Genomic DNA, 144,179 nt, shown 5'->3' with positions numbered 1-144,179 from the left:
TATATGTCTCTTTATATGTTTTGAGGCTTATGGGCATTTTTAGTGATTTATAAAGTAATTTTTTATTGAAAAACATTTTTTTTTACATTTTTTTACATGATCCACCATGGGATATGAACAAGCAATCATCTGATTGCTTGTTCTTGATAATACTCTGCAATACTGATGTATTGTGACCGCGGGTGTTAGCCGGGGATGTCAACGGTAGATTACCGTTGAAATCCCGCGGCTAACGATGCCGGTTTGGCTGCTATACAGCGCTGAACCGGCATCGTCTCTGCGCAGTAGCTATTCGCGGGACTCAGCGCAGTACAGCTACGGCGCAGAGCGCTAAGGGGTTGAACAACCATTAACATTTACAAAGTTTATTTACTAAGTTATTTCCTGACAGACGCACCTCAAAGAAAAGACCAAAACTTGGTAGAATTTATCAAAACTAGTGTGAAGGGTGCGCCAGATTATTAAATACTGGCACAAACACCTCTTAAATACATTTGTAGGCAGTTTGCATCGCACCAGATTTATCACTGTTATAAAAAATTCTGGCAAGGTGTAAGATTGTCGATTTATACTTTAGACCTATTTTTAGTTGGTCTAAATCAGTGATTTTCAACCTGTGTGCCGCGGCACACTAGTGTGCCGCGACACATGGTTGAGTGTGCCGCGGGGAGCCCCTGTGCACGCCTCCTGCTGGTTGTGAAGGGCGGCATTTTCAGCTAGGACGTGTCACTGTACAATGTGCCGACACGTCCTGGCTGCCTGTGACTGCAGGAGGAGAGCCTCCCCCCCATCATACCTCTCCTAGCCGGCTCCCAGAGGCGTAACAACAGGGGGCCTGAATGGGCGCCCGCCCATCTAATCCGGGGGCGCCGCGCCAGACCTGCCTTCTTCATCCGCGACAGCCCGGCCTCCCCATGTCATCTGTGGCCGGGCCCGCCCTTTACATGTGCAGCCGCCCACCCATGTGATCTTCGGCTGGGCCCGCCCTTCACATCAGCGGCTGCCCGGCCCCTCCGTTCCGCGGCCCGGCCCACCTGTTCCTGCCTTGCGCGCTCGTTCCCTCTGCGGCCTGGTATGCTATACATCTGCTGCCGCCGCCCCCTCCATCCCGGGCTGCTGCCCGTCCTTCTCATTCGCAGCAGGTCGGCGCGCTAATCCCATAGGCCGCCGGCCACTCCGCTTTTCCACCTATAGCCGCCGGCCACTTCTCATCCGTGGCGCGCAGCACCCGTTCCGGCCACGGACGTTAGGCCCGCCCATCCCATCCGCAGCCGCCAAGTCTTTCTCATCTGTGGCCCAACGTTGCCAGCACACTGCCAGCAAATGTATGTACTTTTTATATTTTTAGAAGGGTGTATATATAAATCTGTATATGCATGCTGCATGAGTGTATATACTGGCTGGGGCTTTTGTATTAGTTAAGGGGGGCCTCTAGGGCCTTTTAATTAGTAAAGGGGGGCCTCTGGGGCCTTTTATTTAGTAAAGGGAGGCCGCTAGGGGCTCTTGATTAGTAAAGGGAGGCCGCTAGGGTCTTTTAATTAGTAAAGGGAGGCCGCTAGGGGCTCTTGATTAGTAAAGGGAGGCCGCTAGGGGCTCTTGATTAGTAAAGGGAGGCCGCTAGGGGCTCTTGATTAGTAAAGGGAGGCCGCTAGGGGCTCTTGACTAGTAAAGGGAGGCCGCTAGGGGCTCTTGATTAGTAAAGGGAGGCCGCTAGGGGCTCTTGATTAGTAAAGGGAGGCCGCTAGGGGCTCTTGATTAGTAAAGGGATGCCGATAGGGGCTTTTAATTAGTAAAGGGAGGCCGCTAGGGGCTTTTAATTAGTAAAGGGAGGCCGCTAGGGGCTTTTGATTAGTAAATGGAGGCTGCTAGAGGTTTTTATTAGTAAAGGGAGGCAGCTAGGGGCTTTTGATTAGTAAATGGAGGCTGCTAGAGGTTTTTATTAGTAAAGGGAGGCCGCTAGAGGTTTTTATTAGTAAAGGGAGGGCGCTAGGGGTTTTTTATTTGTAAAGGGAAGCCTTTTATGACTGTTTTAGTGTCATTTTGTGCTATTTTGGTTGGTGGTGTGCCCCAGGATTTTCTAAGTATAAAAAGTGTGCCGCGGCTCAAAAAAGGTTGAAAATCACTGGTCTAAATAGTAGTGCATCCTGTGTATTTTCAGTCGGCCCAGTTGTTGGTGGACATGCTTTTTTCGCTGGCAATGGTGAAAGAAGTTGATTAAGTAGACTTATAAATTCTCCCCATTGGTGGAATGTTATCAATTTGTTACCATGTACCCCACGCTTAGCTTACTTTTGCTGCCCCAGATTTATTTTTGTTATTATAATTCAGGTGTAGCACACCCCTCTCCTCTCCAGCGGGATGCACACCGCACAGCCGTGCACACAGGGAAAGATAAAATATGTTCCATCTTTCCCCCGTGTACAGTGCTGTACGGTGAACCGTACTGTCGCCGGGAGCCTATTGCTTGTGGGCGTATATATGTTCCCTTGACAGTGATGTGAATGTAGCTTAAGAAGGTTGGGTCCTACATTGTACCTTCTATTAGTTAGTAAAATTTTGGGGGCATACAGACAATTTTTGGCACAACCACATCCCCTTTTCCTAAAGACTACCTTACAAGATGCCACACCCCTTAGTCAGACTATTAAGAAAAGTGTCAAAAAATGGACTAAAAGCTTTGTGGTGTAAGACATTTTGGGGCTTATTTACTAAGGGTTTGTGGCTGCCTATTTGTCGGACTTTCTGAGGTTTTCGGGTTTTGACAGGTATTTAACAGGGGATTGTGTTGCAGGTGACCGGATTTTGGCGCATTGGTGCCCGCTTTCATGCGACAGAAATCGGGGGGTGGGCCGTTGGACTACCGAACAGATTTGGACTGAGTGCGGGATTTAACTTTCAAATTGTGTCTCAAGATCAAGCACTTACATGCGCTAGGAAGAAGAAGGTGAACTCTGACGGACCTGAGCAGGGAAGCGACACATCCACAATATCGGGTGCACAGTCTTAGTGAATCGCGGAGTGCATGATAATCGGACAATGCACTTTCTGTGAACTCCTCCGAACGTGTAAGTAAATGTGCCCCTTTATCCTTTAGTTATTTGATGCAAATGATGCCATAAATGTGCCCAAAATGGATTAATACATTCTTTCCACTGAGCTTAAAATGCCAGGCTCTATTATTATTAAGTTGCATATATGCGCCTGGTGAGAAGCCTTCACAATAACCTGACTTGCAGACAGAGACCTCTGTAGGTTGTACCCTATTAACTACTCATATTTGTGCTGGATGCTTTTATTTTTCTACCATGTCTAATTTTCTTTTAAAGTCTTTTTAAAGGGACTGACCAAGAGTTTAAGAAACGAAACTAACTGCACAAATGTTATAAAATAAAACAATACATCATCAATACAACATTACTCACCTGTTTAATCCTCTCATAATCCAGCATTGGAGTGGTAGGTGGCCCCTCTTTTTGCTGCTGTCAATCCCTGGCCTTAGCTATTCAGCTAATATATATAGAACACCAGGGTGGTGATCATTGATTGGCTTCAGCCAACATGGGGAAGCATGGCATGGTCATGTCAGAGATTAAATAATGTGCCTACTGTGGTTCAGCATGGCCATCGTTTATGGTCTGTACCTACATCTCACCATATGTACCAAGCTGAAATAAACTGACAGGTTAATGTCATATTTTAGCAATTTGTAATGTTTCAAATGGGATCAAACCAGAAGAGCTTTCCGATTAAAGTGTCGTGGGCATCCATAACTCTGTTCCTGATATACAGGTTGTTTTTTCTTATACCATTATTGGTATATATCAACAAAACCTTGCTGTTTTGGAGACACTGGGGCACATTTACTTACCCGGTCCAGTCGCGATCCCGCAGCGCGTTGTCCGACGAAGATTCAAGTCTGCCGGGATTCACTAAGGTTGTGCCCCCGATATCCAGCAGGTGTCGCTAGTGCCAGAGTGCACCTTCTTCTTCCTGGTGCATGTAAGTGCGTGATCTTGCAACACAAAACGTTTTTTAAATTCCACGGTTTTTCCAAATCCGTCGGGTTTTCCGACGGCCACGCCCCTGATTCCTGCCGCGTGAAAGCCGGCGCTGATGTGTCACAATCCAATTGCGTGCATCAAATCCCGGGGCAATTCAGCGCAAAACGGAAATATTCGGGAAACCCAACGAAAGTGCGACGTTCAGACCCTTAGTAAATGAGCCCCACTGTAGCCCAGTCTGCCCACAATAAATTGTCACCATTGTTAAAGTTGCGATGTTTACACTTGCCTATTATTTTCCTTCTTTCAACATTCAAACTTGACTTTGCACTTGCTGGCTAAATTTCCTGTCTAACAATGCAATCAATGTGAATCACTTCTACTATTAGTGGTTTTATGTTGTAAATCTGTATATAGGTATGTAAAATGTGTATGTGACATTAGGGCTTAGTAAAGCATTTGAACACTAATACGTAAGAAACTTCAGAATGGTAACTACAAGACCCTAATAGGGTCACCCATATGCAGTGTCGGACTGGGTTTCCTTAGGCCCACCAGAGAAAATCAATTTGGGGGCCCACTCTTCATTATCCCCCAGGAAATATACTCTTGTAGCCTCCAAATTGTGTTGTTTTCTGATGGACCTATGGGGGTTCAGTATTGGGTTGAGCCAGGGCCCAGCGGAGGACCCTCTGGTACTCTGGTGGGCCAGTCCGACACTGCCCATATCTCCCTGGTAAAGTTTCTCCGTTGAAGGCAAGAGATCTCCTGTAAAGTCCCATGTCTTGTTATCTTCTGGATGATTACTGTGTGCACCCACACTACCAACCAGTGATATCGGACCCGATTAGGGTTTTGTACTTACCCTGGTAAAGTTTCTTTATAGTGGCCAACAAAACAACTTGCCCTTAGCACTGCACACAATTCGGTTTTACTACAAAATTACAAAATAATTCTTGGAACCCAATGAGGCCCAATGACAGCTGAGACGGCTTGTTATTTTCTAAGTAGTCTCTCCTATGAAGGACTTTGGGGTAGGGGTTGCTCCTGGCACAATGTCATCTGCTTCATGTAAGCCTCTCCATGCATCTATGTCTGAGACATATTTCTGATTTTTGCTGGGTCTCATACAATAAACCTGCTAAACATGAAGCTGCTAATATAGGTCCATTAACATAAAAATAGAAATGTCACGGCTGCTGGATGCGCTTGTTAAACAAAACTTGTATATCACTTGGCTACACCAGATTCCATTGCTCCAGACTCATACATTTTAATAAGCTGGTGCCGCGAGTAGTAGACCAGGCTCCCTGTCCTGGTGAACAGTTGTTAATGCAGCTGCTGCTCCTCAGAGACTTTTCCAGTCTTCTAACAAAGTTAGGCATGCAAAAAAATTTCAGTGTCTTGTCTGACATATCTTTAAAATCCAAATGTGGAAGTATAGCAAAAGTTGCAACTTTGGTGGAAATCGCTTTAAAACGGCGCAATTTTGGCACAAATAAAATCCAGTCCTGTGCAGAAGCAGGCAAAAGTTTTGAAGGGGGTTGTAGATGAATATGCAACTTTTATGCAACTTTTAACAAAAAGACACACATGCCTGATATATCACCCTCTAAATAAAGATAAACGAAACCCAGAAAAAAAGACATGCACAATAGTCCTGCCTAAAGATAAATGACCACATTTGAGTAATGACATAATATTTTTATGTTGCAATATTATGACTGCCTATTAGAAAACCTTTAAAATGATTTCTGTGAAAAATGGATGTTCTTTTTCCAGAAACAGCTTTGGTGCTATGTGTCGTATGTGTCTTGTATGTCAGAGACACACATATTTACACAGAGATACTTACTATCTCAATGGAGTTGCATAATCTATAAATGAGGTCCCTAATTTAGGAACACCCGACTTACAGACGACCCCTAGTTACAAACGGATATCTGGATTTTGGTAATTTACTGTACTTTAGTAACAGGATACAATGATCAACTGTAACAGTTATCAACAGGTGTCTCCAATTAAGCTTTATTGTTAATTCTGGTTCTTAAGACACACTCATTTTTTTAAATTCCAATTGTCACAAATTTTTGTCTGGAGCTACAAGTATAAAACATACAGTTCCGACTTACATACAAATTCAACTTAAGAACAAACCTACAGAACCTATCTTGTACATAACCCGGAGACTGCCTGTAACAATAATGTCACACATACATCAAAATATAATGCTTTAAAATAGTTTCATATTTTAAATTCTTTTTCCCTGATTTTTTTCTACTGTTGAATAGAATGTAATGCCCCCCTACCCACTTTAGTCCTGGATATGGTAATACTAAAGTTTATGGTCCAAAAAAAGCCGTTCCTATTGTACCATATTTTAATTGCAAATATTAAAATATAGTTATTGGACACATATTAATGTGGCTATTTAGTATGTAAATAAACCTAATGTATAGCTTGATATAACCAGGTCCTCAACCAACATTTGTTACACCCTCCCCCAGTTGGCATGTGCCATTTATTGTACTGTTATTGCCCTCTAATATGACAAGTCACCAAAGCTGTGAAATTGGTATAAATAAAATCAATGAACAAAGGCAGTGCCATGACCACATTAATAGAACAATACATGTAAATCCTTTTAAGTAACCTTGGGTCCATTGGAAAACTTTGACTTTTGAGATTTTTTTTTTTATTGCAATAATCTTAAGGTCATGATGGATAGAGTAAATAATTAATGATAGGTAGTGAATGCTATACCTAATATCTGCTCCCTATTTAATCTGCAAAGAACTACTACCAATCACTGTATCTATACTTATGTGTCCATTAAACAAATATGAGACTAAATGGACCAGTTACATAATTATTAAATTGCTTGAAATTGAAATTAACCTGGATGGGTATTCATGTACTGAATGTTGAAATACAAATTTAATCCTAGTATAAAAAGTGTACAAATAAAATTTGCAGGATTACCTGTATTTAAACATGTAATGGAACTTGTGTGTCATCTACTAGAAAAAAGTTGGCTAAGGTAAGTTTTTTCCCTTTGCAAGGATTAACCCCAGATATAGTGGATCACTGGTCACTTGAATGTCAGGAGGTTTATCCTTGTCCTTCCTCCCTGTTTTCTCCTGGTGTTGGTAATATCAGTACCCCCTGTTGTGGTCTGGTAGTTATGTGTCAGAATCAATCAGGGGGCAATGAAAGGGAGGGGTTTTAACTCACTGTGTTAGGTCACTATGTGCCATTCACTAATAGACAAAGGGTCTCCTCAACAGATGTAAAGTTAAGTGAAATCTGCCATTCTGCATAGAAAAAAATGACCACGAGGAGGAGGGAGAAGGAAACAGGAGGTTAGAGCCAGGGAATTTATCGGATTGAGAAGGATAGGGGGAGTTGGGGGTGAATTGGTGCCAATTAATCCTGTGGGATTGAGAGGGAGGTGGAACCATCACTAAACACGACGAGGGGCATGTCCAGGAGCTTATTGGAGCTGGGGAGCAACATAAAAACCCCCTGCCTGGCACTGACCTCTTATATCCTTCAGATCAGCCCAGTAGTAGGAAAAGAGAAAGTAAACTTATCCCATATTCCTACAGTCATGACTGGGCGCGATGACATCTCAGATGGCAAATCAAAAGTGAAGATCTTGGCACCAAGTGCAGGAAATGAGAAGTCAGGACGTTTTCATGGACCTGCAATGAGATCCAAGGGCTTTGCCATCACTGACCTGCTTGGTCTAGAAGCGGAGCTACAGCCACCGTCAGTCTCTATTCCCAGCTGCGAAGGTCCAGGAGGAGGTCTTGGAGGAGTCTCCATAACTAACGGCTCTCTGCCCCTTGGGTTGGGGTTTCTGTGTGGTTTTGCCTCTCAACAACCCACTGGGACTACATGTCTTCTCCCAACTCACATACCATTTCTCCAGCCTAGAACAGATCATCAATACCTCCACAACTCAGACAAGCACAAGGAAAATATCTCTGGTAACTAAAAATTTACTTGTATGAAAAATAATTTAGCATGATGCGTTTTAAAACATGTTATATGAAATCCCTTTAAAATGGGATCTTATCCACATTAATGTAATGGGAATGTGTTTCCGTGGATGAAAAAGTTACCATGTTTACTTTATGGTTTGACATTGTATTAGTTTGTTATAGTCCTATTTATATGTGTGGTTGCTGGTGGCTCGCACTGTCTTTCCTGGTGTGACAGCAGCTTGAGAAAGTGATTTCTCTAGAAAACGAGTCCTGGATCAGAGAGCTGTCCAGCTTGTATGACCTTTCTGTGGTGCTGAATGGTTGCATGTAAATACACCACACAACTTTCCCTTTAGCCTGAATTGAGCTTATGTGACAAGCTAATGGATTGCTCTGTCCTTATGTTAACCACTTAACACACACAGCAGCTCCCTCTATAAATCTCTCTGTACTTAAATAGGAAATACCATAACTAGTTTTTTTTATTATGTCAATTATCTATGGTTATTTGATGCTCCTCAACTTATTTTTAGCTACTTATTATTCTATAAAGTACAGTGATCAATACAAAAGTTTGTGTAATAACTCGTATTGTCTGCATTTCTAGATGATGATAGTCTCCTTGGAGATAAAAGTGATCTGAAAGCATCTGGCTCACAAGCAAAAAGAAAGAAAAGAAGACACAGGTAATTTGGATATCCTTACATTTGGCGACTTTAATAGGCCTGTAGATCCACTTTAACTTATAATATTCAGATGAATAACACATAAATTCCAATTGTAGTGATGCTTATAGCCCCATATACACTACAGAATACTAATACATTCAGACCCAACCCAATAAAGTAGACCCAGGACAACCAAAGGGTTTAGATCAACGCCCCTGGACCTCACACTAAAGCAACTTTTCATGCTCATTATGGTTTATTTTGTGATGAGAGGGATGGTGATATGGGCTGGGGGTTATATATTTTGGTAATTGATGGCAATGGTCTATAATTGTATGTCTATATCGGCAGGACTGTATTCACTGCTCATCAGCTGGAGGAATTAGAGAAAGCCTTCAATGAAGCTCATTATCCTGATGTGTATGCCAGAGAAATGTTGGCTCTCAAGACAGAACTACCGGAGGACAGAATACAGGTAAACATTGAAAAATATTTACCCACTTCTGCAACATCAAAAATGGGTAGAAAGTGGCACTATAAGTGCAGATAATTCTGATTTAAAGATAGTTTAGGTACTAATTGAGGACATTTTGGTATTCTGTATTGCAGGTCTGGTTCCAGAACAGGAGGGCTAAATGGAGAAAGCGTGAAAAGTGTTGGGGCAGGAGCAGTGTTATGGCAGAATATGGGCTCTATGGTGCCATGGTAAGGCACTCCATCCCACTACCCGAGTCCATCATCAACTCAGCAAAGAATGGACTTGTTGGCTCCTGTGCTCCTTGGCTGTTGGGTGAGGAAGCTTTTTACGGTAGATACCTTAAACTCTATCTTTCAAAAGTCATAATATGTGTAAATCCAGTCAAATAACAAAAATTCTTATTACAGTTTTCATGTTTCATTGATTTAATAAAAAAAATACTTTCAACGACAGGTGAAGCTGATTTCATGGAAAATTATATGTCATTTTAACATCCTAAGATTTCATATTCCTAATTCCACATTCATCTTTAGAGTTGGATAGGATAAAACTGTGTTCATGTTTACAAATTCAATGTAAAAGAAGTAAAAAAATACATTTTACAACATGTTTTGAAATTTGTTAAATAAACTATGTTTTTGTCTATTTTTTTTAGGAATGCACAAAAAGTCTTTAGACATCACCAGGAAAACAGATTTGGATGAACAAACGACAGATAATTACAGGGGGGAACATCATATTGAGAACCTGTTATCCAGGACATCTGACTCCCATAGAAACACTCAGGAAAAAGGCAATAGTATGGACACTTCTGAAGAACGAGCCATTGACCTCTCAAGCACAGCGAAACAAGAGACACCGTGCAATATGAGGCATGGATCCAACAGAGACAGTCATAATGACAGCACAGACAGCGAGCATTGAGTTGACTGTGTGTACAGGCAGGTAGTGGAGGTGGAAATGCTTTGACAATTTGCTAAAGCCAGATACAATCATGGACTTTACCTGTTGCACATATATTTCGATCAACAATTGCTGAAAATTTGATTGCAGGTTTTTATTGAGGGCATCTCCTCATCAGAACATAAGCTAATTCTGTAAAAAATTGTACAAATTATTTTTTTAGTTTTTTTATGTATACAAAAATAGGCAATAGGTTTTTTGGAATTCTCTTGTACAAACCAATGTTTTTATCTGTATATAGGTAAAAATGACTCCAACAGATCTGAAGTGTCACATCAACACTTAAAATGCAACAACAAATATTCCTCATCAGTCATTTTGGTGAAAACATAAAATAAGAAATAGAATTTGGCTTTGATAGCTGTAGCTTCATTTATAATACCATCTAAAACTCTAACAACAATCTGGTTCACAATTTTAAAAAAATGATAACAAAAGATAAAATAACAAAATATAACAAAAACAAAAATAACATAACAAATAACATAACCAAATTGGTTGTATACCAATAAAAAAATTATTCTTGGGGAAAAATGAAGATGAAATAAATTATGAACGTTATTTTATCATGTTTCCAAGGTATTTTTTTATTTGCTATTAAAATACTTATTTTATTTTTTATTATCTATATCTAGGAAAACACTTTTAGAAATGCATTCCTATATTTATATTTAAAAATAGTAAGGCTAAAAAACGTTTGCTCCATCAGACTGCATAAAATTTCTGGATAATTGATATTACGATTTTATGATAAAAATTAAGCTTTCAAAATAATTTTAGTTTTGCGAAAAAAATTGCATTCATCTCAAATATTTTTTATTCCCCAAACATGAAGATATTCCATTTTTGAACACAACATGATTTGAAAATAAATTTTTTTCTTACTATTGAATAACAGAATGTAAATTTGAAGTAATTCAGATCTGTTAAATCTAATGTTCTCTCCAAATGGGAGTTAAACATTTAAAGTTGTTATAAAAGCAAATTCTGGGTACAATATTTTTGCATTTTGTTAGCAAAAAATTTGTTGTATTTTGGTAACAATTTTTTTCATCAATGTTCATTATCCAAAAAAAGCTGTTATATTTTTGTCAACTAGGGTCAAGGTTTTGAAGAACTACTTGTCTCTCACTTGATGCATCGGCTATGTTAACATTTGGTCAGAGGGGGGCAGGGGGTGTCATAATTTCAGCTTAAATTTCAGTCATGAAAATCTAAAAAAAAGTCAAGAGCCTTATGCAAAATCTTTGTACATTATGTAAATAAATAGAAACTTTTATAAGCTCAGATAGATAAACTGAGCATGTTCATTACTTATCTATGCAGAAAAGAAAAGGATGTTAAAAAAATTCTCAACAGAAGACATTTGTTTTCATCAAGAAAATATTCTATATTTCGTGAAGAGAGAATAGTAAACGTTTTGTAATTATTTGAACTGTCTGTAAATCTGTGTTCTAATGTTGGGCTTGTGTCATTGCCATTTTATATTTATGTATTGAAGCACTTTGGTAGACAGGGGTTTGTTATATTTTATCATATATTTATTACATATAAACCAATAAAGTTTTCTGTTTCTTTTATTTGCAAAAAACAGTTGTAAATGTTTTCCAAAAGTGCAAAAATGTAAGTGATTGTTAGAAAGCCCTTTACACCCCTGATACAAAGAAAATCACACACAAGGAAAGGGTCTTGTGCTGTTGCTTGTAGCCTTGCCTATTGGTAAGTAAACATTGCTACCCCTGATGTCCACAGGATGTGGTGGTACACGGTGCCCCCAAGGAGGCCGTGAGTTAGCCATAGTTCAGGTTGTGTGCTTGAGACCTAAGTGATCTTAGAGGAGATGATTAACTTTTCAATACTTCTCAATTTCCTACACAATGTACTGTGTTTGTCTTTTTGTCCTGCTGACTAGATGAACAGATATATACATGTAATGCATTTCATCAATTCAATGGTCATACATTGGTATATATACCAGTAACATAACATAGGAAACATAATGCAGTAATCAAACAAAACCATAAACCACAGCAAAAGTCTTCAACTTTCTTACAGACTACATAAAAAGTACTGGACATAATTAAGGCCTGCCCACATGTTTTTTTTGCTGGCTTTGAAATATTTTATGTAGCCAAGGGTTCATATGTCTACTGCCATGAGTATGATGGTCCATGATGTAATTTATACAAACTCATGTGAACTATATAGAACGGTTTGTTCACAGGTATACTAAACCTTCAAGATATTATATAGACAAGGGTTGGTAAACTAACATGAAACTGATGTTTATATGAGCTTTCAAAAAATTTTGTGAGCAATTACCATCTTTTTATAGGTGACACTACCGTATGCAGTTTGTGCAGTTCTAATCAATAAGACTATAATCACATCATTTAAGCAGATACTGTTCAGTAGGCCAGAATACAGATTGTCAGGGATCCAGAAACAATCAATAAGGGGGAATAAGTTGAGAATTATTACATGAGTAGGCATATTGTTTTATGGTCACTTTGTTTCCTAAAAATAGAATAAAATGGTTTATTACAAATTTAGCCCAAATAACTCCATTGAGAAAAAGGTTATGGGCCGTAGGGATATGGGGCAGGGTGCAAAACATACATAGGGGTATTTGGACAGTGTGGTGCTGGTTTTGTGGAGCATGGCCTCTGGTGGGTATCTTTGATATGATATGCAATAGCCTGTAATGATTGACTTGTGTGGACTTGGTTTGGGATTTGATACTATGGCACATATGTAACCCATCCCCTTGACATTTTGGCTTAGTCTGTACTGGTGTATGATACCAGAAGGATGACACTCTCAGCCCTGCAACCGGCGGGGACGGAAACGGGATTGTCATCCTCTCCAACTCTACTTCTTCCTCAACTTGTCCCTAACAGCCCCTGGGCACCATGCTACCGAATTCAATTTTTTTACCACGCTTGCCCCAAAACCCTTATTAAATGGGATAAGAAAACAATCCCTAAAACCCTCTACCAGCAACTCTGCCTTCTCCCTATGTGGGTACCACTCTAGCCATGGCCTCATGGCATCTAGCTTCACAGGTAACTTCAGTTGACTTTTCAGCTGGGGAGGTACCCCCCATCTGCCGCCTTCTCCTTACTGGCTGCCCCCTGTAGGAGATGCCAGCACATGACATTCCTTTCGCACTGCCGTCCCACTGTTTGATGGCTGCTCTACCAGGCCGGCCCTGGCTGCCTTGCAGTCACTCCCAGAGGGGCTACCTGATGCACCCCCACTCCTCTGCACCGATGGACTCAGGCGCTTTGGCTTGCCCTGCCATGACTTCCAGCTGCTCCTTCATCCATTAGGGCCCCCTCATCTTCGCCTGCTCCCGCATCCTGGCCACGAATGCCTCTAGCTCTACCATCTTGCCACCTCAGTAACTTGCCCTATCCTGTTATTCCCTAAGTACTCTAGCCACTCAGAAACTCTGTTGCATCAAACTTTGTTGGGCGGATGAAAAACTTGCAAATTTAGATTTGCATAATATGGCCAGTGACCCACACAACCCACATTTTTTGAAGAAAAAAAAAACTGCAATGTTAAATCATTCCCTTGTGGGTGTAGGATCTTGGTGCAACATTCAGCTTTTGCAATGTGAAGGTTGAACTCTGACTTCCAGCCACCTGCAACATGGGGCTGAAAGTAACGGCAGGAAAAAAAACGTTTTGCTGCGCAGCAATTCTGTACTTTGTACCCTTGGCCCAAGGCAGCTTCTGTTACACAGCTGAGTATTAGGATAGGGCATACATTAGAAAGTTTCATTCTAATTCCTGCCTCTATCTGCACTGCATATTAGTATAAAGCCCCTTTAAGTTTGTAAGATGATTAGAAAAACAAGTTCTAAAAAAACAGCCACAAAGTGCCCTGTTATCCCGGAGAAAGCAATGCGTAATTAGACTGACAGTACAATACAGGAGCCCTGAAACATTTCCAGCAGAATCCAGTGGCCAAATTGTAAATGAATAAAGGACAAAAGATTTATTAATTGAAATCAGGGTAATTCCCATTTGGAATGAATCCCAAAACAGTAGCACACATGACCTGCATGTTAATAAGCTGACCCATCTGCCTTTAGCTTTCTTCACTTACATAGGACACAAACGGCCATAATTCATGGCTGCTAATTGTGTTTAGATTGTGCTGAAGGAGCTACATGTGGTCCATAAATTACCTATTAGAAGACTGATTAATTCATGGGAACATGGAAAGACACTAAAGGGCTATATATATATATATATATACACATACATTTATATAAGAATATGTAAACCTTATACTTGGATCCATCTAGATGATTACAATATAAGAGTTAAGGGGTTTCTGACATTAATAAAATAACTTTACTAGTGGGCTAGGGGCACTTTGAAAAAAGACAAACCCATAATTTCCTCCCTCAGTGCTCTAGGTTTTCCGCGCTGCGGTACACCAGTTTGTTTTCAGGGGCACGGCACCTTCGCTCTGACAACTTCCGGAAGCCTGGCACGCCCACCCATCTCCTGTCCCAATGCATGACAGCTAATAGGTTTATAATTTAGTTTATATATATATATTATATATTATATATATATATATATATATGTATATATATACACTCCCCGGCCACTTTATTAGGTACACCATGCTAGTAACGGGTTGGACCCCCTTTTGCCTTAGGTGCTGGAAGCATTCCTCAGAGATTTTGGTCCATATTGACATGATGGCATCGCACAGTTGCCGCAGATTTGTCGGCTGCACATCCACGATGCGAATCTCCCGTTCCACCACATCCCAAAGATGCTCTATTGGATTGAGATCTGGTGACTGTGGAGGCCATTTGAGTACAGTGAACTCATTGTCATGTTCAAGAAACCAGTCTGAGATGATTCCAGCTTTATGACATGGCGCATTATCCTGCTGAAAATAGCCATCAGATGTTGGGTACATTGTGGTCATAAAGGGATGGACATGGTCAGCAACAATACTCAGGTAGGCTGTGGCGTTGCAAAGATGCTCAATTGGTACCAAGGTGCCCAAAGAGTGCCAAGAAAATATTCCCCACACCATGACACCACCACCACCAGCCTGAACCGTTGATACAAGGCAGGATGGATCCATGCTTTCATGTTGTTGACGCCAAATTCTGACCCTACCATCCGAATGTCGCAGCAGAAATCAAGACTCATCAGACCAGGCAACGTTTTTCCAATCTTCTACTGTCCAATTTCGATGAGCTTGTGAAAATTGTAGCCTCAGTTTCCTGTTCTTAGCTGAAAGGAGTGGCACCCGGTGTGGTCTTCTGCTGCTGTAGCCCATCTGCCTCAAAGTTCGACGTACTGTGCGTTCAGAGATGCTCTTCTGCCTACCTTGGTTGTAACGGGTGGCGATTTGAGTCACTGTTGCCTTTCTATCAGCTCGAACCAGTCTGCCCATTCTCCTCTGACCTCTGGCATCAACAAGGCATTTCCGCCCACAGAAAATCCCAGTAGATCAGCAGTTTCTGAAATACTCAGACCAGCCCTTCTGGCACCAACAACCATGCCACGTTCAAAGGCATCAAATCACCTTTCTTCCCCATACTGATGCTCGGTTTGAACTCAGGAGATTGTCTTGACCATGTCTACATGCCTAAATGCACTGAGTTGCCGCCATGTGATTGGCTGATTAGAAATTAAGTGTTAACGAGCAGTTGGACAGGTGTACCTAATAAAGTGGCCGGTGAGTGTGTATATATATATATATATATATATATATATACACTGTATATATATACACGTTCTAAGGAAATGAGAGTGATTCGAATTTTTATGTTTTGACTTTTTTAAACATTTCTTTAACTTTTTTCATCCCTCATTGGGTGTTTGTTGTTCATGGAATATACTGCTATACAACTGTATTATAGCATATTGAGAACACACAGCCCAACTATTATATAGTCTGCCTACGGGTGGTTGTAATAGTGATCTACAAGAGCCAGATTTCATTTCTGAGTTGATGGGAGAGAAAAGAATCCCTTTGATTCTGATCCTCCATTTAGTTATCAATATAAGTTAGCAATTTATAATGACACTGATAGTACACTATATCCAACCTGATCCTAGAAAATTATTAAAAGGTCCTAGCTGGCAGGTCACGACCCACATGACTTTTCTGACATAACTAATTGATCAACGTATCTGTAGATCTGTATATTAGTTCTGATGCTACATCCAGTCAATGACCCACTTTTAATAAAGTGTTTGTGCCAGTTTTCTGTCTTTTTTTCCTGACTATGCACTGAAAAGAAAGTGCAGACTGATTGCACATGTACGGTATTTATAAAGAGTCTGCGCCAGTTTTGTGTCGCGGCTGCACTTTTTGTGTCCGACAAGACAGAAAAGATGTGTACCTATAAGGGGGCATGTTACTGATTAGTTGGACCTTGTGCCACAATTCTGCAGCATGAACAAACAATGGTGCACACTTAAGAGCAGTGCAGGGGGTGCCAGATTCATAAAGAATCTGCTCCACAATTCATGAATCCGGCGCACCCTTCACAATTCACAGGCAAACTGCACCTAGTGAACTGTGGACCAATATGTATTGGCAACATGTGAGAAAAGACACATGTATCAAATACAGGTTCAGGTTTGAGTTTGGCTCAAATAGTTTTGTCATCCCAAATTTCAATGGGTCCACTTATCACTAATAGTAAGCATTGAGTAACTGTAATCTATCTATAATATGTTATATATTGCCTCTATAGGACGGGACATTAGAAAACAAACATTAGAAAACACCTGGAATGTGACATCACATAAAGTGTTTGGATAATTTCTCGTACTATTTGTTTCAAGCATTTTGTCTCATTTTGTTAAGGTTCTATTACTGGAGAGATCACTATAACATATCAGAATACATTTACAATAGATGGTACAGTGCGCCCTCTAGGGGTAGACTTGTTTTGGTCATCTTCAAACATGATTTGCTTCTCTGTAATAATAAAAATGATAAGGCATTATTATGGATCAGATCAGAGTCTAAATTTTATAAAGGCTTTACACTGATCATAGAATATATGTGCTCACATTATACATTCATGGTCACGACGTGAGAATGTGTGAAAAATATTGTTCCTAAACTTCGAGCTTGTGAAACAGTTAAAAGGACTTTCTAATGAGATGAACAAAGTCAAAAGAGCAAATGTTTTTCTCTCCATAATGTTTTACAGACTAGTTTGTATACCGAATATAACATTGTCATTGTGATCATAGAGTCATAACAGCTATGCCTGGTCTTCTGGGGCAAATGAAATTTGGGTTTCTGGTAAAAACATATGGAAAACATAAAATTTTCACGCTGCAGTGATATTACATAATGAAAGTAGGGTATATAAATGGAAGCATGCAATGGTGATTTCCTCATCTCAAACAACTTATTGAAAAAATGTATTGAACCATAACCCAACAAAAAAGTCTCAATGACTTGTCAGGTGGCTTAGAGCATCAATTACAGCTTGACATCGATGTCTCATTATGTTCACAAGTCAACAAATTGTCCGCTGAGACATGTCATCCCAGTCTTCTTGAAGAGCAGCTCTCAGGTCATTGGGGTTCTTTGGTACAGAGTTACGGGCCTTACACAGCTGATCCTATAGGTTTTCAATGGGGTCTGGAGAAAGTGGACCACTCCATTTGAGGAACCCCAATCTCCATGCTGCGACCTTGGTGACCTGGTGCATTGTCGTCCATGAAGTTGAAACTAAGCACAATTACTCGATTAATGATGGATTAATAACTGCCATACGCTTTGTTATAAAAAGTTTTTAAAAGTTCTTGGTATTGGCGAGACACACCATGCCACACTGTTACACCAACACCATCCGGTGACAACAGTGGCTCTCTTTGACATCTCTAACATCATTAGTGGCCATCAGGGTCGGACTGGGGTGCCTGGGGCTCACCAGAGGAATTGATTCTGGGGGCCCACCCTCATGCTACATAGAGACATAACCTACATTGTAAGAGTCTGAGATAAGGGAATATTTAGGTACTGGTTGGGAGGCAATGAAATAGCTGATACAGAGGATTTCCTTCCCTCTCTTCTGTTTGTAAGCTGAGGCTGCAGTGGCCATATGTCAGGGCATTAATATTGGGGATGTTATAAGAGTTACCCCTGATTTTGTGGGCTTCCTGCTAGGGGCCGGGCTTTGTTCAGGGTGTAAGTGTCAGCTCCAATCAGATCTGTTAACTCATGGGTGACACGTCTTATCCTTTGGGTCCAGAAGTGCTGATGACTTCTCTCTATCATGACTTATGGCTGCAGAATTTTCCACCAATTGTCTTCATGTCTTTGTCTCCAAAGCTACAAATGTCTGTGTAACTAAGGAAAACCACAGTTGCTTACAGTATAATATCACCTGGATTTCACTGCAATGTATCAAAATGTGCCTTAAATAATATCCACCCACCACAACTGACCACATTGTGTCCCCACATATATCAAACTACCCCCCCCCCAATAACAAAACCACATTGTTCCTCTTTCAGACTCCTCTGTCCTCCTCCTCCAGACTCCTCTGTCCTCCTCCTCCAGACTCCTCTGTCCTCCTCCTCCAGACTCCTCTGTCCTCCTCCTCCAGACCCCTCTGTCCTCCTCCTACATACTCCTCTGTCCTCCTCCTCCAGACTCCTCTGTCCTCCTCCTCCAGACTCCTCTGTCCTCCTCCTCCAGACTCCTCTGTCCTCCTCCTTCAGACTCCTCTGTCCTCCTCCTCCAGACTCCTCTGTCCTCCTCCTCCAGACCCCTCTGTCCTCCTCCTACATACTCCTCTGTCCTCCTCCTCCAGACTCCTCTGTCCTACATCCAGGCCACTCTGCCCTACATCCAGGCCCCGCTGTGGTCATTGTAGGCCCTTGTGTCCTCCATCCAGACACAATGTCCTCCATCTAGGTCCCACTGTTCACACTTTAGGCCAGGGGTGCACAACCTTTTTTGGTCCAAGGGCCATATTGTCATACTGCTACCCTTCCTGGGAGCCAAAACCCTGATCCTGCCCCCAGTTCTATTCCCCCCTCCCCTTCTGCCCCAAGTTCTAGTAAACCCCCCCCCCTCCTCCTGACCTCAGTTCGAGTTCCCTCCTTCTGTCCCCAGTTCTGGTTCCCCCCACCTGCCCCCAGTTCTGGTTCCCTCCTCCTGCCCCCAGTTCTAGTTCCCCCCTCCCCCCCCTCATGCAGTTGCTATTTCCCCTCCTGCCCCCATATTTAGCCCACCTCTGCAGCCCCCAGTTCTCCTCTCCCCCTAGTTCTAGTCCCCCCTGCTGCACCCTGTTCTCCCTGTTCTATTCCCTCCCCTGTTCTAGTACCTTTCACCTCACTTTTAGCAGCTGTTCCGCATGAGTTTGTGTAGAGGAGAAGCCAGAGGGTCATGTGATGATGACATCACTACAGGTCCTCCAGCTTCCCCTGTATACAGCAGGAAGGTCCTGCACACATCTATTATTACATTTTTGCCGCAAATCACAGTAAACATGTAATACATTCGGGGCTCTGCTGTCCTCCATTTAGGCCCCTTGAGTCCCCTGCGTCTTCTGCTTACCTTAGAGGTGAGTTTCTGAGAGGACTTGATTCTCCTGTAGGGGACAGGATGTGCAGCCGCGCATCCTGGGTCAAAGTGCAACGTGCGCCGAGTAAGGGTCCCGGCCGCGTCGCTCTGTGACTTTCAATGGCATCGGCATCTGGAGATAAAGATCCATCAGGCAATGGTGCACGAGCGCCAGGGGCCTCCTATCTGAACAGAGACCCCAGCCATATAGCCAGGTGCTGGGGCCCACCGGAGGATGCTCCGGTCCTCCGCTGGCCCAGTCCGAGCCTGGTGGCATTATTGCTACTCAGTGTGAATTGACTTTCATCAGCGAACAGCACTGAACCCTACTGGTCCCTCAAACAGTGTGAATGCTCCCTGGCCCATGCAAAATAATATATGCTGTGCCTGGTGTTGTGTACATGTTCCCTTTCAGGTCATCTACAACGCAGGCCATGCTTAGGTAAACGGTTTTGAATAATCAACGTAACACTTAGGTACCTCTCACCTCTGTTAGAGGTGCCTGGAGTTGTGTGGCCTTCATGATCATGTTCCACAGGTCATTGTTCACAATAACGCAGTCAAGTATGTGGTCACAGTATGTCCACTTCTATGCCTTTCTATAACTCTTCCAGTCTCTCTGTATCTCTGTTCTAACCTGCCAATGAAACTCTGTGACATTTAAAGCTCAGGGTCCGCTTCTGTCTGAAAACATCCTTCTTGAAGCCTTGCAATGATGAGATACTGTTGGTCTCAGGTCAAGATGTCAAGATGAAATCAGCATGATGAGGAGGCAAAAATTTATTATTTATTGACCCAACGGAGCTGCTGTGAACAACATTCATACTTTGATTAAATATCAGCATCTATGCCAATTGTCATCTAAAATACATCTAGCTCTTTCCTAAATGTTGGCATATTTTCGGCCACTACTACCTCATGTTGCAGGACGTGAGATAACCTGCGGGCTTTAGTTGTAGCTTGCGAATTACATTTGATAAAATCTTATTCATAAATCAACAATGCCATTTCTGTACATTCTATGATTGAGGCTGTGATCACTCCATAATAGGCATGATAGACAGATTGCCCAAGCTTCTAGATCTCATATTTTGTGCACTGAGATAACCCTTCCAGATAATGTGGCAGGTGTTCAGTATCTACAACCTTCAAACAGTATACAGATAACACATTGCAATATAAACTGTGCCAATGATAAATTCAGGATTATGAATAATGCCATTAGTGTTCCTGAACACGGCCATAAGTGAGTGGTGGAGAAAGGAATTCACTAGGGGGCGCTGAAGTTATTGTATTTATAACACCATGTTAGGGCCTGAGGCCAAACTAGTAGTATGTGCTTTTATTTTGTATCTACTAAAGCCACCAAAATCCCCTAGTGCAAACAATTTATAGAACATTTTTTTGAAAGATAAAATATATAATTTAAGAGGGTATAAAAAAAAATGGTTAAAAATATTTAAATTAGAAGTTAGAACAGTAGCCACTATATATATGTTACATGTAATCACTGATATTGACATTTTTCAGAGTAAGCCACAAACAGTTTTTATAAACTTTTCACTTGTATTGCCATTACTATATACCACAATACCTCCATCCAATATACATTAAAGGGGCTGTCCGAGACCTATGAAAAACAGATATGTGGCCGGGAGACTGCGTAAAAATATAAACTTTTACTTACCTGCGCGATCCCTCCCGGTGTCCTGCACCGCTATGTCTTGGTAAAGCTGCGCACGACCACCTTTCGGCCAGTAGAGGTGCCCGGCTACGCCCACCCAACACCCTTCCTGGTGCTGTATCAGGCACGGAGGGACAGCCCAGCTCAGGTCTCGGACAACCTCTTTAACCTTGTTGTTCACACTCCTAAATGATCTATATGCCCCAGCCATCTGTCCTATAGTTTTTGCCACACTGTGGGTCTGGCTAATGTCTGGCCAGCCGTTGTGTGGCCACCTGGGAGGAGGTGTCTTTTTTCAGAGTGTTCCTTTCACAAAGTGCGTGCGGTGGTTTGGCGGCTGCCTCCTGGTCTGGCGTGGGTCTGTGCAGGTGGTTGCCAATTTTGTGATGTGTTTTGGTGGCAATGATTGCGTAATTTGGAATTTGTATTTGTTGGTCGATTGCGTGGCATCCCATTTTTGGATGTGTGTCTTGTGGGGAGTGTGAAGCTAACATGGGTCCTTGCCAGGTAGTGCCATTGACCCGCTTCGGGGGCAAGTTTCTTGGTTGTCATGGGTGAGTGCAGTGGGACTGGGGGGGCTCTTCCACCCATGGGGCATGTAGTGGGGAGTGCCTTGCCATTGCAGATCGCTTGCAGGGGGAAGATGGCTTTGGGCTTTGTCGGGTAGCCTGTGTCATTGTGGATGCTGGGGATTGTGGACATTGCCTCTCTGGCAGGAGGGATGCAACCACTGAGGTAGTGAATGGTGGACCTGTTTTTGTTGCACAGTGCAGCTCCCATGCATTGTAGAGGGATACTTGCCCATTTTGTGTCGAGATGGTTCACTTGGTCGATTGCTCGGTAGGGGCATGCAGTGCATTTCCACCGGGACACCCACCTAGAGAGGGGTTCGTTACCCTGTTTTGTTGGTGAGAAGGGTGGTCCTTGTGGTCCTTGTGGTTGGGTTGCGGGGGGGGGGGGGGGTGTCTCCTGTGGAGTTCAAAGGTTGTAGCTTCTTCTGCTGTTTGCACAGAACTTCCTTTTTTGAGTCTACAGTCTGTCAGGGGGCATCTCAGTTGTGGGTCCACTTATCTGCCTCTCCTACTTTGATTGTGTTTCCGGTGGAGTTTCTCCATTTAAATGTGCTTACTTCGTTGTATGTTCTTACTTGTATCATCAGGTATGATGTCACTTTTTTAACTGGGAATTAATAAAACACTTGTTTTTTATCATATAAAAAAGAGGTTTTTTGCAAATTATCTAAAGACCCAAATATCCTAATGGAAGCCACAATCAGTCCATAAGAGAAGGATAAACCAAAGTAAGTTTTTTTTAATCACTGGAGTGAGAAAATAAACAAATGCCTGTAGTTAATCCTGTGATCATCGAGGCTTTTAGTGGTGGTCTAAAGGCTTTAACCCAGATAGACTTGAAGAAAGGTTCACTTTAATGGACGTGATCTCTCCGTACATCCCCTGATCTTAATAAATCCTTGAACTATTTTCAGTTCTTTTCAAGCATTCATGACCAATATCCTACATAGACACTCAATGGCGGCCTTGGGGATTTCAATTAAGCTTTTATGCGTTGATTCAATCAGTAAAACTTAAGCTATCCGATTACAGCCAAAGACTTTGGGAAGATTGGAGGAAATGTGCTAAAATATGTGTCAAATATAAAAAAATCTAAATACATTCATGACTATATTTTCCTTACGGTAAATGGAAGAGTTTACATAATATCCAAGAGATTTAGCACTGTCCATGGAATCAATGGCCATTAAACCAACAATAAATACAAGTTACATAAATACCTGATTATTGATCCATTTCTGATTCAAAATACCTATTTGCCTTTTAACTTATTATTAATTTTTTTTAAAATTTCAATGGTTAGTAAACCTAATATTTTCCATGGACAGTGCCAAATGGACAGTTTTTTTGCATACTCTTCCATTTATAAAGCGACCGGTTTCAGTCTGAAACACGGGCAGCATCCAGAAGGCTATGTCCAACCTGTTTATTAGTCTTGATGCACTAGGTGCACTTACTCATACTGTGGTTATCTTCTTATATTTGTAATTCATGGCCTCCTTTCTTCTAAAATCAACTTTTAAAATTATACTACTGAGCCTCACAGGCTGTTACACTATGCAGGAGCACTTACCACCTCCCACTGTGTGCTGAAACTTCCTTTGCTGCAATGAGATTACAGCAGGAACAGCAAGGGGGAAGTGTTGTGTTAGTAGAGTGTGAGACAGTGAAATGCATCTGCATTACAATATAATTGTGTGTTATAACTTACCGTGCACCCTGACAGAATCCCCTGTTTAGTCTTAGTGGTTGGCTTTGGTTTGCATGCATTTCAAAAAACAACATGTGACTTGTGTGTGCTGCTCACTCCTCAGCTCTCAGCCCCCACCTTTGTGCTCCTTCACAGGAACAGAGCTCGCACTGAGATTACATCAGTGGGGGGGGGGGGGCTGTACAGGAGCACAAAGATGGGGGCTGAGAGCTGATGAGTGAGTGGCACACATATCACATGTTTTAAATGCATGTAAACCAAAGCCCAACCCCCTGGGACTAAACAGAGGATTCTGTCAGTATGCCAGGTAAGTAAGCACACAATTATAGTGTAATGCAAATGCTTAGAAAAAGCAGAAAGGCAGATTTGCAATACAGTTGTGATGGGCTGCTGCAATCTGTCTTTATTGAACGTGAGGTCACTGGAGGCAGGTTCCCTTCAACAAGTAGTAACTTTAACCACATTATGTTATAAATATGTAGAGCAATATTCTATCACCCTTAACCAGGTTCAGCTACAGATGCAGGAGGTGCATGTATTCTGCAATAATGAAAAGTGAAAGTGTTTCCTGATGCTCATTCTACATTCTGCCTTCAGCTGACAGGCTGGAGGGGGCCACACTTCAAACACCAATATCTCCTGAACCCTTGCACCTAGAAACAAAATTCTAGTGTCATGTTAAAAAGGAGAGCTTTAATATGATAAATGTATTTCGTATGGATGCTTAAGATAACCGGAGATATCCACTCTTAAAGTTGCAATAGAAAGCTGTACATAAAATTCAACTTTTTAGTACAAGTTGAAGAGTGGATAAGTCTAGCTCCGTGAAGCATCCATACACAATCCATATATCATATTAATTGTGTTTCTAGGTGCCAGGGATCAAGTGATACAGCCATTTCAAGTTGGCTACTGTCTTTGGCAATCTATCACAGTAAAAGCTGCCCCATATTTATGTGGAATGGTCGTGAAGAGGTTAAATAAAAATAAACAAATAAATTAATCAAAAAGCCCCCGAAGCACCGTTAAACATTACACTTCATTAATTAAGAAAAACAAGAACATTTATGATTTATACCTATTTTGTCCCACATAAAATCCAATAAAAAGTGATAAAAAATGTATTAATAAATGGTACTGTTGTAAAGCACAACATGTTCCACAAAAAACAAGCTCTTATCCAGAGACAAAAAAATGAAAGAGTTATGCTGCTTGGAAAATGGTGATGCAAAAATTATAGATTTTTTCTCAACATGAGGTTGTACTGTACAACATTTGTAAAACATTAGCAAAAATAAAGAAATTTGGTGTCATGGTAATCGTACTGACCCATGGATAAATGTAACATATGGTATATGGTGAACACCAAAAAAAATAAAATCAATTATAAAGTGGATGTTTTTTCTACAACCCCCCACAAAAAAGAATACATTTTTAGGAATCCATCTCATCCCACAAATAATAAGCCCTTGCATGGCAACCAGCTAATGCATGGCCCTCCTTCCCTTCTGTGCCTTGCTGTACGCCCTACAACAATTAACGTTCACATGTGGGGTGTCTCCGTACTCAAGAGTAATTGCAGAACAAATTTTAAGATGAATGCAGGAAAAAGCAACACCCATAGGGTATAAAAGCCAACTAACCACTCGATCAACCCAAATCACATACTGTAGGTGCAAGCAGTGTTAGACCATAGCCGTCGGAAACAATCATAGAAGCAAAGGGAAAATGCCACTCATTGATAACTTCAGAGGATCTTTTCAAGATGTCTTATTGAAGTATAAAAGCCCGATAAGACAAGCTCTCCCAGCCTCACAATGTCCCCTTTGCTGTGATTGACATAATTCACCAGACTTCATGCGACCAATCTAGTTATGTCCCTGGACACATGAGTCTTTACAGTAAGGGGAGCATTTTGAGATGGGGAGAGCTCTGGTCCCATCATGACTAAAGCCGGTTAGGCTGAAACGTGTTAATCGTTAGTGTGACGGAGGGGTCTATGCAGTATGCCGTTGGACATATTTTTTATTCAAGTATATAATAAAGAAGAATTGATGTTTTTATCCACTGAAGACTGCTGGATTATTTGGTTTTTTGTACCCCATATACAGTTTAATTATATACTCCCTTATAGTTCCCCCAGTTTAATTACTATCTAGCCGGCCATATTTATATCCTCCCTCAGTTTGATAATATATAGTGTCCCATGTAGCCTCTTCCTCAAGTTTAATTACTATCTTGCCCCCAAATATAGATTCCCCCAAATCAATTTTATTATATTCAGTAGCCCCCCCCCACATCAGTTATATACATCCTTCTAAATAGCCATCTCTCATTTATTTATATTATACATAGTCCATATATACCCCATCAGGTTTATTTATATACAGAGGCCCCCCCAGTATAAATAGTTTATGCCCCCCCATATGTATATACTGTTTATATATAAATTATAAAATATAAAACGTATACTTACATACAATCCATTTGTTCCCTTCTCCTCCCAGCTTTTGACAGTGGCAGCTCCCTTCTCCTCCCGACTCTTTTCAGAGGCAGCTCCCTTCTGCTCCTGGATCTCTTTTTCTTGTGGCTCTTTTCAGGGCGGCTTCCTTCAGAGACACAGGCGGTGTGACGTCAACACATGTGACCTGTGTCCCTGTATAGTACAGAGCGATGCAGGCAGCCAAATAGGCGCTGCATCGCTCTGCATATGAATCGGACCTGTGTCTTAAAGACACAGATGTGATTTATTTACCTGGCAAGAAACGTCTACATTAGCAGCATATTTTGCCGCTCCCCAAAGGGCACTGCATTCTGCCGCCTGAGGTGAGATTTACATCTCGCCTAATGGCAGATGCGGCCCTGGTTCTAGTTGCTCAGGGGAACCAATCAGAGCTCAGCTGTCATTTTCTCACAGCTGTTTTTAAAATTAAAGCTAGGCTCTAATTGGTTGCCATGGGCAGTTATAACAGATCTCAGACACTTCTGATAAATCTCCCCCATTGAGAAAAGCTACTTAGATCCTAATTCCTTATGGGTACATAGACAGATGATGGAAACATCAATCCCTGTGCAATTGTGCAGAATATGTTGGTGCTACTGGAGTTAGGCTCCTAGGGTTCGCTGGGTCCGCCAGGCACACAAGGTGTCACCACAAGTTGGTCCTTTCCCGGAAGGGATGTTAAAGCATGGTGCACCCCAATGGAAAATAAGTCCAAAATAAGTCAGGGGCTGCAGTGAATAGTTACATTCATTGCTGAAGAAATCTAGGTGCAAAGCAATACAAGCAAATCACAGGGCTGACATCTCCAATCTCCTTCCTGACAGCAAAAGTGTTCTATGCTCTGAATAGAGGACTGGGCTAGTTGTCCCTTTCTTTCTCAGAGGGCTGCTAGTCTCTGATTATCCATTTCAGCTTTTTGTTCTGGTTGTTCAGGTAGACTGGTACTCTTAGCCTTCTCCTCCTAGCTCTTTTTCCTAACTGCAAGACACTAGGTACTGAGACTGTTCTCTTTATATACCTTCTATTTCAGCATAAACAATGACAAGGCATTCTCACATAAAGTCCCGATAATATTCTATGGCAGAAAGGTTGTAAAATGGTAAACAACTTTCCAGACAGCACCTGTCATTCTAAGGGTCCGGCTGTCTGCCTTTCTTGTTTAGTTGCATATATACAGTCATAAATATTCAAATGTACACAAATGTCCAAAGTTCAATGCTCCACTAATCCAGGGAACTACACTACAAAGTAATAAGACATAAAGCAAATAAAAATGAAAAAATAAGGATACAGCTAACTGGCACTAAGCTTCATGGCACTCACATTCTTATAGAGTATAAATATTACTAGTTGCATTTCTTAGATTTTGTTTCAATACTAGCCCCTATATGCATTTTCTTGATAGGAATGCATTTTCAGAGAATAACATATTTAAAGAACGGGTTTAAAAAAAAATATATATTTTTGTCACTTGAAATACAGCATTGCAGTTTTCACACTAGAGCAGTAACAATAAACCCCAGGACTTCTTCCACATCTGTGTAGCTGAGCAGATTCGATGTATACACTGACAAGTGAAGAGAATCATGTTACTATCAGTAGGTGCTGGATGAGTTAATGACAGCTTTACTGTCCTGTTGTATGTCACTATAGGCTATACACACAGATAAGGCTCTTGTGCTACAGAGAGGAGACTGTTCTTATCATTTTTTAGAAACTATTAAAAACCTATGAAATTCTTCTGTCTATTGATTTCCATTCATTTAAGCTTTATTAAGGCACTCTTCTCTAATTTACTTTCCATAAAGATAATACAGAACGAAAGTGTGGTTGCCAGCACAGGAATTTATTTAAAAAAATGTCTAAAAACATTACAAATTACAAAACATATTATTTACTCTATATACCTAAATCGAATTAATGAGACTATGTTTGTGTACTTACCGTATTTACTCGAGTATATAAAATGTGCTGAAAAAAACTAATTTGGCTTTTACTCCAGTCTATAAAAAAATAAACTCAGTACCCACCTTTCCAATGCCCCTGGCAGGTCCTCTGGCAGATTCTTGTGGGTGGGAGCAACAGGTGCGCTGGACATACTGAGGGCATGGACTGACTGTCTATATATTGTGGATCATGGCAGGCTGCTTATATACTTAGGTGCATGAGTAGGCTGGCTGGCTATATACTGAGAGGCACAGGCAGGCTGGCTATATACTGAGGGCATGGGCTGGCTGTCTATATATTGTGGGGCATGGCAGCCTGCTTATATACTGGGGGGCATGTGCAGGCTGGCTGGCTATACACTGGGGGGCATGTGCGGGCTGGCTATATACTGGGGGACATGTGTTGGTTATATACTGAGAGGATGGGCTGGCTATGTACTGGGGGACAGGGGGCTGGCTAGCTATATACTGAGCGCATGAGCTGACTGGCTATTTACTGAGTGCAGGCGGATGGCTGGCTATATACTGAGGGCATGAGCTGGCTGGCTATATACTGGGGGGCAGGGGGCCGGCAGGCTATATACCAGGTGGGGCAGGGATCCGACAGGCTATATTCTGAGGGGCAGTGGCTGGCTAGCTATATACTGGAGGCGGGGGGCTGGCAGTCTATATACTGGGGCCAGTAGGCTTGCAGGCTATATACTGGGGGCGGTGGCTGGCTAGCTATATAATGGGGGTAGGGAGCTAGCAGGCTACATACTAGGTGGCATGGGCTAGCTAGCTATATATGGGGGCAAGGGGCTGAATAGCTATATACTGGGGGGCAGGGGCTTGCTGGCTATATACAGGGCGGAGGCTGTAACCAATGCATTTCCCACCCTAGGTTTATTCTCGGGTCAATAGGTATTTCCCATTTTTTGCGTTAAAATTAGATGCCTCAGCTTATATTCGGGTCGTCTTAAACTCGAGTATATAAGTCCCCCCCATAGCATTTTTTGAACAGCTGTCTGAAGCCCTCTAAACAAAGGTACACTGAGCTGAAAGCGGTCAGCCTATCAGACTGGTGTTCACCCATCCGAGTATTGACGGCCTATTGATATATCGTCTATAAGGACACCAAGAGATTGATTTATGGATGCCAGTTTCTGAGATTGAAAAACCAGGTTCTAAGACAGAAACTTATCTACAGGTATGTGTTCTTCAAGGATGGTTATAAAGTCTGGTGGTCTTCAGGGTGGTTATTATGCAAGTCTCAGACGGCTCCCATTACTTCCTACTTTTCTCACATGATGTCAGGGGTGTGTGACTTTTGTGGAGCTTCCTGAAAAAGAAACAGTCCACTTCTTACCCTTGTCCATTTTATATTAAAATGTATTTATTTTTTACTTTATTTTCTAAGGTTTAGTTACACTTTATAGTTCCAGGAGCAAGGAGTTTAGTAAACCAACACTCAGAACAGTGTTCCACTTAATAGCCCATTTTTCAAAGAAGAAGTAGGGGGCCATGGTGCAACATACCTTTTTCATTGCTAGATATATAAAGACAAACCATCTTGATGAATACCTGGTTGTAGGACCTGAAAGGAGGCAAATAAAATGTTTGCGGCATATAAACATTACAGCCCTATGTAAAACAGTTACAATACAGTACATGTACAGTATCTGCATAGTATCTGCAGCCTAGACCTATTCCTAATATTTCCACTCAACTCCAGATGCAGTTCTTCCTAGAAGAGCCTGGTTACACCTACCTTCAGTGTTGTAGTAGATCATCAGTAGATCTTTTTTCATGGTCTGAAATGAGGTATTATTTGTTGAGGGTTATGTATTAGGAGGACCATTAAGCAAAAGGACTTTTATTAGATTTACTAAAATGACATCTGTTTCCTTTGGGTCTCCTAAGGACAAGATGACCTACTACACAACATTTCCAAAGGATACAAGTCACTCTTTTTTTTCCACGCCTCTAGGCCACTGACACGTCCATGGCTGACAAGCCTACTTTGGCCCCCTGTCCATCAATGCCTCACAGTTGACAAGCCACTGCAGACTATAGCTCACTGACACTCAGATGGACAAGTCAAGGTCCAAGAACTTCAAAGGCCAATGTATGGCATATATTTCCCCTGGACCATCTGCACTTAGCCCTTAGTTAGCAAAACCCTCTTTTTATCAGCTCCATTCTGCCTCTCCTATCAGCGCTGTGGTGCAGCAATCTAACATCACAGCACATTAACCGATGTCAGCATTAGACTCTTCCTTCACTATGCTGACAATGACTCCTGCCACTCATCAATGAAGAAACTATTCGTCTTGTTCACAAAGGGTGAAGAGGCATAGAGGTTACGTGCTATAATCACAATGCAATAGCTTTCAGAGCCAAGACACCCGGACCTCAAACTGCACAGTCAGTACCGAAATTACAGCATAGCATACATACATGTCATTTATAATATATATTCAATGCGGTAATCCAAAGATGAGACTAGTTGACTAATAGCGGTCATACAAACACCATGAACCAGGATACTGGTGCAGGTCACAGCTGAAATCTATGCCAAGCAGGACCTGGTGTATATTTCATTTGGGCACAGGCTAGGGGGTAAAAAATGCTGGTACACAATGGGTCTCATTTACTAAGGGTCCGCAGAGCACATTTTCGTCGGGTTTTCTGACGATTTCCGTTTTGCGCCGCATTTGACAGGGGATTTTGGTGCATCGGCGCCGGCTTGCACGAATTGAGGGGTGGGCCGTCAGAAAACCCGATGGATTCGGACTACACGGGGGATTTAACATTTCGAATTGCGAGACACGCACTTACAAGAACCGGGAAGAAGAAGGTGAACTCCGGTGGACCTCGGCGGGGGAAGCGACGGATGCAGGAACTCAGGCGCACGAGCTTCGTGAATCCACTGGACTTCATCTTCGTCGGACCGTCCGAATCGGGATCGCGACAGGACCAGGTAAGTAAATTTGCCCAAATGTGCCAGTGTTAATGCATTCCCCCCCACTGAACTTATCTCACGCAGGTGTAGAGTGGAGCAACCCTTATATAAACATATGCCTGCCCACTATATATGCCTACCCACCTATATATGCCTGCCCACTATATATGCCTGCCCAGCTATATAAATGATTTAGGGAACAGGAGACTGTTTTAGTTTCTGAATTTTGAATGCTGCATCGTGAGTTCCCTGCGAAGGGGCCCACTGAGGTTCTGTTGCCCAGGGGCCTACTGCAACCTGGAGCCGACCCTGCTGGTGTGTATATGTTTTCTTCCCACTGAAGACAACTCTATAATAGGATGCATTTTGCACGTATAAATGAATTGTTTCCTCAAAACTCCAGATCAGGTCTGTGCAGATGAGAGGGCAGCTATTCCCTTTCAAAGCAAGACACTGTGATAAGGAAAGCTACAACTGAGGCTTCTGCCCACAGATAAGAAAAACCCACTACCCCAGCAGGAATCCCCAGACCAGCCTCCTCGAAGACTCCTGTGTCATTTGCACATGAATTATACGAGGGACAATGAACTGTAATAAGAGGCGCAGAAAAGTTTCATGTACATTTCCTGGATATGTAATAAGGAGGAGCTCTGGGCTCGTGTAACTCTAGCAGCACAGCTACAGCAGATGGTTTTGCAGTTTCAGTTATCATCAGCACAGAAACTCTTCCATCTGGGAACCTGTTGCAACTTTTTAATCACTCCTCCTGCAAAGCTATGAGACTATTATAACACATCTTTATACCTCGCATGCAATCACTCACCATGGCAGCAAATCTAACAAGTAGACTACTTCTGCAGCAACTCCTCACCAAGCAACAGGGACCTGCAAGAATCTGCCCCTGGAGAAGACTTGGGGTTAGATACTGTGCTTCATACCAGAAACAGAAGGTACAACCATCTTATCATAATCCAGGAACCCAATGGGATGTCCACTCATATATGCCAGAATCAACCGCACTACCCAATGTACAGACCTTCCAGGACCTCCTGCAGTTCTCAAATAAAGACCCGGAGACATTTTGGGGCGTTCTTGCCAGGGAGAGGCTGACTTGGGTAAAACCACATGAGACAGTCAAGGACTGTGACTTCTCTGAAGGCCGGGTAAAATGGTTCCTTGGTGGACAGCTCAATGTATCTGGTAAGTGTGATAACCAGATTATGGGGGTAAGGTGTAATAATGTATATAATAGATCAATCCCCGGCAATATGTTTTGTGAAAACTATCAAATACATAATAAGCTTGGAATGTTTTGACATGCCGCAATATTACCAAGAAATAGAGGGCTCTGGGTAGGAATGAGTTAACATGACAATAACGGTCTGTAATATTTATCTGTTCCATATGGAGCTATAATGACCAGGACACAGATCACTTGTATGAACATGGGACAGATTCTGGCAGTGTACCTGCTAACATGCAGTATACAAAGATTCACTATTCTGCAATTTGCTTCCATATTGTACATCTAAATTCACTAACCAAATGCTGTGCCAATGCTCCCTGATAAGTTAACCGTTTGTAGAGCTGCAGTGTATTTGGGGGCACATCTGCATTATAGTTATTTTATATTTTCTGGAATAAAAACATTATTTTACTGTCATCTGTTTGTGGGAGTGGGAAGGGTTAACAGCGTCTTCTGTATGTCTTGGCCTGCATAACAGTGACACTGCTTGTACTGCCCTCCAAGGAGAGGGCTGGGCTCAGATTGTGAAGCTGATTGGTTACGACCACATAAGAGGGGGCGTGCCTTATACAATGTAAAAAAAAAAAATTCCTGAGAAACTTCTGCTTGTGTCACATGTAGTGTATAATGAATGTGTCCTGCCCGCAGCAATACAGTGATTGATACTCCAAACAAGTATTTCTGGGAGAAGGAGCCAGGGACAAAATAATAACTATATTTCCATTCTGAGAACAGCCTCAGTGATTGTTTCCTTTTATATACATAAACGCTATAGGGGAGATTTATCAGAACAACTAGAACACTTCTGCTCTCAAACACTTGCGATAAATCTCCCCCAGCAGCAGATTGTTGCACACGTATCGAAGTGTTGCCTAGTTAAGGCAGCTGGCATGGTGTGCGGGTACATCACATGTCTATTGTGTACTGTTGTTTTTCTTTTGTTCATGTGAGCTGGCATCACAGGGTGTGGTGACCACGCTGTGCCAACTGATGATGCCTCAGAATGTGATCCAACCTGTAATGTATATGGCAGGTTGTGCTTATATATATATATATATATATATATATATATATATATATATATACATACTGTGTATATATATAATTCACTAGATGTACACTTCCAGGACATCCTATTTGGGCTAGAAATACATGGGCCCACATTTATTAAAGCCCCTGCACAAGTTTTTTTTGCCTGACTTTGCATGATCTTTTCAGTGCAAACTGCTCACACATGTATTTATAAAGTGTCCGCGACCATGCCCAAGGCGACATAAAATTCAGCACATAAAGGGGTGTTCCAGCGCATAGTCGGATCGTGGGCCAAAGTTTCATGCAACATCTGCCAGAATTGTGCCGCACGCTCTGACCCAAATTTACCAAAAACAGTGCAAACTGTGCAGAGTGTGACAGATTCATGCATTGTGGAGCAGGGTCTTCATGAATCTGTATTCAGGGCTGTATATACGTCCCCCATAGACCGGCAATGGCCACTCGAAGCAATACGGTAATGCACCGTACATGAGGAAAAGATAGGAGATGTCCTATCTTTCCCCGTGTTACGGGCCATACGCCGTGGATCGGTATGGAGAGGGGGGGGGGGGTGTCTCCTCCTCCTCTCCATCGCAGGTGACATATGCCCACCCAGCTGTAGACATGCGGGCATACATCATTGTGCATGCAGCCTGGCGCAGATACTTTATAAATACATGTGCAAGCAGTTTGCATGTTCTTAGGAGTGAAAAGTCAGACAGATAACAGGCCCAAACACTTTAATAAATGTGGGCCTATATGTCTGTCTCATCCTATGGTTGGTTGATGCTTGTAAAAAGCTAATCTGCTTACATGCTGCAGTGTAAAGAATTGAAGATAGCAACAAAGCTCTTAGTAACCTTTTCATTGGTACAACTTGGCATAGATGAGCAAAACAGGAGGCTTGTGGTATTGTGATTTCAGAAGAAATGTCTGTGTCCTCGGTGAAGCATAGGACATGGAAGAAGCTTCACTGTGCAGTGTAGAGTTAAATAACTAATATGTTTTGTATTATGTGAAGGGATCTGTTAGGGCTGCTTCTGCTGGTTCTAATTATTTTCCAGGGAGGAATTTGCACAGCAGTTTCTAAAGATGATTGGGTTATCTGAGGATACAGCTCTAAGCTTGCAGTATTGTTACCGGTGTCCTTACTTACACAATTGCATCAACATCCTTACTGGACCTAGGTTCAGCTTCCAAAATCCCTGGTGATCCAATGCATGTGTTGTAGGTGCACATGTGTAATGAAGCTGGTGTGTACTGCTCCTCCCTCAGTGAAGCAACATACAGGTGCCAGGAGCACCAGAAATGAGTCCAATGTGCCTTGAGGCTCATATCAAGTGCTTCTATTTTTAAGATATAGGGTGATTTGAGACACTAAATCACAGGTCCAAATCACCCTGACAGGTCCTGTTTAAAAATGAGCTAGAACAGTAGTGGATTAAAATGCAGGTGTTTTGGGTGGTGGCCCGGGGCCCAAGCCTTCTAGGGGGCCCATGGCCACCCAGACAGCTGGCAGGCTACATACTCCAGGGGCTGGCAGGCTATATACTCCAGGGGGTTGGCTGGCTATATACTCCAGGGGCTGGCAGGCTACATACTACAGGGGGGCGTCAGGCTATATACTACAGGGGGCTGGCAGGCTATATACTACAGAGGCTAGCAGGTTATATACTACAGGGGCAGGCTATATACTACAGGGGGCTGGCAGGTAATATACTACAGGGGGCTGGCTATAAAGTACAGGGGACTGGCTGGCTATATACTACAGGGGGCTGGCTATAAAGTACAGGGGGCTGGCTGGCTATATATTGTGACCAATACATTTCCCACCCTCGGCTTATACTCGAGTAAATAGGTTTTCCCAGTTCTTTGTGTTAATATTATGGGTCTCGGCTTATACTTGGGTCGGCTTATACTTGAGTATATACATTAATACAGCACCAGAACCAACCTTACTACATAAATACATTACTAGAACCAATATTACTAGATATATACAGGAACAGATAGTACATATAAACAGGACTTAAATTGCAGCAGATTTATCACAGTGTCTATTGCTGGATAATAAAGCTAGTGCAGTATACCAGTCAACCAGTCAAACTGATGAAAAATCCTTGATTTCTACCCATTTTCTTATCATGAATAAATTGACTTTTGTCTACGTCACTTCTGAATACTTATCATGAAAAAGGGACTGCTTTTTCTAGCCATTTGCTTTTCTAGATTTAGTTGGAATAGGAACTAAATCATTAGCCTTTCCTGTTGTCAAAGGAAATTCCACTGGAATTCTCTGGACAGAATAGTATGAATATTTCCTTTTTTTTCCCAACCACTTGCCTAAATATGTGCTCTCAGAGGTTCCCCGGGTTTCACCAATGCAGAGTATTGCTGGGACTGCTTTCCTGCATGTGGTATAATTGACAAATGATTAGGTTGCCATTGCTCCACTGGCCACTTGCCAGAACAACAACACAACCTGCTTGAGACCCCAGCGGGCATTATAGAATGTAATGTACCAAAAACAAGCAGCTTATGTAAGTAACGGGGAGCGAGCTGGAGGGAACCTGCCAATTCTATTAGAATCCAGAGTAGACTTTAAACTAATTCTATACTGCTAATCCACATACCTGTCCTTCAAAGACATAAACTTTACATACTGCCAAACTAAAAATATAGTATATATAGTATATAATATAGTATATATAAGTATATTGGTAAACCTACTTTCATATTTTGGATATATACTGTATAGATCACTTAAAGGGCTTGTCCAGGGTTGTGTAAACAATAAAGACCTTATAATCTCATCTCTTTTAGTGTTCCCATTCAACTGTGGCAATGACCGTTACCACTGGCCTCTGTTTTTAGACAAATAGCAGCAGTGATGCTACAGACTGTAACTGCTGCTTTAGCAGGCGCGTGCACTGTCGATGTGACGTCACCGCTAGCCTCTGTATACAATAGAAGCCTTCAGTGGCAGGTAGCACTGCAGCTTCTTCCTTCTAAAATCATCTTTTATAATTATGTTATGGAGCCACACGGGCTCTGGAGGCACTAGCAGAGCCCCTCTGTACTGTAGCTTTACAGGCTATTACACTGTGCAATTTCCCCTGCCCACTGTGTGAGGTTACAATAGACAGTGGGAGGGGCAAGTGCTGAAGGAGCAGGGGGGGAGATAGTGTAACCGCCTGTGAAAGTATAGCATGGAGGGGTTATGGTAACACTCACATAGCCCTTCCGGCTATTTAATTTTAAAAGTTTTTTTTTAGAAGGAAGGAGCCCATGGATAACAAATGTAAGAAGATTACTACAGTCACAGTGCCTGGATCTATGAGTAATGTCCCTGGTTTATCATGATGGATTTTGATGGTAGATTTCATTTAAAGTTGACTGTTTACCACTTATGCTGTATGCATTACTCCATCCATCAGTAGAGCATATTTGGTTTAACTATGCTAATTAGTCTCTCAATTGTTATGGGCTTAGTGATAGAAAACATAGGGTCATCATTAATGGCACATTTCAGATTGGGTTGACGTTACCATTAGAGTGCCACAGGAGTCAATATTGGGGCCACTATTTTTATTAATGACCTTGCACAGTCAAGTTTCAATATTTACAGATGATACTAAGCTGTGTAAAGTAATAAATACAAAGGAGGATAGTATAGCATTACAGAGGGATTTGTGGAAGCTTGAGGAGTTGGTGGAGAAATGGTTGTTGAGGTTTAATGTAGATAAATGTAAAGTTATGCACTTGGGCCATGGAAACAAAAAGTACATTTATGTTCTAAATACAGGCGGTCCCCTACTTAAGGACACCCGACTTACAGACAACCCATAGTTACAGACGGACCCCTCTGCCCACTGTGACCTCTGGTGAAGCTCTCTGGATGCTTTAAAATAGTCCCAGATTGCAATAATCAGCTTAAAATTGTCTGCAATGAAGCTTTATTGATAATTCTTGGTCCTATTACAGCAAAAAAATTTGAAACTCCAATTGTCACTGGGGCAAAAAAAAAAAAATTGTCGGGAACTACAATGATAAAATATACAGTTTCGACTTACATACAAATTCAACTTAAGAACAAACCTACAGTCCCTATCTTGTATGTAACCCGGGGACTGCCTGTAGTCAATTACTTGGTAAAACTGGAGCTGAAAAGGACTTGGGGATATTGGTGGATGGTAAATTTAATTTTAGTGACTAAGGCCAGGCAGCTGCTGCTAAAGCAAATACAATGTGATGTATCAAGAGAGGATAAGGACAAATCACTGGTCAGACCACACATGGAATATTGTGGACAGTTTTGGGCACCAGTGTATAAAAAGGATATAGTAGAGCTGGAACGGGTGCAGAGGAGAGAAACCAAGATTATTAGGGAAATGAGGGGACTAAAATACAATGGCAGATTACAAAATTTGGGATTATTCAGTTTAGAAAAAAGACATCTGAGGGGAGACCTTATTACAATGTCGAAAAATCTGAATGTGCAGTACAAGGACCTGTTAATACCTAGGCCTGTGACCAGGACGAAGGGGGCATCCTCTACACCTAGAGGAGAGGTGATTCTACCATCACCATAGATGGAATGCTCTACCGCAAGAGCAGTGAGACTATGGAGCTCTCTGCCGCAGGAGGTTGTTATGGCGGACTCTATGTACATGTTCAAGAGAGGCCTGGATGACTTTCTGGAGAGGAATAATATCACGGGTTATGGGGAAAAAAAAATTTGTTTAATTCTTAAATGTTTGGCTTGATGGACTTGTTTTTCTGGCCTTATATACTATGATACTATGGGCGGCTTTAGTTTGGATGGAACCTGTCCATTTGACAACTCCTAAGCTTAGAATAAAAAAAAAATTGATCAATAAATACATGATGCTGAATTTTTTGTCAAATATATATGTATGTATGCACATTTGTCAGCAGCCCTGCTCTATAAAATGATGACAGGTTTGCTTATGCTTTGACTGTTGTATTTTACTTTTGTACATTAGTTGTAACTTTCTAATAGTGTACCTTTTCTCCCTGTCTAGTGAACTGCCTAGACAAGCACGTCCATCAGTGTCCAGAAAGAGTTGCATTAATTTGGGAAAGGGATGAGCCGGGAACTCACGTCAAGATCACATATAGGTAGGACATATATATTTATATACAGTATTTTAATTTTATTGAACCTCCTGAAAAGTGCTGTCTGTTTCTCTTTCATTAAAATGAGCTGTCATTCAAATAACCAGGGGTGAACTACAGTATGTATAAAAACATGTTATTTACTTCCAGAATTATGTTATCATTGTACACACCGTATGCACATCATATAATTATTACATTGTAGTCATGCATTTTAATTGTTATCATTAAGCTTTTCGTAAGCCAGCCATTAGGGAGCTGGACCAGGTAAGAAATCTATGCTGTATACATAGGTTGGGTTATAATTTGCTACAGAAAATTCTGCATCATACATTCAGACTTTGGGGGGCATTTGTCATAATAATAATAATAATAATATGGAACAACAGGAGCTAAGGCCCTGCTCACAAGAGTTTACAGTCTATGAAAATGAAGAGGGCAGTCTATGAGAGAGCTTACATTATCATGGCTTGTATGCCAGTTTTCTGACGTACAAGCCATGAAAAGGTCACATTTTCTGGTGCACCAGTGCCGGTTTTAATCCAGCCATATAATTAATCCAGTCGCCTCTTAGTGTATCTCCAACATATGCAACCGGGGATTAGCAGACTCTTGATAGACTTCCCCCTATGAGTATAGTGGACAATCCTACATTGCACATATAGGCCAGGTAAACATTGACATTACACATAACCTATACAGACCACATATATGTAGGACAACCATTCTCATCCTACATATCTACCTACATACATAACCATTATCATCCTACATATCTTATACAGACCATGTATATGGGGGACAACCATTCTCATCCTACATATCTACCTACATACATAACCATTATCATCCTACATATCTACCTACATACATAACCATTATCATGCTACATATCTTATACAGACCATGTATATGGTGGACAACAATTCTCATCCTGCATATCTTATACAGACCATGTATATGGGGACAACCATTCTCATCCTACATATCTATCTACATACATACATAACCATTCTCATCCTACATATCTACCTATATACATAACCATTCATATCCTACATATCTTATACAGACCATATATATGGTGGAAAACCATTCACATCCTATATATCTTATACAGACCATGTATATGGTAGACAATTATAAACTAAAAAATAATGCACCCACCCTATAAAAAGGTTATCAGAGGCAATGTTTGGGTAGTGTAAGTCTTGGTCTGAGTAAGTCTTGGTATTGGTCTGAGGAGACAGGCCGAAGCAGAGGCCAAGTGAATTAGCACAGCTAGCAAAGTGCAGTGCATGTGAGGAGCTCACTGAGGAGCACATTGAGGAGGATAGCTTACCAAGGTGGCCAATATCCCTAGGGTGAACGTGGAAGTACAAGTGTGGAGGCGTTTCTTTGATTGCCGCCATCATTACAAGGAAGGTGACCTCTTCCTCCAATTATCCACCTCCACACTAAATGTACCAGAGGATACCATATATGTACCTCCATGCCTAACCATATCTTGTATCCAGGCAGGGGCGTAATTACAGTGGTAGCAACCATAGCAACTGCTATGGGGGCCCCACCACGCGACCTGACACACTAAAGAGTGGAGGATGTGCATTATTATATCCATATTATGCCGCACATTGTACTTCATTATATGTATATAACATATATGTGATGTATATATGCTGCATCTGTGTATATGCTGTATGGTGTCTGCATAAACTATGTGTGTGTGTGTGTGTGTGTGTATATATATATATATATATATATATATATATGCTGTGTGTTTGTATATGTCACTGTATGTGTGTATATATGCTCTATATGAGTGTGCATAAGTGTATAAATGTGTGATTGTAACTTGCATGTGTGAGTTTACAAATATGTAAATTTTTTAAGTGGGAAGGTGGGCCTCATGCCGAAGCCTGCTATAGGGCCCTGACACTCCTAGTTATGCCACTGTATCCAGGCTTGAGGTGGTCCAGCGATAAGTACTAGATAGTTTTTCCAATAGACTTACCGCATCATATTGCAATCACTTACATGCCTGGCAGCCGTGACTTGGGACATATCCACCACAGTGTTTGGGATGGGAACAACTGCTATATGTAAGCTACAGAGCGTCATTATCCAAAGTAGGGCATGTTGTACCACAACTTTCTGGGCACAGTGTCTTCCTTATTAAAAACCAGTTTCACAACTACCAACTGTTAGAAATGTCGACAAATGAAGAAGGCAGTAAGATGAAGTGAGTGTTGTGTATTCTCTTCATTACATTATGTGATGTTGTGACTTGAATAATCTATGCAAGTCCTGTGACTTTGCATGCAGGCGATGAAGAACTCACAGGTCACATGGTCATAAACAGAGGAATTCTTTTGGGCTAATTTACACATTTGTCCTTGTCAGGGCAAAACTATTAGGCGGTGTTCATCTGACCTGTCGCCTACAGTCATGGTTCTTTTTAGTATTTAACATATAAGTTACATGGCTTTAAGCTAATGTGACCTGGAAGTCAAGCTACAAATGTTAGATCCTCTTCTAACAGGCAAGATAACCTATTACTGTAAAGTAGATGTCCCTTCAACAAAATCTATTAAAGGGGTATTTTTGGTTTGATATATAGCCCTATCCATAGAATAAGTGAATACTATCAGGTTGGAGATCTCGCAAACCAGTGTACAAAGTGCTCTGAATCCAGCTACAATCCTGGAATATTTATGCACTTTCCACAGTCCTGCTGCTACTAACAACACATGCAAAGGTATGATTACATAGATCTCCAGGGCTGCTACCAAACACTATCTGCAGTGTTATATGGTCAGAAGTGATAACAGATTTAGCAACTATCTTCGAATACTTGTTATCCATGATCCATTATCCATCCTCCTTCCTTCTAAAAACAACTTTTAAAATAAAGCAGCTTCAGAGCAGCTCTGCAGATTCACAGGCTGTGTCTCTCCCTCCCTCTGCCTTCTCATTGCAGCAGAGGACATTTCCGGATTCAGTGGAAGTGTGTGTGTGTGTGGGGAGCTGCTTTTGCACAGTGTAACAGCCTGTGAATCTGCAACATGAAGGGGCTTTGGGAACCGCCCTGGTAGCCCTTGAGGCTCATTAGCATAATAAAAAAATACTAGACGGAAGGAGGCTATGGATAACAAATAACAAAAACCAGGATCTATGAGTTAGTGCCTTGAATTTATCCATGTCTGCTTTTGATGGTAGATTTTCACTAAAGTCAGCTGTGACAAATCTGGAGTACATGACATTGTCAAACTAACCCAATGTAAATATTTGCAACTTTTGCCCAATAGTTATGCCCAAGATGGAATAATTGTGCCATCTGCTTTTATTTGTAGATTGGTTACATATTATTTTTATGCTGAGATTATCTAGATATGTGACTTCTGAAGCTTTACTTCACGTGTTCATAGACATTGCAAATTATATTGTGTCCTATCTCTTTAAGAGCTCACTGTGAAGCTAAAATAGGAACAAGCCCAAACAGTTTGGCATGAGCAGACTTGATGGGATCACACACTGAGATGTTTGCTCTACAGATGACTTGACACGTTACCCGATTGCACATTTTTATGGAAATTCAAAGTGTTCAAAGGGATAAGTTTATATAAAGGCTGAAATACTTCTATGTCAGATCTGTATTTGACACCCGATTCTCCAGTCTGATTGTCATTACTTGCTAAAATTCTGCTGTTCATAATATCTTTGGTTACATAAACCCAATTCTAAAAAGCCTGAAGGGGTTTTCTGAAACATTTTTGATAGTTCAGAATTTTTTTTATTATAACTTCTTCAGTTCTTCTATCACTCCAGCATATTTGATGGTTCTGCATAAGTTTAAAAACAGGGGGAGATACAGAGATACCCCATTCATATGACTTCTTCTGTATGAAAGAGTAGCAATTATATCTTTTTAGGTATTTAAGGTTTAGTTGATTTAATTAACCACAGAATTTTAGTGCTAAGAAAACATTGGGGCTCATTTACTTACCCGGTCCTGTTGCGATCCAGCGGCGCGTTCTCTGACAAGGATTCAGGTCTTCCGGCGATTCACTAAGGTCGTGCGACCGATGTCCACCAGACGTCGCTGCTGCGCCAAGGTCCACCGGAGTTCACCTTCCTATTCCTGGTGCATGTAAGTTTTTTTTTTAATAGCGCGATTTTTCTGAAACCTTAGGGTTTTTCCTGACGGCCACGCCCCCGTTTTTGTCGCATGCAAGCCGGCGCCGATACAACACAATCCAATCGCGTGAGCCAAAAACCCGGGTCAATTCAGAGCAAAACGGTAAAATTCGGAAAACATGACGGAAAAACGTGATTTGGACCCTTAGTAAATGTGCCCTATTATCTGCCACTAAAGGATACAACAACTTAGATTAGTGATGAGACATAGTTAAAGAACATCTAGCAACAGGATCAAAGATTGTAAACTAAGCACACTGCTCTTCTTTTAGGTTCCTCTGGTTTAAAAAAAAAGTCTTTAAAATTATGCAAATGAGTCCAAGGCCCCTGATTTGCATAATTTTAAAGGCCTTTTTTTTGTAAAAACCAGGGCATAAGAAGATAAAAGAAGAGCAGGTCCTGCCAGATGGGGCACACAAGCATATAAGTGTGCTTGGTTTTTAATCCTTGATCGTGGTGGTAGATGTCCTATAAGATTTCTCAAGCTGATTTTGATTTTCTATGACCTGGAGAAATAAGAACCTACATAAAGATGATGGGGGGAGATTAATCAGGAAACTGGGGTAGAAGCCCTTAAATAATCGCAATTGCTAGTGAATCGCTATCGATTGCAATTATTATGCCCTTTACGCCATCTATATAAATAAATTAATTATTATTAATTATAAGGTGGCAGCCGAAGGGTGGAGGATTTCATCATGCGCTGGCATATGACCGCTGGCGTACAATAAATCTTTCCGGTATTTTTAACAAAAATCTATTTAATTATTCATAGAAAACAGTGGTCTCTATAGGGTCTGTGTTTCTGTTATCAGATCACCTCTTCATATCACACAACTGAGCTCTTACAGTTGTAACACCATTGTTGGTCCTGTCCATTCATCTGTGTATTACCCACAATCATTTTTTTCACTTTGGTAATATCTATAGGGATTGTTGAGGTCGTAGTTGTGAACTATCCCATACGTTACGGTGGATACACAGTTGTTTCTCACCAACTGATTCCTTTTAATGTTTTTGATGATAAGTTATTGTAAATACTTGCACTCTATGCTCTGAGATTTATGATATGCATGCTGCCAAAGATGACCCTTCCCCTGTGAGGAGATTGTTAGAGTTTTATGCCAAAAGTAACACTGGTTCAGTATGTAGACAAGTAAGGGCTCTAGAGCAAAATGCAGCTGCAAGGGTTACAGTATTATTCATAGCTGACTGCTACATGTTTATGTATGTTATGGAGGTATCTACCATACATAGAGCTGTATCTAAGCTTCCATGTTAAAGTTGTCTGATAGATATGATGTGACATTTTCGAGATATATTTATTTCTGGGGGAAAGGATTAAAAATAATATATCCTTGGCCACATGACTCTTTAACAATATTTCTAATTTTCTTCCATATTTCCTTCTACAACGCACCTTGAACTTGCACCTCTTTTCATTTTAATTACTAATATAGAAGGAATAATTTAGGGCATAATCTTATGGTACTACATCAAGACTATAAGTAAAGAAACATACTCTGCCTGTTAGCGGTCACTAGTTCAGTTCTCCCTGCCGAGAGGTAAAGCTTTATTAAAATGCATGACTTGGTGCCAAGTTTCCAGTGTCAGAAGGGTATGTGTTCCTCTTAGCAACAAGCGGCTCTGTAGGAGAGAACGCCCGCCACTTGAATGCAAATGCACATAATGGTTAAGACCCAAGTGTGTTTAGAAAGACTGCAGGACTAAAGGGGGTCACTTATGTAACATTATGTAATATACAAGATATTGGCTTATGTTTTATGTATCATCACCCTTCAGATTTGTGCACATTTCATAATGTCTTGGAACTTTTTTGTTGTGATTTATGATACTTTTTCTTCATTCCAGAGCAGGAGAACACATGACCTGTAACCCATTTTCCCCTTTACTTGTTCTCATATTTGTGTGATTGTAGACAGATAGAAACCTGTAATGTTGCTGTGTCTTTTGTCGTCCTCCATGATACAGTATGAGAACATTATTGGTTAAATTAACTCTTTAAAGTAGGGTAAGAAATATACACAGTGTGTAAATTTAAAAATAAGTGATCTTGTTGGAGAAGATGCCTGTTATCCATAATATATAGTAGAACAGAAAATCTCTGCATGCATTCCTCGATCAATTGAGAGCATAAGAGTTCAGTCGTATGCCCTAGGCTGAAACCAGTGGTTTCTATGTACAGCTCAAGGCTGGATCAGACCAGTCCTGCCAACTTTATCTTCCATTTCCCTCCAGCTAATGTCTAAATAGTGGTGGCTTTTGCACATTACATATGCAATGTCAGTACAAGGTGAAGTACAGCTTTCGGGTAAGAGGTGTTAGACTCTATGGCACAAAGCATGTCAATAATATTAAAATATAGTCCTAAAGTAGGACATTGTAAGAAATCATTTTCATTGAGAGCCGTAATAGGACATCTGATATGGATTAGGCCTGTATTATAATGTCGTATGTCTCTTGGTTCAAGGATCTTTTTACCAAGAAAACCTAGGAAAAAATAGTGCATCAGATACCACATGTAAAAAGATATTTTTCTTTGTGCACGAGATGCAGTAACAAACATGGCACCACCTCATGCACACGTGACATTGTCCCTGGAAACATTCACCTGTTTTCCCCTTCTGTCCTTGCTGACTACACATCAATGACTACACAGCACAGTAGAGGGAGGGGAGACATCATCTCTACTGAGGATGCCCCTGCAGTGGTGCAGAGCTTTGGCTGTATTACAGCACAGTAAGCAGTCGCTCTGCACAAACTCTGAGCTGGTGGGCCGGGCTTACAGAGAGATGAGCCAGTGGGCCAGTCCCACACTGACAGTGGTACACAGGCTCATCACAAGGGGAGCACAAACTCCTATGACGCTACTACTGATGATCACACAGTTGGAATGAAGCCTTCTGGTTATATGTATTTGGTGTTATAGATGTTTAAGGGTATATTTTAAAAGTATTATCACACTTTCCTCCTAGCAAGTACAGATGGTACAATGTCTAGTTGCCCTCCTGATACTGGTCCGTAATTGATAACAGAAGAACAGAAAGAAATTCCAACCATAAATATGGTGTCTGATCATCGCAGACATGAGATTGCACTGCAGGAAAGTGAATGTATTGCATCAGAAGGTGTATATTTTTTACCTGGAGTGCATTTTTATTTTACCCCATCCTTTTGCCAGAGGAATAGGGCAACAGCTTACTCTCCTCTCCCCATTGAGAACACACATGTTGAGCTGAGTGTGCGTGTGTATGTGTTCAGGAGGAATAGCTGTATTACCAGTTTACTATACCTATACTTTCTCAGGTCATTGCTGTTATCTTACATACTTATCTAGTCGGAAAAGTTTAAATGTAGCAAGGTCATGTTTTATGAGTGTCACCTGAATGTACTATATAAACAATCAGTAACACCCACAATAACATTTACATAGTAAATTCAATCCAAATCCAACATAATCAAGTACAATGCTACAATTTGTTGTTCCAGATACATTTCAAGATCTCTTATATCAATCATTAGTAATAATGTTATTATTAGATGATACATTTTCCCAATGAGTTGAATGTATTATATAGAATGGGGCCAAAAACACACATCTTGTCATTGCTTTGTTGTAGCTATGACCTGCTTAAAGGTAACCTGTATTACTGACCCTGGAAAAAGATATGAGTGTAGAGACGGCAGGAGCCCATAAAACATCTATTATCTTAATTTTACGCTACCCGCTACCAATTTTTTATGCACGAAAAAACCCTTTAAGATATAAAACAAAGACAAATGTGAAGTAATCATGGCACCGATAACATGAGCTGGATGCTTTGTGATGATCATACAGCATATGGATGGGCAACAAAGCTAATGTTTGTATAAGGGATTGCAGTCAAATATTTCCTGACAACATTGAAATGAATGAGCAATTATTCATGGTGCTGGAAATTTGAGTGTGAGGGCGTCCAGTACTTTGTACAAGATGGTAGGTTTCATAACCTGTTTCTAAGGCCAAGAATTTGTTGTGTGTAATACAGTATATAACAGCAATAAGATGGCGACAGTATAAATATAAAATCAGTTCTGATATCGTATATATACAGTTTAGGCTCAGTAATAACAGTCTGCAGGTCTATATATTACTACACAGCTCTCTAGTAATCTTCACTATGTTAGTAGCTATTTGGCCAAGAATAGAAGGTCTGTTCCTAGAATCATTTGGAAGGAGCTCATAAATACAGCAATACACAAGACCCAATGTCAGGTGACAGGCCAATAAAGTTATATGTGCAACATCCCCCACCGGGGCCTAGCCCTTGAGGTGAGGCCTGGAGACAGCCGGGGCCCGCGGTACCGGAGTGGCTGGCGGTTGCGGCCTAAGCACGCTATTGTCACGGTGCTTGGTACGGGGGAACCGGAGGGCTGTCCTACAGCCTGGCAGGTCTCCAGCAGGGTGGTGTTGGCAAGAAATGATGAGGGAGCGGCTGCTATAGCGGATCTCCCTGGGGCAACCCCTTGATGTCCCGAGTGTGAGTCTCTGGGTGATGGACAGGGTGCCGGTGATGAAGGCAGCCGTATTAGCAGGGACCAGACGGAGACAGAAGTTGAAGAAAACAACTTACAGTTCTTTATTTGAACCGCAGGAACCGCAGCAAACGTGCCTTTAACAGGTAGGTAGGGTGCCGAGATGTGAGTTGGAGGGAGCCTCAGGAGATAGTTCACCAGCCTGGAAGTAGAGGGCAGGCTGGGAGGCAGCTGTGTCCTGGTAGGAAGCTTCAGCTTGTCCTGTAGGGCTTCAGGTATCACCTTCAAAGGTAAGATGATACCCCTTTTCCTCACTACACTAACTCTAGTCTAATGCTCCACTCTTCAGAGGCAGGGGCTAAGCTCTTCCTGCTCTGGTATGGGCTAGACAGAGATTTCTCACTCACTCACTGATTCTACTAGGATTCCACACTAGAATAATCTAGTCTCCAGAACATTCCTGGCCAGAGTTTTTATTACCTCCCTTTGGTCAGGTGGTGGCTGCTCCTCCAATCACATCTCAGCTTACAGAGCACAGGATGTAACACATATCATTGGATAACAGCATCTGGCATTATACAAAATACTTAACTCCTGCCTTGCCAGGCAGGATTCACCACTGCAATACCGCTATGTCCTATCAGGACCATGTAGTGTAATGGGATTACATGCAGGTGGGACGTATTCGCAAACCCTACCTCGCCATTGCATCGGCGAGGGTGTTGCATACCCCGGGGGCAATTGAAAGAGCCGCCCTCGGCTCGACTACAGATGTTTTGGGGTACAGAGGGGGCTAAAGGCACTTCTGGGAAGTGCAGGCTGTGTGAGGTGTAGGGACAAACCGCCCATGGTCCTGGAGACAGGCACCTGGGTTGGTGTCGGACTAAGACAAAAACATGTAGCTGTATGACAGTTGGTCGCTGACGCCATTAAACCGAACTGTACAGTAGGAAAGGTGTGGTGTCATGTCCTGTAATCCACTCCTTGCACCAAGGCCTGTATATTTGTTTTATCAACACTTCTTCCCTGGCGGCAATTATATAGTGTATATATGCATACATCGGCATATGTGACACAATAAAACATTGTACTACATAGAGACGGTCCGACACAGCCACTCTACAACCTGAAAAGCCTATGAAAGGGTTAATGCAGACTACTGGCAGATATGACAGTGTGCAACAGGTTAGCAAAATCACATTGGCTTAGCAGTCCAATGGGTACACATCTTATAACATAACGTTACAGATAGATAGGCTACTCAGAGTAGCACGGTAGCAAATGTCTCTTTTCCTGCAAAGAAAAGGCATAAAAAGTGCATGCAGAATGTCCGTACCTAAAAAGGAAGGCATTAAGTGCAAAATAATAGTCAATAGCAATAGCAACTTTTCCCTGGAGTATCTGGCAAAAGTCTCACAGAAGGTCTCTACTGACAAAATCCATCTTCTGGGTACAGCCCTTGATGTGGGGAAAAGTGCACTGAGAAGAAAAGGGTCTCCTCTATGTGTAGAGGGACAGAGTCCTTTGAAGAAATCTCTGCTGTGGCAGAGGAAGGGTGCTATCATAGCACAGGACAGTAATCAGTTCAAGGTATGTCTCTTGACTGAGATAAATAGGGATGAGAGTCTCAGGAAAGTCTCTGGCTCTTTGGGGTAAGGAGAGATAAATACACATATATACACAGTACCTGAAGTGGGCTACAGCCCTTCAGGGGTTACTCTGCATCTTCTTCGGTGGTAAGTACTTCGGTGCCAGAAAAACGTACCTGCCTCCTGCTCCTGCGGGTCACCAGCTGGTACTCCTGCAGGTACGCAGGAGCTTTACCTTTTGTCTCCCTTTGAGACCTTCGAAGTTCCGGCCTGGAGAAGATAACAATCTCCTCATCGTCGTCCTCTGATTCAGGCGCTGGAGTCGGAGTCTCAGCTGGCTCTGATGTTTCAGGGGTTGCAGACAGTGGAGCCGGATCATCCTCCACAGGCAGCAGTATTGGAGACTGCGGTGGGGATGATGGTCTCTGCGAGGTACCTCTTACTGGAGTGGAAACAAAACAGAATTGAGGCACAGTCACAAGTTCCAAGAAACTGGGGGTAGGCGAACACAAGGAGGTCTGTAAGTTGGGGGTCGAGGTGAGAGGTGTAGACATAGGGGCAAAAGGACGAAGACATCTCTTCAGCCGGTTCCTATGTACCCGGAGTGGTGGACGGTCTCCTCTTGAAATCTCGTAGACTTCAGGGGAGAGACTGTCCCTAACTAGGTATGGCTCACGCTCCCAACGCCCATCTAGCTTACTGGTAGGATGGTTGTTGCGCAGCCACACTCGATCTCCTGGGGCAAAAGGCTCAGCACAGGCATTACGATCGAAGTCCCTTTTTTGTTTCTCTCGGGCCTCTTCCAACCGCATATCCACAACTTCTCTGGCATCCGCCAGGCGCCTCTGGTGTTCGTGAACCCAGTCAGTCTGAGGGAGTAAAGACTGGGAATCAGGGGACTCCATGTCCCAGGTCATATCAGCAGGGAGATGGCCGTGTCTCCCGAACATCAGATAATACGGGGTGTATCCTGTGGAGCAATGAGTGGTATTGTTGTACAGGTACACTAATTCGGGCAATAGTTTTGGCCAGTCAGCCCTTTTTGCAGGGGTCAGAGTCCTCAGCATATTGATTAGAGTCTGATTCATCTTTTCACACAGCCCGTTGCCTTGGGGATGATAAGCTGTGGTCCTCAGCTTCTTGCAGCCATATAGAGTGCACAGCTCCTGGAAGACTTGGGACTCAAATGCTGTTCCTTGGTCCGTAAGGATCTGGTCCGGACAGCCATAGGGGAGGATGAAGCTCTTCCACAGGGCCGCTGCGGTGGTCCTTGCAGACAGGTCTCTGACAGGTACTGCAACCACAAATTTGGTATAGTGGTCGATGATCGTAAGAGCATAACGGTGACCGGATCTGCTGGGCTCCAACTTCACGTGGTCCAATGCCAGGATCTCCAAGGGCCGTTGGCTCACAATGGGACGTAGAGGGGCCCTTTGATTGTGTCGCTCTCCTCGAGCGATGGCGCAGGCTGGGCATTCTCGACACCAGGCTTCAATGTCGGACTTCATGTTGACCCAGAAGAATCGCCTTCGGAGGGTGGCTTCAGTCTTCTGAGCGCCAAAGTGTCCAGACTGGTCATGGTACATTTCCAGTACTATCTTGGCGTCCCTCCTGGGAATCAGAATCTGGTATATCCGATCATAAGTGATAGGGTCCAGAGTTCTTCTCTTGAGCAGACCTTGGTGCATGCTCAGAGTCTTTCTCTGGCGCCACAATTGAGACAGTTCTCCATCAGCTCTTCTGCGCCGGATTCTTTCAGGCACTCGCCCACTAGAGAGATAGTCCATTACTTCTCCTATGGCACGGCTATCAGCCTGAAGACTCATCCAGAGGTCCTTCTCCGCAGGGGGCTCTGACTCTTCTTGAGGAGTCGCTGGCTCTGCCTCTGTCGGTAGGGAGTAAACTCTCTGGGCATCTTGACGCACAAACCGGGCATAGAACGCTGGCATCTCCACATCTTCCCACTGAGCATCCGTGGAGGGTCCCTCCCACTGGTCAGGGAGACGGGACAGAGCGTCGGCGTTGTCATTGGTCTTACCAGCCCGGTACTTGATGGTAAAGCTGAAATTGGCAAGTCTGGAGGCCCACCGTTGTTCCAGTGCTCCAAGACGTGCGGTGTTCAGATGCGCCAACGGATTATTGTCTGTGAAGACAGTGAAAGATGATGCAGCTAGGTAGTCCTTGAACTTTTCGGTCACAGCCCAGACTAACGCCAGAAACTCCAACTTGAAGGAACTGTAGTTCTGGGCGTTTTGCTCCGGTTCTCGGAGGGAACGGCTGGCGTAGGCTATGACCCTTTCAGTTCCGTTTTGGAGCTGGGATAATACCGCCCCTAGACCTTGCTTGCTGGCATCAGTGTATAGGGTGAAAGGCAGACTGTAGTCTGGATATCCCAACACCGGAGGTTCAGTCAGCCGTTGCTTGAGCATCTGGAAGGCAGCTTCTCGTTCGGCCGTCCACTCAATGGATACTCGGGAACGTTGGCTCTCTTTTGGCAGGCCCCTTAGGAGCTCTTGCAGGGGAGCCGCCAGCTGGGCAAACTTCGGGATGAAACGCCTGTAATAACTGGCAAATCCCAGGAAGCTTTTGATGTCCCGTACGGTTGATGGGGTAGGCCAGTCGTAGACAGCTGCAATCTTCTCTGGATCTGGCTCAATTCCATGAGCGCTCACCACATGTCCCAGGTACTTGACGCTAGGCTGTAGCAGGTGGCACTTGGATGGCTTGACCTTCAACCCATGTTGGGTCAGGATTTGGAAGACTTCAGCCAGATGGTGGAGGTGGTCTTCATAAGTCTTGGAGTAGATGATGATGTCGTCCAAATATAGCAGGACGGTCTCGAAGTTGCGATGACCCAAACATCTCTCCATCAGCCGTTGAAATGTGCCTGGGGCGTTGCATAGCCCAAACGGCATGTTGTTGAACTCGAACAAGCCCATTGGGGTGGTGAAAGCCGTCTTCTCTCTGTCTTCCGGCGCCATGGCCACTTGCCAGTAGCCACTGGTCAGGTCCAGGGTAGAGAAGTAGGCAGCTGACCCTAGGGCTGCGAGGGATTCCTCGATTCGAGGCAGAGGATAGGCGTCCTTGTGGGTGATATTGTTGATCTTCCTATAGTCAACACAGAATCGAAGGGTTCCATCCTTCTTCTTCACAAGGACCAGCGGGGCAGCCCATGGGCTGTGACTCTCCCGGATAACGTTGGCTGTCTTCATCTCTTGTACCAGCTTTTTCACCTCTTGGTAGCGGGCTGGAGGTATGGGCCGGTATCGTTCCTTGATAGGAGGATGAGAGCCAGTAGGGATGGTATGTTGGATCAGAGTAGTCTGCCCAAAATCCAGTGGGTGTTTGCTGAAGGCCTGGTGGTGCTTCATAACGACATCCAGGACACCTTGTACTTGGTCTGCAGGAGTAAAATCGTCGTCTCCAATATTGAGCTCAAGCCACCAGGATTGCTCGGCAGGCTCACCTTCAGCACTTGGCTTCACTTCCAACTGTTGGGAGGCAGACAGAGCGGTTTCCACCAAGTCTTCAGGATGGACACTGAAGAGAGTGGCTACGGCTTGGTACTTTCTCAGATCCACTGGGGAGTCTCCCACATTTAGTAATCGAATGGGTACTTGTCCTCGGGATACGGTGACTAGGCTCCTGGCGGCTAGAATGGGCAGGTCTTCATCAGCTGGTAGAGGTTCTACTATCGCCTGGTAGTCTTGACCTTGGACGCCCATGCAGGCTCGACACCATACTAACGTCTCAGTCCCAGGTTGAAGGCGGACAGGTTGGGGATCCTTGATCCGGGCTCTGCAGATTTCTCCATTAGGGCCAGCAAACTTCTGTTGCGCCGCTAGAACCTGCATAGTCTCTTGAATTACCTTCCGGGAACCGTTGGGCACTGTTGGCAGGGAGTCGTGGAGAGCCTTCAGCACTTCAGGGTAGCAATTGCGGAGGACATTGGTACCCAGTACCAGGGAGAAGTTACCGTTTTCGGGCACACGTGTCACCACTACGCCCTGTCTGGTTAACTCAGTGTCTCCAATGGTTAGCGTGGGCTCCCAGTAGCCGCGGATGGGTACAGGTTTTCCGTTCGTAGCAATAATGTTCAAGTAAGCCTTTGGAGGCTGGACTAGGGATGCTTTTCCTCGGCATTTCTCGAAGGCAGCACTCCGGAGGGTGGTCACTTGAGAGCCGGTATCAATTAAGGCCGGTAGGGTAACTCCATTGATTGTTACATGAACCATGGGGCGAGTCCCCACGAACCTGGGCATCCAGTTAGCATCTCGGGGACTTACAAGTTCTTCCCTTGGAGGTCGTCCCTTAGCTCCAAGGGTTTGTCGTTTAACTGACGACAATCATTCTCTTCATGCCCATATTTATGGCAGTAGCTGCACCGCTGGCGGGGTTTCTTCTGACTCCAGGTGCTTAACGACTTCGCCTCTTTTGGGCGCTGCTTAGTCGGAGATTCACGAGGAGTAGCTGACCGTACCGGGTTCTCTGGAGGTTTCCTCCTCATAGCGGAGATAGTCACTTCCACCTGGGTCAACCGATCGAGGATTTTATGCAGGGTGTCCGCCAGATTAGAGACCTGTCCTGCTAAGTCAGCAACTTCCGTAGCCGCAGGAGTAGGTGATGTCGACTGCGTTGGATAGCAAGCTAGAGCAGATTCCTCCATTTCCACGGACTCAGGCTCTTTCTGCGGTCCAGTAGGCGGTCGGTCCCCTAATATGTCAATGGCAGTTTCCTTAAACTCAAGGAAGGAGGCCTGGGCATGTTGAGAAGAGATGATCTTTAGTTGACACCTTTGATTTCTATCAACAAGTCCATTAATAAATTGTTCCCTTAAGGTTTGATCAGAGGTTTCAGCGTCTTTGGGCTCCAGGCAGGTGATGGCCTTCCATGTCTCCTGTAGGGAGAGGGCAAAGTCTCGGAGGGACTCTTGGGGCTTCTGTCTTTTCCCGAAGAATTTCTGCTTCAACTCGGAGACAGTACACTTGTCAAAGGTGTTACGTAGCCTATCAAGAATCTGGACCACATTCTGACACTGTTCTCGGGGCCAAGACTTGACTTCCCGGAGAGCGGGTCCTTTCAACTGCCCGATGAGGATGCCCACTTTCTGTTCCTCTGTGAATGGGAGCAAGGCGAAGGTGGCTAACAACTTGTCCCTGAATTCAGGGAGAGTATGTGATTCTCCCTCGTAGTAGGGTAACCAGGGGGCCCCCAGATAGTAGGGCATAGTCAGAGGCATCATGGTGGGAGTCCCAGGGACACTAGCTGTAGCAGGGCTGAAGGGACTCTCTGGAGGACTTAACATGCTCCGGTACCCTGAGGAGGGACCAGGGGACGGGACTTGCGCCAGTCCCGTATCTTCGTCCTGGGCGGACATGACTGGCCTAGCTGAGGGAAGCCTGAAGGGTTACACAATGTCCGTTGCTATGGGCGATGGCTAGAATGGGACGTGGGCACTTTAAGACACAGTCACTATTCCCTGGGAGGTGAGCCAATAACCTAGCGTCGGAAACAATCTCTACCCCCCTTTAACTTCCCCAGCGGTACTCACTCAGGATCAGCCGCGGTGACAGGACAGCTCCGGATGAAGGTCTCCGTTCCCGATGTCCGGCAGGCAGCAGGGTTCAGTGATGCTCCGCGGTGTTCTCCAGTCGCAGGACACGTGCGCCGGAACTCCGGATGAGGCGCACACTGCTGGCAGGCTTCAGGCGCGGCCTGCGCCGAAATCCAAGATGGCCGATTAACCCTCTTCGTTGCCGGCCGCACACGCTCCAGCTCCTCCTCCACGGTGCTTCGCGCCACTCGCGCAGGGGGCGGGGCCTAATGACGCCTCTGGAGTTCCCGCCAGTGAAGATTTGGCGGGCTTGAAATACTTGCTGCGCCACACGCCTCTGAGGTAAATGCTTCAGGCGCAGCAGCGCCGGATGTAGCAGAGCTGACACAGTTCTTGCAGGAATTAACCTCTTGAGTGCTGGAGCGGCGCTCGACAGCACGTGGCAGCAGTATAAAGTTCAATGTAGAAACACACAAATACTTGGGCCTAAACCCGGATGGCAGCAGGGTTAGGCAGCACAGTCTTTTTCTTAATAAAGTACAGTCTTTAGTGCCAGGATAAGGCACAGAAGTAAATATCCTGTGATTCGTGACGCCACTTGCAACATCCCCCACCGGGGCCTAGCCCTTGAGGTGAGGCCTGGAGACAGCCGGGGCCCGCGGTACCGGAGTAGCTGGCGGTTGCGGCCTAAGCACGCTATTGTCACGGTGCTTGGTACGGGGGAACCGGAGGGCTGTCCTACAGCCTGGCAGGTCTCCAGCAGGGTGGTGTTGGCAAGAAATGATGAGGGAGAGGCTGCTATAGCGGATCTCCCTGGGGCAACCCCTTAATGTCCCGAGTGTGAGTCTCTGGGTGATGGACAGGGTGCCGGTGATGAAGGCAGCCGTATTAGCAGGGACCAGACGGAGACAGAAGTTGAAGAAAACAACTTACAGTTCTTTATTTGAACCGCAGGAACCGCAGCAAACGTGCCTTTAACAGGTAGGTAGGGTGCCGAGATGTGAGTTGGAGGGAGCCTCAGGAGATAGTTCACCAGCCTGGAAGTAGAGGGCAGGCTGGGAGGCAGCTGTGTCCTGGTAGGAAGCTTCAGCTTGTCCTGTAGAGCTTCAGGTATCACCTTCAAAGGTAAGATGATACCCCTTTTCCTCACTACACTAACTCTAGTCTAATGCTCCACTCTTCAGAGGCAGGGGCTAAGCTCTTCCTGCTCTGGTATGGGCTAGACAGAGATTTCTCACTCACTCACTGATTCTACTAGGATTCCACACTAGAATAATCTAGTCTCCAGAACATTCCTGGCCAGAGGTTTTATTACCTCCCTTTGGTCAGGTGGTGGCTGCTCCTCCAATCACATCTCAGCTTACAGAGCACAGGATGTAACACATATCATTGGATAACAGCATCTGGCATTATACAAAATACTTAACTCCTGCCTTGCCAGGCAGGATTCACCACTGCAATACCGCTATGTCCTATCAGGACCATGTAGTGTAATGGGATTACATGCAGGTGGGACGTATTCGCAAACCCTACCTCGCCATTGCATCGGCGAGGGTGTTGCATATGCCTTCAAAGTAAAATAGGAGTGACTACAGGCCTCCTGTACCCTCCCCAAATAGTGCAAATCAATAAAAAATAATGCTGGATTGATACAGAAGTGCAAATGAGATAATGTGATTGGCTGCTATTAATATGTCTTGTTGTCATTACTGACTTGATAGTGTTTGTATATTATATATTTTTTTAATAACACCATGATACTGTGTACAAAAAGGTATTGTTTTACAGGGCATAGAGGTCACTGAGGTCGTTCCGTCACATAACAAGACACTAGTTTCAATGGGACATGGTAGACTCTTGGCACATGGTAGACTCTCGTATTGAGGACCAATAGCTTCATCTTCATGTTAGAACTACTGTACTAGAGTGATCAGGAAAATAGAACTGTGGAGATGAATTCATGGACACGCAATCAGCGACCATTTTGGTGATGGTGGTGTTAGAGTCGAAGTTGGGGAAACTGCGGAGTGGAAGTTGGAAGTTTGAGTTACTGACTCTGCAGTCCTACATCTTATCAAGTCCATGGCCCAAATTTATCCATAAAGGGTGTGCCTGATTCATGAATTGTGGCACACGTTATTCATGAATCTTGAAGTCTGCACTTGTGGTGCAGACACAGTTATGGCACACGTCGGACAGAATTGTGGTGCGCGGTCCGACTAAGCAATAAAACGACCCCTTTAGGTGCAGATTTTTTTTGTCTTGTTGGACACAGTTCTGCCACGACACACAACTGGCGCACACACTTTATAAATACATGTGCAAGCAGTTTGCACATTCTTTCTAGTGCAAAGTCAGACACAGACCTCGATCCACATTTACACTGTGGTAGTGGAACACCAAAGTATGTTTCTAGGGAACCTTATACACTCACCGGCCACTTTATTAGGTACACCTGTCCAACTGCTCGTTAACACTTAATTTCTAATCAGCCAATCACATGGCAGCAACTCAGTGCATTTAGGCATGTAGACATGGTCAAGACAATCTCCTGCAGTTCAAACCGAGCATCAGTATGGGGAAGAAAGGGGATTTGAGTGCCTTTGAATGTAGCATGGTTGTTGGTGCCAGAAGGGCTGGTCTGAGTATTTCAGAAACTGCTGATCTACTGGGATTTTCACGCACAACCATCTCTAGGGTTTACAGAGAATGGTCCGAAAAAGAAAAAACATCCAGTGAGCGGCAGTTCTGTGGGCGGAAATGCCTTGTTGATGCCAGAGGTCAGAGGAGAATGGGCAGACTGGTTCGAGCTGATAGAAAGGCAACAGTGACTCAAATCGCCACCCGTTACAACCAAGGTAGGCAGAAGAGCATCTCTGAACGCACAGTACGTCGAACTTTGAGGCAGATGGGCTACAGCAGCAGAAGACCACACTGGGTGCAACTCCTTTCAGCTAAGAACAGGAAACTGAGGCTACAATTTGCACAAGCTCATCGAAATTGGACAGTAGAAGATTGGAAAAACGTTGCCTGGTCTGATGAGTCTCGATTTCTGCTGCGACATTCGGATGGTAGAGTCAGAATTTGGCGTCAACAACATGAAAGCATGTATCCATCCTGCCTTGTATCAACGGTTCAGGCTGGTGGTGGTGGTGTCATGGTGTGGGGAATATTTTCTTGGCATTCTTTGGGCCCCTTGGTACCAATTGAGCATCGTTGCAACGCCACAGCCTACCTGAGTATTGTTGCTGATCATGTCGATCCTTTTATGACCACAATGTACCCAACATCTGATGGCTACTTTCAGCAGGATAATGCGCCATGTCATAAAGCTAGAATCATCTCAGACTGGTTTCTTGAACATGACAATGAGGTCACTGTACTCAAATGGCCTCCACAGTCACCAGATCTCAATCCAATAGAGCATCTTTGGGATGTGGTGGAACGGGAGATTCGCATCATGGATGTGAAGACGACAAATCTGCGGCAACTGTGTGATGCCATCATGTCAATATGGACCAAAATCTCTGAGGAATGCTTCCAGCACCTTGTTGAATCTATGCCACGAAGAATTGAGGCAGTTCTGAAGGCAAAAGGGGGTCCAACCCGTTACTAGCATGGTGTACCTAATAAATTGGGTGGTGAGTGTATATATACAGAGAGAGATTGTATGTCCTTCTGATGAATGTATTTTTCTTTCTGCTTTGATATGAGACATGGGTTCTGGCCTTGTGGATGTTTCTGTTTGATACAGTCTGGAATTTGATATTTAATATTTCAAGGATGAAAATATATTTCATTGTTTTATTCACCACCAAACCAAAATGTTCCTTTTGTTACGTGTACATGACTTATAGGTTGTGCCACAATGTGGAACTTTCTTATTATTATCCCCTTATAAGGTTGTTACCAGCTCCCCTTTTCAGTGTTAATTGCGTTCCAGCAACAATCACTTTTTTAGATTTTTTTAATTAAGATGGCTAAATAAGATCTTTCTACTGAAATTTGCATTGTTTTTATGCTGCTTATATTTTCTGCAAGTATAAAATAGCAATTTTCAACAAATGTAACTTTTACCTTTTCTTAATATTTTTCAAGTTTTGCACAAAATTGTTATGGTTATGTGAATAATTATTCAGTCTAGGTTTTCTAGACTGAATTTACAGCACCATTTTCCCGAAAACCCATTGCGGTGGTTTTTCCGGTGGTATTGAAAAGGTAATAACATTGCAAATGTTACCAGGTAATGTCAGTAAGGGTAAGCATTCGGTATCCAAACCTGAACGCGAACAGAACCTTTAGGTTTGGGTGTGGCCTACCCTGAACCTTACCGGTTCTACTCATCCCTAATCTTAAATATTTGCATTTTACAATTTAAAATGTAGTCATTCGTGTTGATGTACAATCAAATGCTAAATTTGATAAAATAACAAATTTAGATGAAACTACAGGCAGTCCCCGGTTTACGTACAAGATAGGGTCCGGAGGTTTGTTCTTAAGTTGAATTTGTATGTAAGTCGAAACTGTATATTTTATAATTGTAGATCCAGACAAAAAAAATTTTGGCCCCAGTGACAATTGGAGTTTAAACATTTTTTGCTGTAATGGGACCAAGGATTATCAATAAAGCTTCATTACAGACACTTTACAGCTGATTATTGCAATCTGGGAATATAGTAAAGCATTCAGAAAGCTTCACCAGAGGTCAGAGGGGTCTGTCTGTAACTATGGGTTGTCTGTAAGTTGGGTGTCCTTAAGTAGGGGACCGCCTGTATATGAATGAGCTCACATGAGGATGAAGGGGTGATACAGGAGGTGATGGTGCTCGTACAATACTCCAGCCATTCTTTAAAAGGGATAAAATATTCAAATAAATAAAGAATGAACCAGTCACCAGCCACTATCTATATTTACAGAAACCTGGGTGCATGGGTCTGCAGACAAACTTGTTTAATAGTATCAAGTGGTGAGGACTTAAATAGATGAGAGGAGAAATCAGTGGAAGTTAGAGGACGTTAGATTTTTAGGGCATGTTTGAAACTTTGGTAGTTGGTTATTAGTCTGATAGTTCTGGCATTCTAGAGAATACGTGCAGCTCGGGAGAAGACCAAGCCTTATGTCCTTTCCAAGTATTTAAATCCCCCCGTCTCTGTTTCACTTTCTTAATGGAAACCCTTTCTTGATGCTGTGGCTGCACTTCATTGCAGTGAAGAAAGGTTTTCAAGAATCAAATGCTCCTGGGATTCTGGCCTTATGGAGCTCTACTGGAGTATCGGGTATGAGTGTTTTGGCAGTTGTTAAAGGGGTATTCCGGGAATATGAAAGTTTGATACAAAAACCCATGATGCTATAAATAAATGAAAGTAACAAAACTCAATGTCATGGAGCTTAATTATTTTGATTTACTGATTAACCAAAATTTTATGGCCTCTCTAAAGTATGAGGTGTTATGACGAAGATGGCCCCCACTGGAAACTACAACTCCCATGATCCTTTAGTTCTCAGTAACTCCTCCTCGCTCTTATGCTCTGCTCCCAGTGATGATGTAACAGGTTTTCTTGCTCTGTTACGATAGTAATGATGTGTAACTGCCATCACCACAACACTGACCATACTGGATGCACTACAACCAATCGACTACAGCCAAACGTAGTGGTGATCACATGACCTGCGCAGCTGCAGGACATGTGATGTGGACATGTGACCAGTGGCCATCTTCTGTCCTGTTGGAGGAAATTAGCAGACTGATAGCATTTTAATTCTTCATTACAGTCTATGTCACAGCATTTTCTGCTAAGGGGAGCAAAATTTTAAATAACAAGCTTATATTTTAAGGACCCATTTGTATATGAATTATGTTGATTCCTGGAATACCCCTTTAAGTCATCTGACATTTCATAGAATGTTTGCACAGTGTAGGTGTTACAGTTTTTTCCAGCCATAGAGTTGAAAATAACATGTCATATAGCAGTAACTTGTTACATAAGGAAAACTGTGCCCTTGGCTACAGGCTGCTGCACCACACACTAGTAGAAATATAAAGGTCTATGCATTTCAGTTTAGATGTAGTTAAAACTGCATTAAAAACCGTATTAGAAGAAAGGCATGAGATTGTATAGAGAAAAGTTCAATTATTAGATTAAGGGTTACACCTCTCTGCCTAAGGGTCATATGTCTAAGGTATGTTATAACATTCTCCTTGTCAGTGAATTTCATTCGCAACAATGTTCCAAACCACATTCTATGTAGGAATCTGGTCCACAAATACACTCAAAGTGTAGCATCTTGGTAGCAGTCTATCTCCATGGGCATTAGGGCAGTGGTTCCTGAAATTTGCAATATTAAAGTGGCTAAAGGAAATCTACCTTCAAAATCAGGCATGGATAAACCACACTTACTCATAAATCCAAGCACTGTTACTGTGGCGATCTTCTTATAATTGTTATCCATCGCCTCCTTCCATCTTAATTAAACTTTTAAAATTCTGCTAATGATTCTGATGGGCTCTGATGTGTTTTACAAGAGCCCCTCAGTACTGCAGCATCACAGGCTGTTAAAATGCGCAGAACATGTCTCACCCTCCCCCTGTTCTCTCCGGTCTCCCTCTGCCTGTGTAATCTAACAGCAGCAGGAAGTGCACAGGGGAAAAAGAGACCTGCTCTGCTCATTGTAACAGCCGGTGAAAATAAATCACTGAGGGGCTTTGGAAACACATCCCAGAGCCATTCTGGCTCACTGCCATACATTTAAAAGCTTATTTTAGAAGGAATGAAGTTTAATAAATGTAATAAATATAAGAAGATTACTGCAGTCACAGTGCTTGGATCTATGAGTAAGTGCCCCTGGTTTATCAGGATGACTTTTGATTTTCTTTAATAATCTTTACTTCAAGTGTCAGAATGACCTGTCAAAGGATCAGAGAATCCTCCGGTGGGCCAAGGCTCTAAACCAATACTGTGCTCCATAGGAAAGAGTCTAGTTCCTAGGGACCCCAGCAGGGGCATCACTAGGAGAGGCTGGGCCCCATAGCAGGCTTCTGAATGGGGCCCCTCTTCCCACTTAAAAAATATACATATTTGTATACTCACAGTTACAATCACACATTTATACACTCATGCACACACATATAGAGCATATACACACATACAGTGTCATATACGTACAAACATACGGCATTTTATGCTGTACAATGTGCAGAATAATATCTATATGATGGTGCACATCTTCCACTCTATAGTATGTCAGGTTGGATGACGGGGCCCCCTGACGCTGCAGACCACATAGCAGCTGCTATGGCTGCTACCACTGTAGTTACGCCCCTGGACCCCAGTCCAACAGTTAAATAAGTGAATTGCACATGTGATTTACTAATATAATCTTTATTGAAGGTTTGTCATACATATCCAGTTATACTTGACAAAGGTAGTTCTGACCAAAACATTGACAATTTTTGACAATAACCGTATCTAATTGGATTAAGAACCCTACATGTGTACCACCAACTATTAATGAGTGTGCCGTACCTCCGAGTTTATATTCTGGGCCTGTGATCTAATTTGTAACATACCGGTACAGTAATCTGCTTCAGGAATGATTATACAGTAGAAGAGTATAGTTTCCCATTATGTGACATTATATAGTTTATATCTTTTGAATATTGTATCACCGTTCATGTCGAAAAAAGCTCTCCATGCAGCGGTCTTTTAATGGACTGTCACTGTAATCGGGTCTTTTGGAAGGAGTCACTCTATGTATATCATTGCATAGCAACAGTTCTGGTTATGGGTCAGGGACCCCATTCTTTCCATTCATAATAGTCTTATCTATTTTAGATTACATATTTTTGCAAGATATTCTGCAATCCTCTAATAAAATACTATATTTTTTAAAGTGTTTTTTAGGATTAATATAACATGTCTTTACTCCTCTACAGGGAGCTTCTTGAAACTACATGCCGGATAGCCAATACATTGAAAAAGTATGGGGTAAAGAAAGGTGACAGAGTTGCCATCTACATGCCTGTTTCACCCATGGCTGTGGCATCCATGTTGGCCTGTGCAAGGATCGGCGCAGTTCACACTGTTGTCTTTGCTGGCTTTAGTGCTGAATCGTTGGCCGGAAGAATAAATGATGGTAAGTGGCATTTTACATTTGTGTTGTACCACATTACCCCAACAGTGATCTAATATGACCATAGGTGAAACCTATTGGGGCACATTTACTAAGGGTCCGCACACCACATTTCCGATTTGCCCCGCATTTAACAGGGGTTTTAGGCGCACATGATCGGATTTTGGCGCAATTGCGGCGATTTTCATGCAATACAAAAATTGTATCGCAAGACGATGCATTTACATACACCGGGAAGAAGAAGGTGAACTCCGGCGGACCTCAGCGGGGAAGCGACACATGCAGGATATCGGATGCACAATCTTAGTGAATTGCGCCAGACTTCATCCTTGTTGGACAATGCAGCACGGGGATCGCGACAGGACTGGGTAAGTAAATGTGCCCCATTATGTAACAAAAAGACCCACACATAATTACCCATAATTACACATTACCAAAACGATTTTCAGGAAGCTAAATCATGAATAACTAAGTAGAGCTTGAGGCTGCTGTGTTTCCGAGGGAATTGTGAATGACTATGATTTCTAGATTCTCTCCTGTGAACATGACAGTGTAACAGTTGCTTGTGCTATAGTCTATGGCTTCTCAAGTTCATGGACGATTAGTCATAGTTCTATTTAGGTTCATGAATTTGTTCTGTCATCATATCAGGCAATGTAGAGTAGCTCAAGTAAATGAGACAGATGAGCTACCGTGCCACCGTGACATTTTGTTATGCTAATGAGGTCTTGTATAGAAAAACTACCACACACAATCACATCATGGTGCTACATTTTGTAAAGCATGTTGTCAAATGGAGGAAGTGACTTCATTATGTTAAGGAAACTGTTGTATCTATTGACTGCATAATTCTTGGCAATTGCAATAAAGCCGTACTTCATCAGTTCTATACAGTATAAAAAATAACAAAAAACAACTGTACAGTAGGTGGAAAGTAATCACAAGTAAAATGAGCAGTTTCTTTGCTATCCTCCTCAATTTAGCCTGTCCTTGCAGTAGCGGCCTCTCTTGGCTGCACACTTATTTCTGTTAAGGACTACCCTGTTAAGGTTGAAGGACTACCCTTTTCCCTTTCCAGTCCCTCCATCCCAGTCTGTGATACTGTAGAACTTTCTCTGTGTCTCTTTGCACCAACCCTCTCTCCTATCCCTGCTTTCTGGGCACTCTGGTCATCTATAGAGCAGGAAAGCTTTTACCCATTAGTGCTCCCCAGCACAGACTATACACTTCATGTAACTGTTTAACTACTGGTTTCTACTACTTATTACATGCTGCATGCTTCTCTGTGTTATGGACGCTGGCAGGCTAGTCACTATAGTAATACTATATGTAACAATAATATTATGCAGTTCTCAGTGGAGTTACTTGAGTTACTTCTCACCTGTAACATCATGTGAGAACACAAAGCATAATGGGAAAGCATCATTGCTGCTGTGATTTCTGAGAAGTAGCTTAGGAACAGAAAATGCCATGACTCTGGAAAGAAAAGTACGGGCGACATATTGGGGATGATTTACTAAGGGTCCAAATCGCGCATTTTCGTTTCCCGAATATTTCCGATTTGCGCCGAATTGCCCTGGGATTTTGGCGCACATGATCGGATTGTGGTGCATCGGCGCCGGCTTTCACGCAACAGAAATCGGGGGCCGTGGCCGTCGGAAAACCCGATGGGTTCGGGAAAAAACGATGTTACAAGATCCGCACTCACAAGCACTGGGACGAAGAAGGTGAACTGCGGCGGACTTCAGCGCAGCAGCGACACCTGGTGGATATCGGGCGCACGGACCTTAGTGAATCCCGGCAGACCCAAATCCTCGTCGGAGAACGCGCCGCTGGATTGCAACTGGACCAGGTAAGTAAATGTGCCCCAATATGTGCATCATTCTGTTTGTTTTGAAAGGGGAAATCAAAATGGCAATATGGTAAACATCATTATTAAATTAGTTACACTGTAAAGCGTTTTTTTTTTCTCTGGTAAGAAAAAATAACATATACTATTCCTTCTCCACTTCCTGTGCCACTCCAGTACTTCTGGTTTCCGGTTCTGCTTGAAGTTCTGGGGGATCGCAGGACCCGCATAATCCGATCACTGGCTTGCTAAGACATGTAACATTACTTCCGTTATCCAGGGGAATTCACTTCCTGTGTTCCTGGAGGCCAGTCCAAGGATAAAGTGAGTCCTGTGACCCCCTGCAACTCCCAATTGGCCACAGTGCCTGAAATTGGAGGTACAGGAGCAATGCAGGAACAAGGAGCCAGAGAAGGGTAAGTATGTGTTTTATTTTTTTCCTTATCCTGGCCCCGTAGAGGTTTTTCATTTTCATAGAAAACTCCTTTAAGGGTAAGCACATAAGTCTATAAGACTGAATGAATGCTTTCCAACGATGAAATAGAGACATGACTTATTTTCTTATTTTATCACTAGCCAGCTGCAATGCTGTCATCACTGTCAACCAAGGCCTGAGGGGTGGAAGAGTGGTAGAGCTAAAGAAGACCGTGGATGAAGCTGTCAAAAACTGCCCGACCATAAAACATGTCTTTGTTGCTCAGAGGACGGACAACAAAGTCCACATGGGTAATCTTGACATTCCTCTGGAAGAAGTACGTCTTATATATGTGCCCCAGTATTATGGTGCACACGTCAAATAATATGAATAGAAGAAATTTTTATATGATATATATTGCAGAGAAAAAAGTGATAAATATATCAAGATATAAATATATCACAATACATTAAGGTCAATGTGGTCTTTACAAATTTATCTAGCTTATCTACTTGTCTCATTTAAGAGACTTAATTTCATTGGTTAAATAACCATTACAATGTGCTTAAAAGATGTTGGTGATAAATCTGGTTTACAAAAATCCAATAAACATATTGTAACAAAGCAGGTATGGACCCCCTGTTTCAGAGAATGTTCTCGGCTCTGCTTTTCCGTTCCGAAAGGGGTGGTATTGGCTCTTGACCCTCACATGAGATCTGCACTATGCTGCAGGTAAACCACCAAGTGCTCCATCTCTCCATTCAGCTGAATCAAGCAGGTCAAAAGAAGGCATAAGCAGAGGTGTGGTTAGAGGACAGGCTGAGGTCACAGCAAGTGGCACAGAATCATTATGGTAATCAGGCAAAAGTCAGGACAGCCGCAAAAGGTTAAGCAGCAGAGTTTAATTGGTAATACAGAGAGAATTAAAGGGTAATACACAAAAAATTAAGGTACCAAGTATCTTCCCATAAAGGCCTTAAAGACATAGGATATTTCATAAATACCTAAAAGGTGCAAGTCACTGACACCTCTGGTGAGAACAGAGGTCCTTTGACTTTCTTGAATAGAAGGGTGGTTTGACTGACCACATGCTCTATATTAAAGGCAATGGCAGCAGACTCTATGCCATACGCACCCCATCCTTTTTTACATACATAATGATTATTTAACTATATAAATACCTTTGATTATGTTATGAGTAAATATTGGCTTACAATATGTGTAAATATTTGAATTAACTTTACATTCTATAAAATACACTGACATAAGAGGCTCTTCATAGACAGCACTTTTCTTGTCTTCTTTTTGTTGTTATTTCTAGAAAGTTCCTTTTTCTGATGACTGACATTTAGAGCTTCCTCTTTATCCAATAACTTTTTGTAAATAGAGGTTCTATTGGTTTTAGACAGCTGCTATATCACATAAGAATAGAGAAAAAATCTTAATAACAGCAGTCCAGACTGAATAGTAGGCTCCTCAAACAGGTTCTGCAGCAGCTGAGGTATTATGAAGGCTAATTTAGTCATGATGTTTCTTGCTCTGGCGACAATTCCATCTTATTATTTTCCTGGATTATCTGTGTTGTGTTGTTTCATCAGAAACTGTGCAATAAGATGATATGAGGACAACAATTCTACTTGCTTTGTGAGGCCCAACATACCCTGACACTGTCAGCACTGAGTGGACATAGTAAGCGACTTCTTAGGGAAATACTGTATTGACAGAATAAAAAGCAGAAGTAATGATGGAGTGGCACAAAGCAGAGATTTAAAGGGGGATTCAAGGCAGTAATGACTTATTCAATTACATTAGTTTAAAGTTGCACTTGCACTGATCACCTTCATTTGGTGGTGCCATCTGGTGGCAATATCAATAACAGATTAGGATGGCAGAACTGCTGGTGCCACTCCCATACACATCTATGATAGCCGTAACTGCAATTCTGCCATCCAGCTGATACACTATGGGCAATGATGTCTGCAATGGTGGTCAATGACAGGGGTGCAAGTGAACCCGTCATACTAGTATTCAGGGAAAGAAATCACTTTAAAGGGAACCTGTCACCGCTGTTTGAAAAAAAAGGAGCATTAGACATGTTCCCATAGATCCTTAATTGCCTAAGGACACCCTTATTTTAACTAAGTTGATCGATGGTCATAGGTGGAGAAAATGAACTTTGATTCTCTGCCTGGTAAGCAGGCAGAGAATCCAGCGAGTCGGGCTGGGTGTACACTCACACTTGAGTCTAGCAGCTGCCTCCACAGCACGTTATCGTTTCCTCCCCTTTCCACTCCTCTTTCCAATTTCTCACTTGGCCGTCTCGCCAAACTCTCACCCATGCTTATAAGCCGCATGCGATAGGGGAAAGCCCGGCATGCACAGTGAGGCGGCGGAGGCCGTGCACTGCTCAAACGCTCACTGTGCATGACTGCCGCATGCGGCCAAGTGAGATATCGGAAAGAGGAGTGGAAAGAGGAGGAACCGATGACATGTTGAGGAGGTGGCTGCTAGACTCAAGCGTGAGTATACACCCAGTCTGACTCGCTGGATTCTCTGCCTGCTTATTAGGCAGAGATTCAAAGTTCATTTTCTCCACTTGTGACCATCGATCAATCTAGTTAAAAATAAGGGTGCCTTTAGGCATATAAGTCTCTATGGGAACCTGTCTAATTCTCATTTTTTTAAAACAGAGGTGACAGGTTCCTTTTAAGAAAAGACTATTATAATAATGTTAAGATTTTCAGACTTGTCTGGAGGCTTTTTCTAGGCAATGGAGCAGATTTACTAAGGGCTTTGCACCAGTTTTCTGTCAGACTTTGCACTTTCTTTCAATTGTGTCACATGCGCACCTTTTGTGGGGCAGCTGCACTATCCATCATGTGACACAAATTAGGGGGCATTCCGGTGCTCAGTTGGACCGTGTGCCAGATTTAACAGAATTGTTAATTCTGTAGAATTCGCACATACCATGTTAAAGATGCGCCCCCCAAAAAAAGAGGTGCACTCTGTCGGAGCCGCACATTGAGCACTAGATTCATGAAGAAGGGGTGGCAGAAATCCTGAATCTGGCGCACCCTGCACACTACACAGGACAAATGCATTTAGTGCAGTTTACACTGTTGTTAGTAAATGTGCCCCTATGCAAGGTAAATATACATATCTTAACCTAGTCGTAGTTGCTTTATATTTTATTGTTAAGCATCATATTTGCCACCAAAATTACTGGTGATCATGGATCTCAGTTTTTTATACATTTTGGCAGGAAATGGCCAAGGCAGAACCAGTGTGCCCTCCAGAAACTATGGACAGTGAGGACATGTTGTTTATGCTGTATACATCTGGCAGCACTGGAAAGCCAAAGGGAATAGTGCACACGCAGGCTGGGTATTTGTTGTACGCTTCCCTTACACACAAGGTAAGTATATGTTGGTGATGATTTTCTTCTCTGCTTTATTCCATTCTATTATATATCACTAACTCTATTATTTTATCTATCAGTATGTCTTTGACTACAAACAAGGCGATGTGTTTGGATGTGTTGCGGACATTGGCTGGATTACCGGGCACAGCTACGTTGTCTATGGACCACTCTGCAATGGAGCCACTACTGTTCTGTTTGAGAGCACTCCAACGTATCCCGATCCAGGTGAAGAGAATTGGTTTATGGAAAATATCTCTTCTCTTTATCTATATTAGTTTTTATGGATTTTAGTAACTGTGTTAGCTATAGTGAATGTTGCCTTTAGTAAGAACATATGATATATATGATATATGTGCCCTTATGTTATCTGGGAGATAACCAGCAGTTATTTATTTATATAAATGGAAGGGAGGCAGGAACAACACTTTGGGGCATTACTGGGTCTTCTAAAGGTGACCATTTGCAAATGCTCCATTAGTGGTTATGCTGAAAGCTCTCTCATGGTGAAATATAACCAGAAACATATATAATATATATAATAATGTGACCTTTAGGTCAGAAGGTCTTTGGCAGAACAGGTAAAGGTAAAGGTAGCAGCATGTACAGTTCTGTGTGTACAAACCACTGTCTTATCAGTTCCTAGAATAGTAAGATTATGGTCCATATGTACGTTCATACTATTCATAGAGAAGGTAATACAAAGATTTGCACTTACTGCATTTCCAGTAAGAGGTATGGTTCTGTATTCCCTTTACACAGAGCTCAGATTCTCCCTACTTTTGTACTATTTGGATCCTATTGGCAAAAATAGGCAGAATTTGAGTGGCAAAAATGGACATAACCTGCAGATTTTAAAGGAAACCTACCATTTAGAATGGCCGGGGGAAGCTGTAAGTACCGAGCACCAGGTCAGGGTGAGCTGGTGCCGGTACTTACTTTCGTTAGTGTTATAAACCGCGGTATTGCGGTTTTAACACTTTTTAAACTCTAGACCAGAACAGGCTTCGGCGCTGCGTGCGCACGATCGTGCGCGCGCCTACATAGGAAATAGCGGAGATGTTGCGCGCGCATGGTCGCACGCAGCGCCGAAGCCTCTCCTGCTCTAAAGTTTAAAAAGTGTTAAACTTTTATAACACTTTTATAACACTAACGAAAGTAAGTACCTGCACCAGCTCGCCCTGAGCTGGTGCTCGGTACTTAGAGCTTACCCCGGCCATTCTAACTGGTAGGTTTCCTTTAAGGCATCCACTGGCCCTTATCGGTTGTTGTTTAGTCTCCCAAATCGCCCTGTGGAATTTTTATGTGGGTGCCTAAAAAAAGTTATATTCACCTGTTCCCTCTTTCCCTTGGTGCCTGTGCGGTCCATCAACTGGCATCATTGGGCGGATGTACTGTGAGGCAAGGTTATTATCCCAGCTTCATTTGACAAAATGCGAGAAAAGATGCCAGTACCGGATCTGGAATATAAAAGCTTATTATATTTATTTTTGCCCTCAGCCCTCATACAGGTCAATTTGGGAACCTAAACCACAGGTCCATAAGGACCAGTCAGGTCCTCTTTAAAGTGCTTACACCAAGTTGGATAATTATCCCTATCCACAGGATAAAGAATAGTCCTGAATGTTTCAGAAAGTACAAAGGAGAGCCACAAAAATAATAAGGGTTATGCTGGATCTCAGTTTTGAGAAGGGATTAAAGGAAACCTACCACTTGTAGTGGCAGGTTTCCGATGGCAATACCGGGCACCAGCTCAGGGTGAGCTGGTGCCGGAGCTTATTTTAGTTAGTGTTTTAAACCGCGGTATCGCGGTTTAAAACACTTTTTAAACTTTATAGCCGGCGCAGGCAGGTACACGCTCGGCGCTTACCGTGCACGCGGCTCTCATTCACTTCCTATGTAGCCGCGCGCACGGTAAGCGCCGAGCGCGTACCTGCCTGCGCCGGCTATAGCGTTTAAAAAGTGTTTTAAACCGTGATACCGCGGTTTAAAACACTAACTAAAATAAGCTCCGGCACCAGCTCACCCTGAGCTGGTGCCCGGTATTTCCATCGGAAACCTGCCACTACAAGTGGAAGGTTTCCTTTAAGTTAGATTTTAGTCTCAAGAAAAGATGACTAAGGGGGACATGAATAATATATATAGATTTATTAATGGTCCATAGAAAAATATGGTGGAAAGTTGTTCCAGGTAGTAAATACAACACATCATACTATTTTTATAAACCTATTGTAGTGGCTGTAAAATTCACAAGTTTCCACTTTGGCAGCACAGTTTTTTTATTACATGTTTTATGAAGAAATTCTTTAGATTCCATGTGATTTATTTGTTACAGAATTTACTATATGTTTTGTAAATACGCAGGTGACATTCCGGCAAAGACGCATGTGACTTTTATTATTATATTGGGCTTGAAGTGTTTTGGTGTGAAATGTACTATGCGGATGCTTTTAATGACATTTTGTATGAAGAATGTTATTGACGTTGTATAGGTCGCTACTGGGAAACGGTGGAAAGGTTGAGGATTAATCAGTTTTATGGCGCACCAACTGCAATACGCCTGTTACTCAAATATGGAGACGAATGGGTAAAGAAGTACGACAGATCGTCCTTGAAACTGCTGGGCTCAGGTAGGTGAAGAGCACATAGGACTTTTATCTTGTTTCCAAAATAAAATACTTAGCAGCTGATTGATATGTGCCCCTATGTGCAATAGAATATTTTATTATTTAAATTAAAAAAATTTAATTAAATTAAAATTTTTTGAAAATAGATATGAAGATCATCATCATAAATTCACTAAAAAAATGTAGATTAATAGTAACTATTTTAATGAAGGTTCTGTTTACATTGTTTGCTACAACAGGATTCAGTTGCCAAAATAAAACGACTCTTTATAAGTTAATGGGATCCGTTAAAATCAATTATACATCAGATATTTCATTGATCCATCTTGTCAGTGGGAACAAGTTTGATTTATTTACATTTCAATGGGCAGTTCTGGGTCCTAATTTTTTTAACAGGTCCCAACTTGTGTAAAAGTAATAAAGCGTACTAACTCATACATGCACCTACTGTATCACCTCCAATCCGCTCCAGCATACAGAGGCTCATGTGTGCATCCAGTGGGCCACATACAGACCACAGCTGGAGGTTGTTGATGAAACATTATTACTGACCCTCTGGATGCTAACAGAGGCCAACAATAATAGGAAACCAGAGCATGCTAGGCCACAGGTAAGGACTGAGGTCCAAATAAGTACTTCATTATTTTTACAAGAATAAAAATTATTTAAGGAACATTAGCTCAGATTTTCTTTAACAAAATTGTGTCACTTCTATAAAATTGTCCAGGTTCCACTGAAACCTAAGCACAAGTCTAGACTATTAGTGTCTGGGGAAAGAAAAAAAATGCAGATAGGAATATTACTATGTATAATGGTCTCAGATAGTAAACGATGCACAGGCTCCTCAGCTCCTCTGCTCTATAGCCTACTGTGTGCAGATAGGAAACTATGTACAAGCTGCTTGTCTCCTCTTGCCCTATTACATGCTGACTGCAGATTGGACACTATGGGGCAGATTAACTTACCCGGTCCTGTTGCAATTCCCGCGTTGTCCGACGAGGATTCGGGTCTGCTACGATTCACTAATGTCGTGCGTCCAATTTCCTTCTTGTGTTGTTCCCCGCTGAGATCCACTGGAGTTCACCTTCTTCTTCCTGGTGCATGTGAGTGCTTGATCTTGCGACACAATTTCGTTTTTAAATTCCGCGTTTTGTCCGAATCCGTCGGGTTGTCCGAGGGCACTCCCCCCGATATCTGTGGCAAGGAAGCCTATCACGTGCGCCAAAAACCCGGGGCAATTCGGCGCAAAACGAAAATATTCGGGAAGCCCGACAGAATCGCGGTTCGCTGACCCTTAGTAAATGAGCCCCTATATATACAAATTGCTCACCTCATCCAGCTCTATAACATGCTCTCTGCAGATAGGACACTATGTACTAGCTGCTTATCTCCTCCTGCCCTATAACATGCTTCCTGCAGATAGGATCCTATTTAATAACTGGACATTGGGGCACATTTACTAAGAGTAGTGCAAACTGCACTAAATGCAGTTTGCCTGTGTAATGTGCATGGTGCACCAGATTCAGAATTTCTGGCGCCCATTCATGAATCTGGCGCTCCCTGCACTGACCGACTTCACCACTTTTTTTTGGTGCATTGTTAACACAGGGTGTGTGACACAATTCTGTCTGACTTTGCATGATAAATCACGGTCCGAATAAGCACCGGAACGCCCCCTTGTGTTGCATGATGCCCAGTGCAGCTGCACCACAAAAGGGTCGTGTGCAACACAATTGTGGCACAGACACTTCTTAAATACCTGTGAAAGCAGTTTGCACCTAAAACGTGCAAAGTCCGACAGAAAACTAGCACAAGGACCTTAGTAAATGTGCCCCATTATGTACTAGCTGCTCACCTCCTCCTGCCCTATAACATACTGTATGCAGATAGGATAACATGGAATACCTGCTCATCTCCTCTTGCCCTATAACATGCTTCGGATTTGTAAGTTAATAGCTTTAAATTCTTTAAATAAAAGCCAATGGAATTCTTATGGAGAAATAAGGAAAATAAAGTTGCTGGTTAAATTTTGCCGTGCACAGAGACAATAGCATAACAGGAATTCACATGCGGGTTACTAGCAGTGTATAATATTATAAACTGTATCACACTTAACACAGAACAGAAATTCCTTCTGTCATCATCAAAGCACTAGAGAAACAAACACCTTTCTACAGCCTCTGTTGAGCCGTGTGATATTGTCACATGCCTTGGAAAAAGTTGCCCTTCCTGAACTCGATTCTCCTTGTCCTGCTCTGGTAGGTCACAGTGTGATAAGTACCAGCTTCATTAATCTTGTTCTATGATTTCAGTGGGCGAACCGATAAACCATGAAGCTTGGGAATGGTTTTACAATGTGGTCGGGGAAGGAAGGTGCGATCTTGTGGACACATGGTGGCAAACAGGTAAAAACTTCTGATAACTCAATCTACACCTACTGTGGAAACACATTTGGTTCAGTTATTTTCACAATGCCGTTACAATGTAAAATTGCTGCATCACATCCATGAAAACTTCAAAGCGAACCTGTTTAGAGGATACAGGGAGTGTCACTCCTATGCCCCTATTATCGGTTCTATAGCACCTAGAAACATGTTTTTGGTTCCATATCAAAGCTAAGAATCTCAACTTTCAAAATGTGACAGGCTTTTTGTATTATGATCTATAAAACTGGAGATAAAGAAAGTTTATAAACTGCCTGTATCTATGGTTCTGTATTTCACAGAACCACAAACCTGATGTGATCTGATTCTCTCACTACTCATTTTCTTATATATCTGACAATAGCTGAGCAACAAGTCTCTCAGAAATCCCATAGAAATAAATGGTAAGACAAATGGTATTCATAAAGTTGGGACTAGTTTCAGGGGCCGATAAAGACTACCATGGACCCTGGGCTGTATGAATATTATAGCCCCTTTAAGTCTGGTATTCACTTCCTACATATGGTACTAGAATAGAATCAAGGTTCTCGGAGAATGGAGGATGTGTCCCTTCTGTCTATCAATCTGCAGTCCCCAAATACCTTTGTTACACAGGGGCCCTCTGCTTTGTGTCTGCCCTTGGTCTAGTGCTATAGCACCACAATTTAGATAATATTTAACATGTACAATCCTTATGTAGAATAATCTTCTTACTTTATCGCTGGCCTGTAAAGTTCACATGCCTATTCAAATATCTTTGCAGTACTGGAATTTTCCACTACAAGGTAATTATTCTATAGAGCGAGGTATTATAATGTAATACTTTATATGAGGCACAAATTAAGAAAGAAACATCTCTAAAAATGATTTGACAGATGTTTCAGTGTATAGTACAACATGGGAAATGTGTCTATCCTAAGTAGCCATAGTGCATACAGTAACATAATTGCTACTTTATTACCCAAAATGAACATTTCCTTTTATCTTTATCCCAACTAGGGATTCTCCGCCCTTGTCGACATATTCAAAAAAGCATGGCAATGTGATAGAATGGGTGAATGGCAAATAAAAGTTTGATCCAGCATTTGCAAAATGATTTCCAGTAAATAATTCTTTATTGTAGCAATTCAGAAAAAAACAAGCAATTCCACATGTTTTATTCAGTGGTATAAAACCAAAATACCGGTAAAAGGAAATCTACCAGAAGGATCCAGTAATATAAACCAAACACACTTATACGATAGTGATCCCCTTGATCAGGATCCACTCTTCTTTTAATTTTTTAAGCCCTCGTTTTGCCGCAAATATTTTAAAATTATGCAAATGAGCCTGAGGAGCTCGTGGGGTTATCATCAGAGCTTCTTCAGGCTCCGTGGTCTCTTAATTATGCACCTCGAGTCCAGTCCTCTGCACTTCTACATATAATGCATTTAGTCATTTATCATTAGTGCAGAGGTATTATTTATCATGTGATGAGGTATTATTGCCCAGCCCCTGTATTTTCGCAGCGCAATACATCAAAAGGCTTCAGCTAGCATTTGCGATTATTTCAGGGCTCAGAGGCCCTGATAAATACGCCCATATGTCTGTCTTTGGAGTTCCACTACAGTCACATAGTCCAGGGTGGGGAATGGCGTAAATTTGTGCCAAAACTTGCACCTAAATCACAAATCATGAATTCAGTCGTATTGTGAAAACTAGTCTATGCAAAGAATGAATTTGGTGCAAGCAGGGTCTATCTCAAAATGACTTTGCATTGTCCTATGTTCATTTGGCACATTGGAAAGCCACAAAACAGCTATTGCATCACAGCTGCGCCAAAACAACGCCTTACATAGACATAAAAAAAACAATGATAAATCTCCTACAGTATTTCCAAGTCAAGTCAAAAAGATGTAACCTACACAGAAAACATATAGAAAAAGATGGTACAAGAAGAAAAAAATGGTAATATATGGACCAACCCCTGTTTTAACTTACTGATCATATACAGACATGTGAGGGTGGAATAAATGTAAGGTTAGAAGTAAGAGAAAATAAACCAGATAAGGGTAATGGATGCAGTGCTGGTGCGACCTTCCATTACTGTATGTAGGAAAATCACTGAAGCAAGTCAAGCAAGATCACTGTCTACATTGTCTATATACATAAGGAAGCTATATAGAGTAACGTTATCTAAGCAAATAAAACATGTTTCACTTCAACACAATCAGCCATGGATACAATATCTGTCCTGAGTTGGAAAGTAAATTCTGCAAAGAGACAATGGGAGACAATGTTATATGGTATATGACTTTGAACTTTATGCACTATGCGTATATAAAAGGCAATATATAGATCTGTCACATATAATAGCTTCATATAAAATTCACTTACTATGCAGAAGGCTATAAAAAGCAGGTTTTTCTCCATTCATAATCCAAAGATTCTTGTGTATTTTACACTATCTTCATGTCTGCATTTATAGGGGGTATAAGACCTTAAAGCTTGGTATAAGACCTCAATAGGGTCACTCATATTGTACTACCTTGTTAAAGTTTGGCGTTCGCCGCGGGTCAAGTAATCTCTGGTCCACAGAACCCGGGACTTCCTGTGATGTCTTGTGTCCTGCTAGCTTCCGGCAGATGGTGAACTGGCAGACATTGGGGCTCATTTACTAAGGGTCGCGCTGCTCACTTTCGTCAGACTGTGCACCATTTTCGGGGATTACACGGCTTGCACAGGTATTTAAGAAGTGTATGCACCGGGATTTTGACACACGCCTGTATTTTGGCACACGCTGGCTTCTATGCGTCACAATTTAGGGGGGCGTGCTGTCAGACTATCCGACTGATTCAGACTGAGGGTGGGATTTAACTTTCAAATCGTGTCGCATGCCCAAGCACTTAGATGCACCAATAAAAAGATGGTGAACTCTGTTATGTCTTGGTAATAACTGCATGACCTCCCCAGTGCCTGAAACCAGCAGGACCCGGGACATAACAGGAAATCCTGAGTCCTGCTGCCCATAGGTCACATGACCCATGGCTCCTAGCGGTGAATGCTGAACTTTAACAATGTAAGTGTAATATAGATGACTCTATTATTAGCTTGTTAAAGTTTGGTATAAGTGGAACCAATACAAGGCTCAATTTTGAACCTCCATCATAGAGTGCATCAAAGATCATGGATGACACAGCAAGCTATGACATTTTGTCTAGCAGAAGTTACTCTAACAAGGATAGTCTGACACCTGGAAAAAAAATTAATTGACAAATACATGATGGTTTGGCGTGATAAGACAACGGATTTTGCTACATGAAGGCATAACAATGTTTCCCCCTCTATCCTATAAAAAGCTCCCAGAGGCTACTTTTGGGTTGCTACCTTGTGCTAGATATTCCGCAATGATGTTCTTGAAGATGTTTTTGGCTGAGATGGTCATTTAGACAAATGATCTCCTTTTTGGCAGGGCACTAGAGCCTCCTTCCAATAGTACAGTAGAAATAAATATTTTCTTTTACTTTCTGTCTTATAGTAATAAAACATAAACCAACAAAAAGAGCACTAAAATTATATCCTAAAACTAATGAATGAAAAAGCTATTATGTTCGCTATGACTTTTCTCTCAACAATATTGTGCTTCTAGAATAATATATTTTGACTCCCATAATGCAATGTCACCCTCATTTGTCTAGAAGGGGTTAATTGTCATTGCAGAGGGATAAGCATCATGCGTATTAAGCATCACTGCCTTCCAAGGGACCTACTGTACCAATTACAGTTGAGCTTCATTTAAGGAGATTTGAAGCGATTAAGTTACGGTAATTAGTGGGGTCTCATTTGCATGTACTTAGTCAAATTAATTTGCAGAGATTTGTGTAATATCTTTTTAATTTGTTAAGTGGTCCTCGTGGATCCCAGATGAATGTTGTTTGTAAACATGACATTCCCATTTGTATCCTCTATGTTGTATTTCCTTCCTTATAGTCATATTGGCTATTTGGCCAAAAGTAAATTTTTAAGGATCCAATTAAGTTTGATCCTGCAGAAGGAAATCTCTGAATGCATCTAATTCGGATCTACCCAGAATGAGAATGATTAAGATTTGTGGTGGTACAGCAGCATAATCTCAGGACGCAGATAATGGGCAGCGTAGCCTAATACCGAGTAATAAAAGTAATTTGGTGCCCTAAAGCTCTTTATATATTCACTTTACTTCTTTACTGATAAGGCAGAGGATAATTCTCTCTCTGGATAAATGAGTTCACTTTGCCGAGGCTTAGTTAATTGTTAAAAATGGCTGCTTACAATGTAATGGTGCTTTTTTTTTCCTGATGTCTTAATGAAAGGGCTCAGAGATTTGTGGTTTCATTTGTGACTAAGACAAAACCCTAAATGTATCACTTAAAGCCTTGAATTGTTGTATATACTACAGAAAGAAAACAAAATCAACAGTATAGTAATATGTATATATACAGGCAACCACATTTGTATATAGATAGTATTTATCTACTCTGTCTGTGTTGTATCTATCTGTTCTATGTATTCTATCTATCTATCTATCTATCTATCTATCTATCTATCTATCTATCTATCTATCATCTATCTATCTATCTATCTATCTATCTATCTATCTATCTATCTATCTATCTATCTATCTATTCTATCTATTGATCCCATTATTATTATACCATTCTGTAATATAATGCAACATTTTATCCCTAAATGCATCTACCTATATCCAAATCAAAACTGCATCATCTACAATTCACATTTGCTTCAAAACTGCATCATCTACAATTCACATTTGCTTCACTTAAGGGGAAAAACTGAATTAAAATGAAGTTTAATTTTATTAAAAAATACATAAATAACAGTTTCACTTAACATGGATTACATGTAACAATATATTTATTTTTGGTGGCTATAATGCTACAATATCCACGGGATAGGGCCTAACTTGCTGATCAGTGGGGGTTTCAGTGCTTGGTGTTCTCCATCAGCTCCATAGAGATTTATGGAGCAGAACAGTAATGCGCTGCCGTCTGCTCCATTAATCTGAGGAGCAACGAGGGGTCCGGTAGGGTATGTAATGTCTTTTCTTGTCCGCTTACCTATAAAATGTCAACCCCAAACCCATATGCTAATGAGCTGAAAAGTCACATTTTACCTGAGATAAGTCAATTTTAGAGGCTGGAAAAAGAAGGTGAAGGGGCTCTACAGTCTGCCATGTACATATGTATTTGTTTGGTACAGACTAGAATTTTATCATATATAAGAAATAAAACTAACCATATCTAAAATATTAGTGTTAAAGGAGAGTTATTGATTTCAGGGTTTTTGTACTGTGATATAATATTCCTCTTTGGATATCAGTTGCCCTCAAGCAAGAATAGATTGCATGTTCCATATCTCCAGAGATAAATGTTAATGGGTTCATTATGTTTTACAGAAACTGGAGGAATCTGCATTTCACCTCGTCCTTCAGAATCTGATGGGGAGATTATTCCAGCAATGGCTATGAGACCTTTCTTCGGGATAAGACCGACCCTACTAAATGAAAACGTAAGCTGTAGTCTTCACTCACTGAACAGTAACCATTATAACTCGGGGTTGCTCTAGAATATGTAACTTCAAAGGGTGTTCCATTTTTAGCAAATAACTGATATTGTTTAGGTATAGAAAAGTTATCCAATTTTCCAATGTACTTTCTGCATCAATTATAGATCTCTGCTTGCTGTCATTCTATAGGAAGCTTCATTGTTTACTGCCTGTGGATAGAAACCTGTCCTTGGTCATGTGATGTCACACAGGCGTGCGACTCGTTAGTATTAGAGAGAGTAGTCAGAGCTTTGTGCTATAACGAGCCATGCCCCTGTGTCACATCACATGACCACATGACCACGTTTCTATCCACAGGAAGTAAACAATGAAGCTTCCTTTTGAATGATCTAGAAAACAGCAAAATATTGACTCAGAAAGTATATTGGAAAGTTGTATAACTTCATTACACAATGGGCCATGTTTACTTACCTGTCCGAGGAGTTCACAGACAATGATAATGCACTGTGCCGCGATTCACAAAGTTTGTGCGCCCGATATCCAGCATGTGTCGCTTCCCCCCTTCAGGTCCGCCAGAGTTCACCTTCTTCTTCCTGGTGCATATAAGTGCTTGATCCTGCGACACAATTTTAAATTAAATCCCACACTCAGTCCGAATCAGACGGCCCAATTACTGTCGTATGAAAGTGCGACAATCCGATCCCCAATTAAATACCTGTCCCAGAGGCGAAAATCCTGAAATACCCGACGAAAGTGCAGTCGTGAGACCTAAGTAAATAAACCCCAATGTGTTGATCAGAATGAGCTTGTCTAGACATGGATTTTATGTATGAAGTATTATTATTATTACATTTTGATCAGAGGTGAGCATCTTCAGGCACAGGTGACCCTATAAATAGAATCCCATCTGTTGTAATATCATAGGTAACAAGGAGTTACAGAGGTAACACTATATTTCTATTATCAGGGCAAGGTTATTGAAGGTGGTGATGTTTCTGGGGCACTCTGTATTGCCCAAGCCTGGCCTGGTATGGCCAGAACTATATATGGAGACCATCAGAGATTTGTTGATGCTTATTTCAAGACATATCCAGGTAAAAGTTGTATATTAGATATCTTTAGAGTCCATAATATATCCTTTATACACTGTGCAGTATGCAGCTTGCTCAAAGTCTCAATAGCTTTTATCTGCCGTATAATGATAATGCAAAAACATAGCAGAATCATTATTACAATGTTATTGGATAGCATGATATAGTTCTTATGTAACAATATGATATAGTTATCATACAATAACACTGTACTGATCAACAATCAATACTCGGAGTCTGTTACATCTACTGTAGCTGCTCTGGTATATATGAGAATAATAGCATAGTCATAACTGATAAGAAAGGAAGCCAGAAATCACTGATAAAGTGGAAGCCATTCATAAAATAACCTCCACCCTGGAAAAACATGTCAATATTCATAAAACATTGCTACGGCTTTCACAAACAATGATTCTGCATATGAAGCTCTTGGTTCTGTGTACAGCACAGCATTAGACATGTTGTACATGTAAATATAATAGTGATTATTCAGTATTTCCATAGACCGTAAAAAAACTTTAGGAACACCATCTGCTCCATTCATAACTAGATACATAACTTCTCCAGTTTTGGCTTCGTTTACTTAATGACAGGTCGTTGTGCAGTCCACAAGTATAACAGTAAAAATATATGGGAATAATCCCTACATCTATAGTGCCACATACATGCTGTGCTTTATTTACAGGAGATCTGATTAAACTTGTATAGTGGATTATCTCTATGCACTTTACATCTTCCCTTCCAGGCTATTATTTTACTGGTGATGGAGCTTATAGGTCAGATGAAGGACACTACCAGATAACGGGTCGAATGGATGACGTCATAAACATCAGTGGGCACAGACTTGGCACCGCAGAGATTGAAGATGCTTTGGTATGTTACGTTTTCTTATTACATAACTATTTTGTTTTATAAATACATAATTATCATATATTCAGTTGGTCCCCTACATAAAGGATTACTGTTGGTCCTAAATAGGCTGCTCATTATGTCTAGGGGATGGGGGGATAGTGGTTTACATGTATTTTAGCATTTTTATTCCCGAAATAATACATTTTTAAAACAACTGGAGGCGCTCAGGGAAACGGTGCCGCGTGCCACTCGGCTTCCCCGGCTTTTTATTTATCCACGCCCCTCCTACTCCCAGGTGTGGAACTAGGAGAAAGCACATGCCTAGCTCTCTCCATACCCTGGCTCTGATGTCACTGGCCAGATCCTAATTCCCCGGCCTGGAGCAGGAGGAGGCTTGCAGTAGGAGGAGTGCATTAAATAAAAGCCGGGGAAGTCAAGAGGCGCCCAGGCCTGAGCGCCTCTGGCACTTTTACTAAGTTATTATTTCTGCAATAAAAACGCCAAAATACATGTAAAACATGGTCCCCCCATGCTCTAGACATAACAAGCAGCCTATTTAGGACTTTCTACCACCTGTAATCCAGTGGTTAATGACCTTTAAGGACACCCTACTTACAAATGACCCATAGTTACCGAAGCACCTCTCTGCCCAATGTAACCTCTGGTGAAAATATATCTTAATTTAATCCCAGGCTGCTTAATTTAGTCCCAGGCTGCAATGATCAGCTGTAAGGTGTCTGTAATGAAGTTATTTTTCCCAAATCAATTTGAAAATCCAATTGTCACTGGGACAAAAAAAAATTAGTCTGAAGCTACAATTATAAAATATACAGTTTCAACTTACATACAAATGCAACTTAAGAACAAAACTAAATAACCTATCTTTGTACATAATGCCTGTAATTGAGAACTCTGTGAAATTAAAGGTCAAGGAAACACACGAATGTGCTCGGTCCCTGGAAAAGGACCCGTGTGCTGATGAGGCTCCATAAACCAAGCACAGTGCAGTCACAGTCAACACTGGCAAAACCCAGTAGCAATATAGCAATATAGCAATATAGCAATATACGTTGTGGTGACCATCCCCTTTTTTGCTTTGGGAATAGTTTCAAAATATTCAACATGAGTCACATGATATAGTCCAGGTCCAATGGTTTTCACCATTATATGGTTATGCACCTTCTTTTCCTGCAGTTATACACTCAATTATGTCAAGTGTGTCTCAACAGGACAGGGAATGACAGTCCACCATGGAGATTCAAGGATCAAGAGAGGTGTAACCCATATATGCATATATTGTAGACAATGACATTGATTATTTCCTTTCTTAGAAACTAAGAATATTTCAGCTAAGATTACAGGTAGAGAGAGAGACTGTAAATCACGCTAGGTTGGCTTATCACTTGAGGACTACACCCTGTCCATTATATGGCATAGTTCAGAGTTACTTGTGAAATCTTGGATGGAAAGCTTTGAGTGTATTCAGTTTGTTTAGAGTCACGAAGTAGTAGCTGAAAGAGGTGTGGTTTTCCTTATCCCATCATGTAAAACTTTTCTGCATATTTACCCAGAATCCCCTTGTGGAGCAGCAATGGCTATAAATCCCCACAAGCCTACAAGGCTGCATTAATTGGCAAAGTTTCTGTAAGGCGAACTTCCCGACCATAGTCAAAGACGAAACAGTGCTGTCTACAGTTGGGAATCTGTTCCTTCTGGAATAGATACTGGTTTGGTTTTAATGCCGCATCATGTCATTAGGCTTCCTGAAAGTCATGCTTGATGCCAAGGGAGCCGCCTTACAAGGTAACTAAAGGAGGTGTGGTTTTCCTTATCCCATCATGGAAAACTTGTTTTCATATTTTCCCGGTGTGTTTCAACAGCAATGGAAGTTTCAACCCAGAGTGAGAGGAGGGAAGTGCTCCTACAGCTTGTGAATCTAAAGCACAGAGGGGCTTTAGTAATGCTCATTGACATAATTCATCAGGGTTCCCAAAAGATGCAATCTAGTGTGTCCAATAAACTGGAAGCAGAAATTCAGGCATCAAACTTTTTTTTGACAAGAGTATTTGCTTACATTCCTTATTAAAAATAAGCAGAGTTGCCCGTGCTGGTCAGTTTATGGTTATTTTTCTATTTGATGTAACTTGGCCTTTAACATGCAGGACAATCCGGTTTGCTTACCTAATAAAACATTTAATACATGTATTAATAACATGTATGCCAATATTAGAAATGTATTAATCTATTGAACTTTTAGGATGAACACCCAGATGTCCCAGAAACTGCTGTCATTGGTTTTCCCCATGACATCAAAGGAGAAGGTAAAAAGTCTTCTGCTGTTTACTATATAATATAGTTATTTTTGGTCCCATTAGTAAGACTAGGTCGACATTTAATATCTTTACATATTGGAAGTAAATTGTTACAAACTCCCCTATGTATAGGGCTAATGGTGTCCAATTTTCATACATTGGGCATGTAAGCCCTGGACTACCATTGTTTTAATATACAGTATTTTACATAGATAATAATCTTTATATATTTTTATTGCGTTACATTAAAAGAGTGACTACATACATGGAAACAATCTGACACATTACAAGTGAAAAAACACCCTTGGTCATAGCTATGACTAGACGTTTTTTTTCGCCTGCCGAGGAAGCACAAGAGGAAGAGAAGCTACTTGGGCATGGTGTAGGCTTTGCTTCCGGTGCTCAGACACACCCCACTAGCCTCTAAAGGTAATTTGCTTATAAGAAAGATAAAGATTTTAGGTTAAAGGATTAACAAAAGACAGTGTAGGGACAACAAAAGCAGGAGATCTACTTCAGTCATTAAAGGGAATCTACTACCTCCACAAGCCTTTTAAACAGCTGTCATTTCAGTGTGTAGTAAGTATCCTTCATAATCAGAATATAATTTATTTCTGGATCCATTCTGTGATTTCATAGAAATGTAGGAAAATTCATCACTGGTGGTGAATTTTCAACCACCTTCAGGTAACAGCTAAGTATTTAAGGCAAATATAACTTTCTCCTTTTCCTAGTTAGCTTAACACTTATTAACCTGGCAAAGGTAGTCAGTCAAAACGTCTAAGAGATCAGGCCAGGCCCTGTGATATCATTTCAAGGACAGTTCAATGAGTGTTCATCTATTGAGCCATGTAGGGCACTGATATATGGAAACTCCTGGGGGAAGAATATCTAAGGTAATGAGTAACCCTCATAAAGGTTTCTTACAATCCCAGTCTGTTGAATGACGGTCATAAATCATTATCACATTCGCTTCTCTGGAAGACTTTCCTCATGTTATTCTTACTACATGTCAATGAACAGTGGGGAATGTGACATCACTGATAGCCACAGCGCAAGATAAAATAGGGCTTACATAATAATCGTAACAATGACTCCTGTATTTAAGAAGTCAAAGGCCTAAAGGGGTTTTCCTGGTTAAGAAAAAAAAGAGGCCATAAAAAAAAAAAAAAAAAAAATATGCACTGGTTGTCACATCCCTAAAGCTATAGGTATTGGATGGTGTTATTAATAGCATTAACAATATTAATTAATAGTATTGACATTGTCTCTCCAATGGAGGCCAGTAAAATGACCCACAGGAACAACCATTATGGGTGTGGTAAGGCGCAGCCAGGGGTGTAACTAGTAATCTTGGGGTCCAATAGTAAAACATGGAATGGAGCACTACAATGTGGCTCTACTTTAGATAGTCTTAGATAATGTTAGAGAATGATGTCACTATAAAGAGATCTATAATGTGATGTAATAATACAGGGATAATATACACAGTCATGTCACAGTAAGGGAGTCTCTAATTGAAGAATGTCCAACTTGCAAATTAATCCAAGTTAACAGACACCTCACTTTCCACTGTTACTTCTGGATGCTGGAAATTTCCTGTAATTTAGCCCTAGATTTCATCAGACATGAATATTGGGGGTCATTTACTAAGGGCCCGATTCGCGTTTTCCCGACGTGTTACCCGAATATTTCCGATTTGCACCGATTGTACCTGAATTGCCCCGGGATTTTGGTGCACGCGATCGGATTGTGGCGCATCGGAACCGGCATGCACGCGACGGAAATCGGGGGGCGTGGCCGAACGAAAACCCGACGGATTCGGAAAAACCGCCGCATTTAAAAAAGGAAATTGTGTCGTGGGGCTTGCACTCACCTTCATCCAGGATAGGATCGTGAACTTCAGTGCATTTCAGAGAACTTTAGCGCAGCAGCGCCACCTGGTGGACGTCGGAGGAACTGCCTTGATGAATCCCGGCCGGACACGAATCCACCGCAGAGAACGCGCCGCTGGATCGCGAACGGACCGGGTAAGTAAATCTGCCCCATTGGGGTAAAACGCGAATCGGGCCCTTAGTAAATGACCCCCATTGTGTCAAGTCCTACAGCTCATGGCAGCCTGGGGCAAAAGTGAGTTACCATAGCTGTGGCCAGAGAGCTTCACTGGGACAGACACTAGGATAGACACACACAACACAAAAGGATAGAAAGTGATATGAATTCTGAACAGGGACACCGACAGCAAAACAAATGGTACCAGCAGTGGCGTAACTAGAAGCTGATGGGCCCCAGTGCAAAGTCTGTGCCAGGCCCCCGACTATAATGTATGTTTTATAGTTATAGTCTTCTCATATGGGAAATTGAGACCTTATGGGCCCCCTAAACCTCTTGCGCCCTGGTGCGACCGCACCCTCTGCACCCCCTCAAGTTACGCCCCTGGGTACCAGGTTGTCCGCAGTTGGCTATATAAGGACCTAACATAGGTTTATGAATGGGGAGAGGGAAAAGGAAAGAAATACACAAATGAGCTGTTGGATATAATTGTATTTTAATCTCCCAGTACTGACCAATATTTCTCTACACTGTTTGAGTGAGACTTCAGCTGATCCCTATTTTCTTATGTGTGCAGTGTATTGGAGACCTAAATGCAGCTAGTTTCCACATCCCTTCTTCCAGTTTAGGGACAACTTACAATTACAGATGTCTACAGATGGAAAAAAAACATATACAAAATGCAACATTAACACATATATAGGGGGGTTCATTAGTGCTTGTGTGCCAGGATTCCGGTGTACAAGCTCGAAAATAGGTGCTGTTCCTAGTGCATGGCCAGAAACTGCCTATTTTCCCTCTTACACCCTCTCCACGCCAAGCGGCTCAGTGCACAGTTTCTGGCTTAAGCTAAGGCGTTTGGGCACGAAACCCCAGTCAAATTTTTCCGGAGCTTCCCGATAATTCCGGCGTGTGCTGGGGGGGGGGCACGATTGTATCATGTGTTGGTGCACCGACAATGGTATGTCAATTTCCCCCTCCCCCATAATGAGCACAAATAATGTTAGATATGCTTTAAACTAGAATGTACTTGCCTCAAGCAGACAGCAGTGGAAAAGAGCAATGGGAGGCTGATGGCTTTTACCAGCAGTTTAACAAACAGAAAGTAGAAGAAGATAAGAGGGGGCAATGCTGGATGTGCGAGCAAGATAAACAGGAATGTTTTGTTACACTCATTGGATACAAATAGTTATTTACATATACAATATGGATACATACAGAAGCTTACTATCTCATATAGTGACATGTAGTTGGGAATATATGTGTCACATTTCAAGTGGCCACAGATGCCCCATAACAGTAGGTTGGCCACAGATGTGCCTTAACAAATCAGTCTTTTTTTCCACTGTTAAAAATAGAAGCTTAGCCGAAAGTAACCTAGCGTACATTGAAGTCAATGGGGCAGATTTATCAAAAATGTTGTAAGGTGCAAAGTTTGGGCAGGCCATCTTATGCTGCACACTGATTTGTAAAGCGCTACGGAATTTGATGGCGCTATATAAACAAAGATTATTATTATTATTATTATCACTCTGTCTCATGTTGGATGAAAAATCTGTTGTAGTCATACATCGCATCTGCTTTTAGTTGGCTTAGTTTATGCCAGAAAACTGTGCCAAAATCCTGGCACATCCTGGCCACCAGGGCGGGCCGCGGCCCGATCGCATTGGCGTTTCTATGGTAACGAGAACGAGCGTGATCGGTAACGCCAATGCAGACAAAGCGGCACGTCTGACATCACCCTTAAACCCTTGCACCAAACATTTTTTTGTGCAAATTCCAACATAATTCTGTCATAAACACTTTGATAAATCTGCTCCACTGTTCTGAGTTTACATGACTAAATCAGAGATTGAAATGGAAGCCCCCAATGCAGGTGTGAACAGAGCCTTAGGCCTATTGCCCACGAGTGAGTTTGATGCATGGAACTTGCATCAAACTCACATTGTGTGCATGCTGGAGCGTCTTGCGCGAATGCTCAGAAACTGGAACTTTTACTTATCAGGCGCAACTTTTTAAAACATTTTGAAGACCAATATTATGAAGTCTGGCAGTAATCCCAGTTATTCATGACCTATAAAGTCATAAATATGCCCAGTTCTTCCGTATGTACATAAATGATATCATAAAGTTAGATGGGATGACAAGCATTGTCACCGAGCAAAGTCTTTTACAAGTTTCATTTTAGTTAGTAATAAAGGCTACACATCATCAATAAAATAGTTATCGGTTTGATGGTCTTCCAAATTCAGTTTGATTACATCTTCTCAGCCCGTCCTAATCCGTTTCTTGGAGAGCCGCCACGTAGTTAACCGAATAGCAGAGCCTTGGCTGAGCTTGGCAGTCGCTGCCTCACAATCACCTTTTAATTGTGCGATTAGAAAGTTTAGCAGAAGTGTTTATGGCTATAACCTTGCGGTCACACAAAGCTCCTAGGCTGCAGCTCATGGAGAGTCATTGAAGGGCAACTTTCCAATTGAAACTACTTAGCAACAGCTGTAGTCCACAGCTTAATATTCTTTGTATAAGGAATATGTCTTATAGAGAACAATTCAATTCAATGGTCAATGGAGGAAGCCATAATCACTAACTGATCGGGACATTTCAGTTACCCAGCAGTTAACACCTAGTAGATTCCTCAAACTGCAATAAGCAGACATAATTCTGAATAAGTTACAATTTATAGTGAATCTTCACTGACAAAACTATACATTAACCCCTCAAGGTCTAAGCCATTTTAGGACCTTAGGACCAGGCCTGATTTTTAAAATTTGCCCTGTGTCATTATAGAAGGTTATACCCTTGTAACGCTTTAACATATCCAGGGGATTTTGAGATTGTTTTCTCGTCACACATTGTACTTCAAAGTAGTATAAAAATTTTGATGACATCTTTTGTGTTTAGTTATGAAAAATGGAAATTTGGCAAAAATTTCTAAAAATTATTCATTTTCACAGTTCAAATTTTTCTGCTTTTCAGGCAGATAGTTGTAGCACCCAAGTAACTTTATAACTAACATTTCCCAAATGTCTGCTTTATACTGGCATGGCTTTTTATGCATCATCTCTCTTTTCTAGGTTGTTAGGAGGTTCAGAATTGTGGGTGCAATTTTTCTTATTTTTATGAAAATTGCAAAAAACCCTTATTTAGAGGCACCTGCTCAGGTTTAAGTGACTTTCAGAAGCCTAAATAGAAACTGCTCCCTTCAATGTGTGAAAAATCAACTTTAAGAAGTGTGTTAACCCTTTAGATGTTTCACAGGAGTTAAAACAAAATGGAGGTGTTATTTACAAGCTGTATTTTTTTTTAGACAATGTATTAATTTGGGTCAAAAATTAAAATGTCACAAAATATTAAATGACAAAACACTCCACAAAGTTTGATACCCTATATGAGGAGTATGAGGATGACCCATATGTGTTGGTAAACTTCTGTATGGGCACACGGCCAGGTATAGAAGGGAAGGAGGCGCCATTCAGAGCAGATCTGCAATGTCAAATTTTACAGGATTATTTTTTTGTGGATGAGATCCACTTTTCAGGTACACCATGTGGGGTTCAATAGCTAATTATCAGATTTTATTTACTTTTTCTTGGTGGTGATTAAAAAAATCATTAATTCTTGTTTTTGGTTTTTAGCATTTTTTTTCCTGGACATTCACCATGCCATAAAAATAATGTGGTATCGTTATTCTATGGACACCCCATTTATATAGCTTTTTATGTTTAACTTGTTTTGCAAAATATAGAATTCATTGTGTGAAATTTGCTTGTTTTTGCATCGCCATGTAACAATGGGCACAACGTTTATAATTTTTTGTTTACTGAGCTGTTTTAGAGCTTATTTTTTTGAGGGACAAGCTGTACTCTTTCTTGTTATCATGTCAGGGCTAAATGTTACTTTTTGATCACTTTTTATTAACTTTTTATGAGCTTTTTATGAGGTCAGAATTTTTGTGCGGTTTTTTTTGGGTTTTTTTTAAAAATGCGTTCACCGTACGTGTTCAGTGACAATTTTATTTCCATTGTACGGGTTGTTATGGACATGGTGATACCCAATATGTTGTGTTTTCTTGGGGAAAAAACTTTTTTCACTTTTTTTTATTTTGTCCCAGGTTGGGACGTGAACAAGTGATCATTTAATCACTTGTTCATTGTAATGTACCGCAATACTCATGTATTGCAGCATATTACAGTCAGCCTATGCATTCTGCATAGCCTGACAGCTGCACTGTAAGATCGTGCTGTAAGCACTATACTAACAGGTTGCTACTATAGGCAGCCCTGGGGTTCTTATCGGTGCCCTGCACGGAGGGTCCCGATCGTCACGCCGATGCACTATAGATGCCACGGTCATAGGGTTAAACAGGCGGGATTTCAATAGTCGGGATCCCAGCTACCGCATACTGCTGGGATCAATGACATGATTCTACGTCAAGCTGTGGGAAACAGACTCGCAGCATGTCCTAAATGTTCACTTCCATTGGTCGATCTTTATAATGCAATCTGGACCTGCCCCGCACTGCAGAACTTTTCAAAAGAAGGGCAAACATTGTTAGCACAGACGTTTTCCATCTCCATTCCTCTACAGCCCTTATCCACTTTATTCCATTCAGTTGCTTCTCTCTCACCTGAGAGAGAAGAAAAATATATGATCCCAAATATTGGGCATATTCAAAGTGCAAAGCAAAGTCTCCTGAAGAATTGGCTTGAGTCTGTCATGCCCACAATCCAATAGGTACTGGCTCAAACCAAAGAATATCTAGAGATAGGTTAGAAGCAGAAACATAGCCACAAATGACAAGGCTTCATTTACTACTAAATTGTCTGACACCAGGCTGCAGACCTTTATGATGAGGTTCTGCAATACGGTCTAATATCATACAGAGGATAAAAGAGACACACTTGGGATATGTGGATATGTGGACCAAAGGTATTATTAAGCTTACATGTTCTTAAATTAAAATGCATCAGATATGCCCATCCTATCATGATATGCGCACATCTCGGCGTGCTATAAGCACGATTCCCAGCACCAGCTCCCACTCGATTGGGTAACTTTTGCCTTGTGTTTAAAAAAAGGCCTAAGTAGCTGAAACATAACATATTACCACTGTTATTTGCACTTTGGAGACATTAAAACGCATGAAAAAAACAATAGTAGTGCTTGGTCCTAACTTTATTTTCATGTCTATGGGCTTGGATCCCTGGACAAAATGCACCATTAAACCAGGTTGTGCAGACCAAATATATTATCTAGTGATTTGTGTTTATGGTTATCAGTTACAGGTTTATCTGAACAAATATGAATCTTGTAAAAAACTCTGTTGTGATACGTTTCGGCATAATAAACCAAACTCCATTGTTCATATTGGGGGAGGAAAATACTAGGAAATGTAGTGTTGCCAATTCTTATCCCTGTTATAAGATATCGTTTTATAATGTATCTGACTTCATATATAATGCCCTGAAATGTAAATCAAATCTGTAATTTCATGTACCTATTGTACATGTTTTTCCTATGGTTAATATTAAAAAAAAGAGTTTTCTGGTGGAGAAGGCTTGTAAATCTCCCCATCCCCAGCGGTTTTGGGTCTTTGCCACCCCACATGCCAAGTTGAACTTGACAGGGAAGAGAGTAGGCGGTCACGGACAAGAACAGAAAACCAGCAGCGACTATACGACTATAGCAGACATTTCTGCCAAGTCAGACTTGGTCTAAACAAGTCCAACATGGTGGAGATTGCATCCGGATACACTAAAGAGCTGGAGCTTCTTAGGAGACCTGGGTGGCAAAGCAACGACAGTAGGAAAAGTTTAAGACAAGTGTTAAAAACGTCAGTCTTAATAAATTCCAACCAATGTGTTTTTGAGAAAAAGGCTTTTGGAGACAAATTCCCTTTAATAACCAGAAATAATGACACTGAATAACTTAACATAACTTAAAATCTTTTGGACCTAGTCCGGTATTGATGTATCCATTGTCTCTTCCTCTTTTAGCTGCATTTGCATTTGTTGTATTAAAAGACGGCATAACACTTACTGAACAAGCTATAAAAGAGGACCTGAAATCTATAGTAGCCACAAAAATAGCCAAGTACGCCATACCCGATCATATTCTGGTAAGTGACTTCTTACAAAGGACATTGTACTGTGTTTGTTTTGTTGTTATTTCAAGTTATTTCCAAAAAAGTACAATACTTTATATTGGGTTGTATTTATCCAAACTGAAAATGTAATATTTAACTTATGCTTCTAAAAGCATCCAATAAATGTTTCCTTGCATGATAAAATGGTTCTTTTTCTCTTCACCAGATGGTAAAGAGACTTCCAAAAACACGTTCAGGAAAAATAATGAGGCGCGTGCTGAGGAAAATTGCTGGTGGCAACACAGAAGACCTTGGAGATATCACCACATTGGAGGATCCCACCATTATCACAGAAATACTGGAGGCCTATCACAAGTACAAGACGGAAGAGGCTGCCAAATAACTACCTGATAACTGTTATATCAACCATAGGGACATAGATTACTGCAGTTAACACAGAGCTAGAAAAAGTTCATAAAACGCTTTAAACTCACAGAATCTTTTGTAGATGTTCAGATATTCTGTAAAATACATCACTGAATATCTAAAGGACCAGTTACAAAGTTATTATTCACTGAGAAGAATGCAACGTGCCAAATTCTCCTGACTTTCACAAACTCCTTATTCAATATTTGAGTAAATAAATAAACTTTACTTACGGTACCTATCCGTTCCGCATCAGATGTTGCGATGCCAGGTTCTGTTATTGCAAATTAATGCATTGTCTATGTGGAGGTCACTACTGTTCCAATCATTATCTTCAAAGTTGACCTTCGATGGTGAGCTCAGACAATGATGAGACATTTAGATGGATGTCACCATTTAGGCTTACAAATGGTTTAGCAGTGACCTTCACACATACAGCACGTGGATATGCAACAGAGCTAATGGAGTTGAACTTACTGGAGGACAAAGGAGGAGGATTCAAAGTTATTACATATTCTACCACTGGGAGTAAATGAATTATCATAATACAACACTTGATCCCTATTTACCAGTGACCAGAAAAATACAATAGGTTCAGGATTTAGTCCAGGACTTCAGGAGCCCATAGGCACAGACATGTTCTTTGGTAAGACTGAGCAGCCACTGAGTAAGGTTGGTAGTAAGGGCAAGTGTATCAAAGAGACAGACAACGTAGCTGTTATAGCGAGTTAACTATTCCTTGCTTAACTGAGGGTGCATTTCCCCTTAATTGGGAACCAAAAAATGATCTGTGGCCAGATTAATTTTGGCAGTGGCTCATCTTCCCTGGGGACACAAAAGAGGCAAACCAGCCCTTTTTCTCACTAGACATCTGCCATTAGGGAGAATTGAAGAGGTTAGATCATACACATTGGGAGATTGGGTGGATTCTCTAAAAATGGCAGTTTTTTTCACCTTAAATCTAAAATGCATGGACAGCGTGCTCCCCACAGGGCCCCTTTTAGCCAAAAAAAGAAAAGGAGAATCACGTAGAGAGCCAGAAGTCCCTTTTATTGACAAGAGAGGAGAAGGAAGGTCAACACCAAGAAGCGAGCACAGCAGATTCTCTTTATAGACCACATTTTCCTTAATGTCTGACCTTAACTAGTTGTGTGAATTTTTAACTCTGCCCACAAAAATCTAAAAAAACAGCGACACAATCCAAAATAGAAAGTAGAGATACGGCGCTATTCCGAATCCTTTCACCAGACAAATCCACGTAATCAAAGCAAAAAAACATGTTGGCACTTCCAATTTAAGTGAAAAAAGGTACTTTATTTCACCTCCAGCCTTAGGCCCCTTTCATACGGCACGTGTGGGGACGTATATATGTCCCCATATATGGCTAGGACGCCTGGTGGTGGAGGGATGAGCAGTGCTTCTTCAGCGTCTCCTCTTTGCGTGGCTGAGTGCTCGTCTAGGCTACGGACGGCCGAACACACGGCAGTGTGAAAGTAGCCTAATTCTGGCCATGATAGGTGAGTAGAGAACAGCCAAGAATTATAGTGCACACAATGGGGCTCACAATCTGATCAACCTACCAGTATGTTTCTTTTTTTTGGAGTGTGGGAGGTAATCGGAGAATCCAGAGGAGACCCACACAGACACGGAACATATTTGAACCCAGGTCCCCAGAGCTGCAAGGCTGTAATGCCAACCACTGTGCCACCCTATAAAAAGGCGGCTTCAATATTTAAATATTTTACATAGCATTTCAAGATGGAAGTAAAGTTTGCAATATGTTGTAGTGCCTATAAACTTCTTCTTATAGAGAAGCATATGCTGTATACTGTCTATACAAAGCTGCTGCATTTTTTACAAGTTTTTTACAAGCTACAGTGGTCAAGCAACAATAGGATGTTCTGTAATGAAGTGAAACTTTGCCGAGCCTGCAGATGCATGAGAGGAGCATCACTGGGGGTGACATTTCCCAGAGAGAAGGTAGAGACTCTTTTATTATTGCCCCTGCCTTCCTGATCTTTGTGTACACAGCACTTAATAGGATGATACAGTGCAGGAAGCAGCAATACCACTCCCTGTCCTGGCATGATGATCGCGTGATTTCCAGGTGATGAGTAACTGCAGAAGCTGCTAGGTACCTTAGGGGCGGTTTTATTCCTGTAACGATAGCAAAAAAATTAAAATACTGCTTCTTATACCCTGGGTATGAAACTAGGTAGCCACTATATTAAAAAGACACAGAAGGAAAATTATTTTTAAAAGTTTTTTATTGGCACTTCTACTACTTAAAAAAGTGAAAAGAAGAAAGCCTTAAATATAACTAAAGTACTAGTAATAAAACAAAAATGCACAAATTTTCAAGAAACCGAGCAAGCAAAAAAAACACAAAAAACACAAAAATTGGTTACGAACTTATACAACTACAACAATAATGAATCCAAGAAGACAAAATGCAAACTTGGGTACAAAAAGCAACAATTTTAAAATATGAGGATGTTGTTGGAAAAGAAGGCCTTATTTTCTAAAAGTTCCTATCTAAACATTGCATTACAGAAACACAGTAACTCACATTTGGTTTAAAGAAAATTATTATGTTTCATTCTATATTTGTAGAATATGATAACATGTTTTCTTTGCTGGTTAAACAGGTCAATAAGTCCAGTTAAAATAAATTTCATTAAACTATAATTATCTGTTTGTATTTATCCTTTTTATAGATAATTTTGTTTTGGAGTGAAAAGAAAAGTGGAGAATCAGAAAAATCTGATTCTTAAATTTAAGACGTTAAAGGTAACCTGTCACCAGGGACCTCATTTTCATTAAAGACACGTTGCAGAAGCCCATCACTTCTGCATTGCAAATATGTCTTTCTGCTTTCTCTAAGCATTTGCATTACAATCTATCGTATTTTTCGGTCTAGGCGCACAAAAAATCCTATGATTTTCACAGAAATCAAAGGTGCGCCTTATATATGAACCATACATACAGACAACAGCTGCCTTGAACTGTACACAGGTCTGCCACCTGCTGGTCATTCATCCTTATAATCAGGTGTGCCTTATATATGAACCTAGAAATTTTAGGAGTCATTTACTGATGGTGCGCCTTATATGCAACTTTTTGGCCACTTTTTTTTACACCAAAAAGGTCAAGAGAATCCTATGAGAAATGTTCCCCATTGTATTCTGCTATGAGTTTCTTATACACTGATATTCTCTGCTGCTCTGTTGACTTCCTGCTTCAGCAAAGCAATTCTTGAAATTGTTTCTACTTTCCCTCTATGAAATGATTATATAGAGCTCTGCGTCCCTATTAATAGACACTACGATCCAGAGCCAAGTCGCTCTTGGGATATTAGATGGAAAGTTTGAATCAGCATACGAGGAATGGAGAGACTGTCATCCAGTATAGATATCCCTGATTCACACCATCTGGAATGCAGGATCATATGTAAAGTATATATATATATATATATGTATATATATATATATATATATATATATGTGTGTTTTAACAGTAGAAGTGAAATATCCTGCATGTAGATGGGTTACTTTAATAACACTTCTCTATCCACATAATAAGGAAAAAGGGTCTGAATATTGTAGGTCTGACACATTTGTGTTAAAATGTAAACAGATGTCTAACCTAAATGTCCATGACTACCATGACCTGCAATTTTTTTGCCCCCCCCCCCCCGTTTCCTACACACATTAGTTTCCCATCTTATATTACTAGACCACACTCCAAACACACATCTATGATGGGTTATAAAGAGATCGTAGCCTTCCTATTGGTCTAGAGTTTTTAATTGTAAATGATCTGACAGTTAGTGCATAAAAACATGAATATAACAAAATGTGTTACCTGGAAACTACAACATAAAAAACATATTACATTGGGACAGTACGAAAACCAGAACCAATTAGAATCAATCTTACTATATAGACATTTATCAGACTGAAGATATCTACATAGATACAGTACCAGAACCAAGATTACTATAAAGAATTAGAAATGGAAACAAGGTTATTACACAGAAATAGAACTAAAAGGTTACCAAATAGATACGTCAAGATTATAATAAAGATGTGTTGACAGAACCAAGACTACTACATAGTTACATTACCAGAACCACAATTCCAACATATATACAGCACCAGAACCAAGTTTACCACATAGAGGCATTGGGGGTTATTTATCATTGGTTTTCCTGAGCTTTTATGGCGTAAAAAAAGTCTCAAAGTAGTCACATTGAAGGTTTTTGGGACTTTTTACTGCTAAAAGTCTCACAGGACTACATACACCTGCTGGTCTATGTGCGGAGACTTTTATGCATTTTGAGACTTTTTGAAAAAAATCCCAGACAGAAAACAGAAAGATCATAAGAACATTTATTAAAGGGCCAAAGTCACTTTAATAAATCTAATGGGCAGCAAAGCTTCAAAATTAGACATAGAACTGTCCAAGGAACTAATCTAAAGATAAATATCCCTAATTGTATTAAAGCCTAGTGAAGGTTAGTGATTGGACTAGCGTATGGATCTATCGCCACTTGCCGAACAAGCTCTTGTGCAGGTAGACCTATAATGATGACATGTTCATTAGTATCAACCTAATAGGGATTGTGATTATTAAGGTTGCCACGTGTCTAATGCCCACAAACATGAGATATTGTTGATCTTTCATTAGAATGTACCATCAATATCTGAGACCCTTGAAAACCATTTAGGGCTCATGCACACTAGAAGGTATTTAGGAGGTGTTCTAGCCGATGTTTCTACAACTTGCATATGCCACCTTTCATTTCTATTGGCTCATGCCCATGGATCAAGGACAGGTTTCAGACAAGCTCTGCAAACAGTCTACTCCAATGTACATCCTTCCCCCAACCTGCTGGTCCTGACTGCTGTATCACCTTACAGAATAGGAGAGAGCTTGCTGCGGGATTAGAGGCCAAGGGTGCACTGTATCTGGAAGGTGGTTAGTTCAGGACACAGGTGAAGGCTGAGGGTGCACTGTACCTGGACACAGGTGATGACTGAGGGTGCACATGGTATGGTGCAGATGAGTATAGATGCCATTATTAACTGCTTTAGGCTGGGTTCACACCTCGTTATTTGCCATACGTTGCTAGGACATGGAGGATTCTAATGTGTCCTTACAATCAGGGCCGTAACTAGAGGGGGTTCAGAGGTTGCGGTCACACCAGGAGCCAAGAGGTGTAGGGGTCCCTTATGGTGTCACTTTCCCATATGAAAAGACTATTGCTATAAACCATACATTATAGCCGGGGCCTGGCACAGACTTTGCACTGGGGCCCATCAGCTTCTAGTTACGCCACTGCTTACAATGTATGGCACAGATGTATCCCACTGTATGCCTACACAGTGGGATACGTTGCCCGGGATCCCCCTCCCCTTAATGGAGGGGCAGGAGTGTACATGAACAGCATCCGGTGATTGGCTGCTGTCGATTAATGGGGCATTCCCCCAGTAATGTCACTGTACAAATATGGATAGTCACATCACCGGGTCCCCCTTCCTGCCGAACAACATACGCGCTTGGCGAGACTGTGAGGAGAGATGCAATACGTTGAAATAACTTTAATCTTTTCACGCAAGCTGAAGGATACTTACCTTCCTATGGCATAAAGGTGTCATAACGTAGACCTCTCCAATCAGGGCTTGTGTCTGCTGTATTATATATCTTTTGAACTGCGGCACCTAAAACACGGTGGAGAATGGGTGTGACGTGAAACGTGGCACTGATCCATAGATGATAGCACAGCCTGTGTCAGATGAACAGTATATACAGTTGTATTGCAGCTTATTGTATAAGCGATCAGACATACTAGGAGGACTGAAATAATAATTAAAAAAATGTAAAAAAGGGAAAAGTTCACCAATTTCTTTAAGATACAGAAATACATAGATAAAAATCACAAATATGTTTTTTGTATTTGTGTCCTAAAATGCCTTATCTATCCACATATAAAAACTCCATACATAACTCTGTGTCAAAGTATGAAAAAGAAACAGGTGTCTTTGAATTTGGCGATGCGAGGACAATCTGGGATTGTACAGACAGATCGAATAAAGGTTGTGTGTCATTTGGAGCGCACGGTGAAAGGTGTGAAAACAAAGCCCTCTAGATAATGGCCCACTTGTGTTTTTTTTTGGCAAATCTGCTGTGTTTGGATTTTTTTCCAGCTTTCCAGTGCACAGCGTGGGATACTAAATGGTGGCAAATGGACATACAATTTGTAAAGTTATTAACAAGTCCTCATATAGCTCTTTAGGAATGCAGGAAGCAAAAAACAGAAACGCAAGGGTTGAAAATGACGTGATGCAGAAAGGGTTAAAAATATGCATTTTAAGTGTGATAATTTTCTAGTAACATAATCAACTAATGCACCAGACTTTACTTAAAGATCTTCACATTTCTGTCTCTATAGTTTATAACTAGAGATGAGCGAGCACTAAAATGCTCGGGTACTCGTTATTCGAGACGAACTTTTCCCGATGCTCGAGTGCTCGTTTCGAGTAACGAGCCCCATTGAAGTCAATGGGAGACTCGAGCATTTTTCAAGGGGACCAAGGCTCTGCACAGGGAAGCTTGGCCAAACTCCTGGGAACCTCAGAAAAGGATGGAAACACCACGGAAATGGACAGGAAACAGCAGGGGCAGCATGCATGGATGCCTCTGAGGCTGCTTAATCGCACCATTATGCCAAAATTATGGGCAACAGCATGGCCATGACAGAGTGACCGAATGAGGCTAGATAGCATCTAAAACATCCAATAATTGACCCTGACACTATAGGGGATGGCATGCAGAGGCAGCGGCAGCGGCAGCAGCGGCAGGCTAGAGAGTGTCATGGCAACATACCCTAAATGGACTCAGGCTTCAAACCAATGGGAACCAAAGGAACCAAAGGAACCAAAGGAGGTGAGCAAGAAGCGCTCAAATAATATCGGTACATGATAAAAGTTTGCCAGTATATTTTGTGGATTACACAGCAGGGTGGCGACAAAGTTAACATGGAAGCCATGAAAACAATCCAAAATTCTGCCTGACACAGCTCGTTTGATAAGGGGACGATGTATGGAGGCAGTGAACTAGTAGTAGATTAAAGGTGCTGCAGTTAAAACTATGTTAGTTGGACCTTGGCATGGAGCTGGCGCTCCGCTGCCAGGCAAGCTTTCGCCAATCCAAGCCCCTGTCTCTAGGCTACTCCCCAAACAGCACTTCTAAGAACCTTTTGTATAAGATCAAGTGTAGTAGCGTTCTTATAAGTTTGGGATATGGCGGGTGAGGGGAATGTAAACAGATGCGCAAGAAGCGCTGAAATAATATCCGTAAATGATAAAAGTTTGCCAGTATATTTTGTGGATTACACAGCAGGGTGGCGACAAAGTTAACAAGTTTGATGTGGAATGCCCTGTAATAGCTCTTGGGCGGTGTGCCTTTTATCGCCTAGGCTCAGCAGTTTGAGCACCGCCTGCTGTCGCTTAGCGACGGCACTGCTGCTGTGCCTAGAGCTACCGACTGATGGCGCCATGCCCACGGATGGTAATTCGGAGGAGGAGGTGGAGGAGGGGTGGGAGGAGGAAGAGGTATAGTAGGCCTTTTTTAGACCTGGACCGAGGTAGGCCCCGCAATCCTCTGCGTCGGCAGTATATGACCAGCCCCAGGGTCAGACTCGGTCCCAGCCTGCACCAAGTTAAGTGTAGTAGCGTTCTTATAAGTTTGGGATATGGCGGGTGAAGGGAATGTAAACAGATGCGCAAGAAGCGCATGATGCGCATGGAGCTGGCGCTCCGCTGCCAGGCGAGCTTTCGCCAATCCAAGCCCCTGTCTCTAGGCTACTCCCCAAACAGCACTTCTAAGAACCTTTTGTATAAGATCAAGTGTAGTAGCGTTCTTATAAGTTTGGGATATGGCGGTGAGGGGAATGTAAACAGATGCGCAAGAAGCGCATGATGCGCATGGAGCTGGCGCTCCGCTGCCAGGCGAGCTTTCGCCAATCCAAGCCCCTGTCTCTAGGCTACTCCCCAAACAGCACTCCTAAGAACCTTTTGTATAAGATCAAGTGTAGTAGCGTTCTTATAAGTTTGGGATATGGCGGGTGAGGGGAATGTAAACAGATGCGCAAGAAGCGCATGATGCGCATGGAGCTGGCGCTCCGCTGCCAGGCGAGCTTTCGCCAATCCAAGCCCCTGTCTCTAGGCCACTCCCCAAACAGCACTTCTAAGAACCTTTTGTATAAGATCAAGTGTAGTAGCGTTCTTATAAGTTTGGGATATGGCGGGTGAGGGGAATGTAAACAGATGCGCAAGAAGCGCATGATGCGCATGGAGCTGGCGCTCCGCTGCCAGGCGAGCTTTCGCCAATCCAAGCCCCTGTCTCTAGGCTACTCCCCAAACAGCACTTCTAAGAACCTTTTGTATAAGATCAAGTGTAGTAGCGTTCTTATAAGTTTAGGATATGGCGGGTGAGGGAAATGTAAACAGATGCGCAAGAAGCGCTGAAATAATATCCGTAAATGGTAAAAGTTTGCCAGTGTATTTTGTGGATAACACAGCAGGGTGGCGACAAGGTTAACAACTTTGATGTGGAATCCATGAAAACAACCCAAATTTCGGCCTGACACACCTCGTTTGATAAAGGGACGATGTATGGAGGCAGCTATATAAACGACTTTTGGAGGTAGCAATGGAGACAACGTGTGGAGGCTGCTATGGAGACAATTCAATTTGGATAGTGCCTGTATGTGGCAGTCCAAAAAAGTTTTCAAACCAGAGGAGCAGGTAGGTGGCCCTCCAGAAAAATGGAATAGATTGAGTGCCTGTATGTGGCAGTCCAAAAAAGTTTTCAAACCAGAGGAGCAGGTAGGTGGCCCTCCAGAAAAATGGAATAGATTGAGTGCCTGTATGTGGCAGTCCAAAAAAGTTTTCAAACCAGAGGAGCAGGTAGGTGGCCCTCCAGAAAAATGGAATAGATTGAGTGCCTGTATGTGGCAGTCCAAAAAAGTTTTCAAACCAGAGGAGCAGGTAGGTGGTCCTCCAGAAAAATTGAATAGATTGAGTGCCTGTATGTGGCACTCCCAAAAATTGTTGAAAACAGAGGACCGGGTCGGTGGCCCTCCAGAAAAATTACATGCATAAAGTACTATAGCTAGAGCCAGTGGGCCCTGTCAAAAAATAGCCAGTTTCCTCTGCTTTACTGTACAAAGAGGAGGAGAAGGAGGAAAATGAGGAGGAGGAGGAGTGGATAAATTATTCAGGTTGAGCTTCCTTCACCTGGTGGAGATTGGAAATTATGAGAAATCCAGGCTTTATTCATTTTGATAAGCGTCAGCCTGTCAGCGCTGTCAGTCGACAGGCGTGTACGCTTATCGGTGATGATGCCACCAGCTGCACTGAAAACCCGCTCGGACAAGACGCTAGCGGCAGGGCAGGCAAGAACCTCCAAGGCGTACAGCGCCAGTTCGTGCCACATGTCCAGCTTTGAAACCCAGTAGTTGTAGGGAGCTGTGTGATCATTTAGGACGATGGTATGGTCAGCTACGTACTCCCTCACCATCTTTCTGTAAAGATCAGCCCTACTCTGCCGAGACTGGGGACAGGTGACAGTGTCTTGCTGGGGTGACATAAAGCTGGCAAAAGCCTTGTAAAGCGTACCCTTGCCAGTGCTGGACAAGCTGCCTGCTCGCCTACTCTCCCTCGCTACTTGTCCCGCAGAACTACGCACTCTGCCGCTAGCGCTGTCAGAAGGGAAATACTGTTTCAGCTTGTGCACCAGGGCCTGCTGGTATTCATGCATTCTCACACTCCTTTCCTCTCCAGGGATGAGAGTGGAAAGATTTTGCTTGTACCGTGGGTCCAGGAGAGTGAACACCCAGTAATCGGTGCTGGAATAAATTCTTTGAACGCGAGGGTCACGGGATAGGCAGCCTAGCATGAAATCTGCCATATGCGCCAGAGTCCCAACTCTCAAGAATTCACTCCCCTCACTGGCCTGACTGTCCATCTCCTCCTCCTCCAACTCCTCCAACTCCTCTTCTTCTGCCCATACACGCTGAACAGTGAAGGTCTGAGCAATGGTCCCCTCTTGTGTCTCGCCAACATTCTCCTCCTCTTCCTCCTCATCCTCCTCCACCTCCTCCGATATGCGCTGAGAAACAGACCTAAGGGTGCTTTGGCTATCAACAAGGGAATCTTCTTCCCCCGTCTCTTGTGAGGAGCGCAAAGCTTCCGACTTCATGCTGACCAGAGAGTTTTTCAACAGGCCAAGCAGCGGGATGGTGAGGCTGATGATGGCGGCATCGCCACTGACCATCTGTGTTGACTCCTCAAAGTTACTCAGCACCTGACAGATATCAGACATCCACGTCCACTCCTCATTGTAGACTTGAGGAAGCTGACTGACCTGACTACCAGTTCTGGTGGAAGTTGACATCTGGCAGTCTACAATCGCTCGGCGCTGCTGGTAAACTCTGGATAACATGGTTAGTGTTGAATTCCACCTCGTGGGCACGTCGCACAACAGTCGGTGAGCGGGCAGTTGGAGGCGGCGCTGCGCTGCCCTGAGAGTGGCAGCATCTGTGCTGGACTTCCTGAAATGCGCACAGATGCGGCGCACCTTCGTGAGCAAATCAGACAGATTGGGGTATGTCTTGAGGAAACGCTGAACTATCAGATTTAACACATGGGCCAGGCATGGCACATGTGTCAGTCTGCCGAGTTGCAGAGCCGCCACCAGGTTACGGCCGTTGTCACACACAACCATGCCTGGCTTCAGGTTCAGCGGTGCCAGCCACAGATCAGTCTGCGCCGTGATGCCCTGTAATAGTTCTTGGGCGGTGTGCCTTTTATCGCCTAGGCTCAGCAGTTTCAGCACCGCCTGCTGTCGCTTAGCGACGGCACTGCTGCTGTGCCTAGAGCTAGCGACTGATGGCGCCATGCCCACGGATGGTCGTTCGGAGGAGGAGGTGGAGGAGGGGTGGGAGGAGGAGGAGGCATAGTAGGCCTGAAACACCTGGACCGAGGTAGGCCTCGCAATCCTCGGCGTCGGCAGTATATGACCAGCCGCAGGGTCAGACTCGGTCCCAGCCTCCACCAAGTTAACCCAATGTGCCGTCAGCGATATATAGTGGCCCTGCCCGGCAGCACTCGTCCACGTGTCCGTGGTCAGGTGGACCTTGTCAGAAACGGCGTTGGTCAGGGCACGGACTATGTTGTCTGACACGTGCTGGTGCAGGGCTGGGACGGCACATCGGGAAAAGTAGTGGCGGCTGGGGACCGAATACCGAGGGGCGGCCGCCGCCATGAGGCTGCGAAAGGCCTCGGTCTCTACTAGCCTATAGGGCAGCATCTCCAGGCTTAGCAATCTTGAGATGTGCACATTAAGGGCTTGGGCGTGCGGGTGGGTTGCACTATATTTGCGTTTCCGCTCCAGCGTCTGAGGTATGGAGAGCTGAACGCTGGTGGATGCTGTAGAGGATCGTGGAGGCGACGATGGGGTTTTTGTGGCAGGGTCCTGGGCAGGGGGCTGACTATCAGCTGACACAGGGGAAGGAGCAGTGGTGTGCACGGCCGGAGGTGAACGCGCTTGTTGCCACTGAGTGGGGTGTTTAGCATTCATATGCCTGCGCATACTGGTGGTAGTTAAGCTATTAGTGGTGGAACCCCTGCTGATCCTGGTTTGGCAAATTTGGCACACCACAGTCCGTCGGTCATCCGGTGTTTCCTTAAAGAACCTCCAGACTTCTGAAAATCTAGCCCTCGCCGCAGGAGCCCTCGCCACGGGAGCTTCACTAGTTGACACATTTGGCGCTGATGCACCAGCTCTGGCCCTGCCTCTCCGTCTGGCCCCACCACTGCCTCTTCCAACCTGTTCTGGTCGAGGACTCTCCTCCGTCTCAGAAGCACTGTGTTCACCCGGCCTCTCAACCCAGCTTGGGTCTGTCACCTCATCATCCTCCGATCCCTCAGTCTGCTCCCCCCTCGGACTTCCTGCCCTGACAACAACTTCCCCACTGTCTGACAACCGTGTCTCATCATCGTCGGACACCTCTTTACACACTTCTTCCACTACGTCAAGAAGGTCATCATCACCCACAGACTGCGACTGGTGGAAAACCTGGGCATCGGAAAATTGCTCAGCAGCAGCAGGACAAGTGGTTTGTGACTGTGGGAAGGGTCCAGAAAACAGTTCCTCAGAGTATGCCGGTTCAAATGGCAAATTTTGCTGGGAGGGGGCAGACTGGGGGGGAGGAGGCTGAGGTGCAGGAGCTGGAGGAGTGCCGATTTCGGTGACATGGGTGGACTGCGTGGAAGACTGACTGGTGGACAAATTGCTCGAAGCATTGTCGGCAATCCACGACATCACCTGTTCGCACTGTTCTGGCCTCAACAGTGCTCTACCACGAGTCCCAGTAACTTCAGACATGAACCTAGGGAGTGTAGCTCTGCGGCGTTCCCCTGCTCCTTCATCATCAGCAGGTGGTGTCTCACCCCGCCCAGGACCACGGCCTCTGACCCCTGCAGTAGTTGGACGCCCACGTCCCCGCCCTCGTCCTCTACCCCTAGCCCTCGGGTTAAACATTTTGAAAATGAGAGTTATAACTTTAATTTTTTTTTTAACGTTTTTTTGTTTTTGTTTTTTTTTATTTGTGTGTTTTTTAGTTTTTAAAACCAAACGATGCTATCCTATTGCTATGGCTATTTTCTAGCCAAGTATAAAAGCACACTGCTATGCCAGATGAGATGACGCTGAGTTATGAAAAAAATAAACGTAAAATAAAAAAGGAAATGGCAGACTGTGCCTAATTGAAATCCAACCCCGGGCCCTAATAAATTTTCCCACTTCGGTCTTTGCGATGGATATGTGCGTCACTAAGCGCAAAACACAGTGGTCGCAAGTCTCACTCCAAATTGCTCACAATTTGCTAGTAGATGCACTGCAACAACTACAGCCACCAGCAGATCAACCAGAAATCAAATATATGTAACGCTATTGTAGACGTAAGTAAGCCTTTTGGATTCTCCTATGGCTATTTTCTAGCCAAGTATGAAAGCACACTACTATGCCAGATGAGATGATGCTGAGTTATGAAAAAAATAAACGTAAAATAAAAAAGGAAATGGCAGACTGTGCCTAATTGAAATACAACCCCGGGCCCTAATAAATTTTCCCACTTCGGTCTTTGCGATGGATATGTGCGTCACTAAGCGCAAAACACAGTGGTCGCAAGTCTCACTCCAAATTGCTCACAATTTGCTAGTAGATGCACTGCAACAACTACAGCCACCAGCAGATCAACCAGAAATCAAATATATGTAACGCTATTGTAGACGTAAGTAAGCCTTTTGGATTCTCCTATGGCTATTTTCTAGCCAAGTATGAAAGCACACTACTATGCCAGATGAGATGACGCTGAGTTATGAAAAAAATAAACGTAAAATAAAAAAGGAAATGGCAGACTGTGCCTAATTGAAATACAACCCCGGGCCCTAATAAATTTTCCCACTTCGGTCTTTGCGATGGATATGTGCGTCACTAAGCGCAAAACACAGTGGTCGCAAGTCTCACTCCAAATTGCTCACAATTTGCTAGTAGATGCACTGCAACAACTACAGCCACCAGCAGATCAACCAGAAATCAAATATATGTAACGCTATTGTAGACGTAAGTAAGCCTTTTGGATTCTCCTATGGCTATTTTCTAGCCAAGTATGAAAGCACACTACTATGCCAGATGAGATGATGCTGAGTTATGAAAAAAATAAACGTAAAATAAAAAAGGAAATGGCAGACTGTGCCTAATTGAAATACAACCCCGGGCCCTAATAAATTTTCCCACTTCGGTCTTTGCGATGGATATGTGCGTCACTAAGCGCAAAACACAGTGGTCGCAAGTCTCACTCCAAATTGCTCACAATTTGCTAGTAGATGCACTGCAACAACTACAGCCACCAGCAGATCAACCAGAAATCAAATATATGTAACGCTATTGTAGACGTAAGTAAGCCTTTTGGATTCTCCTATGGCTATTTTCTAGCCAAGTATGAAAGCACACTACTATGCCAGATGAGATGACGCTGAGTTATGAAAAAAATAAACGTAAAATAAAAAAGGAAATGGCAGACTGTGCCTAATTGAAATACAACCCCGGGCCCTAATAAATTTTCCCACTTCGGTCTTTGCGATGGATATGTGCGTCACTAAGCGCAAAACACAGTGGTCGCAAGTCTCACTCCAAATTGCTCACAATTTGCTAGTAGATGCACTGCAACAACTACAGCCACCAGCAGATCAACCAGAAATCAAATATATATAACGCTATTGTAGACGGAAGTAAGCCTTTTGGATTCTCCTATGGCTATTTTCTAGCCAAGTATGAAAGCACACTACTATGCCAGATGAGATGACGCTGAGTTATGAAAAAATAAATGTAAAATAAAAAGAAACTGCCAGACTGTGCCTAATTGAAATCAAACCCCTAATAAATTTTCCCACTTTGGTGTTTGAGGTGGATATGTGTGTCACTAAGAGCTAAACACAACGGTAGCAAGTCCCCCTGCTAATTCCTCACAATATGGTACTAGCTGCACTACTAGTGCCAGCAAGCCCAGCCACAAGCAAATAAAAAAAAAAGGATAACGTTATTGTAGCCCTAAGAAGGGCTGTTGGGTTGTTGTAGAATCACTCCTGCCTAACAGTAAGCTAATAGAACACCCTAACGCTTTCCCTGACCAGCAGCAGCTCTCTCCCTAGCGGCATCCAGACAGAGAATGATCCGAGCAGCGCGGGCAGCGGCTAGTCTATCCCAGGGTCACCTGATCTGGCCAGCCAACCACTGCTATCGACGTGTGAGGGTACCACGTCATGCTGGGTGGAGTGCAGAGTCTCCTGGCTTGTGATTGGCTCTGTTTCTGGCCGCCAAAAAGCAAAACGGCGGGAGCTGCCATTTTCTCGAGCAGGCGAAATACTCGTCCGAGCAACGAGCAGTTTCGAGTACGCTAATGCTCGAACGAGCATCAAGCTCGGACGAGTATGTTCGCTCATCTCTATTTATAACCATTGTTGTTGCAGAATAGAACAATTGCGCCATCTGGTGGTCAAAGCATTAACTTTTATAGCTCATGTAAAATTAGATTCATTTTAAAAGGAGTCTACCAGCAGGTTGGACCATACACAGCTGCAGACTGTATTAGATAGCAATCATAGAGACCTGGGTGATCCTTCCTTTGTGTGTGTTGGTAGTAGCAGCAGGACTGTGCAAAATGTTAATTTTTAATGTTCTGCATGTGAAAATCTTTGGTGATCTTCTACTTTCAGATTTTAATTGCTGCACTTTTGGGTAGCTGCCAGGGGAAGCTCAGTGCTAAGAGATATTTAATGTATTTGTATTCATTCAGATGAACTGAGCTCCCTCTAGTGGTGGCTGCAGGAAGTCAGTTTGATAACTTGGTATCCTACACATGGAATTAATTTTATATTTCTGGTATAAATACAATAAATAATGGTGTTATGAAATAGCATCATAGTAATAAGGCATCTAGGTACAATAGATCATAAGACATGGCTGTTAGTAACTCACGCATATAATATACCCCCTAGCAGGGCCCTAGCTCATTTGTTCTCAGTTGATAATGGCTAAAGATATCTTAATTCTTTTTTCCATGTCACTATAATATAACAGTAATTACCTGGATTAAATTGTTGCTTTTCCTGATAGGACATGATACAATGCTATTAGGAATGAAATCTCACTAGAGGACACCATAATACAGTTTATAGCAAAGTGAATTGCATTCATTTTTAATATAGTATATTTTTTGTAACTTGTAACTGTATTTACACTATTAAGATCACTGTCTACATACTGTACGATGTATCGTCGGAAGAAGTCTCGATCAGTAGTCACATCTTGCTTCTCCCACAGAAAACATCAAATCAAGGGGAATAGTGAAGTTTGACCAATGGCTACAGTGGCACGCTCTCTGAACAGGATTCGGGTCCGGACGGGATTTATGAAGGTAGTTCTTCCGCCGTCCACCAGGTGGCGCTGCTGCGCTGAAAATCATCTGAACGCGCCGGAATACACCGAGCTGGACCAGGTGAAGGTAAGCGCTTCCCAAGCGACACATTTTCGGTTTTTAAATGCGGCGGTTTTTCCGAATACGTCGGGTTTTCTTTCGGCCACGCCCCCCGATTTCCGTCGCGTGCATGCCAGCGCTGATGCGCCACAATCCGATCGCGTGCGCCAAAATCCCGGGGCAATTCAGGTACAATTGGCGCAAATCGGAAATATTCAGGTAACACGTCGGGAAAACGCGAATCAGGCCCTTAGTAAATGACCCCCTATGTGTTAACCTTTATCCTCAAAGTTATTTAGATGAAATCCCCTTTTTAGGTAAAAGACAACTAATCATCAAACTTTATCAGTTTGTACATTTCCTCTGTAGAGTTACAAATGAAGGGACTACCATGCTTTGTTTGAGCTCAGCAACTATTCCCTGGGGCACATCGTGTCCTGGCTCCTGTCATCTTACCAAAATTATATATATATATATATATATATACAAAATCCTAAAACTCCATCCCATTGTATACTGTATTTATGGAAATGAAGAAAAGAGGTTCAAATCCCATTAACCAAACATAATGTAAGTTGTTACAATGATATTTACAAATCTACCGACTAAAAGCAAACATTTGGCTACTAATAAGGCTACTCCTCATACTCCATCACATCTCCTTATATTACATCAGTAATGTAACTATGAAGGTCACTCTCTCACACAATGGAGTCACACTCATCTTCTGTTGCTGTAAATATTTCTTCATCATTTTTTCATACATACAGTATTTCCTCATATTCAGTATTACTACAGCATCTCATCATCATGTCTTTCAGTGTATATATACAGTTATTACAGCATCCCATTGTGTTTATCAGTGTATACACATTGTTATTACAGCATCTCATCCTGTCTATGTCAGTGTATGTAGCTTTACTAATCTCCATTGATTGATTTTTTGTATGGGGTACACATGCCACTAGGACAGTGTTTTACAAAATTTCCAAAGTATATCAACACTAAACCTTTATTTTACCAAAAATGTGATGATCATATTTAGAGAACAGCAATGACTGAAGCACAGAGAAAGATTATGATGACATTTTCTGAAGGTTGCATCAGTCAATGATCAGTATGAAGTGCACAGGGCTTTTCTTTGAATTACTTCAGCACCATGCAGAACTACACTAGCCTCTCACACTGCTCTTCTGGGATTTTGGCCCACTCTTCTCCCAGTCTCTTCTACAGTCCTGGCCATAACATTGACACCAAGGATTTTCATCAAGAGATTTTTTACTGGGTTTAGATCAGGACTCTGGCCTGGCCATTTCATTGTTTCAAGGGACTGCTTTACCTGTTTCATTGTCCTGCATAAAAGTTGCTGCCTGATTGAGTGAAGAACTCAAGGAAGGAACCACATGCTGTTAAAGAGGGTTCTGATACACACTTGAATTCACTCTGCCATGTAGCTGTAAGAGATGTCCCTGTTCTGCTGCAGAAAACATTCCCCAAACCATGACACTTCCTCCACCATCTTTCACTAACTTCTTTTTACATTTTGGGTTCAGTCTTTCACCAGTTTGCTGACAAATATGAGTCTTTTTTTCTTTTTGCCAATGACAATTTTGGTCACTGCAGAGCAGGCTTTCAGTCCAAATGCTCTTAAATATCGAGACACTGTTTGACGAGACAGATCCTTACACTGTTCGGTGCTGAACTTGCCTCGCAATTCCAGCTGCAGTGTTGAACCGTGTTCTCATGGAGATTCTCTGCATTATCCTGTCCTCTCTAGCATTTGTCTTTACAGGGCGACTAGCCTTCTTGGCGGACTTGAAAGAGTTTGTGGTGTTCTAAAGATGCAATATTCTAGAAATTACAGATTTGGAATGACCAACTTCTCTTGCTATAGCTGATAGGATGCCAAAGGGTTTCAGTCACTTTAGAACGGCGCAACATTTTTTTGCAGTGATGTCAGTGAAAACTGGAAAGTTTGGTAGCCAGTTAAATAGAGTTTGTCAAATAATTAAGGAAATTTACACCAGGTGCTAGATTAACACCAATAACCTGCAGGTATTTGAAAGTGTTCTCTAATTTTGATCAGTGTTCTTTTACAAGTATCTCATTTACATTTTATTCTGTACTTTATAATATATACAATTTATGAAATAAGTTAAAAATACTAATATTTTGTTGTTCTCTAATTTTGATCTGTAAGTGTATATGCTGGCATCTGCTTGGGGATTTGGGCAAAACTTCTTGATAAAAAAATCTGGTCACTTATAGTCTTGGGTAAACTAAAGGGAGAATGCAATGGTCCATGGAGGAATCTACAAAACTACAGGGACTTAAATATAAAGCCATGTGTGCCTGCGATCCAACCATAAGAATAGTTCTGCTAAACATGAAAATGTTCAGGTTGGGAAAAACTATTTCTATTGTATATGGTCCAATGAGATCACCACTTCCTGACTCTAGAAATGTATGCTGTGAGGTGGGCACCATGTGTCATGAAGAATCACAGGACTCCTCTAGATCTAGATATTACATACATTACCAAGGATCAATTATAGGATGTGATCACAGTTACTAGGTATCAGATATGTTCCCCATTTATCCGTTTCCGGACAAATAGAGAAGGCACAAGAAGGCATATTACATTATCTGGGGTTTTATTCTACCAGTGCTTATCAGTAATATGAAAATAAAAAATTATAAATACAATGTTGTCTTCAATATCTTTACATGAAAGCTATAAGGCTGCAATGCATTTTTTAATCTTAGAAGGCATATTTTCTGTTTTTTTTCTTCTACATTGATGGAATGATTACAGGGCACATTCCTGACCATAATTTGGTAAGTTCTCCTCTTTACATCTACTCATATTCTACACACAGGAAATGATGGGGACATTATATGTAGAGGAGATGTGTAATGACCTCATTATGTTTCCCCTATTTCTTCTTTGAAAAAACTCCCCCTGGTCATATCTACCTTCCTGTACAGCTACAGCCTTGTACAGAATGTATGTGGTAGAGAAAGATCTCTTTTACCTCCCCTCTGTATAGGACACAGCATTTGACAGTCTGGCTTCTGCTGAAGATATAGGGGCTCATTTACTTAGGGTTACATGCTGCACTTCTGGCAGACTTTGCACCTTTAACAGGTGTCTGCGCTGGGATTGTGTCGCACGCAATCGTTTTTTCGCGCAGCTGCACTGGCTTTCATGCGAGACAAATTAGGGGGCTTGCCAAAGGGGGATCTTACTGATTCGGACAGAGTGCGGGATTTAATTTTCAAATTGTGTCACAAGATCAAGCACTTACATACACCGGGAAGAAGAAGGTGAACTCTGTCGGACCTGAGCGGGGAAGCGACACATGCAGGATATCCGGCGCATGATCTTAGTGAATTGTGGCACAGAGTATTATTGTAGGACAATGCACTTTCAGTGAACTACCGTGGGAATGTAAGGAAATGTGCCCCATAGAGTTTCCCCCAGAGGGGGGTATATAGTATGTATCTATATCAATTGGTTAATGCGCTCTCATATGATAAATCTCCCCCCATAGATGGAACATTGATATTATATATTCTATGGGTGATATTTACCAGTTTTCTAGTGTACAAATCCTGAAATAATCGCAATCACTAGCGCACCGCTGGATGATAGAATAACTCCATGGAATTTAACTTTGCATATGCTGGAAAGGCTGTGTGAGCAGCAACAGGCAATAGTTCAATTACAAATCCTAGAAGAACTGGGGGAGGCCAGGTAGTGACCAACAGCATTTTACCACCAACAACTGTGCCTCCATGGGGGCATTTGATTAGTGCCACACTGCTTACAATATGGTCAGCGCTGATAAAGCTTTTCAGGCTATGAGGGAGGATGTCATGGTGACACAGGAGGAAGAAGAAGAGGAACAGGTGTCTAGCCAGTTCACATTTGGCTTGCAGGGTGGGTTGCTGTGGTCAGGTACTGCACTGTTCAGCCAGGGGACAGTTTTGGAAGAGTAGTATGAGGATATTTTCTCCCAGCAAGGTGACACCCAGAGCAGCTCATGGGCAGCACTGGAACTTGACTAATACCTAATATAAATTAAGTTTATATTGAATTACGTCTTTTTTAGAACAAAATGGGCAGAAGTCCACAAAGGAGTTACATTAGAGCTCACTACAAAAATCTATAGAGAGGATTACCTTCCAATCATCCTGAATTTGGCAGGACAGCTCCAGATTTTGTCTGGTCAGCTGGAGGAATGTCCAAGGACATCAACTTTTTGAATACAATGGTGACCCAGAGAGCCGTCAGCTCTATGCATTATCACTGTGCTTCTGCCATCTGAAGCAGTGGCCCTCAGGCGCAATGATAAGCGTCATCCCAACTGCCAAACTAGTACTTGGTCTTTCATTATTCTGGTCCATTATAGCTACAAAATTTAAATGCAAGCATTTGCGGTGTGCAATAACATCCCCCGACTGTCAAGGACTTTATTTAACCCCTTAAGGACGCAGGGTTTTTCGGCTGATTTCTCGCTCTCCAACTTCAAAAATCCATAACTTTTTCATTTTTACGTGTACAGACCTGTGTGAGGGCTTATTTTGTGCGTAACAAATTTTACTTTCCCATGATGTTATTTATTTTAACATGTCGTGTACTTCGAAGCTGAAAAAAAATTCCAAATGTGGAAAAATTGAAAAAAAACCGCACGTGCGTCACGTTCTTGTGGGCTCAGTTTTTCACTCTTCGCTCCAAATAACATGCCTACTTTATTCTCTGGTTCGGTGCGATCGCGGTGATACCAAATTTATATAGGTTTTATTGTGTTTTAATACATTTTCAAAAATTAAACGAATGTGTACAAAAAAGAAAAAAAATTTTTTGCCATCTTCTGACGCTAATAACTTTTTCATACTTTGGCGCACGGAGATGTGTGAGGGGTCATTTTTTGCGAAATGAGGCGACGTTTTCATTGCTACCATTTTGAGGCCTGTGCGACATTTTGATAATTTTTTATTTCATTTTTTATGTTATGCAAAAAGGTGTAAAAGTCGCATTTCGGACATTTGTGCGCCATTTCCCGCCACGGAGGTCACCGCCGGCCGTAACCGTTTTTATATTTTGATAGATCGGGCATTTTGGGATGCGGCGATACCTAATATGTCTGTGATTTTTACTGTTTGTTATGTTTTATATCCGTTCTAGGGAAAGGGGGGTGATTTGAACTTTTAATATTTTATTAATTTTTTTTATTTTTTAAACTTTTTTTTTTATTTTTTTTTCCACTATTTTTTAGACCATCTAGGGTACATTAACCCTAGATGGTCAGATCGCTCCTACCATATACTGCAATACTACAGTATTGCAATATATGGCATTTTTGCAGGTCATACATTACAATGAGCCACTGGCCCCAAATGACATGTCTCCTTCATTCTTTGGGTTAGTGCGATCACAGGGACACCTAATTTAAATAGGTTTTAGAATGTTTTCAGACATTGACAAAAATTATGATTTACAAAAAATTTTTTGCCGCTAACTTTTTCATACTTCGGTGCACAGAGCTGTGGGTGGTGTCATTTTTTCCGAAGTTTTTAATACTACCATTATATCTTTTGATCCCTTTTTATAGAATTTTTGGTATTTTTCAAAATGGAAAGAAAGTAGCATTTTCGACTTTTGGCACTATTTTCTTATACAGGGTTAAACGCTAGGAAAAAACTTTATTATATTTTAATAGATCAGACATTTAGGGACACGGCGATACCTAATGTGTCTATGATTTTTACTTTTTATTTATATGTATATTAGTGCTAGGGAAAGAGGGGTGATTTAAATTTTTAGGTTTTTTACATTTATTTTTTAAAAACTTTTATTAATTTATTTTTTAACTATTTTCAGACCTCCTGGGGTACTTTAACCCTAGGTTGTCTGATTGATCCTACCATAAACTGCCAGTATGGCAGTATATGGGAATTTTACACATCATCTATTACAATGTGCAAGTCCCACATTGTAATACATGGGTTAAAATCAGACCGCCTCGGGTGTTTATGTGACCCCGAGGTTGCCATAGCAACAAATCGACGCTTCCAGATAACTTCACAGGGGGCAGCTATCAAATCCATTATGGGGATTTAAATGCTAGCCCCCATCGTGGGTGTTACCAGTGGGTATTTGCTGCAATATGCAGCAAACACCCACCTTGTATGGAAAGGGGTCAAGCCGTGAGCTGGAGCTGACATGTGACGTAAAGATACGTAAGGTTTTAGATGTAGACTTTTTTGTCTGTTTGTCTGCTGTTTTGTAGAATCTGTGATGGAGCCTCCAATATGAATGCGAACGTAGACTTACATGTAACGATAAAACAACAAATGCAAAATCAGTCCTGATAGGATGATCCTAAGAAATGCAGTCTGATTATTCTACACTCAAGGGCGCTATTGGAACATGGATTGTATGTTTTACAATTCAGCAAATCTGAGCTTTGATTGGTTGCCATGGGCAACTAGAGCAATTTTGCTCTGACACCTCTGATAAATCTTCCCCACTGACTTCTTAGTAACCTGTATTTCATATTATTAACATCAATTCATACATGTTATAACACAAAAACTTTATTTACCCAAGCAGCTCACTCCAATAGTCAGATCTCCAGGGATAAACTCTATACAGATAAAGTCAGATACTCAACCTCCCACAACATTGACAGTGTACAGGAGGCCTTACGCAGCAGCACAGAGGGGCATATAAAGTGAGGAAAGGAGCATTGTTTTTGGTGGGTCACATTAGGAGGGCTACAGGATAGGACACATTTTAATATGGCAACTACAGGAAGGTGGCATTATACAGGGTGGGGGGTCTGAAAAAAAGAAAAGTGCATTATAGGCCACTTAGGGGGTGGGAGTTATATTAGGGGGTGGGGCAGAAATTGTTCCCCTTTTTCAGAGGTCCAAAATTTGGGCCAAGCTTGGATAACATTGGATAATTAGCATAAGGACACTTAAAATCATGCAATCAGTAAAAAGATGTTTGCTACCCAGCGCACCCAACATTGACCAATCATCAGCATGATCTAGCAGCCCCACCAACACAGTCCAGCACCAATACAAGCTTCGCTAATTAGGAATGATACCCTACTGGGGCCTGTCCGCAGTGCAGGGGTAGCTGGGTTCCTAGGGACCAGAGTGGCTGCCTGTAGTTGCGCCTAGACCAGGTTGCTTGGTCCACCAGAATAGGTCTATTCCATGCCTGTCAGGGCCAGCGGGGAGATGCAAGAAGAGGGGAGGCCAAAGTATAGTGAAGGGATCCCCTGAGGCAAGACAGGGATCACACTGGAGATAAAAATCTTGAACAATAACTTTAAGTCTATATAATGGCAAACAGTCCAAGGCAGCAGCAAGAAACAGACTGTAGAATGGTCCTTCCTGCAGGCACAGACAAGGTGGTGGATTGGTTGGCTGTGGATCTGGAGCTTGGAAAGTACCTCAGCCCCAGTACAGTGGTGGGAGGGCTGGCTAGTAGGACCAGTATTGGCTATGCTGCTTGGGCACATGGGGATGCAGGCTCAGGAAGCCCTGAGCAAAGAAGACTGAATACTGACTGACTTAGTCCTGTCTCCAGACAGGAGCTTATAGAAAACCAGACAGAACTCTATTCTGGGGATTTCGAGGGCACCAACCAATCACCAGTCTGGGTTCTGCATAAAAGCTTACAAATGTTGCAACATTAACATTAACATTACATGTTAAACCTCCACTGGTACTGCAGATATACGTATGGGAGGGGTATACCGTGCACCATGAGGTAAAGGACAGAAAAAAGGTTTATCTGAGTATTTGTGAGATCTGGTGGTGGCCTATGGGGAAAATAAATATCCTTCTCAAGGGGATATAGGATGTAAATAGAATAAAGAATAGGAAAGAGTTACCAGATCAAGTTTTGTGCTGCTTACTGGAAAAAAAATGGTATCTAACCAGTTTCTTAGAACATTTATTATAGGCATTACAATATACCTTGTTTTTTAGACAAACAGATGTTTGAAAATTGTATGAGTGTATTGGGATAATGCGTTTTGGGCAGGAATTAACCACTTCTTCAGGTTGAATATATACTGTTCTGTAATATGTAAAAGCAATGTGAAAGGGAAAATTTACATTGACATACTGTCAGGGTTCAGGGTGTGTGAATCCCCTGGACCACCGCAGAAGGTGGTACTAGCCGACACCTGGGACCGGAGTCTAAGTGGCACCTGGTCTTCACCAGAGCCCGCCGCAAAGCGGGATGGACTTGTTGCGGCAGGGTGCCACCAGGTCGTTCCACAGGTGCGACTAGCCCGCGGTGGCAGCCGAGGTCGAGGTACCTTAACAGAAGACAGTCTCGTAGTCGAGTCCAGACACAGGGTCAAGGCAGGCGGCAGAGATGCAGGGTCTAGTCCAATCCGGGGTCAGCAACAGGAGGTTTAAGGGAACGGGAACACAGGCACAGGAACACAGCAACACAGAGGAACTCAGGTAACACGGCAACACAGGACTCAGGAGCAGGAACACACAGGAAGACAGGGAGGACACATCCTAGAAGAACTGGGGGAGGCCAGGTAGTGACCAACAGCATTTTACCACCAACAATTGTGCCTCCATGGGGGCATTTGATTAGTGCCACACTGCTTACAATATGGTCAGCGCTGATAAAGCTCTTCAGGCCATGAGGGCGGATGTCATGGTGACACAGGAGGAAGAAGAAGAGGAACAGGTGTCTAGCCAGTTCACATTTGGCTTGCAGGGTGGGTTGCTGTGGTCAGGTACTGCACTGTTCAGCCAGGGGACAGTTTTGGAAGAGTAGTAAGAGGATATTTTCTCCCAGCAAGGTGACACCCAGAGCAGCTCATGGGCAGCACTGGAACTTGACTAATACCTAATATAAATTAAGTTTATATTGAATTACGTCTTTTTTAGAACAAAATGGGCAGAAGTCCACAAAGGAGTTACATTAGAGCTCACTACAAAAATCTATAGAGAGGATTACCTTCCAATCATCCTGAATTTGGCAGGACAGCTCCAGATTTTGTCTGGTCAGCTGGAGGAATGTCCAAGGACATCAACTTTTTGAATACAATGGTGACCCAGAGAGCCGTCAGCTCTATGCATTATCACTGTGCTTCTGCCATCTGAAGCAGTGGCCCTCAGGCGCAATGATAAGCGTCATCCCAACTGCCAAACTAGTACTTGGTCTTTCATTATTCTGGTCCATTATAGCTACAAAATTTAAATGCAAGCATTTGCGGTGTGCAATAACATCCCCCGACTGTCAAGGACTTTATTTAACCCCTTAAGGACGCAGGGTTTTTCGGCTGATTTCTCGCTCTCCAACTACAAAAATCCATAACTTTTTCATTTTTACGTGTACAGACCTGTGTGAGGGCTTATTTTGTGCGTAACAAATTTTACTTTCCCATGATGTTATTTATTTTAACATGTCGTGTACTTCGAAGCTGAAAAAAAATTCCAAATGTGGAAAAATTGAAAAAAAACCGCACGTGCGTCACGTTCTTGTGGGCTCAGTTTTTCACTCTTCGCTCCAAATAACATGCCTACTTTATTCTCTGGTTCGGTGCGATCGCGGTGATACCAAATTTATATAGGTTTTATTGTGTTTTAATACATTTTCAAAAATTAAACGAATGTGTACAAAAAAGAAAAAAAATTTTTTGCCATCTTCTGACGCTAATAACTTTTTCATACTTTGGCGCACGGAGATGTGTGAGGGGTCATTTTTTGCGAAATGAGGCGACGTTTTCATTGCTACCATTTTGAGGCCTGTGCGACATTTTGATAATTTTTTATTTCATTTTTTATGTTATGCAAAAAGGTGTAAAAGTCGCATTTCGGACATTTGGGCGCCATTTCCCGCCACGGAGGTCACCGCCGGCCGTAACCGTTTTTATATTTTGATAGATCGGGCATTTTGGGATGCGGCGATACCTAATATGTCTGTGATTTTTACTGTTTGTTATGTTTTATATCCGTTCTAGGGAAAGGGGGGTGATTTGAACTTTTAATATTTTATTAATTTTTTTTATTTTTTAAACTTTTTTTTTAATTTTTTTTTCCACTATTTTTTAGACCATCTAGGGTACATTAACCCTAGATGGTCAGATCGCTCCTACCATATACTGCAATACTACAGTATTGCAATATATGGCATTTTTGCAGGTCATACATTACAATGAGCCACTGGCCCCAAATGACATGTCTCCTTCATTCTTTGGGTTAGTGCGATCACAGGGACACCTAATTTAAATAGGTTTTAGAATGTTTTCATACATTGACAAAAATTATGATTTACAAAAAATTTTTTGCCGCTAACTTTTTCATACTTCGGTGCACAGAGCTGTGGGTGGTGTCATTTTTTCCGAAGTTTTTAATACTACCATTATATCTTTTGATCCCTTTTTATAGAATTTTTGGTATTTTTCAAAATGGAAAGAAAGTAGCATTTTCGACTTTTGGCACTATTTTCTTATACAGGGTTAAACGCTAGGAAAAAACTTTATTATATTTTAATAGATCAGACATTTAGGGACACGGCGATACCTAATGTGTCTATGATTTTTACTTTTTATTTATATGTATATTAGTGCTAGGGAAAGAGGGGTGATTTAAATTTTTAGGTTTTTTACATTTATTTTTTAAAAACTTTTATTAATTTATTTTTTAACTATTTTCAGACCTCCTGGGGTACTTTAACCCTAGGTTGTCTGATTGATCCTACCATAAACTGCCAGTATGGCAGTATATGGGAATTTTACACATCATCTATTACAATGTGCAAGTCCCACATTGTAATACATGGGTTAAAATCAGACCGCCTCGGGTGTTTATGTGACCCCGAGGTTGCCATAGCAACAAATCGACGCTTCCAGATAACTTCACAGGGGGCAGCTATCAAATCCATTATGGGGATTTAAATGCTAGCCCCCATCGTGGGTGTTACCAGTGGGTATTTGCTGCAATATGCAGCAAACACCCACCTTGTATGGAAAGGGGTCAAGCCGTGAGCTGGAGCTGACATGTGACGTAAAGATACGTAAGGTTTTAGATGTAGACTTTTTTGTCTGTTTGTCTGCTGTTTTGTAGAATCTGTGATGGAGCCTCCAATATGAATGCGAACGTAGACTTACATGTAACGATAAAACAACAAATGCAAAATCAGTCCTGATAGGATGATCCTAAGAAATGCAGTCTGATTATTCTACACTCAAGGGCGCTATTGGAACATGGATTGTATGTTTTACAATTCAGCAAATCTGAGCTTTGATTGGTTGCCATGGGCAACTAGAGCAATTTTGCTCTGACACCTCTGATAAATCTTCCCCACTGACTTCTTAGTAACCTGTATTTCATATTATTAACATCAATTCATACATGTTATAACACAAAAACTTTATTTACCCAAGCAGCTCACTCCAATAGTCAGATCTCCAGGGATAAACTCTATACAGATAAAGTCAGATACTCAACCTCCCACAACATTGACAGTGTACAGGAGGCCTTACGCAGCAGCACAGAGGGGCATATAAAGTGAGGAAAGGAGCATTGTTTTTGGTGGGTCACATTAGGAGGGCTACAGGATAGGACACATTTTAATATGGCAACTACAGGAAGGTGGCATTATACAGGGTGGGGGGTCTGAAAAAAAGAAAAGTGCATTATAGGCCACTTAGGGGGTGGGAGTTATATTAGGGGGTGGGGCAGAAATTGTTCCCCTTTTTCAGAGGTCCAAAATTTGGGCCAAGCTTGGATAACATTGGATAATTAGCATAAGGACACTTAAAATCATGCAATCAGTAAAAAGATGTTTGCTACCCAGCGCACCCAACATTGACCAATCATCAGCATGATCTAGCAGCCCCACCAACACAGTCCAGCACCAATACAAGCTTCGCTAATTAGGAATGATACCCTACTGGGGCCTGTCCGCAGTGCAGGGGTAGCTGGGTTCCTAGGGACCAGAGTGGCTGCCTGTAGTTGCGCCTAGACCAGGTTGCTTGGTCCACCAGAATAGGTCTATTCCATGCCTGTCAGGGCCAGCGGGGAGATGCAAGAAGAGGGGAGGCCAAAGTATAGTGAAGGGATCCCCTGAGGCAAGACAGGGATCACACTGGAGATAAAAATCTTGAACAATAACTTTAAGTCTATATAATGGCAAACAGTCCAAGGCAGCAGCAAGAAACAGACTGTAGAATGGTCCTTCCTGCAGGCACAGACAAGGTGGTGGATTGGTTGGCTGTGGATCTGGAGCTTGGAAAGTACCTCAGCCCCAGTACAGTGGTGGGAGGGCTGGCTAGTAGGACCAGTATTGGCTATGCTGCTTGGGCACATGGGGATGCAGGCTCAGGAAGCCCTGAGCAAAGAAGACTGAATACTGACTGACTTAGTCCTGTCTCCAGACAGGAGCTTATAGAAAACCAGACAGAACTCTATTCTGGGGATTTCGAGGGCACCAACCAATCACCAGTCTGGGTTCTGCATAAAAGCTTACAAATGTTGCAACATTAACATTAACATTACATGTTAAACCTCCACCGGTACTGCAGATATACGTATGGGAGGGGTATACCGTGCACCATGAGGTAAAGGACAGAAAAAAGGTTTATCTGAGTATTTGTGAGATCTGGTGGTGGCCTATGGGGAAAATAAATATCCTTCTCAAGGGGATATAGGATGTAAATAGAATAAAGAATAGGAAAGAGTTACCAGATCAAGTTTTGTGCTGCTTACTGGAAAAAAATGGTATCTAACCAGTTTCTTAGAACATTTATTATAGGCATTACAATATACCTTGTTTTTTAGACAAACAGATGTTTGAAAATTGTATGAGTGTATTGGGATAATGCGTTTTGGGCAGGAATTAACCACTTCTTCAGGTTGAATATATACTGTTCTGTAATATGTAAAAGCAATGTGAAAGGGAAAATTTACATTGACATACTGTCAGGGTTCAGGGTGTGTGAATCCCCTGGACCACCGCAGAAGGTGGTACTAGCCGACACCTGGGACCGGAGTCTAAGTGGCACCTGGTCTTCACCAGAGCCCGCCGCAAAGCGGGATGGACTTGTTGCGGCAGGGTGCCACCAGGTCGTTCCACAGGTGCGACTAGCCCGCGGTGGCAGCCGAGGTCGAGGTACCTTAACAGAAGACAGTCTCGTAGTCGAGTCCAGACACAGGGTCAAGGCAGGCGGCAGAGATGCAGGGTCTAGTCCAATCCGGGGTCAGCAACAGGAGGTTTAAGGGAACGGGAACACAGGCACAGGAACACAGCAACACAGAGGAACTCAGGTAACACGGCAACACAGGACTCAGGAGCAGGAACACACAGGAAGACAGGGAGGACACAGGAACGCTGAAGGACACAGGAACGCAGGAGGACACAGGAACGCTGGAGGACTTAGGAACGCAGCGCGTGATGCAGGAACTGCCGCGCGCCTATCTACCCATCACACGCTGCATCCTCAATTCCCTTAGACGACATCAGAACCTTAAGTAGGCAGCTCCTATCACCCTTTATTCTACCCACGGAACAGAAGTGTCTACTACTTTTACGTCTACCACATTGAGGAATACAATATTGGACCTGATGAAGGGAACGGTTCGTTTCCGAAACGCGTAGTCCACCCTGTACAAGTGTTTTGAAAATAAAAATCTGAATCCACTAAGCAGCGCATCACAAGACCCTGTTTTTGCATCTCTTCCCTGAACAGTGTGATAACACACTCCTGTGCAGCAAAAGAATATAAGACTCCCTGGGCTAATTTACAATACTACCTATTTTGTTTCTGCAATGCCCATGTGATAATTTACTAACCAATGAACTATGGATATTACTTCTGTATCTTTAACTAACCAAGCCCAGGTCCTGCCCCACTGAAAAGTTTCTGTATAATCCTTTGTAGCATCTCACATCTGCCTAGCCTTGCATCACATCAGTGCTCCACAGAGATTGAGATATTATACCATACTTTGTCTTGGTGTGATCTCTTTGAGCTCACTTTGTGGATTTTATCAGTTATTAGAAAACCTGAGGTTGTGTGAACATGGGCAGAACTTAACATACCCACTAGTCACAGTAGCCAAATCATAGTGCCCCCTGCCAGTAGTCAATAATCACAGTGTTGCCTGCCCCTCGTAGCCAATTGTCACAGTGCTTGCCCCACAGTAGCCAACTGTTAAAGAGCATGCACCCAGTAGCCAATAGTCATGGTCACAGTGCTTTCCCTTAGTAGCCAGTAGTCATAGTCACTGTGCTTGCCCCCTGTAGATAATAGTCTTTGTCTCGGTGCTTGCCCCTTTAGCTAAAGGTCATAATAATGATGCTTTCCCTCATTAGCCAATCTTCATAGTCATGGAGCTTGCCTGCAGTAGCCAAAAATCAGTCACAATGTTTGTACCCAGTAGCCAATAGTCATAGTGATTGTGCCCAGTGGCCAAAGGTCAGTCATAATTCTTGTCCCCAGTAGCCAAGTCAGTCACAGTGCTAGCCCCTAGCTGTCATTAGTAAAAATAATTAAAAAAAAAATTAAAAATACTTACCTTTTCCACTCTGCGTCACCTTCTATGCAGCGCAGGTTGCATGTGATGACCCCAGCACTTCCCTCCAGTAGCCAATAGTAATAGTCATGGTGCTTTCCTTCAATAGCCAGTAGGCATAGTCATGGTGCTTGCCCCCAGTAGCCAATATTCAAAGTCTCCATCTACTTATGCAGAGGTAAACTGATAGGGATATGTTTGGGACTAGCAGGAGGTCAGCTAATGGCTGCATGATGGGAGCAGAGGGAGCAGGAAGCAGGGGGAGAGCTAAAAGAGGAGTTATGACACAGGAACTGGCACCTTAGACAGACGCCCCCATCCTCTTTGCTGGCAGGGAGGCAGGTATACTTATATATTCTTTTAAACCTGAATGGAACTAAGAATGTTTATTATAAAAGAATATTAGCAAATAGCATTAAACATTCTATGGGAATATGTCATTAGGTAAAAATGTGAAATCCTGATGACAGGTTCCTTTTAACCTGGGACATGTGCAGCGAGTTTAAAGTCCTCAGGGCAGGCTGCATGTTATATGTCCTATACTGGAGGTCATTGCTACACCACAGGCATCCAGTGGGGGTGCTGTAGCTGATACTACTAGTAGCACCGCTCTGGGAGTGCATTTTTTTGGGAGTATTTGCACATTTTTTTGGCACTTACCAGGGTGTTAGGACGTTGTGTGTGTCTGTTGCAGTGTTCCTAATCAGGGCCGGCGCTATGGATAGGCAAAGGTGGCAATTGCCCAGGGCCCCTAAAAAGGGGAGAATCTCTTCTTTCAAATGAATCTTGAATTTTGTTTCTAGGTGCCATGGATCCAAAGATATTCAGGCTTAAAATGAGAATATCAGGTGCCATTTTTATATATAAAAATCACTCCCGACGGCAGTTTAACAGTTAATATCTCCATTTTCCTGAAACTTAGAAACACAAATTTAGATTCATTTAAAGAGGAGACTCTCTTCTTTCATAGGAAAACAGAAGTGAGGTTCTATGTGTCACAGAGCCAGAGATACAGCCCCCTGAGGTGTAGCACCCTCCAGATTTGTTATTTTGGCATAGCATATGGCCATTTAGTATTTTTTCCCTCCAGATTCTTAGCCATCTGTCTGCAAGGAGAATTTGCTGCACACAGGAGCTGCTGCACCTCACAGATAATGGAAATATTCACTTTATATGTCACTACATTTTGAGAAGGGATAATGTCAACTAATATTCATGTTTTTAAGCCTTCTCTATGCAGAAATATCTCTTATTGCCTTTTATTTCATAATAGTTTTTTTTGCAAAAATTGACTGATACGATGAACAATCGATCCTCTTTGCCTAATGTCTCTATTATATATTAACACAGCGACCCAGAGCATGTCCATAAAGCTTTAGGTAACACCAAAAACACTCGCATGTTCTGGAATAAAGTTTTTATTTCACACCATCCTCCATTACTTACACCAGTGTTATAACGCTCTAACTCAAATTCTTATGAAGCGCGGAGGGTTCTGTTATTGTGCAGCTAATACAATGGCGCACATCTAATAGTGACTTGTATTATCTCATTAGCTTGGTTTATGGATATATAGTTATTTATTTGGGTTACCATTGTGTAAGGGATCATACAATTATAGATCTGTGTGACGCACGGTGCAATTTTATGCAAAAATAGTTTGGTGTCCCCTGTGGATGTAACGTTCCCTTTGCTGCATATTTTGGTCAATATACACATGTGGGGTCTGTATGATCTCCTCACATCTTACTGTTTTAGGAAAGTATATTTTCTTTATATAAGTATTCTGGATTTGTACATATTTTAGAGTAAACTTTGAATGTTAATTGCCAAATGCGTCGCCTGGTTTTCTGTTTTCAAAATTATAGGTTTTATGGCGCCTTTACTTTTTATTCTGTTTTATTGCTATATTTTTCAGGTTGTGATTGTCTTAAAATTTGTAGCTGAAAAGCAGATATCTAGTTATTGCAGTTTTAGTGATATTATGTGGATTTATTTATGTGAACATATCAATATGGGACATTTGTGAATTCTACACATGTCCATTTAGTACATTTAGGAGATGTGAAGGTAAATATTTTCTGTTTGGAGCACATTTTTTACCATCAAAGTCAAATTTTAAGTATTTTTTTTGGCATGAAGGCGCCAATGTCTATAAACTCTTTAATGCAATTTTGAAAATGGGGCAAGTGTCTGCTTTCAGAAAATATATGGTTTGTTGGGTTTACTTTAATTCTTTTAGCTGTAATTTCAATTTAAAATGCCAAAATTGTACAAATTCCTCTGGTCAATAACGCGACAAAATATCCAGAAATCCCGGGTGGTGAAAGGGTTAATACCCCTTTGTTGAATTCCCAGGTGAAGATGCTTATCATCTACCTCCTGTCTATATATCTATCATCTATCTCCTATCTATATAGCTATCTGTCTAGTTGTCCGTCTCATATAATCTGACCATTTATATATCTCGCTTTTTCTCTACCTATTAACTAATCAATCTTCTATTTCTCTTCTACTTTATCTCTCATATCCATCTACTGTATATATAATCTACTTTAAAGTTCTGTATCTAGAAATCATCTTTCATATTTATCTTCTATCATAATAATTATAATTAATCATTCTTTATTTATATAGCGCACACAGATTACGCAGCGCTGCACAGTCCCCAATGGGGCTCACAATCTATTCAACCCACCAGTAATTTGGAGAAAACCGGAGGACCCGGAGGAAACCCACACAAACACAGAGAGAACATACAAACTCTTTGCAGATGTTGACCAGCGCTGCAAGGCTATAGTGTTAACCACTGAGCCACCGTGCTGCCCATCAATCTCCCTATCATCTATATCCTATAAAATTCTCCCATATTACAGTTTGTTTTACCATACTAAGGGGGGGGGGAGGCTCTTACTGACTGTGACTGGTCATAAAATAGTTTTATTTTGGAGCCCCACTTTAGGTTTTGTCCAGGGCCCCACTTTGTCTAGAATCTGCCCTGTTCCTAATGTATCTTTTTCATCCCCTATTTTTGAGCAAATTAGGGACTCTTTAGGTGCAATTTAAAGAACAACTGACCCATACTTATTACTTACATGAACATGTGCCTAATACAGAAATACATGCATGTGCAGCAGTGACATATGTGCCCCCAGACATTCCTTATTCCTGTAATGTAACTTATTAGGAATTGTAAAGCCTATGAATGGTGCTGTCTATACATAGTAGTACTACTTTATGCTGTGACACATGGTTAGGTTTCCTTATAACACAGACACAACATGTGACACTACAAGTCCCAGCATTCCTATCACGGGGGCGCGCACACGCAGTACACGTCAGGTGACGAGAGGTCACTGCGCGCTCACGTGTACCCCGGCCCGCGCTTCCCTATTGGTCAGGCGGGGATGACACAAAAAGCCGATTTCTATTGGGTGTCGCGGATGACAGGTCTCTGCTCATTGGCTGACGCACGCAGACGGCCTCTTCTTACTGTATGTGACTGCGCCCGTGCGCGGTGCCCTTGGTGTCAGCGCTCCGGTGTATGGGCAGCTCGTGACCATGGAGGAGGGAGACGGGCTGCGCCAGAGGAGGCCGATCCGCCCGCAGGTCATCACGGATGACACCCTGGTACAGGAGACGCACAGCACCAGGTGGGCACAATGAGTGGGCATGTGATAGGCGTGTTACTGTACAGGGCTGTGCCATAGGCGGGGGTGTACTGTGTATACAGGGGTGCTCTATGATAACGGCCCCTCTGACATCATGGTGACCCTCACAGATCTGCCCAATATATGGACATTGACATTTATGGTTGTGTTCACACGGCAGATCTTTACACATCAGACGCCTGCGGTTTTGTGTCCTGATCGCCTGAACATCCACTGTCACTGGACCCATTCAGTGATCCATGTGCTGTAACTCCCCTGTAGATTGCACTTCTTTATGTTAAAAGTTTGTCCACCATTCAAAAAAAATCTATTAGCGCCTCACCTGTGTGCTGGTTATGTATGGAATTACATCACTGATCCTGCAGTTATTTCAATAAAGCTGAGCTGTTATACCACACACAACCTGTAGACAGGTGTGATGCTTGAAGAAAATAACAATGTTTCTATATTTCTGGACAGGATGAATATAACACACTGCTACAGCTATACGTCTGTACATTGTGAAGTTATTCTTTATGAGAATGTCTTTTAGATGACAATGGCAGTCCACAGACCAGTCATAGTGCAGGGATAGGGACATCATAGTGATCTTGTATCATATACATCATGAGTCCCATATGCAACACTGTGGTCGGTCCATGAAAAATCTGGGCACTGAATGGTCTGCGATTGTAAGCTGTAGCCCTATGATTTCTCTTGTGGCCATTCATTCAGGAATGCAGGATGTGTGTATGGGAAGACTTACCAGCATCATGTGGCTCCACCTTAAGTTGTAAGCAGAGGCTCATTAAAGGCTGACACATGCAGGGCGTACGTGAGGAATGGATGGGATGTGCTGTCATGGCAGAAAATGAAATAATTCCTCTGATGCCTTTGTAACCTGAAAAGATAGTGTTACGCTAGTGTGACTGTGATACCCGAGTATTGTAAGAGAATATAGGAAATCACAGGCATAAGTAGTGTATGAAGAACACTGAAAGGGAGTAATAAACACATTTCTCTTATTATGACTGATCCTCTGTTATCCCTGTGAGAAATGGAATGGATTGACACCTAGAGGTCACCAGTTCTTGTGTGTCACTTTCTGATCATGTCCAGTCGGTGACAAGGGGAATGGTTGCACTGAGTTGTCGATTTATTCATACATTTTTTTATTTGCATTATGTGGATGAGATTAGACCCCATATCATCTCGTAACAAAACACCTATTGACTCATAGGAGGGCATTGACTCTGGCATACAAGAACTGAAATAATCCCAATTGCTTCTGAACCGCTACAAATTGCGTTTATTTTCCCCTTTATGCTACCTCCACGGCAAGCAACGTTGAGAGGTGTGAAGAGGGTGTTCCCAGCAACTGCTATAGGCAGACGTTGGTGCAGTTCTGGAGTAGAAATGTTACTGATTAATATATAAATAAATATTCTCCATTTCTCCTCTTCTCTTACTTACTGGATCAAAGACAACTGGTTGGATCTGGAGCCTTCCCTTCTGTCCTGTGTGAAGGCAGAGCAGAGCGGGGAGGCTGCTGCAGCCAGTTGACTTTCAGCTGGAGTCAGGGCAGTGAGTAGCGCACATGGATGAGCTCAGTCTTTATATACGGTATTTATCTGGGCCCCTGAACATGTATTATCCTCAGGATACGGCATCAGCATCATGTTGGTGGTGATTAGAACAATATGATTAGATTAGGTGATTAGAACTGGATAGAAGAAGGTGAAGAAGGGCTGTGATGTTTTTATGACTTTTCTAGGTTTAGTTTTAAAGAGGACCTGTCTCCCTTAAAAACGGCACTAGTGCTTCAACAGTCCCAGCAGTGTTACACTGCTAGCGTTATCGGAAACCTCCAATAACGCTAGCAGACACTCCCGCGATGTACACTAAAAATGCCGGACCGCTCTCAAATCGGTCCGCCGTATGCATGAGGTGGTGGGGATTGCTGCAATCACGCTCGGCAGTCACCGCCGGCCTATGGAGTGGCCGGAGTGGTCCGGCCCCTCCATGAATACGCCGGTCCCCTTTGAGAGTTTCTAGTGTACAGCGCAGCGGTGTCTGCTAGTGTTGTCGGAGGTTTTCGATAACGCTAGCGGTGTAACACTGCTAGGACGGTTGTCGCACTAGGAGCTGGTTACTTTAGTAAGCAGCTCCTAGTGCTGTTTTTAAGGGTGACAGGTCCTCTTTCACTTAGAGTAAATATTGGTCATGTTGGGAGTTTCAACATTTAAGATGACAGGGCTGTGGTGTAATACTGCTCCGTTGATCACAGTTTGGGATGTTGTAATATGATGTGTGCACATTGCTCTTTGCAAATCCAGAACTTGAATCATGTTGGAAATGATTCATAATAATAAGCCCTTAGCTGCAACCTCATCCCCTCCTCTCATTCCTACTGGTGGAGTATTCTAGTTTCCAGTAACTCTTTGTACTTTGGAGCTCGGAGATGTGGTGTGTATTTGTTCTTTTATAACCCCCACTCCCACCTAACCCTCCCGAGCTGATATTCATTCTGCTTCCCAATATATGTAGGGAGAGCTCAGTTTCCTGTCCTTGTATTACAGGGACTGGAGACGTCCGTAATGGAGAAGAAGTAGGTGAAGCTATTATTATGTAGAGTTCCTTTAAAAAATATATATATGTATTTTAAGTAAGATTCTCATATGTTTGTCTTCTGTTCCATGTTTTACAGCACATACAGTGGAAAGGTATTCCGTGCCACTTTCACGTGCCTGGCGCTGTCACTCTTGATCCCATCTCTGGCTGCCCTGTGTTTTCTCGAGAGTCCGATAGAGCCGCACTCTCTGAGGTACGTCTATAATGTGACATGAATGTGGTGTCCATCTGTCTGCAGCTACCTATGGTCATGCTTCATATTGAATTATAGTATCACTGGGGGACAATTATCATACACTAGCGCCTCATGTGGTGCCTTGGCCCCTATGGCAGGCCATTGTTCGCGTTGAATTGAGCTAGTACCAGCGACTTTCTGTGCTTGAACAATTGCAGGCAATAGCGAGTGTACAGGGGTGACCATGCCCCCTTAATCCGAGTTGGCGTAAAAGGGAAAATGATTTGGCAGTTCGCTAGGCATTGCAATTATTTTAGGGCTTGCATGCCAGTGAACTACCGTAAAATCCCTGATAAATATCCCCAATATATCTGTGCTGAGAGCCTCAATTGAGCCAGGATTATTTAGATCTAGATCCTCAAACCATCACCTACCTGTTATCTAGGACAGTGTCACAATGATCCTTCTATAGTCTCGTCTGCACTATGCAGAGATGGATCTTTGAACGCTTTGTTAAGTAGTAAGGAGTCACAGGGGTAAAGATGACCCCTCCTGGCTTCAGTTATAGTCCAAGGACAGCATCACCAGCTTTTGAATTAAGTTTGATTATGTATTTGTCCTATTTAAGCCAAGAGGGATCAGGCCAGAATGACTGATCTCTCTGGGTTTAAGGCATCATTAAAGGACGGGGACCAAAAAAAAAAAAGATGATGATCGTATTCTTCTCTTGTCCCTGCCTCGCTCCTGTACTCCCTGAACCTGAACCTGCCATTACGGGGGGAGTCACTGGTCCTGCTTCATCCAATGACTGCCCTCCTCGGACTAGACGTGTAAACCCCTGGAAAAACTAAAGTGACATCCTGTGTCTGAGGCACAGGGCATGAACCTGTAAGGACCGGAGCGACATGGGTATCTGGAAAGGTGTTTTTTTTTTTCCTCTTACCTAGGCCCCCTCATGGGAAACCTATTATAGTAATTCCCATGCAGTGTATTAATTTATTTTTCTGTTTTCTGAGCTTCTCAGAATTTACAAAGACATAATTTCCTGGAAAACATGTTGATGACAGCTTGTGGGCCTAAAACCTCCTGACGGGTTCCCTTTAGCAACACACATATGTAAATTTTTTTAGCATCTAGTAAATCCAATGTAATTAGACCTGGGTATGGGCAAAGGTTAAAGATATTTTTGCCAAATAAAATAATACACGCACACAACCGAGGGACAGGCGTGGCAGAGTTTGTTAGATATTTTACTAAGAGTTTTTCTTTTTTTGATGTTACTATCTGTTTAAAAAACCCTGGAATTTAGCATTTTCACTGGCTATTTAGTCTAATAATAGACAGAAAATGTCTGTATGGTAGAGATGAACTACAGAGATGAATTCTCTGTAGTTATTTGATTATTATATAAGACAGAATAGATGACACAGGAGCACTCCATTTACAGTAGGTGATAACCACAGCTCATCTCCTCCCTGTACAGTGACCTCTGCACAGGTTACAGAAAATACCAATAACGCTCTCCAAATCCTCATATCCAGGTTATGGTTTATTATGGTCAAGGGGATAGCTGTAAAGCATATCTCTGTATATCAGTAGAAGGGTATTCCAAGATTTCTTTTTTTCCAGTTTTTTTTTTCCTTTTTTTGCGATAAAAAATTTATTTCAGTTTTGTCTGTATCTGACATCCATCAACTCCCCCGACTTACTGAATGCAGGGATTGGATGAGTGTTGTGGCTGCTACGTTGTCCAGTAGGCACAAAGCCCAACATTGTATAGTGGTCATGCTTGGAATTGACCAGGAGGGATGTGAACTATGAACAGGCTATGTGACCTATCTCATGAGAAGAGGAATTGCACTCCAGCCATTCTGTTGCTGAGCTATACTAAGATCCTTAAAGGGAACCTGTCACCAGGGACCTCATTTTTCACTAAAGACAGATTGTAAAAGCCCATGACACCTGCAGTGCAAAAATGCCTCTCTGACTTTTCTAAGCATTTGTATTATACTATAATTGTGTGTTATAACTTACTCTTGCATCCTGACAAAATCCTGGGGTAGTCACAGGAGCTGGACTTTGGTTTGGATGCATTTCAAAAAACAACATGTGACCTGTTTGAGCTGCAGGCTGTCTCCATGTTTGTGCTCCTGTACAGCTTGTCCCTCCCCCACTGATGTCAGGATGACCAGGCTGTGACCTTTGAGAAGAAGCAGGAGGTGGAGCTAGACAGGAGCACAAAGGTGGGGGCCAAGCTCTGAGGAGTGAGCAACACAGACAAGCCACATGTTGTTTTTTGAAATGCATCCAAACCAAAGTCCAGCCCCTGTGACTACCCCAGGATTTTGTCAACACACAATTGTATTGTAATGCAAATGCTTAGAAAAGTCAAAGGCAGATATGTAATAAGTACATGTAATAGGCTTCTGCAACCTGTCTTTAGTGAAAATGAGGTCCCTGGTGACAGGTTCCCTTTTAAGTCCTGCAATAAAACAGATTAGAAACAACAAATGTGTGTCTTTATGTGGCTTTTATTAGCAGAAGATATAGGTGATACATTTCCTTTAATAGTACGATTTAGAGGGACGGAGCTGATAGACGCAGCACTTGGGGATTATTCTTCTCCACCTCTTGGTCAGCCTGAGGAGCAGTAATAAGATAACACTTTTTAATCTCTTCGATAAAGACTTTATAGCGTTGGAAGAGGTGTCTGATCTTTACTCCTAGTCAACTACATATATAGAAGCAGTAATGACTTGCGGCTGGGAGACTTCTGCAGTGTATGAGGGATCTTCTCTGAAGTCTACACACGGCTCATCTTGATGACACTCGGGTCAATCCCATTGCGGCGCCGTCATCCTGACAACATGAGAGGTTTTCTGATGAGTATCTGCGGTGTACTATAGTGTGGCGACATATCTTCTCAATAAAAGAAGAAATGTTACTGACTAACAGGTAAAAGGTTCCTGTAATAACCCATGGTTGTACATAAACAGACTTGTCAGACCTGTTCTTCTTGTCAGAGGAATGACAGAACCTCTAACCATAAAGAAATAGAGGAAAAATGTATATAATTTTTGGAAATAGTACAATGAGAAGAATATCAGAGACCTGTGTTTTATATAGTAAATTGTGCCAAATGCCTTTTATTTGCCACATATAATTGGCGCTCCACAGTCATCAGTGCCAGTGATCAGTTGATACAGGTCAAATGGGTGCACCAAGTTTACCTGACCCCTTTGCGTCTCTGTTAGATGGGCAGACTCCCCTCAGATATGTGCACTGGATGTGGAGATGGTACTGGTACATTTTTCCACATGGTCTGGGAATGCCCATCCATCAGGATTATTGGATGGACATTTATTCCGAAATCAATGAGCATTTGGGTCTCCTTGGTGTCTGTTCGCCACCGGTGTGTATCCTGGGTCTGGTAGGTGACATCCTTCAGGCTAAGGTCGAAAGGGTTCTCTTTCGTTGGCTAATGTTCTTTGTAGGAAGGTGATCTTACTTAGGGGACATTTATTATCAGATTAGCTGATAAAATATGCAAAATGTGCTCTGCAGGCTCCACCGCTATATAATATATTTATGCCCCTGGCCCTTCTTGGTCCGTCTACAAAGTGTACTGAAAGCCGGTGACATCATCAGGTCTCTCTGTAAAACTGGTCATTGGGCATAGCAGAGCCCCTCCCCTCTTAGCAACTGCTGTAGTATTCAATCAGTGGGGAGGTGCTGTGCTATGAGTCCAGCTACAATCCTGGTATATACATGCATATTTCACAGGTCTGCTGCTACTAACAAACGCAAAGATAGGGTTACACAGATATACTTAACACTGATTGACCCTTTTGTTACAATTGCTTATAGAAATTGAATACATTTGTTGCGTGTTTTACTTGTCAGTATAGATCTTCAATTTTGCTTAAACTTGGCTTTTTGTCAGATGAAGGAAAGATCTTACAACCTTCTTCCATGTTTAAAGAATGTGAGAAGATCTCATTGCGGGTATTTCAGACCTGAAATTCAGTTTTTGACTTCTCTAACTTGTTCAGAACCATAGGTCAGAATGGAAATTACTTGGTTTCTGTGATCACATGTGGAAATGCTCAAGTAGGAAACCATAAAAAAAAACCATATTTTGTGCTATGTACATGTTGTGTATTTTAGCTATCAAGTACCTCCTCTGATGACCGGCGTCCTGGAGCCAAATCTGAAACTGAGGAAAGCAGAGCGATTGTATGAAGGCCAGCTCGTAGGTCCTGAGTCACTGGCAAACATTGGAGGTAGATACTACTACTACTACTACTACTACTTTCATTAGGTTCTGTGTGTACATTCACCAAAATTGATATGTATTTACTTGCAAAAAATGTTGTTCAGAAGTAGAACTTCACTATTGTTATTGTAAGTGTCTGTGATAACTAATATTGAGCTATTATTGTAAAACCGGGCAAACCTGAATGTCTCCTTTCACCAGCTTAGGCTGCAGCTAATATTATGTGTTTAGCATGTCAGCAGCTGATCATGTGCTCTGTCTTTGTATGTGTGTCCTCTAGATGTCCTATTTACTGGCACCGCTGATGGCCAAATTCTGAAGATTGAAGATGACCAAATCCATACCATAGCAAGACTGGGGAGGCCTCCTTGCGGTGAGACATAAAATATAGTTATAGCTTATTAATAGTTTAGTCAGGTTGTCAATTAAAGGAAACCTACCATTTGATTTGATGCATTATGAAGCAAACATACATTGAGAATGCTGATTCACTGATGCCGGATCATATCTTGTTTAATCCCTGTGCTGAGTTGTTTTGCTGAAAAGGCTTACCGGTAACACCCACGATAGTTGCTAGCACTGATCGCAGTGTTTTCCCGACGATCGTGGTCGGCAATGGTGTATCTGGCCAGATATACGCCCCCGTCATAGGTGTCTATGGCACCCAGGCTTGGTATGATGAGCACAGCAAGTGAGGGGGTTTGAGTAGCACTCACCTCTCCTCCTCTCCAGCGCGCCCAAAGTGGGCCCGATCGGCCCGCATACTTTCATGTGAATACACCCTTAGAGGCTGGAGGGGCGTCTTTTCAGATGTCCCTATCTTGGGCTCTATATCCCCTAGAACCATGGTTCTGGTATCATTGTAAACAATACTTGCAGAGTATACGCTCTGCTTCGTGTGCACTTCAGCAGTCATTAAATGGACCACATTAGGATTAGAGATCATGGCTTAGAGAAACCAGCCTTAACCTATTATAACTGAGACAGGAAAAGTAAATCTAGAAGGATGTGCTACAGAAGTAATTTGTGTGAAGATGTGGGTTCTGTTCTGTGCTTTTACTGCGGACACGTTTAAACACGACATTGCCCCAGGTTATTCTCACTCACTGGGTAAGTGACATCAGAAAATCATTGGACAAAACTACTTAAGTTTGATAAATTACTTTGTATTTGTTAAATGATTCCATTTACCTCCGCTATTGTTATGTAATCCTGCAGTAACCAATACTGGCTCGCACATAAGCCGATTATTGGTCTTGGATGTCAAAATAAAACCCACACTCATGATCTACATGCACTGTAATCTTTCAGAAAGAAGTGTTTAAAGGATAAAAGCATAAGTTTAAATGGTTGGTAACTTCTCAACAAACTTTTCATAAATGAATATTTTAAGTTACTAGAAAAAACTTTATGACAACAAAGTGTTTTTTCCCCCATTCCTTTGGTTTGTATCATCATCCATCCACATCCAGGTCCGCAGGTACTTTGTGCACCTAAACGTGCATTTACTGCTGTCACTGTTGACAATTGGCAGCAGTGCGGGGGCTGAACGCAACAATCGGTTACCCACAGTAATAGCTTGCCACGATGTCTATAGGGCTTCTAGTCTTGCCCTTGCTAAAATGCCTCTACGGCAGCCCCAGGGGTGTTACTATACTCATTAAAGAATTTAGGTTTCAAATAGGGGATTCTCTCGTCTTGGTACGGTAAGTTACAGACTCAGTAAATGCTACATAGCGCCTGAAATTTGTTTCAGCAAAATTTGGCCTCTAAAAGTGTGATGGCGCTTTTTCCCTTTTGCGCTCTGTTATAAGCCCATGGTTTACATCCACATGTGGGGCATTGCCATACTCATGAAGATGGCACAACAAAATCTAGATGTAAATTTTAGGGCTAAATAAAAATGTTATGTATAAAAATTTTAAAATTGCATGTAGAACCTCTATTTTATTTAATTTCCATGTTCCATACTTTAACAGTTAACAAGCTTAACAAGAGCTGTTTCGAATAGTTTGAGGGGTGCAATTTAAAACTGTTATACTTTGTGGGGAGTTTCTAATAAATAGAACTTTTAAAACCCCGACCCCCTGTATTTTACCTTATCAGCCAGACATTCCTGAGCATAACATGGCTCCAGATGGAGGGTCACGTGATCTCTGTCTGTCCATGAGCAATAACCCTGCCGGATGATTGTTCCTGGACAGTAAGGGATCACATGACCCTCCATCTGCAGCCATGTTATGGACGGGAAAATCTGAGGTAAAAGACAGGAGGCTTCACTTTACATATCAAGAAACGTTTAATAGATGTATATTGGTAAATTACCTAATGTTCTGCCCCTACACTTACCTCACGTTTTTGTAATGCAGATGAAGCGGACAACCCCTCTGTTTACTGACCTTGGTGTTCTTGGTTTAGAGTGCTGTATCCATATTTTGCTATTGTGTTTTCCACTATAAATGGAGGACAGGGGGCACACTGGCTCTAGAGGTTAGGTAACTATCACTCAGGGATTCAGGTAGAAATAACACACATACACATTCCATCCATTTGCAATAAGGTCTTGGGTGTAGAAACAATGTCATTCTATCATTCACTTACTTTGTTGTTTTTTTTTTTTTTTTGGTTCATTTATTAAAAGGAACCCGGGACAATGAACCAAACTGTGGAAGACCCCTGGGACTTCGAGTGGGTCCAAATGGGACACTATTTGTTGCAGATGCGTACCAAGGAATATTCGAAGTAAATCCCACCACAGGTTTGTGATGCTGGAGTATGTTGGTACTTGTGATGGTAATAACAATATATTAATATAATGCTCTGTCTTATTGTGTAGGTGCGGTGGTTCAGCTTGTATCTTCCACAACTCCAGTACAAGGGAAGAAAATGTCCTTTGTAAATGACCTCGCAGTGACAAGCGATGGCCGGAAGATCTACTTCACAGATTCCAGCAGTAAATGGCAGAGAAGGGACTACGGTTATCTAGCCATGGAGGGCACCGATGATGGACGGTAAGTGTTGTATATTATTTGGGATCTGTAACTCTAGTCACATTTACATGAACGTATGCCCTCGGGTGTACGTCTGGTGTGCTGAAGAGGAGGAGGGTTGACCCCCCCCCTCCACCCCTGTCTCTACTGTCATCAGTGTGTGAGTGTATCTTGCCCACGGATGACACTGGCCGTGAACAAAGGACTGCGGATTCATTGTTTGCAGTCTGTGAAAGCACATAACTAGAATGGCTCTTAAAGGGGTTTTCCAGAGGATAGGGCCTACCTTGTTGTTCGCTGGGGGTCTCGGTGATGATCATGAAATGTACCTCCTTTGGACTCCTTGTCGCTCCCAGAGATGAACAAGCAGATAGCTGCGCATGTAAGTTGTGCTCCAATCATCTCTACGGAGCTGACGGAGATTGCCGAGTGCAGATTTAGTGTTGAGGATGATGGTTAAATAAGCATTAAAGGGACTGGCCACTAATACAGAAGCTTACCCTCCTAAGGTCACCTATACTGTAATTATGCAGGTAAACTTTCCGTGTAGTCTGCCTGAACCATGGGTCACGTGACCTGTCGGCAGCAGGATTCTGGACTTCCTGTTATTTCTCCTGTCCTGCCGACTTTGCCGGATCAAGGGAGCCGTGCAATCATTACTGTATGTGATGTACAAATATACAATATACAGCCTTTTAAAGACTGATCATAATCACCTAAATCCCTTTTAGTCCTCAGATTCAGCAAGTGACAGCCTGTATAGCGCTGACATATATACTGGATGTACAGCGCTATTGGAAATGCTATTTACAGATTATGCTCAATTGTGTTAGTTTTCAGGAAAGCTGAAGGCAGGGTGTATTCTGACACGCGATGAAGCCCTGTGTATTCATCTACATGACAGTCATGGGATTACCTTAATCCGTCAATTATGTTACTTTGTAGCCTGCTGGAGTATGACACATTGACAAAGGAAGTGAAGGTTCTGATGGGAGGATTGCGATTTGCCAATGGCGTGCAGCTTTCTCCCGCTGAAGATTTCGTACTTGTGGCTGAGACCACAATGGCGCGTGTGCGGAGGTAAGTGCAGCCGCTGTGCCGTGTAATACTTATTCCTCTGTGTAAGAACTTCCCACAACACAGCAGAGTCCTTTATTTATACTGGTAGCATGGAGCCTGGAGGAGAACAAAGACTTGTTGTCTCTTATTTCCTCCCTGAAGCCTCTTCTGCATCGCTTACATATGTAACAAATTACTACAGAATTTAATTGGCTGCTTTCCAGTAGAAACCATATAAGAAACCAGCTCGCGGCCGTACATACGTCCCCCATAGACGGCAGTGGCTGCATGGAGCACACTTGCAGCACCGTACCGCTCCGTATACGGGGTTATATGTCCTAATTTTCCCCGTGTTACGGCTGTGCGCCGTGCATTTATATGGAGAGGGGGGGGGGGGGGGTTACCACTCCTCTCCATGGCCCCTGCTGATGTCCCCCTGGCTACGGCCCGGCGTGCATAAGTTTCTGTGAATGTAGCCTATGGATGCTGAGAGTTATGGTCCAGTCGGTCGTTAAGGTTGATCGTCCTACTTTTTTTTTGCACAACAATCTTTCTGGTTGTTAACTAATTATTCAAGTTTCATTCTGAAAGGGGTATGTAACGTGAGGGGCAGGATATCGTGTAATTTTCCATCAATGTTTCTGCACCGCTTTCTTGATATGTGAGGTGAAGCCCCTGGTTCGGAAATGTCTTCTTTTTTTTTTTTTACCTCATTAGTTGCCATTCCTGTTAATAAAATGGTTGCAGATTGAGAAGGGGGGGGGGGGTCATGTGATCGCTAACTGTCCATTCCCAGTCTACCTGTGCAGTTATATGGTAAGTTGTGAGGGGAGAAGTGAATTGATAAACTCATAGCATCCCCGTGTCTCCAGTACGGGGCAATGACAGTAATGAAGTAAAGACATGTCTGAACCAGGGGCTTTACTTTACATGTCCAGATAGCAGAGCAGAACTTTTAGTAGATGCATATTGGTAAATTACATAATATTCTGCCTGCACGCATTAGAAAAAAAGCCTGAAGTAAACCGCTTTAATGTTATGCAAATGAGCAGACAAGGGAGAAGGGGAGACAGGACCACTGGTTTCTTCATCACTTTGCAGAGAATCGGATGTAACGCTTGCTGAAGCAAGAGGACCACCACATTGCACTAACACCTATATACAGAACACACTGAACAAATTCCTGAACACACAGTGGGGCACATTTACTTACCCGGTCCGAGGAATTCACCGAATGTGTATTGTCCGACAATAATGCACTCTGCCGCGATTCACTAAGATCATGCGCCCGATATCCTGCATGTGTCGCTTCCCCACTCGGGTCCGACGGAGTTCACCTTCTTCTTCCTGGTGCTTGTAAGTGCATTGTCTTGCGACACACTTTGAATCTTAAATCCTGCGCTCTGTCCAAATCAGTCGGACCGTCCAACGGCACGCTCCCGATTTATGTCACATGAAAGCCAACGCAGCCAAAAACCGATCACGTGCGACACAACCCCATCGCAAACGCCAGTTAGATACCTGTCTAAGCCATGCATATCCCAAAAATGGTGCAAAGCCCGGTGAAAGTGCGTTCCAAGACCCTTAGTAAATGAGCCCCAGTATCTCCTGCCTCCACCAGCTGTGCTTCCCTACGTAGTAACCTCTTATATGCTTATGCACTGCGCCCTCTGTTGACAGTAAAAAAAAGCTGGATACTGAATGTACCTTGTTAGAAATTAATCTATTGATCTATTAAGTTATCTTGAGAAAGATTAAATATACCTAATAATTTATTATTAAATTATTGATCAGACCAGAATGGCAGTAGATTTAATCATTTTCCCTTTAAGAAAGGCCAATGCAGAGTCTGCTTTATCCATATCTCCATAATGCATCATTTTTCTTTAGATGTGTTCCTACTCTTTACCAATTTACCCCTTTTGTTCTGTGCAGATATTATGTATCGGGCCTCACCAAGGGTGGGGTGGACACGTTTGTGGACAACCTGCCTGGATTTCCTGATAATATTCGCCCTAGTAGTTCAGGAGGATACTGGGTGGCCATGTCTGCTGTAAGACTGAACCCTGGATTTTCCATGTTGGACTTCTTAGCAGACAAACCATGGATTAAGAAAATAGTTTTTAAGGTATGTATAGAGATGTACAGGGCTATATTAAATTCTAGGGGCTTTCTGACAGTGATTATAAAAGTGAATGGGACACGTGCACCAAAGCTTCATTCATAGGGGCTTTAAGCAGGCAATGTGTATAGCAGGAAATACTTCAATAACCCTCATATCTGGAACAAAACATGATACAATTTTACCTTCTGTAACCCTTAAGAGAGTGTGTGTGTGTGTGTGTGTGTGTGTGTGTATATCTACTAGGTTTATGCAAATATTTATGGCCAGAGACCAGAATTTTACTACACATTCAAGAATAATAGTAAAGTAACCTGAGACCTTTACTATTACACAACTATAAGGAGTAAGTACGTTGGGGTAGATTTATCAGGAGTGTCTGAGAGCAGAACGGTTGTAGGTGCCCATGGCAACCAGTCAGAGCTCAGCTTTGAATTTCCCACAGCTGTTTATAAAATTTAAGCTCTGTTTGGTTTCCATGGGCAACTAGAACAGTTTTACCTTAGACATGTATGATAAATCTCCCCCGTTGTCCAAACAGCCATTATATGTATAGTGGATATCACAAGAGATTGTACAACATCTGTGTAGATGCAGCCAGATTTGTAGGGCTCATATACATGGACTGCACATATTAGTTTGTAACACTCCTAAGTGTTACAGGTAAATTGCATGATTTTTTTTATCTGCAGTACAGGCAGTCCCCGGGTTACGTACAAGATAGGGTCTGTAGGTTTGTTCACACACCTTTAATAACTGTTATAGCTGTTTATTTGTAGCCTAGGGCTAAAGAACAGTAAATTACTAAAATCCAGAGGTCCGTTTGTAACTAGGGGTCGGGTGTTCTTAAGTAGGGTACCGCCTATATATGCATAAAGGCTTAACAAAGTCTCTTGAACTCTTTTCAACCCTAGATCTTCAGTCAGGAAACGGTGATGAAGTTTGTCCCCAGGTATAGCCTTGTTTTGGAGCTCGGAGAGAAGGGATCTTACAAGAGAAGTTTCCATGATCCAAATGGAGAAGTGGTAACCTTCATAAGTGAGGCTCACGAGCACGACGGATACTTATACTTAGGATCTTTCCGTTCGCCATTTGTCTGTAAATTGAACCTTAAAGATGTCTGAAGTTTCCCTTACGTATAATGTAGACGTACACTGGACAGATCCTCCAGGAGCTAGGAGCACGGCCGCCATCATGCTGCTGCCCAGGACAGGACCCTGCTCTGGATCACAGAGGCACATACTAAATTTTGGGATCTATTATGGAAGATTCCAGAGTAACATCTTGTGTCTTTGCTTTCCAGAGAAACTGGACAATATTTTTTTAGTTTTTGATCCTCTGTCATGAACATCTTGCCTTGTTCTACTTTACACATAATGTATAGAGTGAGGCTTCATCTGTGGACAGGCACACATCCCAGTAGTGTAGATATACCTGCAGCAGAGGTCAGGTAGTTTATGATTTATAAACTAAATTAAACAATACGTTGTATTTTTTTTTTTTGTAGTTGGGATTGGTGGATTCTATCAAAATTAATATAGTTTGATTGTTGTGATTGATATATTAGGCTGAGAACCTACACTGCTGCCACTAACCCCAGAATAGGAATATTCTACATCAGATTATAGCCGGAGTACAGAAAAGGATTTTTCTATGACCTTTTTAAGCCAGTATAAAAGAAATGGCAAGCATGAAGATTTTTGTAAAACGTATTGATTGATGACTACTATATCTTATATGCATGAGAAGTAGCATGAATCTATATGGTTTGTGCACGCAGCAAACTACTACTAAGATACACCGTGCTACATTGCATCACAATAACTCATGAAAGTCATCACAGCGAGAGGCATGTGTCCGGATGTTGGGTAAATTTACTACTTCTCCATCTCTGCCCCTGTAGTGCACCTTTAGAGTAGATAAGGAGGAAGGGAGACTTTTTTTCATTGACTGTAGTGTTAAACTACATGTAACTATGAATCTGTATACATCTGTATGGCAGCTGTATACGAAAAACTAAAGCATATATTGAATATAGTGTAGTTGACTTTTTTTATTTTAGGTGTTATAGAGCAATACACATGACTTACAAGAATGTATTCCGATTTTCAATACCAGTACCAGAAATAATAGCACAATCTATGTATGAGATGCATATAGAAGGGTTAGTGAGGAATGTTGGATACGGCATATTGCATCTATTCTCTAGGTCACATTAAAGAGACTGAGTAAGGCCACATTATTTGCTTTCTAGCCGCTATTATAGACTGTCCTAGTAGTATGTACATTTAAAATCTGTTACCCACAAGCTCTATTGGTTCATGAAACTCATTCCCGGCATGCAGGATATACTGGAGGGCACCTAGTATCCCTGAACTGAACACAAATGCTCAGCTCAGTTCCATCCTAGGTTCATAAAATTCCTCTGGTCTAACAAACTCGCACTGTGCACTTGTGGGAATCATCGGATCAAACCTACAATCACTGAACTCCGCGTGTCTGTTCAGTTCTGTGATTCTAGGTTTGATCCGTTGAATCCCTTGCACAGTGCGAGTTTGTTGGACCAAACTTGCTTTCGGGAAATGGGCTTTGCCCATGTAGATGTAACACTAATGGGAAATTTAAACAGGGACTTTACATAAATTGAGGATTTGTTTTCATTTTCTTCATATAAAAGGAGCTTTAATTGGACATTTCTAAAGGTTACATCAGTGGGAAAGGTTTGTGACTACCACTTGGGACCCTACATTGAGCCTGGAATGAAAAACGGTAACTCTTAGTGGACACTGCCCTGCCTAATATTACATGGTCACCACTAAAGTTGTGAAGGCCACACCTTCAGATTTAGGATAGGGAGTCAAGCTGCTAATGTTTCCCATATTTCATATATACTGTATTTTTCAAACAATAAGACGAAAAAAAATCTTGCTTAACTTTTCTTGTATCTTATGGTCCAGCTTCCTGGAGATTAGGTGAAGTGCTGACAAAGCTCTTTACACAGTTTCCGAGAGGGCAGTGCCTCTGCACCACTCTTCGCAAGCCCGACATGAATATAACCTAGAATGATGTCAGAAGCATATGACTGATCACATGCTTTGCTGCAAGGTCCTTTAACCATTTCATCCTGCCAGGGAAGTGGGGCGTTTGTGTGAATAGCTGTAGCAGAGCTGTGTGTGCTGTGCTGGTGTGTGTGACCAACTGAGAATATTTTCTTGGTGCCAACTATATTTTTCCTTTTTTGGATGACTAAATCTGGGGTGCGTCTTGTGGTCCGAAAAATACGGTAATAGTTATATACAGTACTACATTGATTTAGAAAATGCCAAAATGTTGGGGGTTCATTTAAAAAAAAAAAATGGAGGTTTATGCATTCTCTACAGTATAAAAGTATAGGCTTCATGGGTCTTGCCATGTTGCTCTGCAATCTATGTAGCCATGCATTCGTACACAAGACTGTTAATTTACTATTACATAACTCGCAACAGTAACAACGTAACTATATCTTTACTATACTAACTTGCAATTGATTCATAGATTTTATTTTTTTGTTTTTTATTTCTCATGATCATAACAGAGGAAAATTGATACTATGAAGAAGTCCCTTTTGTTGATGTTATCTTTGTTATAACTTTCCAATGTTAACCTAATAAATTTTGTTTTTTAAAGATTGTTGATTTTTCTTTTTCACAATGCTGAATAAGGCTCAAATAGGTTGAAAAAAATGATGGCTTTCTTGAGAAACTATGCAACACTTTCTCATTGTTGTGCCTGATATTGCAGCTTAGCTTTGTTAAAATATATTAAAACAATATATACCGTCTATACACAGAGTATATGCCGAGGCTCCTACTTTTACCACAAAAAAAAAAAAAAAATTGGGAAAACCTATTGACTTGACTATAAGCCTAGGGTGGGAATGCATTGGTCACAGCCTCCCCCAGTGTAAAGCATTTTGGCCGCCAGCCCATGTATACAGCCAGTTCCAGTTTGCCCAATTCATAAAAAAAGAAAGTCTATACTTACCTATGTGACGCCCAGATCCAGAGAAGAAAAACAGCGGATGTGTAGAAAATATCAATTTATTAATTCATAAACAAGACAATAAAAACCTTTAAAAACCCAATGAAGGGAATGACAAACATACAGGACTCTCCTCAATAAGGTATTCCTCACGTAAATGACAAAACAAAAATAGAAAAGATGAACAAGGCTGTCAATTAGATATATATATATACACAACATCCCAATAATGGGGTCCAAATGATGCTTAAGAAAAGATTATATACAATTAAAGTGCATCGTGGATTCAATCACAGACAGATGGGCATCCGTGGGCTCTCCCCCTCATACATTATACTAGGTAATATGATGCATTTACTTTCTGTTTTATTCACTTGAACCTACTCCCTTATGTTCTCTTGGCTGCTATTACTCTGCACACAGCACTTTATTTGTGCACTATCATCTTTGTGTTTTATATTACATTATTGTAGTGAAACTGTCTGTGATTGTATCCACGATGCACTTTAATTGTATATAATCTTTTCTTAAGCATTATTTGGACCCCATTATTGGGATGATGTGTATATATATATATCTAATTGACAGCCTTGTTCATTTTTTCTATTTTTGTTTTGTCATTTACGTGAGGAATACCTTATTGAGGAGAGTCCTTTATGTTTGTCATTCCCTTCATTGGGTTTTTAAATGTTTTTATTGTCTTGTTTATGAATTAATAAATTGATATTTTCTACACATCCGCTGTTTTTCTTCTCTGGATCTGATTAGTATATTTTGGATGTGACACCTACTCGCTTACCCTCCCCTCTTTGTTTTCTTGTACCTATGTGACGCCCCCCGCAGGTCCTCTCTTTGATACATCTGGCAGTGGCAGGTCCATGCAAACCACAGGCTCTGACAACAACAACAACAACAGCGGCGGCTGATGTTGGATGGATCGAAGTGATGAGTAGATCCCTTTTTTTTTTTTTCTCAAATACAAGAGTTTGGGGTTTTCAGCGCATTTTTTGTGCTGA

At 42.1% G+C, this 144,179-nt stretch overlaps 3 protein-coding genes across 5 annotated transcripts; all 3 read left to right on the top strand.

Moving 5' to 3' along the window:
* Window positions 1-7,537: 7,537 nt before the first annotated feature.
* Window positions 7,538-11,690, top strand: VSX1 (visual system homeobox 1). 2 transcript variants are annotated; one of them, XM_072140684.1, is made up of 5 exons: window positions 7,538-7,993; window positions 8,598-8,676; window positions 9,010-9,133; window positions 9,268-9,448; window positions 9,792-11,690. In XM_072140684.1, the coding sequence occupies exons 1-5, from the start codon at window positions 7,612-7,614 to the stop codon at window positions 10,058-10,060; spliced, it is 1,035 nt and encodes a 344-aa protein (XP_071996785.1). In that variant the 5' UTR covers window positions 7,538-7,611; the 3' UTR covers window positions 10,061-11,690. The 2 variants fall into 2 exon arrangements, with proteins under 2 accessions (XP_071996785.1, XP_071996784.1); XM_072140683.1 differs by having other exon boundaries at window positions 9,268-9,466.
* A 19,919-nt stretch (window positions 11,691-31,609) lies between these two features.
* ACSS1 (acyl-CoA synthetase short chain family member 1) lies at window positions 31,610-94,252 on the top strand. The gene is made up of 14 exons (XM_072140682.1): window positions 31,610-32,244; window positions 38,368-38,464; window positions 62,271-62,470; window positions 64,893-65,068; window positions 67,994-68,146; window positions 68,230-68,377; window positions 70,642-70,779; window positions 73,089-73,181; window positions 78,634-78,746; window positions 79,711-79,837; window positions 80,580-80,707; window positions 82,944-83,007; window positions 91,050-91,171; window positions 91,365-94,252. Exons 1-14 carry the CDS (start codon window positions 31,854-31,856, stop codon window positions 91,539-91,541), a joined length of 2,127 nt encoding a protein of 708 aa, XP_071996783.1. The 5' UTR covers window positions 31,610-31,853; the 3' UTR covers window positions 91,542-94,252.
* A 31,454-nt stretch (window positions 94,253-125,706) lies between these two features.
* On the top strand, window positions 125,707-142,808 carry APMAP (adipocyte plasma membrane associated protein). Of its 2 annotated transcripts, none has more exons than XM_072140681.1 (9): window positions 125,707-125,893; window positions 128,598-128,714; window positions 132,864-132,979; window positions 133,253-133,345; window positions 135,614-135,730; window positions 135,809-135,983; window positions 136,908-137,042; window positions 138,957-139,149; window positions 140,058-142,808. In XM_072140681.1, the coding sequence occupies exons 1-9, from the start codon at window positions 125,802-125,804 to the stop codon at window positions 140,265-140,267; spliced, it is 1,248 nt and encodes a 415-aa protein (XP_071996782.1). In that variant the 5' UTR covers window positions 125,707-125,801; the 3' UTR covers window positions 140,268-142,808. The 2 variants fall into 2 exon arrangements, with proteins under 2 accessions (XP_071996782.1, XP_071996781.1); XM_072140680.1 differs by lacking the exon at window positions 125,707-125,893 and adding an exon at window positions 128,366-128,498.
* Window positions 142,809-144,179: the final 1,371 nt, after the last annotated feature.

The sequence above is a fragment of the Engystomops pustulosus genome, chromosome 3 (genome assembly GCF_040894005.1).
Source record: "Engystomops pustulosus chromosome 3, aEngPut4.maternal, whole genome shotgun sequence".
Classification (NCBI taxonomy): domain Eukaryota; kingdom Metazoa; phylum Chordata; class Amphibia; order Anura; family Leptodactylidae; genus Engystomops; species Engystomops pustulosus.
This window is presented reverse-complemented; position numbering and strand designations above follow the sequence as displayed.

Coding starts and splice junctions, on each gene's coding strand:
- VSX1 (XM_072140683.1), top strand. CDS start 7,612: ATGACTGGGCGCGATGACATCTCAGATGGCAAATCAAAAGTGAAGATC. Junction 8,677..9,009: donor AGAAAGAAAAGAAGACACAG/GTAATTTGGATA, acceptor CTATATCGGCAG/GACTGTATTCACTGCTCATC. Junction 9,467..9,791: donor GGGTGAGGAAGCTTTTTACG/GTAGATACCTTA, acceptor TATTTTTTTTAG/GAATGCACAAAAAGTCTTTA.
- ACSS1 (XM_072140682.1), top strand. CDS start 31,854: ATGCAATCACTCACCATGGCAGCAAATCTAACAAGTAGACTACTTCTG. Junction 38,465..62,270: donor CACGTCAAGATCACATATAG/GTAGGACATATA, acceptor ACTCCTCTACAG/GGAGCTTCTTGAAACTACAT. Junction 78,747..79,710: donor CGACCCTACTAAATGAAAAC/GTAAGCTGTAGT, acceptor TTCTATTATCAG/GGCAAGGTTATTGAAGGTGG.
- APMAP (XM_072140681.1), top strand. CDS start 125,802: ATGGAGGAGGGAGACGGGCTGCGCCAGAGGAGGCCGATCCGCCCGCAG. Junction 128,715..132,863: donor ATAGAGCCGCACTCTCTGAG/GTACGTCTATAA, acceptor TGTGTATTTTAG/CTATCAAGTACCTCCTCTGA. Junction 133,346..135,613: donor ACTGGGGAGGCCTCCTTGCG/GTGAGACATAAA, acceptor ATTTATTAAAAG/GAACCCGGGACAATGAACCA.